The following is a 140,217-nucleotide window of genomic DNA, read 5'->3' as shown; positions in this document are numbered from 1 at the left end:
CATTCTATAGGGAAAAAATGAGGCAAGAAGAATGAGATGCCTCGCCCAGGACTGGGAGACCTAGCCGCCTGGAAAGCAAGTTGTCTCTGAAGTCAGAAGAACTGGTTCAAGTCTTGTGTCGTCCGCTTACTACAGATGTCCTCTTGGGCAAGTTCCTCAGCTTCTCCTGATTTCAGTTTCCTCATCTGTAAAATGGGAATGGGCGAACTAGATGGCAAGAGAGGGACAAGGGGTAGCATTTCAGAGACCCAGAGGTGGTGGGTAACTACGCCCTTCAAATGTGATATCTGGAGTAGAAATAGGAAGTCATAGAATGAGTATCAGACAGGGCCTTAGAGACCACGCAATCATACCCCCTCGAAATGGCTTCCTCCAATGTTATTATTTAGTCAGCCATGTGTGACTCTCCTTGACCTCTTTGGGGTTTTCTTGGCAATGATCATGGAGCGATATGCTATTTCCTTCTCCAGCTCATTTTACAGATGAGGAAACTAAGGCAAAAATAGTAAAGGGGTTTGTTTGGGATCACACAGCTAGTAAGTTTCTGAGGTCAGATCATAACCCGGAAGATGATTCTTGCTGACTTCAGGCCTGGTGTCTATCCACTGTGCCACGTAACTTTCTGGTTCCCCTCTAATCAATATATTGAAAGTTATCATTCTGAAATCAAGTAAAATAAGAATACATTTAACGCAATTCATAACTATGCAACCTCAGCATTAATAAATATCTTGTACAATTACATAATGTACATTTAATAATGTACAATGGTTCCTAGCAAATCTGGGAAGTACCCAAGGAAAATTCCAAAGTGATATTAAAGTAACACAGGGTCCATCCCTCTAAAGTAGCTATAGAAAGACCAACTCTTCCTCTTCCAAAAGATAGATCAATTGACATTCTCAGAACACGCCCATGGGAAACCATAGAATCCATCAAAAATGTCTTTGGAAAAAGCAAATATCACTTCCTCAAATGAGTGGTAAGGGTTAACAAGAGGCAGACATAATTATATTGGTAGATTATAATCTAAAGCAGTTTATTTTCAAATGAAGTCTGATGTCTCTCTGATCCAAGAGAGGAATACAATGGGTGACATCTCCATGAATGCAGCCAATGATATGTCGACAAAGAAACGTCAAACTAATAAGTGAGTAGAGAGGATTTGTTTGTAATTTATAATAGCAATCAGAATCAGAACATTCTGACAAATTGTAAAAGGGTTATTCTTAAGAAGTCCACACTTAGCAATCAGTACAGATTACGCAAACAAAATTAGTAATATAGAAAGTATCATAGAAATTTAGTGGTACAATTAAGGTTTGAATTCAGGTCTCTGAATCTAACTCTAACATTTCTTTCTACTATACTATGATGTCTCTTAGATATGAACACAATTCATTATTATTATTATTATTGGTCTTGGTGGTAAAGAAAAAGAAGGAAGAAGGGGGAGGAGAAAAACAAGAAGGTGGAGGGAGAAGGAGAAGAGGGAGGAAGACAGGAAAGGAGAAGGAGGGGGAGTTGAAAGGAGAGGAGGAAAAGGGAAAGAAGGAGGGAAGGAGGAGGAGAAGGAGAAGAAATTGACAATATCTCAGCAGGCTCTCTGCCCAGAGAGAATTTATTGAACTCAAAAAAGAATTTAAAAATCAAAAAAATAGATGTTGAGGAAAAAATAAAAACCATTCAAGAAAAACAAAAAGATTGTGAAAAAAGGTAACCAATTAGAAAAAAAGATAAGAGTCTTAAAGATGATAGTAACTCTGAAAATTAAGGGAAAGGGGAAGCCAATGAAATTGTAAGAGACCAAGGAAAAAACAAAACGATATAAAGAATGGAAAAAATTTGAACAGAATACGAAACATGTTATGAGAAAAAACATCTGAAGAACATATTAAGAAGAGAAAATATAAGAATAATTGGACTACCTGAAAAATACAATAAAAAAGAACCTTGACGCAATAATGCAAGAAATAATCTAAGAAAAATGTCTTAGAGTGATAAAAATGAAGGAAAAGTAGAAATAGAAAAAAAAAAAAATTTACCCATCACAACATCAAAGAGATCTTATGTAGAAAATAGACCCTTAGGTCAAAGAAAAAATTTTGCAAGAAACAAGCAATTCAAATATGCTGGAGTTACAATTAGAATTATACAGGACAATAAAAAACCACAGGTCCCAGAAACATATATACCAGCAATAAAATGAACTAGACCTGTGGTCAAAAATATCACATCCAGCAAAATTATAATATTGAATGGGGTGAGGGGGCGATTCAGAGGACTTGTAGACATTCAGGAATTTAAGCGAAAGCCAAACTCAATCAAAAATGTAGTATAAACCAATATCAAAAATTAATTTCAAGGAACTTAATATAAATAAATTGTTTATGGGGTTTTTTTGCATGAAAATTATATATGTTGAAGACTAACATCAGTAATTGGATAGCTCAAAAGAAACATGAAGGCAGAGTTGAGTATGATTTGACTTTAAAAACCAAAACTGTCTAGAAACAGGTAAAAATGGTCATTGTATTAAACACAGGTGGTGCAGACACAGGCATTAAAGGTAGGGAGGAAGACTCATAGTTCTGAAAACCTACTCACATCAGGAATGGGTTAAATAGACAATATTGCATAGATACCACGAAGGGTACAGCACTTCTTTTAAAAATTTTAAAGAAGGGGACAGATTTAGGAGAAGGAGAAGGAAAAGGTGGGAGAAGACAAGGGGGAGTTCCATAGGTAGGTTAAGTAATAGCAAGGCAAGTTAAGGGGCAGAATTAAAGTAGAAGAGTTTAGCAGGATAGTAAAAAAAAAAAAAAAAAAAAAAAAAAAGGACACATACAAACACTTCAAGAAGAATCAGGAGTAGAGTTTATTAGGAGAAAAGTATGGTTAGTAATCATTAATCTTAGACAAAGTCAAACTTAAAGTTTCAATCAAGAGAGAACTCTACATATTTCAGTCATACTAATATTGAATATTGTTTTAGGTGCATGTTTACATGTGGGTAAATGCCTGTATTTGTATGTCTGCGTATATGTAGACATATATGCATGTAGCTCGATGTATATGTGTATGTAGATATATGTATGTGTGTGGGTCTGTGGATAGGTGGGACTGTGTATGTGTGTGGGGGGGATGTGTGTTTTCATGAGTATATGTGCATATATATTTATATATAAATATATTTGTGACTATAATCTTTGGGAAAGTGGGAAGGCTAAAAGGGGAAAAACTAAAGAAAAAATTGCACAGCAGAGAATAAAAGAACAACTTACATGAAAGCACAGGAAAAAAAGACATTGATGAATATAATTTCTTTTACTATTATATAGCCTTTCAAGAAGTGGAAATTTATTGTGATATCTTTTGAATCCTCCCTGACATTCTGCTGGGACATGCAATGAATATTTTGTTTTGTTTTCCTTTTCTGTCTTTCTTTTTCTACTTATTTTCTTATTTAATGAAATGAATAGAATTTTTTTTTTAAAGGAGAGCTAAGAAATTGAAAGCCAAAAAAGAAAGAAAAAAGGTAGAAGACAGTGTCTGCCCTTAGGGAGCTCCCAATCTAATGGGGAAAACACTAGACAAATAATATGTACAATATATTTAAAGGATAAGAAATAATCAGCAGAGAGAACTCACTAGAATTAGGAGTTGGGAAAGGCTTCCTGTGGAAGGGAAAATGTTAGCTGGGACTGGAAGGAAGCCAGAGAAGGCAGGAGGCAGAAGGGATTTAGAAAAGCAGTAAGAGGAGCGCTACAGACGACTGCAGGGCACTGGGATCGGAGACCGTTGCCATTCAGTGGAGGCCCCTCCCCTCAATTGCAATTGGAGGTCTCCCTTATCTTCCACTGGCCACGCCCACAAAGGGGCTGCCTCAGCTCCTCTGGTTCTGGTTGGGCGGGACCAGCCTCAGGGTCTGAGGCCGCAGCAGCCGGTAGGGTCAGTCCCAGCACAGAGTAACTTCTCAGCCTTCCAGGATCGGATCCAAACCCAATCTCCAACCTGAATTCTCTGCCAGGGAAACCTAGGGGAGTCTGAGCTGTTAACCCTTTGTGGGGTAGCTCTGGTAAATGTAGGACCAAAGACTAACATCTCTTAGGAAATACCCCCTTTGTCCCTAAAATAGGGCCCCAGCTTCCGGTATGAGGAGCCTGGAAAGGATGACATACAATGATCCGCAAGGGGAAAGGCCAGAATCTCCGCGGGCCTTGGTCCTGATGCTGAGCGGAGGCAGAGGGAGGCTCTGAGCCCGAGGCAGCTGGGTCTCTAATGAGAATTTCCTCAGTTCTATTTCTCGATTCCTCCTTCCTACTTTCCGGAAGGGGGAGGATGCCCAGGGGTGAGGAGATCCCAAGGGACTTGAGGCCCTAATCGGATTCTGCAGAACTTGGGCCGAGAAATGGGTTCCCTGATCCGGGTCTGTCCTCTCCCCTCCCCCATGCCTGGGAACACTTGGTTCTAAAGAGACCTCCCGTCCTGTCCCGGCAGGTGCTGGGGCTGAGGGGAATGCCTCCGCCCATGAGGTCAGATGGTCCCCTGGGACCCGCAAACATTTGAGGCGCCCCCTGGTGGCAGCTCAGTGAAGTCCACCTGGGGCTTTGGAATGCTCTGGTTCCCGGAGGTCGGCCCCCTCCCGGGCCCGGGCCTGGAGCAGCCGGGAGAGGGCGGCCTCGGGGAAGTGCAGGGACCAGGGCCAGGACTGGAGTCATCTCCAGCTCCCTCGGCTCCTCATCTGCTCATCACTTCCCGTGGCCTCAGAAGAGTTTCCCATCTGCCCTCCCTTCCCGTGAGGCTGCTCCCCCTGCTGGCAGCCAGAGGTTTCCAGCGCCTCTCTGACCGAGGTGCGGGGCCAGCTCTTCACCCTCACTATTTGCAAACCTCCTTCTCCCCCAAGCTTCCACATATGTGCTCCGCCCCCGGCATGTTTCCTAGTGGGGAATATATTCCCAGAAGGCCATGGGCCTGCTATCAACTTGCCACTTCACAATCACTCCTGTCTGGAGCCCAGAATTGTGATGGAAAGAAAATGGTGATGGATTTTTGCCCAGTATAACAGGCTGTGTCAGCCCCAGAGTCCCTGCTGTCCCTCCCTGATGACACAGGGATATACATGTGCCCCCAGATCAGGAGGAGAAACATTCAAGCAGGTAAAATGAGCCTCTTAAGAAACTCCAAGTTTCTTTGGTCCCACGAGCTGCGCTTAAAACATGGAAGGAGATTGAAAAACATTTTTTTCCTACTTTTGATTCTCCCCTTGGACTCCGGGACAAAGCTGGAAATGCCTCAGGCAGGGAAGTCCCCAGAGCTTCTCCCGGGCTGAGGGTGGATGTTACAGTGAACTGGCAACAGATTAACTGTGGGAAGGGGAGGAGTGAGGCAGTGAGAAAGCAAAAGCTTGGGGGAGCTACATATAGTAGATACATTAGGGTACAACTTACTTACAAATGAAAAAAAGAGAGCACAGGGAGAGTGAGGGGGATTAGGAGGGGAGGAAGCACTGGCCTTAAAGGGTGCCAGGAAAAGCTCCTTACAGAAGGGGGGCATTGAAGCTGAGCCCCAAGGAAGCCAGCTGCCTCACACCTGCTCCCTGGGGATCCAGGGTGCACCCAGTCGTGCCCTTGAAAGGAGCCTGTGCTTTGGCCTTTCTGGGTCTCGCAAGTACTGTGCCCAAGGCCTGGTATATGGGAAGGGCCCAATGCACTGTGGTTTGGTGTTTGAAGAGCCCTTGGTCAAATGATGGAGAAAGCTGATGAAATGACCTGCCTATGCAATGACTGGAGATACTATCACAGGAAAGAGGAAGGGGCTGGAGCCTGGTGGGGAGGAACCTGGGGAGCAGATTGATTCTAGTAATCTGCGCCTCAATGATAGTTTCACCTTTGAATCTACTCACTAAATTCTGATGGAAGGGGAAATCTTCAACATAAAGAAGATCCAACTCATTCCAGTTGATCAATGATGGACAGAAACAACTACACCCAGAGAAGGAACACTGGGAAGCGAATGTAAATTGTTAGCACTACTGTCTATCTACCCAGATTACTTATACCTTCAGAATCCAATACTTAACGTGCAACAAGAAAGTTGGATTTACACACATATATTGTATCTAGGTAATACTGTAACACATGTAAAATGTATGGGATTGCCTGTCATCTAGGGGAGGGAGTAGAGGGAGAGAGGGGAAAATTTGGAAAAATGAATACAAGGGATAATAGTATATACAAAAAAATTACTCATGCACATATACTGTCAAAAAATTTTATAATTATAAAATTAAAAAAAAAAATCTACTCACTAAGTGACTAAATCTCCTCCTTTCTGCCTCCATATATCTTCTCACAGGTCCCCTTCTATTCTGCTCCCTCTTATAGACCCTCCTGCTCACTCACCTGAACTTTGTCAAGTCTCCTATTTGAATCTCCAGCCCCAAATCTCTACCCACACCAATTCATCCTCTACAAGTTATAGAAGGGATTTTCCTTTAGAACAAATACAATTGTACCGCCCCACAGCTCCCTAGTTCCTCTAGGATCAAATATTTGACTTTTAAAGCTCTGCACAAACCTCAACTCTACTTTAAAAGCCATCCTTGTGAGAGCCTGAGAAGGTCATCTACCTTATCTGGGCCTGGTTTCCTCATCTGCAAAAAGAGAAGGGTGAACTCCAGCGACTCCCTTCAACATCTAAGTTCGTGACTTTATAATAATAACATGGAAGACTTGCCAAGAAAAGCCCCTTGCTTCTGGGCAAACAAAGATGAACTTAAAACAAGAGGATTTCAGCAAGGAAAATGAGGTTGCAAAATATCAACTTTCTAAGGACCACGGAGTCATCCTCTATATTGACTTAGACAACCAGTAGTCCAATATATTGTTTTATTGTGAACTTATTTTCTAAAATATTTTCAAATTACATTTTATTCTGGATCAGCCCATTAGATTGTTTTCCATCAGTGATTAAAGTAATGAGGTTTTTCACCATCAGTTCTATAGTACAGAGGATGTGCTTTGATCAGAGGGACTGCTTTTCCCCATCAATTATACTCCTAGAATTTCTCTCTGGCATATATTCTCTGATGTAAGGATAAAGACCTGAATAATGGGTATAGGCTTTCCCACATTTAGTGCATTCAGAGGGTTTCTCTCCAGTGTGAATTCTCTGATGTCAAGTTAGCATTGTGCTGCAGAAAAAGGCTTTCCCACCATCACTGCATTTGAAAGGTTTCTCTTCAGTGTGAATGCTGAAGTGTTGTGTAAGATCTGAGTTCTGGAGGAACATCTTCCTACATTCAGTGCATTCATATGGTTTCTCTCCAGTATGAGCACTGCTGTGATTGGTAAGAGCAGACTTCTGAGAGAAAGGCTTCCCGTACACGCTGCACTAATGAGCCTTTAGTTCCATATGAGTTCTCTGATGCCGAGTCAGGCTGGAACTTGTTTGGAATGTCTTCCCACACTCACCACACTCATAGGGTCTCTCTCCAGTGTGAGTTCTCTGATGTAAAATCAGCCTTGTCCTCCAAGGAAAAGCTTTCCCACAATCACTACATTTAAAAGGCTTCTCTCCAGTATGAATACTGCTGTGATTGGTTAGACCAGACTTATGAGTGAAGGCCTTCCCACACACACTGCACTGATGAGGTTTTAGTCCCCTATGAATGCTCTGGTGCTGACTCAGGTTGGAGTTTGATTGGAATGTCTTCCCACATTCATTACACTCATAGGGTCTCTCTCCAGTGTGAGTTCTCTGATGTCGAATCAGCGTTGAGCGCCAAGGAAAGGCTTTCCCACAATCATTGCAATTAAAAGGTTTTTCTCTAGTATGAATCCTACGATGCTCTCTAAGATATGTCTTCTGCCGGAAGGCCTTTCCACAGTCACTGCATTTGAAAGGTTTCTCGCCAGTGTGAATTCTGTAGTGTTTTGTAAGAGTTGCTTTCTGTTGGAAGACCTTTCCACAGTCACTGCACTCATATGGTTTCTCTCCAGTATGAACACTACCATGATGAATAAGAGCAGACTTATGAGTGAAAGCCTTCCCACACACACTGCACTGGTGAGGTTTTAGTCCTGTATGAGTGCTCTGGTGCTGAGTCAGGTTGGAGCTTGATAGGAATTTCTTCCCACATTCACTACACTCATAGGGTCGCTCTCCAGTGTGAGTTCTCTGATGTTGAATTAGCTTTGTGCGCCAAGGAAAGGCTTTCCCACAGTCATTGCATTTGAAGAGAGTTTCTCCACTGTGAATCCTACAATGCCCTATAAAAGCTGTCTTCTGGGGGAAGGCCTTTCCACAGACATTGCATTTGAAAGGTTTCTCTCCAGTGTGAATTCTGTAGTGCTGTGTAAGATTTACTTTCTGCCGGAAGGCCTTTCCACAGTCATTGCATTTAAAGGGTTTCTCTCCAGTGTGAATTCTGTAGTGCTGTGTAAGATTTATTTTCTTCCGTAAGACCTTTCCACATATACTGCATTTATAGGATTTGTTTTCACTCTGAATACTGGAATGTTGAGTCAGGTCTGCCTTCTGACAGGATGGCTTCTCACATGGAGACATTTCAGAGCACTTATTTCCCACGTGACTTCTCTGGTGTAGAGTAAGTTCACTGTTCAGGAGGAAAGAATTCCCGTTTTCATTAAATTGCTCTTCAGCCTGAATTCCTGATGTTTTGATGGGGTCCAAATCAGAATGGAAAGCTTTCTGACATTTCTTCCCCTCAGAATAGTTCCTCTGTGAACAGATTTGAGTGCACTCTCTTTGGTCCGACTCCATGCTGAAGCTCCTTCTCTGACTCTCACTGTTATGGAGATCCATTACTTCAGATAGTACTTGTGGAACGAAGACTGGCTTTGGGCTGGAGCTTTGGCTGTATTGAAAGGATTCAAAGGCTCTGACTTCAACAACAGTTTCTGTTCGGATTTCTTTTCTTTGGCTAGAATATTCCCCCTCATTGTTTTGCTCTTTCTTGAACCTGCCATGATACTCCCAGGCTTTTCGTACCTCAGAGGTGCCAGGGCCATCCCATAAAAATGTCATTTGGGAAAAGTCTTTCATAGAAACACTTAACTTTGCAGGTAACTCCTTGGTCTGAGACCTAGTGCCTCCATCTGAAAGAAAGGAAAAGCAGAAGTGCTTTTTCATTGGCAAAATAAGCTTTCCTGTACTCTTCACTTTCCCAATATTCCATCTGTTAAAAGCAATTTAAACATTCTTCCTCTTGAATTGAAATCAATCCTGATAATTTCCACAATTTCTTTGAATTCACCAGGCCTATTCTTTCATATAACCCAATAATATTATATTAGGTGAATATGCAAAAACTGATGCAGAAAATGTCAAATTAATGAAAGCAGGAACAATTGATGGTTCCCATATACCAACAGGAACAAAATAGCTTAAAGTATTTTTTCACGAAAATTCTCATCTGAAAATCACCCCTGGGGGAGTCCTTACAGTGTGACCATTGGGTCCAAGAGGAAGCTCTGGGTCACTCTTCCACTGCAGAGTTCCCCGTGGCTTTCCAAAAAGGTAAAAGCAATTCAAAGTTCCACCCACCGAGTGGAGTACTGCTCATTCAGGAAGCACCAACAGAACTGAATCATGTCCACCCATCCCTACCAAGTGACTTCGGTATAAAAAGGCAACATCGTCCAAACAAACTAGAGGAGTGGAGGAAAATTACCTCCAAGATCTATGAGAGGGAGAAGGTCACATCCAGGATCACGAGGTGCCCATTTTCAGGGGTTCTCAGACAGTGTCACATACTCTGGCTCACTCACTTACCTAACCAGCAAGCTCTTGAGACACTGTCCAGTGGAATCCCATGTGCTCTCCCTGACTCCAGCTGAGAGATCACGTCCCCATCGGACTCCACAAGACCTAGTCATGAGAAAGTGATGGAAAGGAAGGGTCACCTCCCAGCCCAATCTCCACAGACCCGTAGGAGCAAGCTTGAAAGGCCAGGGAGGCTGTGGAAAAGTAGCCAGAGACATCTGAAGGGGGGAACTGGTTTGTTTCTTGGTGGGACAAATCAGGGAATTGGGATCAGAAAGACAAAGAACTCATTTGTCTATCCCATTCTGAGGTATCTGGGGACTTTTATGACTCAAGTCCTTGCTCTGGGACTTTAACAAGTCTCTCTGGCAAGAAGGAACAGAGCTGGGGCTGGGGTGGGGATCACCCCAGGGAGAAATTAATTTCCAGACACACAAACAAGAGCCCTTCATCCAGGACCAGGGAGAACATGGGCGGCCTGGCTTTGGCCCCTCTGAAATGAACAAGGGCTGGGGTTTCTTGAGAAGCCCTTCATGAGCACATCCTGGGCCCCAGAGCAGCCCTTCTTACCCAGGCAGACCAGGTTCCTGTAGTTCTCCAGCATCACGTCCCAGTAAAGCTCCTTCTGGGAGGGGTCCAGGAGGTGCCACTCCTCCCGGGTGAAGTCCACAGCCACATCCTGGAACGTCACCGATCCCTGAAACAAATACATTTGTGCCCGGTCAAGGAGGGGGAAGGGAGAGGCAGGGCTCATTCTCGCTCCATCCTAGTTTCAGAGAACATGCTCTGTGATGGGCCAGAACTCGGTACTTAAAACAGGGATTGCTACAAGTACTAAGTGGAATTCATCAGACAAGGCGCTTAGAAGTTCGGTACATGTTCTTACTGTTTAATTTGGCTCCACAAGATCCACCCTCTGATGATATTCCGACAGGGCACACAACCTGGGGCAAACTCAGGCAGGGCCGGACTGCGCCCCCCTTTGTGGGGGCGGGAGGCTGAAGCACAGCCCTTCTTCTCAGATTCATTCCGTCTTCACCAGCCTCCCCCGGGCTGGCCCGTCCTCCTAACCCCGCACTGAGAGCAAGGCTGCTCCGAGAACTCTCAAGGACGCCCCGGCAAGGAGACAATAAACAATTCGGACTTTCTTGTGGGAACGCGCACTGAGAGCAAGGCTGGTCCAGAGGCCTCCGGAAAAGTACAACATTCAAAGCCATTTTTTCTCTTGTTTAGTTTTTTTTATTGCTAGGACATACACCTTTTCCGGTACAAGGAAAGGCGGTTTTCAAAATTCGTTTTTGTAAGACTTTGAGGGTGCGGCCGTTTCTCCCTCTCCCTTCTCAAGACACCAGCCACCCCACATAGATTACATTTGTGGAAGACTGAACATATATAATCAAAATGTCTTCTTGGGGAAAAGAATCAGGGAAAAGGAGAAAAACCACCCACAAAGTGAAAACGCGCCTTTGTTTTGCTCCTCACTGAGGCTACAGAGCTTGTTCTCTGGGTGGGAAGGACCCGGGAACTGCCTGGGATCAGCCCGTGCCCGAGAAGAACTAAGTCCGGCCCGGCGGATCACCGCCCAATCTGAAAGCAAAGCCCCGGATGCAGGAGGAGGGTTTTATCTGAGACCCGCCTCAGGAAGGGCTCAGGCCTCGGACAGTGACTGACAGGTCTCAGGGGCTCTGAGGCGGGAGAAAGGGCCCGTCTGCCCTCCAGGCCCCGGGACTCCTGTCAGGAAGGGGGCGGTGCTACTCACCTGGGGGGCCCGGATGAGGGCCCTGGGGGCCCGGATGTCCCTCCTCTCCCCTGCCCCCGGCATGTGGGCTCCCTGAGGCTGCGCCTGAAAGGAACAAGGAGCCAGGACGGGGTTGGCCTTTTGCCCCTCCCAGCTCCCAACCCTCCCTCTGCTCTGGAGAAGCCCCCAGCCCTCCTGCTCACACAAACGGGAGGTGGGGGGGGGTGCCAGGGGGGGGGGAGGCTTGTCTGTTTCCAGGGCTCTGATCACTAAAGCTGCACTTAATAATTGCCTGCTGTATACCTCCCTCCACTCCTCTAGATTTTCCCTCCCCCTTAACTCCCCCAGAGCCGTCCAGGAAACTGGCTGATCACGTGGGAGGGGCAGACGGAGGAGGTGGAGGGAGCTTTTGGGGAGGGGAGGGGGAGGGGGTAACATGAAGAAGAATAAGAGGGGAGGAGGGAATGTGGGAGCCCCAGATCATCCGAGTCAGAGAGGGATTGGGGGAGCGGAAGCGGGAAAAAAGGGGAGAAGGGAAGGCAGAAAGGGAGGAGAAGCAGCAAGGAAGGAGGGGCGGGGCGGTCCCACCAGGACCTTTGCCCCATTTCACCGACCAGACCATGGAGGCCAGGAGAGGGAGGAGAAGCGGGGGAGGGGCGGGGCGGGGGTCCAGGCGCCTCACCTTGCCCAGGATCCAGGATCCGCGCGGCCGCACCCGCGGGGCCGAGACTTCCAATGGCTCCCGGGGAGCTGGTCTCCAAGCAGCTCCAGCGAGTCCCCGCTGTGGCTCAGTAAGCGGGGAGCGCAGCCATTGCTGGCTTCCGGAGGCGGCGCCTTCTCGGACCCGGCACTTCCCGGTGGGCTGCAGTTTAGGAAGGGGGAATGCGCCCCTTGCACGCACATACTGTCCTTCCACCGGTGCCTGGAACTTTGAGCCAATCAGAGGCGCCGCCGCGGCCGCCGTCCCGCCCCCAGGCTCCCTCCGGCGTCCCCTTCACTCCCCGCAGTTTGGGGTGTTCTAGCTCGCGGGGTTTTATTCAGAGATTCTCGGGGTGGCCGAGGCAGAGTCACGAGGGGAGGGGGGAGAAGGGAGGGGCGGGAGGACGGCCCCAGGAGCGAGGGGGCGGAGCCATGGGGCCGCCCGCCCAGGAATTGTCCATAACTGACAGTTAAGGGATACACACGTGTCCGGCCGCTTCAGTAGCCCGGAGACGTAGCAACCCCGTGACACGTAACCACGCCACTGACACTCCGTACGTTCGGGGTCCGTGGTTCAGCCCCTAATGCTCCCGCCCTGACGGGATCTCGCACTCTCTGAAGCGCGGCCCTGTTCCGCTTAACGCGCCGGTGCTCGCGGACAGCCATCAGTCCCAGCCCCGCCGAGGCGGATTCATCGGGTCAGGGGTCAGCGGCGGATAGAAAGGGACGCGGGAGCAAGACCGAGCGGAGCCCGGCTGCCCTCCCCTCCCCCGCTCTTCCTTCCCTCCTCTCCAGGAACCGCCCCCCCCCTCTCTCCTGGCGCCACTTCTGGCTCCAGACTCTCTAGAAAACCGCGGCCTCGGGCTTTTCCATCCCTATCCTCCTAGCGCGTCTCAAACCAGCATCACCTTGTAGTTACAGCGCCCCCCGCGGCGGGAGGGAGAACACGCAGGTCCTGCCGCTCTCCCCATCCCCCCGCCGCCTCCTTTCTGCTGCATTGCCTTCCCTCGGTGGTTCGGGGCCGCGGCAGCCTCGGCTCTCGACGTCAGAGAAAGCGGCCCTGACCCGGGGGAGAGGGAACGTTCCCGAAGCGCGGTGGGGTCAGGGAGGGACGGGGGCCGCGGGGCGCACTGGAGAGCGGGGTGACCCGCCAGGGCCGGGCTTGAAGGAGACGCCGGCGCGGCCGCGGGAGGGAGGGCTCCGGGGACACCGAGGCAGGGGCGCGGGGGAGGAGTCCCCGCCGATCCCGAGCGTCCGAGAAAACCCGCCCGCGATCCCGGGGTCCCGCCCCGATCCCCCGAGCCCTGCCCCCGCTCGGGAAGAGGGCGCCCCCAGGTTCTCGGGCAGCGCGGCCCGTCCCGGCGCCCCCGACGGCGTTTGGTTCTCATTAAAGGGGCTGGAAACGGCGCCCAGAGCGTCCGGGGAAGAAGCGGGGGCGCGCGGCTGGTTCTACTCCTCGGGGCTGGTACACACACGGTCAGGAAGAAGCGGACCGGAGGGAAAAAGGCGCCAGACAAAGTGAACGAGAACACCCTTGGGTCAGAGAGCACCCGTTTTCTCCGGGAACAGTTTTCTCCATGAATCCTCTGGAATTGTCTTTGTTCAAAACCTTTTTAACTTAATATCTGCGGAATTTTCCGTTTTGTGATCTCGCTCTTGTTTCCCTCCCCCCTCCTCCACCGGCCTGGGGGAAGCCCCGGTGTCCCTCCTCGGGCCCGTCCCGGACCCTTCTGCCCCGACGCGGGCGTGACGGGCGTGAAGGCCCAGTTTCTGCCGCGCCGATCTCCCGTCGGAATTGTCTGAGAGCCGAGCCGCAGCTGCCGAAGCCGGGAAAGGCGTCCGCAGTCACAGCCCGGCGCCTCGGCTCTGGGTGCGGAGGGGCGGGGGGAGGGGGCACAGCCACGAACACAAAAGGAGGGTTTTATCTGAGACCCGGCTCCGGAAGGGCTCAGGCCTCGGACGGTGACTGACGGGTCTCAGGGGCTCTGAGGCGGGAGAAAGGGCCCGTCTGCCCTCCAGGCCCTGGGACTCCAGTCAGGAAGGGGGCGGTGCTACTCACCTGGGGGCCCGGATGTCCCTCCTCTCCCCTGCCCCCGGCATGTGGGCTCCCAGAGGCTGCGCCTGAAAGGAACAAGGAGCCAGGAGCGGGGTTGGCCTTTTGCCCCTCCCAGCTCCCAACCCTCCCTCTGCTCTGGAGAAGGGCTCAGGGGGGAGGAAGGAGGGAATGTGGGAGCTCCAGATCATCCGTGTGGGAGACAGGGATTTGGGGAGCGGAAGGGGAAAGATAGCGTGTGTGGCTCAGAATAAATAATCACCATTTATGGAAAAAAAAGCTGGACAGATCTGTAGGAGCAAAGCTAAAGTTTATTGCACATTCTGCACAGAAGGGGGCGCCCCTCCCCTCCAGCAAGCAGTCAGGAGGCACCTTTTAGGCCAGGTTCGACACTCTCTCACATAAATAGCGCCCCCCACTGATCGTTGGCCCTATTGGCTGAGGGGCTCACATTCTAAATTCAAGAACTACCCAAGAAATTGAACCTGCCAATCAGCGCCTAGTTGCCCGTGTCTGACTGGAGAGAAAATGAAGAAATAGGAGGGGAGCAGGAGCGGGACTCAGGGAGGCCCTTGAGTCAATGCTCCCAAGTGCTTCAGGCCTACCCCCACCCCAGGAGAGGAAGCCCAGCTGGATTTGCCCATCTGTCCTGAGGGACCTCAGCTCACCTTGCTCGCTCCCCCCTCTAATTTGTACACTGAGATCTCTTCAAAGTTTTCTAACACAACCTCACATCCGCTGCTAATTCCTCATCCCCTTCTGGCTCCTGTCGGTCTTCCTGGGGCACTGGCTCCCACCCTTGTCCTTTTAGCACCATCAGTCTGTTTGTGACAAAAAGACCTGCCCAAATTGACTAGTCAGAGATCACTCAGAGAAAGCAGAATTATTAGAATCTCCAGAAGCGGACCCCATGCTGGTCTGTGGGCGAAATTCACAGCAGGAGAGAGCCACTCCCTTGGAGATGCTGACGACTTTTATACATTTCAGACAAAGAACCTCCAAAATCCCGCCCTCTCTATGTTGTGATTGGTCATATAGTCCGTGTTCCCCTATTTGGTCAGTGGAATGTAGTAGACATGGTGGTATCCAGCCTCTTCGGCCATGTACGTTTTTAATCCCTTCTTTGGATAATGGAATGGAGCCCAGGCCTTATCTAAAATCACGTGACTGGGGCCTAGAGGCCAGATCTACTTAGCTAACAGTCTCTGATCAACAGGTGCGTAATCTGTAAGTCCTTCACCTTTCCACACAAATCTAACAGACCCTCCAGCTTTCCCTTCCCCCCTATTCATTCTGGACACTGAGTGTTGGACTCTTCTAGTTATCAGTTAGATCCCCTGCCTTAGCTGTCTGTCTCTACAACTGTGTGAAGTCGAATTAATCTGTTCAGCATAAATATCGGGGTCCTGTACCCCCAACTTCCATCTGGAGGCAGGGGCTGGCCCATACCCTTTATTCTTTCTGGGGCCGGGTGTCCCCCCCAACCATTTGCATCTCCAGTCTGGGTATGGGAGGTATCTAAACTCCGTTTCCCTCTTCCCAAATCATCTTGCACCTGAATCCCTAAAGATTCGTCGGCCTGTTCAGGAAGAAGGAAAGAAGCCTGGCCTTGTTACTCCAATCCCACAGATCCCGGCCGATCAGAGGGAGGCCACTACCCTGTGAGGTCAAGGGGAAATTGCCAGGGGAAATACAGCAGCTCCCAAACAGGCCCCGAGGCCCCAAGGGATTTAGAAAAGCAGTAAGAGGAGCGCTACAGACAACTGCAGGGCACTGGGATCGGAGACCGTTCCCATTCAGTGGAGGCCCCTCCCCTCAATTGCAATTGGAGGTCTCCCTTATCTTCCACTGGCCACGCCCACAAAGGGGCTGCCTCAGGTCCTCTGGTTCTGGTTCCGAGGGTCCAGCCTCAGGGTCTGAGGCCGCAGAAGCCGGTAGGGTCAGTCCCAGCTCAGAGTAACTTCTCAGCCTTCCAGGATCGGATCCAAACCCAATCTCCAACCTGAATTCTGTGCCAGGGAAACCTAGGGGAGTCTGAGCTGTTAACCCTTTGTGGGGTAGCTCTGGTAAATGTAGGACCAAAGATTAACATCTCTTAGGAAATACCCCCTTTGTCCCTAAAATAGGGCCCCAGCTTCCGGTATGAGGAGCCTGGAAAGGATGACATACAATGATCCGCAAGGGGAAAGGCCAGAATCTCCGCGGGCCTTGGTCCTGATGCTGAGCGGAGGCAGAGGGAGGCTCTGAGCCCGAGGCAGCTGGGTCTCTAAAGAGAATTTCCTCAGTTCTATTTCTCGATTCCTCCTTCCTACTTTCCAGAAGGGGGAGGATGCCCAGAGGTGAGGAGACCCCAAGGGACTTCTGAGGCCCTACTCGGATTCTGCAGAACTTGGGCCGAGAAATGGGTTCCCTGATCCGGGTCTGTCCTCTCCCCTCCCCCATGCCTGGGAACACTTGGTTCTAAAGAGACCTCCCGTCCTGTCCCGGCAGGTGCTGGGGCTGAGGGGAATGCCTCCGCCCATGAGGTCAGATGGTCCCCTGGGACCCGCAAACATTTGAGGCGCCCCCTGGTGGCAGCTCAGCGAAGTCCACCTGGGGCTTTGGAATGCTCTGGTTCCCAGAGGTCGGGCCCCTCCCGGGCCCGGGCCTGGAGCAGCCGGGAGAGGGCGGCCTCGGGGAAGTGCAGGGACCAGGGCCAGGACTGGAGTCATCTCCAGCTCCCTCGGCTCCTCATCTGCTCATCACTTCCCGTTGCCTCAGAAGAGTTTCCCATCTGCCCTCCCTTCCCGTGAGGCTGCTCCCCCTGCTGGCAGCCAGAGGTTTCCAGCGCCTCTCTGACCAAGGTGCGGGGCCAGCTCTTCACCCTCACTATTTGCAAACCTCCTTCTCCCCCAAGCTTCCACATATGTGCTCCGCCCCCGGCATGTTTCCTAGTGGGGAATATATTCCCACTCGGTCCCTCCATAACTCGTTTGATTGAAGGCTACAATGCACAAGTTGGAGCTGCCCAGGGGCGGGCGGGGGGCCTGCCTGTGGCCACAGGGGAAGTTTTGTCTCCCTCCACAACAGCAAATCCGCTTTCCTTTTCCCATCCACCTCCCCAGAAGGGCCATCTGTAAACCAATTTACTCCCGGGTGTTGGGGATCCCTGGAAATCCTCTCTTGCTTTTGTTTGAAAACCAATTAACTCGGGGGCAGCTAGGGGGCCCAGTGGATAGCGCACCAGCCTTGAATTCAGGAGGACCAGAGTTCAAATCTGGTCTCAGACACTTAACACTTCCTAGCTGTGTGACTCTGGGCAAGTCACTTTACCGCAGCCTCAAAAAAAAAAAAAAAAAAAAAAAAAAGAAAACCAATTAACTCTAAGCAAAGATGTTCCTCTCTGGGGGATGGTTCCGCTCCAAGGGGCAAAAAGGAGGCAGGATTAAGGAGAGCCGCTGGCTCCTCTGCCCCTCTCATGTGAGCAAGAACTCCCTGAGCCAGCCCTCCCTCAGCACTGGCGGGAAGGTTTTCCAAGGGGGAGAAAGGAACAGAGGCCTCAAGGCCTCAAACTCCTGCTCTCGCTCTTGGTCCCCCAGGCTAGAACTGGGACTTGCCTCCAGCAGGTGCTTACTCAAGGCTTTACTGATGGCAGCATAAGAAGCCCCCCGTGCCCCACGATACCCTGCTAACCCCAGACATCTGCCGAGCCCCTTCTTTGGCCTGGCTTTGGCCACATTCCCTCCAGTCTGGCAGGGCCCAATCCCTTGCCGCCTTCACTAATCAAGTGCCTAAATATCTCACCTCCCTCTCCACAGAGGGCACTTTCTCCTTGGAGGCCCCACACCCCAATCCTCCCAGGAAATGTCACAGAGCCTCGCTACAAGTCCTGGTGGGTTCCCTCGTCTCCCCCACCACTAGCAGGTCATCTCCATGCTGTAACTCCCAAGTTCCCATGGAATCCCAAGGATTCCACACACAAATTCGGGGACTCGGTGCAGCCTTGGGGCAGGAGGCACCTCCTCATGTGCGGCTTCCTTCCAGTCTCTGCATCTTCCCACTGGAAAGCAGAGAGATTTCTACTACTCTCCTCTAAAGGGCAGCTCCAGAATGCATCCTTCAGATCCAACACACTGAACCACTTAGCAGAACTAGAATCCGGCCCAGGATGGCCATGGGTCCGGAACCGGGGGGTGGGAAGCTAACGGGATTCTGTTCATCTCCCTTAGAGCCGGAACTAAGCCGTCTCCCATCCTTCTCCTTGGCAGGAAGTATGGGTGTGCTGAAGGCTGAAATACCGGGTTCCATTAATCCATTTCTCAATGAGCCTCGAATCACAGGCTGCAAACCTCTCCTCCTCCTAGTGAAATTGGGCTTTCTTTCACTCTTACCACCTCCCAGAGGTCCTTCATTTTCATCTGGACTCTGTCTGCTCTGCCTGGCTTGTCAGGTCCCGCCCAAACCTCAGGCTATCCCAGCCTGCCCTTCCTTCATTAGGGCCATTCCACTGGGGTCTAAGCTGGGCCCGGGTGGAATCAACACAATTTCTAGCTGAGTTATTAAATGTCTCCCAGCCAGTTTACTCCGGCTTCTGGGAGGAGCAGAAATCTGCCCCATGTCTCCCTTTCCCCTTATAAGAGAAAATTTGCTCCTTTAACCCAGAAATCACCAGGGTCTCCTTAGATGACTTAACCCCCTCAGGCAAACAGGTCACTGAAGATCTGGATGCCCCCATGTCTACTAAGAGCCTCCTGGGGGGTCCCACCCTTACATTTACCAAGGGTTCCAGTGGGGGTCTTTCAAGAACCCCTGACTCCCCAAATCTTCCTCAAGCTTAACAAGGGAACATATCTGCTGTTCCAGCCTCTGCTGGGGGCAGCCCTTTTGTATACAGCCTCCTTTTTGACATCCCCAACATCTCAAAGGCTTTCTACTGTGAGGAACAGCAAGCCTCCTGTTCCTTCCTCAATATCTCAGCCTCCTTTCCTTGGGGCTCCGTCCCGTGGGGATTTTCTGCATCCTTTGCAATTCCCTGTACTGTCTGGACTCAGATTTTGGCTTTGTCTTTGCAGATGACATGATGGTATACTTAGAGAACCCTAGAGATTGTACTAAAAAGCTATTAGAAATAATTCACAACTTTACCAAAGTTGCAGGTTCCAAAATAAATCCACATAAATCCTCAGCATTTTTCAACCAACAAAATCCAACAGCAAGAGATACAAAGAGAAATTCCATCCAAAATAACTGTTGAGAGTATAAAATATTTGGGAATCCATCTACCAAAGAAAAGTCAGGAATTATATGAGCAAAACTATAAAACACTTTCCACACAAATAGAGTCAGATTTAAATAATCGGAAAAGCATTAAGTGCTCTTGGATACGCTGAACGAATATAATAAAGATGACAGTACTCGCTAAACTAATCTATTTTTTTAATGCCACTCAGACTCCCAAGAAACGATTTTAATGACCTAGAAAACATAACAAAATTCATGTAAGAACAAAAGGTCAAGAATTTCAAGAATTAATGAAAAACAAAAAATCAAATGAAGGTGGTCTAGTTGTACCAGATCTAAAATTATGTTATAAAACAGCAGTCACCAAAACCATTTTAGTATTGGCTAAGAAATAGACCAGTTGATCAATAGAATAGGTTAATTTCACAGGACAAAATAATGAATGACTATAGCAATCTAGTGTCTCACAAACCCAAAGATCCTAACTTTTGGGATAAGAATTCTTTATTTGACAAAAACTGCTGGGAAAACTGGAAATTAGTATGGTAGAAACTAGGCATGGGCCCATGCTTATTACCATATACCAAGATAAGTTCAAAATGGGTCCATGATTTAGGCATAAAGGACGAAATCATAAATAAATGAGAACATAGGATAGTTTACCTCTCAGACTTGTGGAGGAGGAAGGAATTTGTGACCACAAAAGAACTAAAGATCATTATTGATCACAAAAGAGAAAATTTTGATTAAATTAAAAAGCTTTTGTACAAACAAAACTAATGCAAAGAAAATTACAAGGGAAACAACTGGAAAAAGGTTCTGAGAAAGGCCTCATTTCCAAAATATACAGAGAATTGATTTTAATTTATAAGAAATCAAGCCATTCTCCAATTGATAAATGGTCAAAGGATACAAACAGACAATTTTCAGATGATGAGTGTTCCAAATCACTACTGATCAGAGAAATGCAAATTAAGACAACTCTGAGATACCACTACACACCTGTCAGATTGGCTAAGATGACAGGAAAAGATAATGATGAATGTTGGATGGGATGTGGGAAAACTGGGACACTGATGCGTTGTTGGTGGAGTTGTGAAAGAATCCGGCCATTCTGGAGAGCAATTTGGAACTATGCCCAAAAAGTGATCAAACTGTGCATACCCTTTGACCCAGCAGCGCTACTACTGGCCTTATATCCCAAAGAAATACTAAAGAGGGGAAAGAGACATATATGTGCCAAAATGTTTGTGGCAGCCCTTTTTGTAGTGGCCAGAAACTTGAAAATGAATGGATGTCCATCAATTGGAGAATGGTTGGGTAAATTGTGGTATATGAATGTTATGGAATATTATTGTTCTGTAAGAAATGACCAGCAGGAGGAATACAGAGAGGCTTGGAGAGACTTACATCAACTGATGCTGAGTGAAACGAGCAGAACTAGGGGATCATTATACACTTCAACAATGATACTGTATGAGGATGTATTCTGATGGAAGTGGATATCTTCAACAAAGAGAAGAGCTAATTCAGATCCAGTTGGTCAGTGATGGACAGAATCAGCCACACCCAGAGAAGAAACACTGGGAAATGAATATAAACTGTTTGGATTTTTGTTTTTCTTCCCAAGTTATTTTTACTTTCTGAATCCAATTCTTCTGGTGCAACAAGAGAACTGTTTGATTCGGCTCGCATATACTGTATCTAGGATATACTATAACATAATTAACATGTATAAGACTGCTTGACATCTAGGGGAGGGGTGGAGGAAGGGAAAAGTTGGAACAGAAATGAGTACAAGCGATAATGTTGTAAAAAGTTACCCAAGCATATGTTCTGTCAATAAAAATTATAATAAAAAAGAATAATAATAATAAATTTCTTTTAGGAGAAAAAAAAAGATTTTGGCTTTGTGCCTTTGTTTCTCATCATCCCTCCAAACATGCACCTTGGGGGCCTCCTCCAATAGACAGGAAAGGCTCTTATTGTCCCATATGGTGATCCTGATTCGGATCTACTGAAGGGCATTTCTGTGAGCTGGGGCTGCTCCTGCCATTGGAGAGTGTCTGCTGGCCCACTCCTTCACATCTGCTCCTCTAATGAGTCCCCTCTCCTCTGGTGAGAAAAGAGAATTCAAAACAGACCTAAGTTCTCCCCAAGGAAAAAGATCAGGCCCCAGGAATTGACCAAATTTTTCTGCTAACCCGTCGGGATCTTCTCTTAAGGGCCTCTTTTCCTTCTCAAAGGTCCTGACTTCTGAGGTACCCAGAGGAGCACTGACACATCCTACCTCCCTGAGCCCAGGGAACATCTCTTCAGGGATATAATCTAGGACTTGGGGTTTGGGGCTCTGGAAGAGGGAACTTGCACTTACTCCTTCCTCAGGGAAGCAAGTGGCCCCTTGCAGGCCTGGGTGGGGTTGACTGAAGGAAGTCCCCCTGTGCCCTCAGGGCCCCTGGAGGGGCTGCTGGAATGAAGTCCTCCCCTTCCCTTTCAGGTCTGGAGGCCTCCCCAGGAAGGAGGAGCCAGAGGCAACAATGGGTCCCATGGCTAGTCCCCTCCCCTACCCCACTCTCACTTTCTGGGCCGGAGAGCCACAGGCCCGCACTGTGGCCTCCTCCTCGGGAGGAACAGATCCTTCACTATTCACAAATTTAATTTTGGGCCCGCCCCGGCTTCAAGGCAGCCACACTTAGGCCAAAGAGAGCCAACACTGCTGCTAGCCCAGGCAGAAGGACAATACCTTAGTGGCTTTTCTGGCTTTTTCCTTCATATTCTGGCACTTTGTTCCACCTACTTGTCTCCCAAGGGACTTTCTGCTGGTATTTTCTGATCTTTTTTCCTTCATTTTGCTCTGGGAGGGCTGGCTGGGACCCACTGAATTCGGACGGGATCTACCTGCCAAGCCGCCCAAACACTGTGGCCACTTGTCCCCCGGGAAGGCGGCCGCCGGCCTGCCCGGACGCCCTGCAGAGTCTGTAACGGGACTCAGGGGCCACAGGGCGCTTAGCTCGGGTTGCTGCGCAGCGAATGGCTTCACCGATCTGTCCCGTTACCTTGGGGGGGAAGGACAAGCCCTGGGCACCGGAGGGCTGCCTACATGAGGTCTGGGCGCCGTCCCACCGGCCCCCCAGAGTTCGTGTGCGATCCGGACTAGCCCCAGCACTGAGTGGCCCCCCTTTAACAAAAAGCTGGAGATCCGGAGGAGCAGAGCCGAGAGAAGCGGCGTTCCTCCAGGGGAGCAGGGCCCAGCTTGGACATTTTAACTAGTCCCTCACACCGCCGCCCCTCCCCCGCGGGCCCTCCTCCGCGCGGCCCGAGGGCTCCCATTCTAAACCACCCAAGAAACGGAACCCGCCCACCAGGGCCCCGCGGCCGCCGGGAGGAGGGAGAGAAGGGACGGGCCCCAGGTAGGCCCTGGCTCCCAGCGCTGCAGGCCTTCTCCGGCCCAGGAGAGGAAGCCCGGCTGGATTCCCACCCCTGAGACCCCGCCTCACTCGGGCCAGAGAACGGGAGTGGGGGAATGAAGGGGCAAAGGGGGGGAAGGGAGAAAGAAAGGGAGGAGGGGCGGGGAGGAGCCGCGGGATCCAGGAGCCTTGGCTCCATTTCACGGACCAGGAAAACTGAGGCAAGCAGAGGGCGGGGAAGCCAGAGGAAGCGGGGCCGGGGGTCCCAGGAGCCTCACCAAGTCCCGGACACCGGACCACCGCTGCCCCACGCGCGGGAAAGAGAGTTCTGCGGCTCCCAGAAAGAGGCTCTAGAGCAACTTCCGCGTCAGCACTGTCGCTCACGGAGCTGGGAGCGCCCCCATTGGCTGGCTTCCGGAGGCGGAGCGTTCTCGGACCACGCCGCTTCTCCATAGGCTGCTGGTGAGGATGGGGGAATTCGCCTCTTTCACGCACATACTCTGCTTCCCGCAGCGCATGGAACTTGGAGCCAATCAGAGACGCCGCCGCTGCCGCTGTCCCGCCCCCAGGCTCCCCTCCGGCGCCCCCCCTTTCACTCCTAACAGTTGTTTCCAGAAGTCTAGCTCCTAAGGTCTTATCGGTCCCGCGGGTGGCCCGAGGCTGAGTCTCGAGAGGAGGGGGGAGGAGAGAGGGGCGGGGATGGGGCCCCAAAGAGGGAGGGGGCGGGGCCCCAGGCCACTGCCCAAGAATGTTCTATTACCGGCTGTTAAGGGATACAGATGTGTCCTGTAGCCCCGTGGTACGTAATAACGCCACTGCCAGAAAATAGCCCCACAGACACTCCGTACGTTCTGGGTCTGTGGTTCAGCCCCTAACGCTCCCGCCCCGTCGGGATCTCGCACTCTCTGAAGCGCGGCCCTGTTCCGCTTAACGCGGTGGGAGGGAGAACGCGCAGGTCCTGCCGCTCTCCCCACCCCCCCGCCGCCTCCTTTCTGCTACTCTTCCTTCCCTCGGTGGTTCGGGGCCGCGGCAGCCTCGGCTCTCGACGTCAGAGAAAGCGGCCCTGACCCGGGGGAGAGGGAACGTTCCCGAAGCGCGGTGGGGTCAGGGAGGGACGGGGGCCGCGGGGCGCACTGGAGAGCGGGGTGACCCGCCAGGGCCGGGCTTGAAGGAGACGCCGGCGCGGCCGCGGGAGGGAGGGCTCCGGGGAGACCGAGGCAGGGGCGCGGGGGAGGAGTCCCCGCCGATCCCGAGCGTCCGAGAAAGCCCGCCCGCGATCCCGGGGTCCCGCCCCCATCCCCCGAGCCCTGCCCCCGCTCGGGAAGAGGGCGCCCCCAGGTTCTCGGGGAGCGCGGCCCGTCCCGGCTCCCCCGACGGAGGTTTGTTCTCATTAAAGGGGCTGGAAACGGCGCCCAGAGCGTCCGGGGGAGAAGCGGGGCGCGCGGCCGGTTCTACTCCTCGGGCCGGGGAAGCTCCGGGCTGTGGTCCTTCCTCCGGGGGGCGGGGCGGGCGGCCTGAAGCTGACGTTCCACGTGGCTCCTTCCGGGGGCTCACTTGCTCTTTTTTGTCCTTTTATCCCCAGGATTTGGCACAATGGCCGGCACGTAGTTTCACCTCGGAGCCATAAGCTCTGCAGATTTCCCAAGCCCCCCAAATCTTGTCTGAAACGGCATCCCCTGCTCCCCATTGTCGGGGGGCCTTTGGCTCTGAAATGGAGGTGGTCTGGGCACTGACAAGAAGCTCAGGACCCTGAGAGTCTGCTAAGACTACTAAGAGCCCTGCTTTGCTGAAGCCCCTGAGTGACCTCGTACGGGGGAGGCTTCTATCACTCAGGCCTCTGGCATTTACAGACGTTACTTCTAACTTCCTTAGCATTTTTCCCAATGGCATTTTTAGCATTCATTTCTAAAACGTGGGGGTTGTCAAGGGTCCCTTTTGTTCCCTCATCCCCCCATCCCCACTGCAGATCATAAGCAGTTCAGAGGGTATGTATGTCCAATCATGCCTGTAAAACATAATTCCATATAGTCATGTTGTAAAAGAAGAAACAGACCAAAGGGAAAAAAGGCACAAGGAAAGTGAAAAACACCATACTTCCATTGTAAACAGAGAAATAGCCGTTTTCCTCTGAAAATATAACTTTTTCCATCATGAATCCTTTGAAATTGTCTTGGATTGCTGTATAGCAGAGAATGGATTAAGCTTCCTCATACAGTATTATTGTTGCTGTTTCCAGTGTTCTGGTTTTGCTCACATCACTTTCAGTTCTGGAAAGTCTCTCTAAGGTTTTCTGGAACCTGCATGCTCATCATTAGTTACACTACAAACAGTATTCCTTTACGTCTGTGTGCTGCAAATGGTTAAGTCATTTCCCAATTGATGGTCATCCTCTCAATTTCTATTTCTTGGCCACCATTAAAAAAAAAAAAAAAAAAAAAAAAAAAAAAAAAAGCTGATGTGTGGGTATATGTCTGTCTGAATAGATGCTTCCCTTTTTATTTTTTTTTAAAGTCATTCTGGGCAACAGACCAGCAGGTATTGCGTTAAGGGTTTTATAGCTCTTTGGGCATAATTTCAAATTGCTTTCCAGAATGGTTGGATCAATTAACAACTCTACTTAAAGTACATGAGTGTCCTAATTCTAGATTTCCTGAGTATTTGATTCCTTTTTGAAAAGTTTAACAGTTTGTTCTCCCACAATTACATGTAAAAACAATTTTAACTTTTTTTGAGTTTCAAATTCTCTACCCCATTCTTTCCCTGTCCCCCTTTGAGAAAGCAAGTAATTTAACAGAGGTTGTATATTAGTCACTTTGTAAAAGAAAAGGCGTGCTTCAGTCTCATTCAGACTCCATCAGTTCATTCTCTGGAGATGAATAGCATGTTTCACCATGAGTCCTTCAGATTTGTCTCCGACCATTTACTATTGACCATTTGCTTACACTGTTGTAGTGCTTCAGCTCGTTTCACTTTTCAGCAGTTCATGTTTCTCCACGTTTTTCTGATAGCATCCTGCTCCTCACTTCTGTTATCATGCTAGTATTTCATCACAACCAAATACAATAACTTGTTCAGCCATTATCCATTGAATGGGCATCCTCTCAGTTTCCAATTCTTTGAAACCACAAAAAAAGCTGTTATATATTTGTTCAAATAGGTCCTTCCTTTCACCCCCCTTTGTTCATATTTCTCTGGATTACAGATCTACCACAGGATCCAATGCAGACACTGTGGTGTGCTAGTTATCCAAGACGCCAAATTCATGCCCTGCATCTCCAGCCATCACCAATCACTTTGGCTTTTGCCACTGGACTGGTGATTGAGATGAGCTGGGCTCTCTTTTATGGACTAATCTCCCATAGTGTCTCCCATTATAGGGAATGACCCTTGAGGACAGGAAGTATTTTTGCTGTTCTACTTTCTGCATTTAGCATGGTGCTAAATGCTGGATAAAAGCTTGTTTGTGGTCTTCAGAGAAGGCATCGGCTACTCTGCTATAAAACAACAATCTCCACTTTCAAGAAGCTTTCATTTTCCTGGCATATGTAATATAAAAAATAAGTCAGAGAATATTAGAAAAGGAAAAAAAGAACTAAACACACAAGGAAACAAGTCCAGTAGGTGAGTCCCAAAGCTTTGTGCTGTTGATAAAGAATGGAACCTCCAGTCAAGATTCAGACACTGTCACCCAGGCAAGTCAGTGACCTCTCTCCCTCAGTTTCCTCAACTTTACAATGGGAGTCATCATGGCACCTAGCACAGGGTTACTTGAAGGATCAAATTATTTTGGTAAAATCATTAGCACAGAGTCTAACACATAGTTGGAGATTGAAAAATACTTATCTCTTTCCTCTAATGGCCTGAAAGGAAAGCTCAGAATGTTCAGAAGGGAAGGGGAAGGAATCCCCTTGAAATTCATCCTAGAACTTTGTTCTTCTGAAGGAAATGGAATTGTTTGGGAAGAAAGGAGAGTGATGGGACTAAGTTCTATAATGTGTCCCTAGGAAGGGGCTGATGGCTTATAGAGCAGGACTAGGCTTGGAAAATGAAGTTCCCCTGATTTGTTATCTTCTGTAGAGGACCACAGATACTGGGAAACCTTAGGTGAAGTATAAGACCCTTTAGTCCAATAAAAGGTGTTGGGATTACTAGGTGAGAACTGAGGTTGTCTGGATGGTGACAAGGTGAGAATTCAGGTTTTCTGGACAATTACAAGGTGAGAACTCAGGTTGACTTGATAGAGGGGGCAAGCTCATTGGCTGGGGTGGTTCTTCCCAGAAGCCCTTGCATTATCCCACGCCCATTCTCTGGGAGGATAAAAAGAGACAGCAATGGGCGCAGACAGCAGATCGGCCTGGAGAAGGATAAGAGCTGGAGGAGATTCAGAGCCAGGATTCAAGAAGGAAGACTCTGAATTGCATCAGGCCTGACGGGGCTCTCTGCAGGAAGGGAAGTCACTTCTTTGGACAAGAGTTAACAGCAACTGCCTGGAGACAACGGTTCATTACAGGAAGAAGAATCTGTCGGAGAGATTTGAGTAGAAGACACAGCAGATCTCTTCCCAGAGAGAGATCCAGCAGCTTCTGGAGACAACAGCACGCTACAATTGGCGCCCAACGTGGGGCAAGGACTTTTGCTTATCCTGACAAGAGGAGCTAGACCAGACCTTCGCATTTTGGCGCCCGAACAGGGACAGACACGGTCCTGATTCCAGTGGAAAAGCTTCCGATCTAGATCTCAGTCTCTCTGACCCAGAACCGTGAGTAACGAGGAAACTTTGTTAAAGATTAAGTGAGCGTGCTAATAGATAAATAAGGAACTTAACTTGTTAAGGGCTAAACCAGGAATCTCTTATAGCTGAAATGGGGCAGATGTTAGCTAAATTCAATCCCTGGACCTCAGCCGACTCAACCCCAGCCCCAGAAGCAACCTCAGCTCCATTCAGGAGTGGTACTATAGAGAGTATAATCAAGATAATTGAGGAGCAGAGTTTACTTGTAACCTGGGTACAGATTGCTAAACTCTTGGCTGCATTAAGACGCACATCCCCTTGGTTCTTAGAGGAAGAAAAGATAGATGTAGATAAATGGAAGCTAGTGGGATATGAAATGAAAGAATTTCAAGCAAAAAATGGGCCTCGTTCAATTTCTGCAGAAGTATTTTATATCTACAACATAGTTCAATTAGCCTTAAACTATCAAGCAAGTTGTAGGAGAAGGAAAAGTTCTAAAAATGAACAGAGGAAGAAGTGTGAGGAAAAAAGGAAAGATCAAGATCTTTCCCTAGAGCAAGAGGATTTAAATGAGGAATTATGGTATGATTCTCTTGAAGAAGCTTCAACCCTGCCTAGAGAACAGATTATTGACAGGCCCACATCAACCCCACCTTCAGAGATGGAGGAAGAAAGAGGGGAAGAGGCAGAAACACAAACAGAATTGCCTGTGAAGAAGCCTAAGCCTATGACAAGATTAGAAAAAGCATTGGTTAAAGCTAAGAGAGAAGGACAGGATATAAGTGATTTTATACATGCATATCCTGTGATTGAAAATATTGATTCTGTAGGTCATAAAATGAGAAGATATGCACCTTTAGATTTGAATAAAATTAAGGATTTGAAAAAAGGTTGTACCCTTTATGGGACTACATCAGCTTATGTCAAAATGTTACTAGATGGTTTGTCTTATGAAGTCCTAACCCCGAATGATTGGAAATCCATAGCAAGGATATGCCTGGAACCTGGAGAAAATTTATTATGGCTTGCGGAATTTCATGAATTATGTAAAATTCAAGTCAGATGCAATTTGGAAATAGGAGTTAACACACAATTCACTTTTGAGCACTTGGCTGGTGAAGGTCGGTATGGAGAGAATTCGGAACAGATTAATTATACCATGACAATATATGAACAAATTGCTAAGGCTGCAATAAAAGCTTGGGGTGTCCTTCCTGGACAGAAAGATCGTGGAGAGGCTTTCACTAAAATACAGCAAGGTCCCAATGAACCTTTTGCAGATTTTGTGGGACGTTTGCAAACTGCTGTCAAAAGAACTATTGGAGAAAATTCAGCTACAGAAATAATGACCAGACATCTGGCTAAGGAAAATGCCAATGAGATTTGCAAAAGAATTATATGGGGATTAGACAAAGATGCTCCTTTAGAGGAGATCATAAGACGCTGTGCTACAGTGGGAACAAATGCTTTTTACACCCGGACAATGATGAATGTGGAAAGACAGGGTCCCTCCTGGCAAGGGCCTTCTAGAGAAACTCGGCGATGTTTTCAATGTGGAAAAATTGGACATCTAAGAGCTCAGTGTAGGTATGGAGATACAGTGAGAAGACAGGGTGAGAGAAGACCTAAAACTCCATGTCCAAAATGTCACAAGGGCCTCCACTGGGCCTCCGAATGTAGATTGACACAGGGAAATGACAGGTGGGGCCCAGCTTCAGCCCCCCAAGTGGGGCATGATGGCAGCCGAGGTTACATCCAGAGAATATTAAGACACGATCAATCAGCCAAAAGGCAATCAGATGGAAGAAAGGGATTGAAATTAGGAAAAATAGAGTTGTGTGCAGTAGAGACTACCGAGATACTCCCTGGAGAAGTGAAATCTGTTCCTGTTGAGCCTATGGATCCTTTGCCTCCAGGCACAGTAGGCTTGACCATTTCACCTTCTGAGAGTGCCTACAAAACAGTGTCCATCCATACACTGATGTGGGAGACTGGAGAACGTGTATCTAATATCCCAGTCACTAACACAGGCAGACAACGTGTGATTTATCAACCAGGAGAAGTAGTAGCATCAGGCTTATTGTTACGGACCCCTAATAAGCAACCTAGTGATAGTCGCCTAGATTTTGACTCCAATGAACAAAATCCAGGAATATATTGGACAGCAGCTGTGACAGCTGACCGACCTATGCTTACTATTTATATAAACGGAATACCATTTGAAGGATTGGTAGACACGGGGGCAGATCGTACAGTTATTAGAGGTGCCAATTGGCCCGGTCACTGGCCAAAGATTAAAGCAGACACCTATATGTCTGGGGTGGGAGGATCAATAGCAGCAGAAGTTAGTGCTAGGCCTTTGAGATGGGTATTTGAAGGAGAAACAGGAGCTTTTACTCCTTTTGTGGTTGAAAAAATCCCCATCAATCTGTGGGGAAGAGACATTTTACAGCAGATAGGATTACAAATAAGCACTTCGGCTTTTTAGGCAGGGCTGCTGTTGAAGGCCTACCTGCACTTTCACCAGTTCCTATTCAGTGGAAGACTGATTCACCAGTGTGGGTAGAACAGTGGCCCTTAAGAAGTGATAAAATTCAGGCCTTATTAGACATAGTGCAAGAACAACTTGACCAAGGACACTTGCGGCCTTCTCTAAGTCCTTGGAATTCCCCAGTATTTGTGGTGAAAAAGAAATCTGGAAAATGGAGGATGATAACTGATCTAAGAAGAGTAAATGAACAGATGGAAACTATGGGAACTCTTCAGCCTGGACTTCCATCTCCTACTCAGTTGCCAAGAGAATGGCCTCTATGGGTTATAGACATTAAGGATTGTTTCTATTCTATTCCTCTAGATAAGGAGGATATGAAAAGATTTGCTTTTTCAGTGCCTAGTGTTAATTTGGCTGAGCCTTATAAAAGATATGAATGGACAGTTTTGCCACAGGGAATGAAAAACAGCCCTACTATGTGCCAAATGTATGTTGCAGCTGCTCTTGCTCCAGTAAGAAAAGCCTTTCCAAAAGTAATATTGTTACATTATATGGATGATATTTTGGGATGTGCACCTGAGGAACAAATGTTAGAGGCATGTCTACAAAGGACCATGGAAACATTAAAGTACTACAAACTGCATATAGCTACAGAAAAAATTCAAAGACATGCTCCTTTTCAATATTTAGGATATGAAGTATATCCTAAGGTGCTTACAGTACAAAAACTCTCCTTAAGAACAGAGAAGCTAAACACCTTAAATGACTTCCAGAAATTGATAGGAGATATCCAATGGATGCGTCCCGTGCTAGGCTTGACTACCTGTCAATTGCAACCACTATATGATATTTTAAGGGGAGACAGTGCTTTAAATTCACCACGCCAGCTTACAAAAGAAGCACAAAAGGCTTTGAGAGAAGTTGAACTGGCTTTATCCAATGTGGTTGAAAGAGTCACTCAAAAACCCTTGGAAATATCAGTTTTTGCTACAAAAGAGGCACCCACAGCAGTCCTTCATCAAGGAGACAGAGTGATTGAGTGGGTGAACCTCCCAGCACAACCAGAACAAAGCCTTACACCTTACCCAGTGCTTGTGGCTAGGATTTTATTAAAGGCTATTAAGAGAGTAACACAATTATCTGGGATAAGTCCTGAAAAAATATACACATTCTATACTAACGCACAGATTAATGTATGCTGTGAGAACATCCCAGAATGGCAAATTTTATTGGCCACCGCTCCAAATTTTGCACATGGATCTCCATTAAAGATTACCCGGCTACTACATAATTGGCGATGGATTTTTGAAGAAAAGGTTTCTAAGGTTCCTCTTAAAGGACCAACAATCTTTACAGATGCCTCCAAAGAAAATATTTGTGCCATATACTCTCATGATTTAACCATAAAGAGAGTAATCAGGACTCCTTTTCAATCCACTCAACAGAATGAATTATTTGCTATCATGCTAGCTCTCACTTATTACCCAGGAGACGTAAATATAATTACTGATTCAGCCTATTCAGTAGGTGTAGTACAAAGAATTGCCACAGCCCAAATAAAATTTGCAGCCTCCAATATTTATCAGCTCTTTAAGGAACTTCAAGAGCAAGTGAGAAAACATCCAGGCAAGATTTATATCTTGCATGTCCACTCACATAGTGGACTTCCAGGTCCCATTTTTGATGGAAATTCAAAGGCAGATAGCCTTCTAACCATGTTAGCCAGTAGTCCTTTATTTCAGGAAGCACAAGAATCTCATTCTAAATATCATCAGGCTGCTCGAGCTTTACGTTTACAATTTGGAATCACAAGAGAGGAAGCTAGGAGCATAGTAAAAAGCTGTACAGCTTGTCTTCCTTTCCATGCTCCTACACTCCCTCCAGGGAAGAATCCTCGTGGTTTGAGACCCAATGAAATCTGGCAAATGGATGTGACCCATTATAAATCTTTTGGTCGTCTATCTTTTATTCATGTCGTGGTAGACACCTTTTCAGGATTCACATTTGCAATGCCAGCAGCAAAAGAGACAGCCCGAGTGGTCACTGAATTCCTTATACAAGCTTTTGCAATTATGGGTGTGCCACAAGCAATAAAAACAGACAATGGACCTGCATATACGTCCAAACATTTTACACACTTTTGTGCACAGTATAAGATTTTACATACCACGGGCATACCCTTTAATCCTCAAGGGCAGGCAATAGTAGAGAGAAGAAACAGAGATATTAAGACACTCCTCCAAAAACAAAAGAAAGGGGGAGCCACAGGTAGCCCTAGGGAACTTCTAAATTTAGTTCTCTATACCATTAATTTTCTAATTTTTGACAAAGATGCACTGGCTCCAGCAGACAGGTTTTATAACCCACCAGAAGGGCAGTGTCCAGTGAGAGCATCTCCACTGTCCTTAGATAATCGCCAGGTGATGTGGAGAGATCCAGAAAGTGGTGAATGGAAGGGACCAGATAGGTTAACTGCCTGGGGGAGAGGGTTTGCTTGTATTTCTTCAGCAGGAGAAGGAATCAGATGGGTGCCAACAAGTCATATTCGCCTTGTCCATCAGAGAGAGACAGAAAAAGAGAAAGACCTCAAAATAAAGGAGAAGATCTAAGAAACATCTGACACTGAAAGAGCAAGGATAATAAGAAGACTGTTAAAGAACTTAAAAACCAGCAGGAATCATTGGACTTCCTCACACAAGATGAGAATAATGGACAATGGACTTATGGACATTTATAAATTTTCAATTTATGATTATGATTATGTTATATACTTCTAGCATGTGTTATGTTACTATGTTACTATGTGCTTATGTAATTTATGTAATTATCTGTAATACTTCCCATATTGATGGATTTATGTTTCAAGGTCATGACTGTCCTATGTTCTAAATCAAAAGAAAGGGGGAGATGTTGGGATTACTAGGTGAGAACTGAGGTTGTCTGGATGGTGACAAGGTGAGAATTCAGGTTTTCTGGACAATTACAAGGTGAGAACTCAGGTTGACTTGATAGAGGGGGCAAGCTCATTGGCTGGGGTGGTTCTTCCCAGAAGCCCTTGCATTATCCCACGCCCATTCTCTGGGAGGATAAAAAGAGACAGCAATGGGCGCAGACAGCAGATCGGCCTGGAGAAGGATAAGAGCTGGAGGAGATTCAGAGCCAGGATTCAAGAAGGAAGACTCTGAATTGCATCAGGCCTGACGGGGCTCTCTGCAGGAAGGGAAGTCACTTCTTTGGACAAGAGTTAACAGCAACTGCCTGGAGACAACGGTTCGTTACAGGAAGAAGAATCTGTCGGAGAGATTTGAGTAGAAGACACAGCAGATCTCTTCCCAGAGAGAGATCCAGCAGCTTCTGGAGACAACAGCACGCTACAATAAGGAATCTGCTGACAGGGTCTGGTTTGGCTCCCCATCTTCACTAAGGGCTCTCTGCCTTTCTGAGAAGTCAGGGGGCCATTACAATCTGTGTTATAATAAAAGCAGAGTGATACCAAGTGGTAAAGAGACATCTACACACAATCACAAGTTGTTGATGGGGTCACATGTCCAGTATGCTATAATTATATAATGTTATTAGGGTATATAGGGCTGAGAGAATCGGGAATAAAAACATTCCATGTTTGAGAGTCCAAGTGAGTCCAGTCTCTTCACACCTCTTCTAAGATCAAGGATGAGGGCTGGTTCCAAGATCTTCTAGAGAGCTAGTTAGGGCATGACAAACTACAAGTGGAGTTAAGACAATTTGCATGTTGACAAAAAGGGAGGATGGGAGATATGATCTATTCAACACCATCAAGCCGAAAGTCTCATACTCTATAAAGGAAATGCCTTTCCCCTGTGAACCAATTACAAAAGAATAAGGAATCTCTGGCCATATAATAACTGTTCAATATTCAGTGCACCCCACATCATTGGATTGGGGCTTTTTGGGGAAGTCTAGCTCACATGGTTTTGTTCAGCGATTCTCGGGGTGTCCCCAGACTGAGTCAGGAGGGGAGGGGGGATAAGGGAGGAGCAGTGAAGATGACCCCTAGGAGTGAGGGAGCTGAGGCACAAAGCCACACGCCCAGGATTTTTTATAAGGAGCAGGTAAGGGATACAAAGGTATTCTGTAGCTTCAGTAGCACAGAGACATAATAACCCCTTGATAGATAGGAAAGCCAGTGATACATAATAACCTCGCTGATAGTAATAGTCCCATTGATACGTAGTAGCCTCATTGATACAAAGCCCCAATGATATCTACTAACGCCATTGATACATAATAACCCTGTTGACACATAATATAGCCCCTTTGATACATAACACCATCAACACATAGTACATTAGGGGTTTGTGGTTGTATCCATAATATCTTTTGTGTTTTATACTGGAGTTATTTTCTTAAATATTTTCAAATTAAATTTTAATCTGGATCAGCCTGCTCGACTGTTTTCCTTTAATGATTATTGAGGTTTTTCTCCATCATGAGTTATATAGTACTGAGAATGTGTATTGATCAGAGGGATCAGAGGGGGATTTGCTTTCTCCCATTAATTATATTCTTAGGATTTTTCTTTTTCTTTTTTTTTTTTAAGGTAATTTTATTTTTTTGGACGCTGGGGTTAAGTGACTTGCCCGGGGTCACACAGCTAAGAAGTGTTAAGTGTCTGAGACCAGATTTAAAATTAGGTCCTCCTGAATTCAAGGCTGGTGCTCTATCTACTGCACCACCTAGCTGCCCCCCACCCCCCTAGGATTTTTCTCTGGCATGTATTCTCTTATGTAAGGAAAGACTTGACTGCTGGGTGTTGGCTTTCCAACATTCACTGCATTCAAAGGGTTTCTCTGCAGTGTGAATTCTCTGATGTCAAGTTAGCATTGTGCTACAGAAAAAAGCTTTTCTACAATCACTGATTTTGAAAGGTTTCCCTCCAGTGTGAATGCTGATGTGTTGTGTTAAGATCTGACTTCTGGCAGATCTTCCCGCATTCAGTGCATTAATATGATTTCTCTCCAGTATGAATACTACCATGATCAGAAAGTGTGAATGCCTTCCTGCAGACAGTTTTAGTGCCGTATGAGTTCTCCATTCCTGAGCTAGGCTGGAGGACGTTGGAATATCTTTCCACATTCACTACACTCATAGTCAATCGAAACTGTGAGTTCTCTGATGTATGGTCAGCTCTGTTCTCCAAGGAAAGGATTTCCCACAGTCATTGCACTTAAAAGTCTTCCCTGCAGTATGAATACTGCAGTGCTGTCTGAGTTCGTATTTCAGGCGAAAGATCTTCCCACATTCAGTGCATTCAAATGGTTTCTCTCCAGTATGAATACTGCTGTGAGTGTTAAGAGCAGACTTCTGAGAGAATGCCTTCCCGCACACACTGCACAGATGAGGTTTTACTCCTGTATGAGTTCTCCAGTGAAGAGTCAGGTTGGAGCTTAACTGGAATGTTTTCCCACACTCACTACACTCATAGGGTCTCTCTCCAGTGTGAGTTCTCTGATGTCGCATCAGCGCTGTGTGGCAAGGAAAGGATTTCCCACAATCACTGCATTTAAAAGGTTTCTCTCCAGTGTGAATCCTACAATGCCGTACTAGAGCCGTCTTCTGGTGGAAGGCCTTTCCACAGTCCCTACATCTGAAAGGTTTCTCTCCAGTGTGAATTCTGTAGTGCTGTGTTAGATTTACTTTCTGCCGGAAGGCCCTTCCACAGTCACTGCATTTGAAAGGTTTCTCGCCAGTGTGGATTCTGTAGTGCTGTGTAAGATTTACTTTCTTCTGGAAGACCTTTCCACATTCACTGCACTCATATGGTTTCTCTCCAGTATGAACACTACCATGATGAGTAAGAGCAGACTTCTGAGAGAACGCCTTCCCACACACGCTGCACTGATGAGGTTTTAGTCTCCTATGAGTGCTCTGGTGCTGATTCAGATTGGAGCTTGATCGGAATGTCTTCCCACATTCACTACACTCATAGGGTCTCTCTCCAGTGTGAATTCTCTGATGTCGAATCAGCTTTGCACGCCAAGGAAAGGTTTTCCCACAGTCATTGCATTTGAAAGGTTTTTCTCCAGTGTGAATCCTACAATGTCGCACAAGAACTGTCTTCTGCCGGAAGGCCTTTCCACAGTCACTGCATTTGAAAGGTTTCTCTCCAGTGTGAATTCTATAGTGCTGTGTAAGATTTCCTTTTTGCAGGAAGGCCCTTCCGCAGTCACTGCATTTATAGGATTTGTTTAGACTCTGAATACTGGAATGTTGAGTAAGATTTGCCTTCCGACAAGATGGCTTCTCACCTTTAGTCGATTCTGAGCATTTTTTTCTCATATGAGTTCTCTGGTGTAGAGTAAGTTCATTATTCAGGAGGAAAGAATTCCCATTTTCATGAAATTGCTCTTCAGCATGAATTCCAGATGTTTTAATGGGGTCCAAACCAGAATGGAAAACTTTCTGACATTTCTTCCCCTCAGAATAGTTGTTCTGTGAACAGATTTGAGTGCACTGTCTTTGGTCCGACTCCATGCTGAAGCTCCTTCTCTGATTCTCGCTGTTAAGGAGATCCATTACTACAGATAGTCCTTGTTGTGGAACAAGGACTGCCTTTGGGCTGGAGCTTTGGCTGTATTTATAAGATTCAGAGGCTCTGACTTGAACAACAGCTTCTGTTTGGATTTTTTTCCCTTGTCTGGAATGTTTCACCTCACTGTTTTGCTCTTTCTTGAACCTTCCATAATACTCCCAGGCTTTTCCCACCTTGGAGGTGCAAGGGTTATCCTGTACGGATGTCAGTTGGGATAACGCTTTCATAGCAACACTTAATTTTGGAGTGGACTCCTTGGTCTGAGGCCTAGTGCTCCCATCTGAAAGAAAGGAAAAGAAGAAATATTTTTTCATTGACTGAATAAGCTTTCCTATATACTTCACTTTCCCTAATATTCCATGTGTTATTAGCACTATAAACACTTTCCTGCTTCAATTAAAATCAATCCTGATGATTTTCACAATTTCTTTGAATTCACCAGGCCTATTCTTTCATATACTTCAATATTATATTAAATGAACATAAAAAAACTGATGTAGAAAATGTCAAATTAATAAAAGCAGGAACAACTGTTGGTTCCCATATACCAACATGAACAAAAGAACTTAAAGTATTTTTTTAGGAAAATTCTCATCTGAAAATCACACCCGGGGGAGTCCTGACAGTGTGACCATTGGGTCCAAGAGGAAAACTTTGGGTCATTCTTCCACTGCAGAGTTCCCCCTGGCTTTCCAAAAAGGTAAATGCTTCAAAGTTCCACCCACAGAGTAGCATTACTGCTCATTCAGAAAGCACCAACAAAACTGAATCATTTCCACCTGTCCCTACCAAGTGACTTTGGTATAAAAAGGCAACATTGTCCAAACAAACTAGAGGAGTGGAGGAAAATTACCTCCAAGATCTATGAGAGGGAGAAGGTTCAGGACCAAAAGGTCACAGCCAGGATCACGAGGTGCCCACTTTCAGGGGTTCTCAGACAGTGTCACATACTCTGGCTCACTCACTCACCTAACCAGCAAGCTCTTGAGACTCTATCCAGTGGAATCCCATGTGCTCTCCCTGACTCCAGCTGAGAGATCACGTCCCCATTGGACTCCACAAGATCTAGTCATGAGAAAGTGATGGAAAGGAAGGGTCACCTCCCAGCCCAATCTCCACAGACCCCTAGGAGCAAGCTTGAAAGCCCAGGGAGGCTGTGGAAAAGTAGCCAGAGACATCTGAAGGGGGGAACTGGTTTGTTTCTTGGTGGGACAAATCAAGGAATTGGGATCAGAAAGACAAAGAACTGTTTAGTCCATCCCATTCTGAGGTATCTGGGGGCTTTCATGACTCAAGTCCTTGCCCTGGGACTTTAACAAGTCTTTCTAGCAAGAAGGAACAGAGCTGGGGCTGGGGTGGGGATCACCCCAGGGAGAAATTAGTTTCCAGACACACAAAGCAAGGACCCTTGATTCAGGACCAGGGAGAACATGGGCACCCTGGCTTTGGCCCCTCTGAAATGAGCAAGGGCTGGGGTTTCTTGAGAAGCCCTTCATGAGCACATCCTGGGCCCCAGAGCAGCCCTTCTTACCCAGGCAGACCAGGTTCCTGTAGTTCTCTAGCATCACGTCCCAGTAAAGCTCCTTCTGGGAGGGGTCCAGGAGGCCCCACTCCTCCCGGGTGAAGTCCACAGCCACATCCTGGAACGTCACCGATCCCTGAAACAAATACATTTGTGCCCGGTCAAGGAGGGGGAAAAGGAGAGGCAGGGCTCATTCTCACTCTATTCAAGTTTCAGAGAACATGTTCAAAGCATTTTTTTCTCTTGCTTATTTTTATGATATATTATCTAAGTACAAATAAGTATGGTTTTCAAAATTCATTTTTGTAAGATTTTTGAGGAACAATTTTTTCTCCATCTTCCCTTCTCAAGAAAACAAGCAATATCATATAGGTTAAATCTATATGAAATTGAACATACACAATCAATGAAAAAAAATCAAAAAAAGGGGGAAGAGCACCAGAAAAAAAAAGTGAAAGTGTGCCTTTGTTTTGCTCCTCAATGTGGCTTCAGAGCTTGTTCTCTAGATAGGAAGGACATTTTCCAGCCCAAGTCCATTGGAACTGCCTTGGATCAGCACATGGCTGAGAAGAACTAAGTCTGGCCCAGCTGATCACTGCACATTCTGAAAGCAAAGCCTTTAGGGGCCTCAGGCTGGGCCAGAGCCTGGATCAAGTAACCAGAGAATCCTCTTTTTCAAGTCAATAAACACTCAGAAAGGTCTCCTCTGGGTCTTGCAGGCTGGTGCAAAAACAGTCCCTGACTCAGGGAGCTCCCAGTGCAGTGGGGAGACAACAATGCCCAGACGGGGGATGGGAGGCCCTGAGCAGCTGAGGGGCAGGAGGGGAGCTGGGAAAGGCAGGGCTTGAGCTGAACCTGGAACAATAAGCCAGAGGGAAAGGGGAGGGGAGAAAAGCATTCCAACCAGGGAGGGGAAACCAAGGCAGAGGAGATGGGGGTCATGTGCAAGGAACAGAAACCAGGCCCATCTAGGTGGCCCACAGGAAGCATGGAGGAGTGACACAGTAACATATGCTAAAAGTCAGAAGGGCAGAAGCAAAGCCATGACTGCAAATGGAAGATTTTATCTGAGATCCTGGCACACAGGAAGGGCTCAAACCACTGGGACCCAGTGACTGAAAGGTCTCAGGTGCTCTGAGGTGGGAGAGCTTTGGAGAAAGGGCCTGACTGCCCTGCAGGACCTGGGACACCTGTCAGGAAGGGGATGGTGCTGATGAGGTTTAGTTTTGGGTTCCCCAAATGAAAATGAGGCCTAGTGGCAGTGCAAGCAGTTCTTTGTAAAGGAATTTACAGACCCAAAAACTTAGATTGATAAAAGAGGTTGATTATGGGGATTGGAAGTTAGGTTAAAGTCTAGTTAAGGAAACAGGTGAGGATAAAACGAGGAAGACACTGGAAACATTCCAGTGGACAAAGAGTCTTTGGGGTGCCAGGCATGGCGCTGGCATGTTTAGACCCTCTGCAAAGAGAGGGCTCCAGTCTGGCTCTTTTGTAACAGGGGCTTTGGCTACAAGCTGAAGGGGGCTCGTGGGTGGAGTCCCAGGTTGGCTCCTGCTGGGTTTCAGCCTGGGTTAGAATTTGAATTGAATTCAATGGGTTTGGGGACTAAGGCCGCCGACCCACATAACAAAGAAGAAGCTGTTTGTGCTTGGGATGGAGTTCCCTCACTGAGGCAGAGTTGAAGGAGGCTTTCTCCTTCAAGGATTTTCAGTTTTGGGTTCTCTCTTCATTGCTACTCACCTGAGGGGGCCTAATGGTGAGCAGCATAGTGGCCAGGATGGCCCTCTTCCCCCTTGCACCCGGCATGTGGGGTCTTTGAGGCTGAGTCTGAAAGGAACAAGAGTCAGGAACGGGCTTGGTCTTTTGCCCCTCCCAGCTCCCAAACCTCCCTCTGCTTTGGAGAAGCCCACAGCCCTCCCTGCTCACACAAACCAGGTGTGTGTGTGGGGGGGGGGGGAGGCTTGTTTCTTTTCAGGGCTCGGATCAACGAAACCTGCACTGATGAAATGCCTACTGTATACCTCCCTGCACTCCAGGGGGCCAGGAGTGCCAGGGACAAAATAAAGGCTAGCTTGTCTCTCCCCCTTAACTAGCCCAGAGCAGTCCTGGAAAATCGCTGCTCATGTGGGTAGGGATGGACAGTGGCTTGTGGACGATAAGAAGATCGGGAGGGAACTTTTGGGGAGGGCTATGGAGGTGAGCCTGAAGCTCCTTTCTGGAGGGGGGGACTCAGGGGAGGGGGTAACGTGAAGAGTAAGAGGGGAGGAGGGAATGTGGGAGCCCCAGATCATCAGTGTCGGAGAGAGGGATTTGGGAAGCAGAAAGAGGAGGAAGAGGAAATGGGAGAGGGAGAAAGCAAGAGTGGGGGGAAATGATGGGGAAAAAAAGGGGGAGAATGGAAGGGAGAAAGGGAAGAGAAGCAGAAAGGAAGGAGGGGAGGGGCGGTGCCCGAAGGATCCAGGAACCTTTGCCTCATTTCACAGTCAACACAACCCAGGCAAGGAGAGGGAGGAGAAGCCAGGGAGGGGCGGGGCGCGGGCAGGCGTCTCAGGCGCCTCACCTAGTCCCAGACCCAAGACCACTGCAGCCGCCCCCACGGAACACAGACTTTAGCGGCCGGAGGACAGCTTCCCGATAGAAGATATCGGAAGCAACTTCCGCTTCCGCATATTCGCTCACTGGGCCGGGCGAGCTCCCATTGGCTGACTGCCAGAGGCGGGGCCTTCTCAGACCCCGGCCCTTCTCGGTGGGCTGCAGTTGAGGAAATCTCTTTCACACACAAACTCTCCTTCCTGCCAGTCTGGAAGTTTGAACCAATCAGAGTTGGCGCCGCTGCCGCTGTCCCGCCCCTGAGGCTCCCCTCCTGCGCCCCTCTTCACTCCTTTTTTAGGGGCAGTTTTTCAAGGAAGTCAAGTTCCTGTGGTTTGGGTCCACGGTTCTCGAGGTGGCCCGAGGCTGAATCACGAGGGAAGGGGGAGAAGGGAGGGGCGGTGATGATGCCCCCCTAAGAGTGAGGGGGCGGAGCTACAGGGCCATGCGCCCAGGAACTTTTTATAAGGAGCAGGTAAAGGATACAAATGTGTCCCGAAGCTTCAGTAGCATGGAGACGAAATAACCCCGTATTGTAGCAAAGCCTGTGATACATAATAACCTGGCTGACACTAATAGTCCCATTGATACATAGTAGCCTCATTGATACAAAGCCCCAATGATATCTACTCACGCCATTGATACATAATAACCCCGCTGACACGTAATATAGCCCGGCTGATACACGAGACGCCATTGACACCAAATAGCCGTTGGTACAATAACCTCGTTGATACATAATAAGGCCACTGACACACAGTGCATTAGAGATCTGTGGTTCAGCCCCTAAAGCTCCCGCCCTGACAAGGACTTTGACTTTGAAGCTCGGCCCTGTTCCGTTTAACCGCCAATGCTCCCAGACAGCCATGAATCACAACCACAGGGCAAGAGGGGAAGGGTGTTGGGAGGAGGAGGAGGGGTGTTATTTGTTATTTTTCACAGCTAAGGCATCCCTGTGGGCCTAATGAATACAAGTCACAGAGTCCCCACACTTTACCCTTCATATTGACTTCTCTGCCCCTTCTCTCTCCTCTCCCCAACTCCAAGGGGTCCTTCAAGGCTCCACCTGGTACTAACAAGTCACATTGGAAAGCTTCTCCTTTTTTACACCCCTTGACTCAGGGGATAGATCATGAGCCCCCTTTCACAGATGAGCAGGCCCAGGATTAGAGCTACAAAATATCTGGGCCAGGATTCAAAAGCTGAGCACCTAAGTCCAAGTCCAAAGCTTTCTTGCTGCCCCAATATATACCTGGTCTAAGACAGAATTAGAAAAAAAGTTAGAACTATGGGACACCCCCTCCATCACTACCCCACATCCCCTGGGAATTGGGAATGTCAGGACTGTCAGAAGGGCCTTAGAACAGGGGATGACAGGGCTGGGAAGGGCCTTAGAACCAAGGATGTTGGTCATAGAGTTGGAGGGAGATGACAGAGAATGGAATGTTAGAAGGGACTTCTAGCTGGAGTCTCAGAGAGCATCCAGTCTAGTCTCTCTGTTTCTCATGGGGAAATTGTAGGAGAAGTGATTTATTTGCTCAGTCAATCCTGATCTCTCTGTAAGGTAATGGTGGAGAGATGGTTTAGTTTCTCTGCTGCCATGAGTTTCAGGTGGCTCTTACCCCTTGGCATTCTGTCCTGTATCTGGGCATGGTGATGGTGAAGGCAGGAGCTGGACCACGGGTAGAACAGGGGACAGCTCCATGTTGGGGAACAGGGTGGCTCCTGATCTCTTGGCCAGACCTTCACCTGGTAGGGTACAAATAACTTAGAGCTTAAGGAGACCTTAGACACCACCTCCTCTCAACTTCACCCAACCCCAATGAACCCCAGAGAGAGGAGGTAGCACACAGAGCAAAACAGGAATTTGAATTCAGGTCCAATGCCTCTACCATGACATGTGCTTTCCTTCCAACAAGGTTTGGGGCATGACTCACGTGAGCAAGGCCCTCTCCCAAGCTTCACAGGAGCATCCAGAGATCTGAAAAGTCCATCTACTGCTGGGCCCAAGAACATGTGATTACCCATTTACGGCTAGTTGGGACTACAAAAGGCACCTAGTCCCTTCATTGTCTAATGAAAAAAGGGGAATGGGGACAGATAGCTAGAAATGATCTGATTCTGTTGGTGCTTTCAGAATTCATGTGCTGATACATGAAGTTTTGTTTTTTTTTTTTTGTAAAATGAAATTCTTCAGGATAAGAGTCCCACATAACTTCCTCTTTTTAGATCCCATAATGCTTCCAGGTATGATAGTTCATGAATAATTTCCCTCAAAACAAAACAAAACAAAAAACAACCTTTAAGGTATATTGTACATATTGTTATAAACAAGTCAACAATAATCTGTATTTCCACTGTTCATTATTTGGGTCAGTTTTCCCATATTTCCCTGATAGTATTATGGGGCCTTCCAAAAGCTAGCTGACCTAAGGGACTATTGTCCAAAGCATTCAGTCCAGAGTGACTGGAGAATGTGTTTATATAGCAAAGCAAACAGGTGATACATAAGCAAAAAACAATGTAATTAGGTAATCAGACAGCAAAACTATATTTCTAACAGCTTAAAGCAATAACAGACATGCACAATGCTGGGAAGGGGTTTGAAATACATACAATAGTGGGAATAACAGGATACATACAATGATGGGAATGGAGTTGGGATACATCAGCTTAAAACAACAACAGGATACATATGATGGGAATGGGCTTGGGTTGTATACAATAGTGGGAATGGTCTTCAGGAACTTTTCTCTTGTACAAAACACTTTGCAGGTGTGATAAATCAAACCAGAGCTGAACAAAAACTGGAAAGGGTATTCTTATACTTGTCATTTTGATCTATGGTGTGAGGCTAAGTTCAGGTTCTCAAGAGAAACTTACAGGGTATTTTTTTGTTTGTTTGTTTTTGCATCAATATTCATGAGGGAGATTGGTGTATACTTTTCTTACTTTTCTTTCTCTGTTTTCTTCCTACCTGGTTTAGGTATCAGTACCATGTCTGTGTCATAAAATAAATTTGGTAGCAGTCCTTTATTCCCTATTTTTTTTCAAATAGCTTATATAGTATTGGAGATAATTGCTTGTATTCACATGTAATTCACATGTAAATCCATCTGGTCCAGGGCATATATATATATATATATTTTTTAAGGGAGTTGATTAATAGCTTGTTCTATTTTTCTAAAATGGGACTATTTAAGTAATTTATTTCCACTTCTGGTAATCTGGGCAATCTATATGTTTATAGATACTCCTCCATTTCACATAGATTGTCAAATTTATTGGCATAAAGTTGAGCAAAGTAACTTCTAATAATTGCTCTAATTTCCTCTTCATTGCTGGATAGTTCTCCCTTTTCAGTTTTGAAACTAACAATTTGATTTTCCTTTTTTCTAATCAAATTTACCAAGGGCTTATCTATTTTATTGGTTTTTTCATAAAACCAACTCCTAGTTTTATTAATTCAATTTTTTTTTGTTTTTTTGTTTGTTTGTTTTTACTTTCAGTTTTCTTGATATCTTCTTTTATTTTTAGAATTTCAAGATGATATTTGATTGGGGGTTTTTAATTTGTTCTTTTTCTAGCTTTTTTAGTTGCAGGTTCAATTTATTGATCTTCTCTTCCTCTCTTTTATGCTAGTAAGCATATAGAGATATAAAATTTCCCCTTATTATCACTTTTGCTATATCCCACAAATTGTGTTATATTTCCTCATTATTGTCATTCTCTTAGATGAAATTATTAATTGTATTTGTAATTTGCTGTTTTACCCATTCATTCTGTATGTAGGATGAGATTATTTAGTTTCCTATTACTTTTTGGGCTATTTTCTCCTGGCCAGTTATTGAATATAATTTTTATTGCATCATGATCTGAAAAAATGCATTTACTTTCTCTGCCTTTCTGCATTTGATTTTCAGGTCTTTATGTCCTAAAATATGGTCAATTTTTGTATAGGTTCCATGAACTCTGAGAAAAAAGTGTACTAATTTGTGTTTCCATTCAATTTTCTCCAAAGATCTACCATATCTCTATTTACCTCTTTTACTTCTTATAATTTTGTGATTTCATTTATCTAGTTCTGAGAGAAGTAGATTGAGGGCTTCACTATTATACTTTTGCTATCTATTTCTTCTTCTTTTTCTGAGGCTGGGGTTAAGTGACTTTCCCAGGGTCACACAGCTAGGAAGTGTTAAGTGTCTGAAACCAGATTTGAACTCCAGTCCTCCTGAATTCAAAGCTGGTGCTATATCCACTGTGCCACCTAGCTGCCCCTATCTATTTCTTCTTGAAACTTTCTTAACTTCTCCTTTAGGAATTTAGATGCTACACCACTTGTTACAAATATGTTTAGTATTGATATTGCTTCATTGTCTATGCTACTCTTTAGCAAGTTATAGTTTCCTTCTTTATCTCTTTTAATTAGATCAATTTTTGCTTTTGCTTGATCTGAGATCAGGATGGCTACCCCTGCTTTTTTTACTTCACCTGATGTAACGTGCTCTCCTGGCAGTTACAATTACTAGTCTGTCCTAGACCCACCAGAGTACCTTTGACCACTGTCCTTTGCAGTGTGAGCTCTACCCGGCTCGCCTCCTCTGAGGCCTTCTAAGGTCTCTGGCCACAATCTCTTGAATCTATAGCTTAATAACCGGTAGCGCACTCAAGAACAACCACGTGTAATCTTAAAAGCCTTTATTATACCTACTCACATAATGCCCTAGCTGATGCCCTGACTTGTTGGTTCCCGAGTGAACACCTGGTCAGAAGACCCACGTGTTCACTACCAAAATCCTTACCTCTTTCGGCTACCCATCTTGGCTTGGCCACCCAGGCTAGGAGCCAGGGTGAACAGCACGAGGTTAAAGAGGGCGGTTGCTGCCTGCAGTGGGCTTATATAGGGCCTGTGAGGTCACACACACAGCCAATCAGCGAGAGAGTCACCCATTACAAAACTATCTCAATATGGCCAGGATCCCGCCCAAGGGCAGTCCTAATATCCACAGAAATTACTTCTGGGCCTCAATCCCGATGCACTGTGTCCGCCCATTTAAAGGGCCCTTACAATTCCCTTTCTCTTGTTTTGCGGGAACCGCACATCTCACCAAGCTAAACTTTTAGCACCAGCTATAGTTCACTTGATCCATGAGATGACAGTGTTACGCCCAAGGAGGTACAAAGCAGCAGATCAGTAAACAGAAGTATGACAATGAGAACCAGGCTCAACAGTGGCCCAAATGTTCAACCCATTAATCAAAGTCATACTCGATATAATATGCCAAAGAGGTTGGATGCCAATGAGGTAGGATGTCAACACTGAGGTGGGAAGTCAACAAGGTAAAACATCACAATTCTAGTTAACAAATATCAGTAGGTAGGTTGTCACAATTCTAGTTACATTTATCACAGTTCTAGACCAATTCTAGTTTCTTACAATTTTCTGTTGCACTTGTCACAATCCTAGAACAATTCTAGCTTATCACAATTCTCAATTGCACTTTTCACACTCCTAGAACAATTCTAGCTTATCACAATTCCCTATTGCACTTTTCACAATTCTAGAACAATTCTAGCTTATCACAATTCTCAATTGCACTTTTCACAATCCTAGAACAATTCTAGCTTATCACAATTCTCTATTGCACTTTTCACAATTCTAGAACAATTCTAGCTTATCACAATTCTCAATTGCACTTTTCACAATCCTAGAACAATTCTAGCTTATCACAATTCTCAATTGCACTTGTCACAATCCTAGAACAATTCTAGTTTATCACAATTCTCTATTGCACTTTTCACAATCCTAGAGCAATTCTAGCTTATCACAATTCTCTATTGCACTTTTCACAATCCTAGAGCAATTCTAGCTTATCACAATTCTCAATTGCACTTTTCACAATTCTAGAACAATTCTAGCTTATCACAATTCTCTATTGCACTTTTCACAATCCTAGAGCAATTCTAGCTTATCACAATTCTCTATTGCACTTTTCACAATCCTAGAGCAATTCTAGCTTATCACAATTCTCTATTGCACTTTTCACAATTCTAGAACAATTCTAGTTTCACAGGTGCACATAAGCAGTCATGTCCAGTAACATTGTCTCAATAACAATGGCAGGTGGGTGTGTTGGTTTTTCACCCACTAATTTAAAAGCATAGTCCTTCAATAGAAAGCATAGGGCAAAGCCTCTTCCCAGGCCACCATATGGCAAGTGGCCACGGGAGAAGCAAGCAGGCCCATTGTCCATTTACAGTCTTTATATTGCGTATCACCCAAAACAGTCCATTTCAGCTGCAACATTGGAACTGTGTCTGGTGTCTCTGGTGTCACGGTCAGGAGGGGCATCGCTGCCATCAGCGTCTGAAGGGCTGCGGACATCTGGCTGGTCTCTCTGGACTGTTGTCTGGTCCTTCTCTTGGATCCCCAGGTTACAAATGTCTCTGGTGGGGATGAACTCTGCTGCTGGATCTGCACCTAGGAAGGAATGTCCCCAGGGCCCAACTTGGGCCTTTCCAAATGCCATCCAGGCCTTTCCACATCACAGTGGAAACAAAGTTGTTGTCAAAAAGATTAACAAGTCAGACAAAAGTCAGTCTGTCACTTAGCTGCACTTTCTGTGTATGCCCGAAGTGCATTGCTAAGGTAAAAGGCAAAGAATTTAAAAATGTAAAACCAAAATAGATTAAAAATATAAAACCAAAATAACTTTAAAATGTAAAATCAAAAATGTTTAAAAATGTAAAATCAAAATTTAAAAATTGTAAGCAATCACATATCCCAAAATTCCCTTCTCTTGTTTAGAAGAGAAGATCTTGGGGATAGTCTGTGCAGTAATGACTTTACTAGAACACTCGGCTATATCCCTGAATTCTTTTGCCTAAAAATCAAAGTTTGAGTTTCTGATACCGAATTGTACTTCAGTAGTGTGAATCAATAAATCTGATATTACTTTTCCTCCTGGGTCAAAGATCACACACTGTCTATTTATTCTAGTGATTAAAACAACAATTTTCCAACCCATTCTAGACATAAACACTGTTTTATAAGTACCCGTAGGGGGTTGGGAAATCAAGCCCACCTGTGGAAGTAGAAAATCCACGAGGTAAGAAAAGAGGAGTTCCAACTCTCCAAAGACGATCCTAGCAGTTTTACAAGTATAAAATTCCACTCTCTCTAACTGCAAGATCTTATCCCTGTAAGGTTTCTTAGAAATTAACTGAACTGTATTTTCAAAACTTTTCTGATTATACTCAATACCCCACAATTCCTTTTTGCCTTGGGGAATAAAGCCTACTCCTGTCCTTTGAAATGAAGACACAGGAGTTTTAAATGGATTAATGGGCAGTGCTGATGATATTATCACCCTTCCTTTTCCTCCTCCCCCTTCTCCCTTGGCCCAAGAAGGTGAGGCAGAGGGAAGAATTGGAAAATTCCCCAAAGGCTGATTTAAAATCAAACCTGAGCTTTGCACATAAAAAGAACTAAACTTCTTCTCAATGAAAGAGTAATCAATAAATTCCTTAAAACAACAATGAACAAGGTAAACCAACAAAACGCTAAGAAGAATTTCTACAACTGAAGTCCATGTGGTTCGTTTATTTCCTTCCTTAGTTTCTGCCACTGGTTTGAACTCTTCCTGTTCTATCTGTAGTAACCTAGCTTTTTCTTCTTTCTCTATCTCCATCTGTAGTTTAACCTGCAATTCCAGCAACTCTTGCTGTGGCATTTTATACTCTATGCTGTCATACATACGCATTAGCTCTAGGTTGCTCCCTCTTCGAGCTGTATTTACTGGGTGTGGGGATAGCCTTCTGGGAGCTTGATTACAAGCTTCCTGCTGTTCTTCAGTGGTGATCTTTGTTAAAAGATCTTCCATCTGGCTCTTTAACCTCTTGATATAAGCATTATGTTCAGCTGTGTCCTTGAGTCTGATCCCAGATTTAACTGGGTCCATATTGCTTCTCTGTCTTCCCTCTTAAGTGGCGTTTCTACCGGATCTTTCAGAATCTTAATTCTGAATATTAAATATTTTCAAAACCTGATAATTCCTGATGCGTCCACGTTGAGCGCCATTTGTAACGTGCTCTCCTGGCAGTTACAATTACTAGTCTGTCCTAGACCCACCAGAGTACCTTTGACCACTGTCCTTTGCAGTGTGAGCTCTACCCGGCTCGCCTCCTCTGAGGCCTTCTAAGGTCTCTGGCCACAATCTCTTGAATCTATAGCTTAATAACCGGTAGCGCACTCAAGAACAACCACGTGTAATCTTAAAAGCCTTTATTATACCTACTCACATAATGCCCTAGCTGATGCCCTGACTTGTTGGTTCCCGAGTGAACACCTGGTCAGAAGACCCACGTGTTCACTACCAAAATCCTTACCTCTTTCGGCTACCCATCTTGGCTTGGCCACCCAGGCTAGGAGCCAGGGTGAACAGCACGAGGTTAAAGAGGGCGGTTGCTGCCTGCAGTGGGCTTATATAGGGCCTGTGAGGTCACACACACAGCCAATCAGCGAGAGAGTCACCCATTACAAAACTATCTCAATATGGCCAGGATCCCGCCCAAGGGCAGTCCTAATATCCACAGAAATTACTTCTGGGCCTCAATCCCGATGCACTGTGTCCGCCCATTTAAAGGGCCCTTACAACCTGAAGCATAATAGATTCTGCTCCAGCCTTTTACCTTTAATCTGTATGTATCTCTCTGCTTTAAATGTGTTTCTTGTACACGACATATTATGGGATTCTGACTTTTAATCCATTCTCCTAACTGCTTATGTTTTGTAGGAAAGTTCACTTCATTCACATTTACAGTTAAAACTATTAATTCTGTATTTCCTGCCATCTTATTAACCCCAAATTATATGTTTCTCTTTCCTTATCCCCTTTCCTTCCTCCCCAGTATTTTATTTATGAGCACTACTTGCCTGAAGCAGTCCTCCCCCTTTCTTATACCATTCCCCTACTATTTCTGTTTTCCCTCCTATTTAGCCTACCTCTTTCTTGTTTGCCTTTCCCCTCCCACTTTTCATTAAGATTAGAGAAGTTTCTCAGTGAAACCAAATATATCTAATATAATTTTGAGCCAAATCTGATGAGATTAAGATTCACACAATATTAGTCACCCTCCCTTCCTTCCCTCAATTATAATAGGTTTTCTTTGCCGCTTCCTGAGATGTAATTTCACTCATTTTAACTACATTTCCCCCTTTTTGTCTGTTATGATCCCATTTCAACCTCTAGTTTCTTTTTTATATTATAACAGTAAAATGAGATTATATATGTATTCTCTATGTACACCCATAACAGAAATAGTTCTCAAGAGTTTTATTTTTCTTTTTACCTTTTTGTGATCATCTTGAGTTTTGTATTTAGAAGCCAAATTTTTTGTTTAGCTCTGATCTTTTCATAAAAAATAAATAGAATTTCTTCCCCACTCCTTAAGTTTATTTGGATGATGTCTCTTCTTTTTATAAGCCAGGTACCCTTAACAAGATAGATAGAAATGATTTGATTCTATTGGTGCCTGCAGAATTCAGCTATGTTTTTATATTGTGCTGGTGTATAATTTTTTTAAGTAAAATGGAATTTTTAAAATTATTCAGAATAGAAGTCTCATATAACTTCCTCTTTTTAGACCCAAGGGCCACCTTCTCATAACTCTACCAGGTGTGATAGTTGATAAATAATTTTCCTGAAAACAAAGCAAAGCAAAACAAAACAAAACAAAACAAAACAAAAAAACAACCTTTAATGTATATTATTCATATTGTTGTAGACATGTCAACAATAGTTTGTATTTCCACTGTTCATTATTTGGGTCAGTTTTTTCATATTTCCCTAATAATATTGATGAGCCCCTTTTATAAGCACTTGGTGATGAAGGTAGGTGGAGTCCCAGGCTCCTGGCCGGCTTTCAGCCTCGGTCAGCATTGAGCTCAGATCCTGAGGAGGATGGGGAAAGCCCAGTGACCAGGATTTGTAAATCAAAGGTCAGCCATGGGGAGGGTTTCTTAAAGGGACCTCAACCCCCATCCATATTATGGGGCCTTCCAAAAGTTTAAGCCTGTTAAATCCAAAGCAGTTTTAGAATTTATTTCATTTTGATTAAAAATGCTATGTTCAATCAGAATACTGGGGACAGTGAAATCTAGACAAAGCTTATTTATCAAAGGAAAGTAATTGTTTTCACTTTTTCTTTCAGATTGGAATGGCAGGCCTCATACTAAAGAGTCATCTCCAAAGTATTTCTATGAAAGACTTATCCCAGCAAAGATCCTTATGAGATAATCAATGCTTTGCCAAGATGGGAAAAGCTTGGGAGTATTATGGCAAGTTAAAGAATGAGCAGAACAATGAAAAGAAACATTCTAGACAAGGAAAAGTAATCCAAACAGAAACTCCCAATGAAACAAAAAACTCTGAATACAGTAAATTCAGCCAGACCTTTAGCCCAGAGCCTGTCAGTTTTATACAATATTGAGTATCTATAGTAATGAAACTCCATAAAAGTGATATTTAGATTTTACCATGCATTCAGACCAAAGTCAGTATAATTTAAATTATTCTCAGAAGTATTCTAATGTCAAGAAATGTCAGAAATCCTTTAGTTGCGATACTGACTGCATTAAAAATGGAATTCAAGCTAAAGAGAAACTTCATCAAAGTGGGAATTCTTTCCTCCCAAATAATGCATTTATTCTACATCAGAGAACTGATACCGGGGGGAAAAAGTGTTATATATTGACGAATTGTAGGAATACAGATCTAAATCAACATTCTAACATTCAAGATAAAAACAAACTTTATAAATGCAGTCAATGTGGAAAGACCTTCCAGTAAAAAATAACTCTTACAGAACATTACAGAATTCATACTACACAGAAACCCTTTGAATGCAACTGAATGTAGAAAGGCCTTCCACCAGAAGATAGATCTTATGTCATTGTAGGATTCATATTGGAGAAAAATCTTTTGAATGCAGATTGTGGGAAAGCCTTTTCCTGGAGGATGGCACTGACTCCACATAAGAGAATTCATAGTGGAGAGAGACTCTATGAATGCAATGAATGTGGGAAGACATTCTGACAAAGTTCTAAACTTTCTCTGCACCATAGAACTCATTCAGGAATAAAATCTCACAAATGCAATGTGTGTGGGAAAGCATTCTCTCAATAGTCAGCTCTTGCACAACTGCAACATTCACACTGTAGCTTTTAAATGCAGTGATTGTGGGAAAGCTTTTTCTGGAGCACAGCACTAACTCAATATCAGAGAACTCACCCTGGAGAGAAACCCTATGAGGGAGTTGCAAAGGAGCTCTTTACTGGGGAGGGGATAATCAGTAGTGAGTGATCACAATGTGTCTTAAAAGTAAAGGGACCATCAATAAAAGCAAACTTCAGCCAGAGCACAGAACTTCCTAAATATTCTCATGCTCCTAGCATGAAAGATAGCTATAGGGAAGATAATAGTATAGTAAGAAGGTGAGATTAGGATATTTATTTTGATTAGTTATGAATGTTTTAATTGCAGCTTGTAGTCAGCACTCAAGTACCTTAAGAATTTTTTTTTAATTTTAATTTTATTTTATAATTATAACTTTTTTTTTGACAGTACATATGCATGGGTAATTTTTTACAACATTATCCCTTGCACTTACTTCTATTCAGATTTTTTCCCTTCCTCTCCCAACCCCCTCCCCCAGATGGCATGTTAAATATATTACAGTATATTCTAGATACAATATATGTGTGTAAAACCAAATTTCTTGTTGCACAGGAAGAATTAGTTTCAGAAGGTAAAAATAACAGTTTACATTCATTTCCCAGTGTTCCTTTTCTGGATGTAGCTGATTCTGTCCATCATTAATCAATTGGAATTGGATTAGCTCTTCTCTATGTTGAAGATATCCACTTCCATCAGAATACATCCTCATACAGTATCATTGTTGAAGTGTACAGCGATCTTCTGGTTCTGCTCTTTTCACTCAGCATCAGTTGATGTAAGTCTCTCCAAGCCTCTCTGTATTCCTCCTGTTGGTCATTTCTTACAGAACAATAATATTCCATAACATTCATATACCATAATTTACCCAACCATTCTCCAATTGATGGACATCCATTCATCTTCCAGCTTCTAGCCACTACAAAAAGGGCTGCCACAAACATTTTGGCACATACAGGTCCCTTTCCCTTCTTTAGTATTTCCTTGGGATATAAGCCCAGTAGTAGTATGGCTGGGTCAAAGGGTATGCACACTTTGATAACTTTTTGGACATAATTCCAGATTGCTCTCCAGAATGGTTGGATTCTTTCACAACTCCACCAACAATGCATCAGTGTCCCAGTTTTCCCACATCCCCTCCAACATTCATCATTATTTGTTCCTGTCATCTTAGCCAATCTGACAGGTGTGTAATGATATCTCAGAGTTGTCTTAATTTGCATTTCTCTGATCAATAGTGATTTGGAAGTACCTTAAGAATTTGTGCTTATGCCCTATTCCACTGAACACTTTTCTCAGTGTCTTGAGATAATGTGTGTAAGACATTTTGCAAAGTTTAAAGTACCTTGCACATGAAATTCGATGTTATTAAAGGCATAGTCTTATTCGATTTATTGATGGATCAGGAAAAAATAGTTTGGTTTGTCTCTTCCCACACCTTATTTGAAGGAATCTAAGAAGTTCCAGAAGGGAAGGGGAGGAGGGTCAGCATGGAGAATAGGTAGGATATGTAACGTGGGAAATTATTTTATTTAGGCCTTTGGCTTATTCCACTTGATATTATTCCATTGAGTGATTCCAAAGGGGCAGTGATTATTACTGAATTTGTCTACTGATATATAGTTAGCCAATCTAGCACTTGTTTAACTGTAGGAAGCTAACTAGAGGACATCTATCCTTTTTTGCCTGATGAGTAATGACCAAGCTCAATATGGGGGAAGTAACTCAATGACATGGAAAGGCTCCTAGCTATTTTTTGATTGCCTCTCCACCTCTACCCCTTTGTTGGAGTAACAAGCCTATGGCACTTGGCTAGCACATACTATGAGAACTTGACAAACCATCACCCCAGTTTTCTTTTGTTGAAGCTGCTTACATCCCTTTGCTGCACAACAAATGGCTGTAAGCTCTACCCTTATTTGCACACCTCTACTGTTTCAGAAGGCATGAATTAAAGTTTCTTCTTCTGGATGGTCAAGATAAGGATCTATCAACGAATGAGACTGTATCTTTCTTTGCCTTTTCTGAATCATGAAGCACTATAAAACCAAGCCCATGGAGACAGGGGGCATCTCAGATTGTGAGAAGATCTGAGGTCCACTACATTAGTATTAATTCCCTGTAATAAAATGTTACTGGCTCCAAACTCTGCCTTATTTTCTTATAGATTAGACAGTTTTGGAGCCCATGTTGCTATGTACTTGATAGAATGGGGAGTCAGGAGGGTTTTATGTAAGGACAGATTTAATTCTTTCAACAATCAACATTTTACACTTGAGGAAATTAAAGCAGACTGGAGTTGTAACTTAAGGTCACAGATTTAAACTTGGGTCTTCCTGAGTCCAAATTCAGGCCAATATTCATCACAATGCTGCCTCAGATCTAGGACTGATCTATGTGTACACCTATCCCCATGCCTCTAATTATTCTTTTTTTCTCCTCAAATCATCTTTGATATATGTTTTTATATTACACGTACCATGAATAAGAAAGCTCCTTGAACTGGAGATTGTTGGAATACCCATTGCCTTCCATGAATCAGACCACAAACAAGACTTTATTCAGCATTTAGCATCAGGAAGTAGAAGAGCAAAAACACTCCCTGTCTCCAAGGATCATACAGTGTTAATAGGAGAGACAACCTGAAAGTAGTTGGATCCATAAAAAATAAGAACAGAGACCAGCTCATCTCAATGACCAGCCCCTGAAAGATCTGAGGCTTCCAGAAAGACAGGGAAGAGGATATTGAGAAAAAACTTAAGTGACATTCACTGAAAATACATGGGTGGGCCATGGAACATTGTTTTTAAGCAACAGCAAGTCTGCTATTCTTAGGTGTCTGCAGGCTGAGAATACTGTATTTTCTATAGAAGAGGCAGAGAAGGGAGAGACACCAATATAAGTTCTGCTTCCTGATTTCTGTGTGCAAATGACTCCCTTAACACCTTAAGGAGACCAGGAAGCTTTCAGAAGAGGTTTAGACATCAGAGAGTGGATCCTTCTTGGCAGAGCAAATTCTTCAGCACATGCTTGCTGTACTGAGGAATTCATAGGTCTATTAAAAACATATATATTGTGGATGTACTCAGTTCGTACATTAGAATATGTGTAGTTTTCTTCTCAATAGAATAGTTAATCTTATTCATAAAGCTAAGTTATGTGCCTAGCATTAAAGAGTCTTTTCCTGGTTCGTTGGGGGGAAGGGGGCTGACTTGCTCTTTTTTGTCCTTTTATCCCCAGGATATGGCACAATGCCTGACACAAAGTTTCATCTTGGAGCCATAAGCTCTGCAGATTTGCAAGGACCCCCAAATCTTGTCTGAAACAGCATCCACCCTGCTCCCCATTATCTGAGGACCTTTGGGTCTGAAATGGAGGTGGTCTGGTCACTGACAAGAAGCTCATGACCTTAGAGTCTGCTAAGACTATTAAGAGTCCTGCTTTGCTGAAGCACCTGAGTGATCTTGTACCAGGGGATGCTTCTATCACTAAGGCCTCTGTTATGTTATAGAACTTACACATTAACTTTCTTAGTATTTTTTCCCAATGACATTTTTAACATTCATTTAAAAAAATTTCGAGTTTTAAATTGTCATTTTTTCTTCCCTTATCCCCCAATCCCCACTGAAGATGATAAGCAGTTAATAGGTTATATATGTACAATCATGCCTGTAAAACATAATTCCATATAGTCATGTTGTAAAAGAAGAAACAGATCAAAAGGAAAAAAGGCACAAAAAAAAGTGAAAAATAATATACTTCAGCTGTAAACAGAGAAACAGCAGTTTTTCTCTGGAAATATGATATTTTCCATTATGAATCCTTTGACATTATCTTTGAATACTGTATAAGAGAGAATAGCTTAAACTTCCTCATACAATATTATCGTTACTGTTTCCAGTGTTCTCGTTTTGCTCACATCACATTCAGTTCTTGTAAGTCTTTCTAAGGTTTTTCTAGAATCGGCATGCTCATTGTTTCTTAAAGCACAAATAGTATTCCTTTACATCTATGTGCTGCAAGTCGTTAAGTCATATCCCAATTGATGGTCATCCTCTCAATTTCCAATTATTGGCCACTGTAAGGGCCCTTTATATGGGCGGGCACAGCGCAACAGGAGATTTGAGTGGCCCAGAAGTAATCTCTGTGGATATAGGACTGCCCTATGGGTGGGATCCTGTCCATATTGAGATAGCTTCGTAATGGGTAACGGCTCTCTCGCTGGTTGGCTGTGTGTGACCTCACAGGCCCTTTATAAGCCCACTGCAGTCAGCAATTGCTCTCTTTAACCTGGCTCCCTAACCTGGGGTACCCAAGCGAAGCTGATGGATAGCCAAGAGGTAAGGAGTTTGGTAGTGAACACATGGGTCTTCAGACCAGATGTTCACTAGGGAGCTGACAAGTCAGGGCATTATGTAAGTAGGTGTTAGGATTACAAGGTGAGTTCTCACCTTGTCACTGTCCAGAAAACCTGAGTTCTCACCTCGTAATCCTAACATCATATGTAAAGTTCTTGAATTGTGAGGGTCCAGTTGTCTACTCAATTATAATCCTTCTCTGGGAGGAGATCTGTAAAATCTTTTCCTCTGTGCGCAGGTTTCTTGGGAGCTCTGAATCTCCTCCAGCTCTTGTCCTTCCCCAAATCAGAATGGTCTCCTTTCAGCCTGCCTGGTGTCAAAACTCTATCCCAGAGTCGATTCTCTCAGGCCCAATGCTGCACTTCTTTTATCCTCCCAGAGAATAGGCATGTGAGAATACTTCCACCAATGAACTTGCTCCTCTTAGAATTCCTAAGGTGTAAACTCCCTTTAAAGGCCTGAACCAAAGTTCTGAGCCAGAGAACTGTCAAGTCAACCTGAATTCTCACCTTGTCACTGTCAAGACAACCTGAGTTCTCACCTTGTAATCCTAACATCTCCCCCTTTCTTTTGATTTAGAACATAGGGTAGTCATGACCTTGAAACATAAATCCATCAATATGGGAGGTATTACACATAATTACATAAACACAAAACAACATAGTGTAATACAGTAACATAGTAACATAACACTAGAAGTATGTAACAAATAACATGATCAAATAATCATAAATTGAGAATTTATAAATGTCCACAAGTCCATTGTCCATTAGTCTCATCTTGTGTTAGGAAATCCAGTGATTCCTGCTGGTTTTAAAGTTCTTTAAGAGTCTTCTTATTAGCCATGCTCTTTCAGTGTCAGATGTCTCTTAGATTTTCTCCTTTATTTTGAGGTCTTTCTCTTTTTCTGTCTCTCTCCGTTGGACAAGGCGAATACGACTTGTTGGCACCCATCTGGTTCCTTCTCCTGCTGAAGAAATACAAACAAACCCTCTCTCCCAGGCAGTTAACCTATCTAATTTCCTTCTTTTTACCACTTTCTAAATCTCTTCTCATCAACTGGCAATTACATTGGAGTTGTTTGCACTGGACACAGCCCTGTTGGTTTAAAAGGCCTATATTCTCCCCAAGTGTAATCCATTTTTGCAACCTGATTGCCTTTTGGCTGACTTATCAGGTAATCCCTTTCTGCTATGTGATTGCTTTTCTGTTGGTTGATCAAATTAGATTCCTGACCTTCTAAAGGTTCTTTGGGTGTAACATCATCTGCCATCATGCCCCAAGTCTTTTTTGCCTGGGGCCCTGGACCTGGGCCCCTCATCCCATTTCCCTGAATTATTCTACACTCTGATGCCCAATGGAGTCCTCTGTTGCGTTTTGGACATGGGGTTTTAGATCTTCTTTCACCCTGTCTTCTCACTCTATCTCCATATTTACACTGAGCTCTTAGATGTCCAATTTTTCCACATTAGAAACATCAACGAGTTTCTCTAGAAGTTCCTTGCCAGGAGGGACCCTGTCTTTCCACATTCATCATAGTCTGGGTGTAAAAAGTATTTGTTCCCACTGTAGCACAGCGTCTTATGATCTCCTCTAAAGGAGCATCTTTGTCTAATCCCCATATAATTCTTTTGCAAATCTCATTGGCATTTTCCTTAGCCAGATGTCTGGTCATTATTTCTGTAGCTGCATTTTCTCCAATAGTTCTTTTGACAGCAGTTTGCAAACATCCCACAAAATCCGCAAAAGGTTCATTGGGACCTTGTTCTATTTTAGTGAAAGCCTCTCCCCGATCTTTCTGTCCAGGGAGGACACCCCAAGCTTTTATTGCAGCCTTGGCAATTTGCTCATATATTGTCATAGTATAATTAATCTGTTCTAAATTCTCAACATACCAACCTTCACCAGCTAAGTACTCAAAAGTGAATTTTGTGTTAATTCCCATTTCCAAATTGCATCTGACTTGAATTTTACATAATTCATGAAACTCTGCAAGCCATAACAATTTTTGCCCAGGTTCTAGACATGTCCTTGCTATGGATTTCCAATCATTCGGGGTTAGGACTTCATAAGGCAAACCATCTAGTAACATTTTAACATAAACTGATGTAGCCCCATAAAGGGTACAACCTTTTTTTTCAAATCTTTAATTTTATTCAAATCTAAAGGTGCATATCTTCTCCTTTTTTGACCTACAGGGTCAATCTCTTCAATCACAGGATATGCATGTACAAAATCACTTATATCCTGTCCTTCTCTCTTAGCTTTAACCAATGCTTTTTCTAATCTTGTCATAGACTTAGACTGCTTCACAGACTTTCTGCCTCTTCTCCTCCTCCTTCTTGCTCCACCTCTGAAAGGTTAATTGAGGGAGGAGATGGGAGGTGCTCCTGTTGCTGTTGCTCAGAATTGTACTTAACTTCATTGTTATCTGATTCATCCTTTTCACCTAGTTTAGTTGACACTTCCCCATTTTGCTCCTTCTTCTCTTCCTTTAGAATAACAATTTTTAAAGCCATTTGGATTAAATTGTAGGTATGAAGTGTATCTTTGGAAATTTAGTATGGTCTGGAATTGTAGTGTTCACCTAATTGCTTTCCTACTAATTCCCATTCATCTAGATCCAATTCTTTTTCCAGAGAAAAACAAGGACATGTGACCTTCACAGTTTTTAAAAGTTCAGTAATCTCCTCCAAAATTATAATCAATCCCTGGTTTTTCATAACCTTGATGATGCTCTCTAAATATTTTCCTTGAACAGAAGGCGTTTGCCCCATTTCACTATAAGAGATTGCTGGTTTAGCCCTTAACAAGTTAAATTCCTTATTTATCTATTAGAACACTCATTTAATCTTTAACAAAGTTTCCTTGTTACTCACGGTTCTGGGTCAGAGAGACTGAGATCTGGATTGGAGGCTTTTCCACTGGATTTAGGATTGTGTCTGTCCCTGTTCAGGCGCCATTACTGAGGGAATCCTGGTTAGTTTCTTTTCCTCCGCTGGCTAATATGCTTAAATTCAGTTTCTCTTGGGTATGATCAGTAAAAGCAGACTTCTGAAGGACCACAACTTCCCACACATGCTGCACTAATGAGATTTTAGTCTTGTATGAGTTCTCCTGTGTTGAGTCATGTTGGAGTTGGATAGGAATGTCTTCCCACACTCACTACACTCATAGGGTCTCTCTCCAGTGTGAATTCTCTTATGTACGGTTAGCATTGTCCCAGAAGTAAAGGCTTTCCCACAATCACTGCATTTAAAAGGCTTCTCTCCAGTATGAATCCTGGTATGAATGGTAAGAGTAGATTTTTTAGAGAACGCCTTTCCACACACGCTACACTGATGAGGTTTCAGTCCGGTATGAATGCTCTGGTGTTGAGTCATGTTGGACTTAGATAGGAATGTCTTCCCACACTCACTACACTCATAGGGTCTCTCTCCAGTGTGAATTCTCTGATGTAAGGACAGTGATGTGCCCCCAGGAAAAGCTTTCCCACAGTCATTACATTTAAAAGGCTTTTCTCCAGTATCAATATTGTTATGATTAGTAAGAGTAGACTTCTGAGAGAACGCCTTCCCACACACGCTGGACGAATGAGGTTTTAGTTCCATATGACTTTTCCGGTGGTTATTCAGGACGTAGTTTCTTTGGAATGTCTTCCCACACTCACTACACTCATAGGGTCTCTCTCCAGTATGAGTTCTCTGATGTCGACTCAGGTCTGAGTGGCAAAGAAAGGTTTTCCCACAGTCACTGCATTTAAAAGGTTTCTCTCCAGTGTGATTTCTGTAGTGCTGTCTAAGATTTACTTTCCACCAGAAGGCCTTTCCACAGTCACTACATTTGAAAGGTTTCTCTCCAGTATGAATGTTGCAGTGACGAGTGAGTTCTGATTTCATATGAAAGGCCTTTCCACATTCACTGCATTTGAAAGGTTTCTCTCCAGTGTGAATTTTGTAGTGCTGTCTAAGATTTACTTGCTTCCAGAAGGCCTTTCCACAGACACTGCATTTAAAAGGCTTCACTCCAGTATGAATGTTACAGTGGTGTATGAGTTCCGATTTCATGTGGAAGGCCTTTCCACAGTCACTGCATTTGAAAGGTTTCTCTCCAGTGTGAATTCTGTAGTGTCTTGTAAGAGTTGCTTTCTGATGGAAGACTTTTCCACATTCACTGCATTCATATGGTTTCTCTCCAGTGTGAATTCTGTAGTGCTGTGTAAGATTTACTTGCTTCCGGAAAGCCTTTCCACAGTCACTGCATTTGAAAGGTTTCTCTCCAGTGTGAATTCTGTAGTGCTCTGTAAGATGTCCTTTCTTCTGGAAAGCCTTTCCACAGTCACTGCATTTGAAAGGTTTCTCTCCAGTGTGAATTCTGTAGTGTCTTGTAAGAGTTGCTTTATGATGGAAGACTTTTCCACATTCACTGCATTCATATGGTTTCTCTCCAGTGTGAATTCTGTAGTGCTCTGTAAGATTTCCTTTGTTCCGGAAAGCCTTTCCACAGTCACTGCATTTGAAAGGTTTCTCTCCAGTGTGAATTCTGTAGTGTTTTGTAAGAGTTGCTTTATGATGGAAGACTTTTCCACAGTCACTGCATTCATGTGGTTTCTCTCCAGTGTGAATTCTGTAGTGCTCTGTAAGATTTCCTTTCTTCCGGAAAGCCTTTCCACAGTCACTGCATTTGAAAGGTTTCTCTCCAGTGTGAATTCTGTAGTGTCTTCTAAGAGTTGCTTTATGATGGAAGACTTTTCCACATTCACTGCATTCATATGGTTTCTCTCCAGTGTGAATTCTGTAGTGCTCCGTAAGACTTCCTTTGTGCCGGAAGGCCTTTCCACAGTCACTGCATTTGAAAGGTTTCTCTCCAGTGTGAATTTTGCAGTGCTGAATGAGTTCCAATTTCAGGCGGAAGGCCTTTCCACAGTCACTGCATTTGAAAAGTTTCTCTCCAATGTGAATTCTGTAGTGCTGTGTAAGATTTACTTTCCGCCTGAAGGCCTTTCCACAGTCACTGCAGTTATAGGATTTGTTTTCACTCTGAATACTGGAATGTTGAGGCAGATCTGCCTTCTGACAGGATGGCTTCTCACATGGAGACATTTCAGAGCACTTTTTTCCAATATGACTTTTCTGGTGTAGAGTAAGTTCATTGTTCAGGAGGAAAGAATTCCCTTTTTCATGAAACTGCTCTTCAGTAAGATTTCCTGATGTTTTAATGGGGTCCAAATCAGAATGGAAAACTTTCTGACATTTCTTCCCCTCAGAATAGTTCTTCTGTGAACAGATTTGAGTGCGCTGTCTTTGGTCCGACTCCCTGGTGAAGCTCCTTCTCTGATTCTCTCTGTTAAGGAGATCCATTACTATAGATAGTACCTGTTGTGGAACGAAGACTGGCTTTGGGCTGGAGCTTTGGCTGTATTTACAGGATTCAGAGGCTCTGACTTCAACAACAGCTTCTGTTTGGATTTCTTTCCCTTGTCTGGAATATTCCCCCTCATTGTTTTGTTCTTTCTTAAACCTGCCATGATGCTCCCAGGCTTTTCCCATCTCAGAGGTACAAGGGCCATCCCTTAAGGATTTGGTTGGGGATAAGTCTTTCATAGAAACACTTAACTTTGGAGTGGAATCCTTGGTCTGAGGCCTAGTGCCCCCATCTGAAAGAAAGGAAAAGCAGAAATGCTTTTTCATTGGCTGAATAAGCTTTCCGGTACACTTCACTTTCCCCAATATTCCATCTATTATAAGCACTTTTAAGCAATTTTCAACTTCAATTGAAATCAATGTTGATGATTTCCACAATTTCTTTGAATTCACCAGGCCTATTCTTTCATATAACGCAACAATATTATATTTGGTGAAAATGCAAAAACTGATGCAGAAAATGTCAAATTAATGAAAACAGGAACAACTGCTGGTTCCCATATACCAACAGGAAGAAAATAGCTTAAAGTATTTTTTCAAGAAAATTCTCATCTGATATGGATCCACACTTAATACCATGTACCAAGATAAGATCAAAATGGGTCCATGATTTAGGCATAAAGAATGAGATCATAAATAGATTAGAGGAGCAGAGAATAGTCGACCTCTCAGACCTGTGGAGGAGGAAGGAATTTATGACCAGAGGAGAATTAGAGGTCATTATTGATCACAAAATAGAAGATTTTGATTACATCAAACTAAAAAGTTTCTGTACAAACAATACTAATGCAAACAAGATTAGAAGGGAAGTTACAAATTGGCAAAATATTTTTGAAAGGAAAGGTTCTGACAAAGGTCTCATTTCCAAAATATATAGAGAACTGACCCTGATTTATAGGAAACCAAACCATTCTCCAATTGATAAATGGTCAAGGGATATGAACAGACAATTCTCAGATGATGAAATTGAAACTATTTCCACTCATATGAAAGAGTGTTCCAAATCACTACTGATCAGAGAAATGAAAATTAAGACAACTCTGAGATACCACTACACACCTGTCAGACTGGCTAAGATGACAGGAACAAATAATGATGAATGTTGGAGGGGAAGTGGGAAAACTGGGACACTGATACATTGTTGGTGGAGTTGTGAAAGAATCTAGCCATTCTGGAGAGCAATCTGGAACTATGCCCAAAAAGTTGTCAAATTCTGCATACCCTTTGACCCAGTATTGCTGTTATTGGGATTATATCCCAAAGAAATACTAAAGAGTGGAAAGGGACCTGTATGTGCCAAAATGTTTGTGGCGCCCTTTTCATAGTGGCCAGAAACTGGAAGATGAATGGATGGCCATCAATTGGAGAATGGTTGGGTAAATTATGGTATATGAAGGTTATGGAATATTATTGCTCTGTAAGAAATGACCAGCAGGAGGAATACAGAGAGGCCTGGAGAGACTTACATCAACTGATGCTGAGTGAAATGAACAGAACCAGAAGATCACTATACACTTCAACAACAATACTGTATGAGGATGTATTCTGATGGTAGTGGAAATCTTCAACCTAAAGAAGATCCAACTCACTTCCAGTTGATCAATGATGGACAGAAACAACTACACCCAGAGAAGGAACACTGGGAAGCAAATGTAAATTGTTAGCACTACTGTCTATCTACCCAGGTTACTTATACCTTCGGAAGCCAATAATTAATGTGCAACAAGAAAATGGTATTTACACACATATATTGTATCTAGGTTATATTGTAACACATGTAAAATGTATGGGATTACCTGCCATCGGGGGGAGGGAGTGGAGGGAGGGAGGGGATAATTTGGAAAAATGAATTAAAAAAAAAAAAAAAAAGAAAAAGAAAATTCTCATCTGAAAATCACCCCTGGAGGAGAACTGACAGTGGGACCATTGGGTCTAAGAAGAGGAAGCTCTGGGTCACACTTCCACTGCAGAGTTCCCCTTGGCTCTGCAAAAAGGTAAAAGCAATTCAAAGTTCCACCCACAGAGTAGAGTACTGCTCATTCAGGAAGCACCAATAGAACTGAATCATGTCCACCTGTACCTACCAAGTGACTTTGGTATAAAAAGGCAACATCATCCAAACAAACTAGACAGGAGGAAAATTACCTCCAAGATCTATGAGAGGGAGAAGGTCACATCCAGGATCACGAGGTGCCCATTTTCAGGGGTTCTCAGACAGTGTCACATACTCTGGCTCACTCACTCACCTAACCAGCAAGCTCTTGAGACACTGTCCAGTGGAATCCCATGTGCTCTCCCTGACTCCAGCTGAGAGATCACGTCCCCATCGGACTCCACAAGACCTAGTCATGAGAAAGTGATGGAAAGGAAGGGTCACCTCCCAGCCCAATCTCCACAGACCCCTAGGAGCAAGCTTGAAAGGCCAGGGAGTCTGTGGAGGAGCATCCAGAGACATCTGAAGGGGGAGCTGGTTTGTTTGTTAGAAAGATGCAGAGATGGGACACATCAGGGAATTGGGTTCAGAAAGACAAAGAACTCATTTGTCCATCCCATTCTGAGGTCATGACTCTAGTCTTTGCCCTGGGACTTTAATAGAGCTGGGGCTGGGGTAGGGATCACCCCGGGGAGAAATTAGTTTTCAGACACACAAAGCAAGGACCCTTGATTCAGGACCAGGGAGAACATGGGTGCCCTGGCTTTGTCCCTCGAAAATGAGCAAGGGCTGGGGTTTCTTGAGAAGCCCTTCATGAGCACATCCTGGGCCCCAGAGCAGCCCTTCTTACCCAGGCAGACCAGGTTCCTGTAGTTCTCCAGCATCACGTCCCAGTAAAGCTCCTTCTGGGAGGGGTCCAGGAGGCGCCACTCCTCCCGGGTGAAGTCCACAGCCACATCCTGGAATGTCACCGATCCCTGAAACAAATACATTTGTGCCCGGTCAAGGAGGGGGAAGGGAGAGGCAGGGCTCATTCTCACTCTATTCAAGTTTCACAGAACATATTCAAAGCATTTTTTTCCTGTTGCTTACTTGTTATTATTTTATTTTTATGACATATTATCTTTCCAGGTACATAAATAAAGATGGTTTTCAAAATCCATTTTTGTAAGATTTTGAGGGCCAGGTTGTTTCTCCCTCTCCACTTCTCAAAAAAAACAATCCCACATATATTAAATCTCTATGATATTGGACATAAACAATGATTCTTGTGGGGAAAAAAATCAGAAAAAAATAGAAAAAGGACCAGAAAAAAAAAGTGAAAATACTCCTTTGTTTTGCTCCTCATTGAGGCTTCAGAGCTTTTTCTCTGGATGGGAAGGACATTTTCCAGCCCAAGTCCATTGGAACTGCCTTGGATCAGCACATGGCCGAGAAGAACTAAGCCTGGCCCAGCTGATCACTGCACATTCTGAAAGCAAAGCCTTTAGGAGCCTCAGGCTGGGCCAGAGCCTCTTTTTCAAGTCAATAAGCAGTCAGAAAGGTCTCCCTGGGCCAAGCTCTGGGCTAATTCCTGGGGATACAAAAAAGGGCAAAAACTGTCCCTGACTCAGGGAGCTCCCAGTGCAGTGGGGAGACAACAAGGCCCAGAACAGCCCTGAGTGGGGATGGGAGGCCCTGAGCAGCTGAGGGGCAGGAGGGGAGCTGGGAAAGGCAGGGCTTGAGCTGAACCTGGAACAATAAGCCAGAGACTCTTAGCAGGGAGAAAAGCATTCCAGCCAGGGGGAAACCAAGGCAGAGGAGATGGGGGTCATGTGCAAGGAACAGAAACCAGGCCCGTCTGCGTGGCCCACAGGAAGCATGGAGGAACGACTCTAATATATGGGGAAGGGCTCAAACCATTGGGACTGGGTGACTGAAAGGTCTCAGGTGCTCTGAGGCGGGAGAGCTTTGCAGAAAGGGCCTGTCTGCCCTCCAGGACCTTGGACACCTGTCAGGAAGGGGACGGTGCTACTCACCTGGGGGGCCCGGATGGCGAGGACCGTAGGGGCCCGGATGGCCCTCCTCTCCCCTGCACCCCGCATGTGGGCTCCCTGAGGCTGGGCCTGAAAGGAACAAGGATGGGGTTGGCCTTTTGCTCCTCCCAGCTCCCAAACCTCCCACAGCCCTCTTGTTCACACAAACCCCGGGGGAAGGCTTCTCTTTTTCCGGGGCTCAGATCAACTAAACAGGCATTGATGAAATACCTGGTGTATACCTCACTGCACTCTGGGGTACCAGAAATGGCAGGAACAAAATAAAGTCTAGATTTTCTCTCAGCCTTAACTACCCCAGAGCAGTCCTGGAAAATGGCTGGCCACCAGCAGAGGGGTAGACAGTGACACTTAGAAGGATCCATGGTACAAGTCCTGGTGTGTTAGGATTACAAGGTGAGAATTCAGGTTGTCTGGACAATTACAAGGTGAGAATTCAGGTTGACTTGACAGTTCTCTGGCTCAGACCTGTAAAGGCAGTTTACACCTTAGGAATCCTAGAAGGAGCAAGCTCATTGGTTGAAGTGGTTCTTCCCAGAAGCCCTTGCATTATCCCACGCCCATTCTCTGGGAGGATAAAAAGAGGCAACATTGAGCTTGGAAAGCAGTCTGACTGGGGAAGGACAAGAGCTGGAGGAGATTCAGAGCCAGGATTCAGGAAGAAGAAGAGGCTGGCTGGAGGCTCCAGAAGCCTCCCAAGAAACCTGCTCATAGAGGAAAAGATTATACAGAAAAGAAGCCTCCTCCCAGAGAAGGATTACAACTGAGAGGCGATCAGAACATTACACTGGTGGGTTCCCTCGTCTCCCCCACCACTAGCAGGACATCTCCATGCTGTAACTCCCAAGTTCCCATGGAATCCCAAGGATTCCACACACAAATTCGGGGACTCGGTGCAGCCTTGGGGCAGGAGGCACCTCCTCATGTGCGGCTTCCTTCCAGTCTCTGCATCTTCCCACTGGAAAGCAGAGAGATTTCTACTACTCTCCTCTAAAGGGCAGCTCCAGAATGCATCCTTCAGATCCAACACACTGAACCACTTAGCAGAACTAGAATCCGGCCCAGGATGGCACATGGGTCCGGAACCGGGGGGTGGGAAGCTAACGGGATTCTGTTCATCTCCCTTAGAGCCGGAACTAAGCCGTCTCCCATCCTTCTCCTTGGCAGGAAGTATGGGTGTGCTGAAGGCTGAAATACCGGGTTCCATTCATCCATTTCTCAATGAGCCTCGAATCACAGGCTGCAAACCTCTCCTCCTCCTAGTGAAATTGGGCTTTCTTTCACTCTTACCACCTCCCAGAGGTCCTTCATTTTCATCTGGACTCTGTCTGCTCTGCCTGGCTTGTCAGGTCCCGCCCAAACCTCAGGCTATCCCAGCCTGCCCTTCCTTCATTAGGGCCATTCCACTGGGGTCTATGCTGGGCCTGGGTGGAATCAGCACAATTTCTAGCTGAGTTATTAAATGTCTCCCAGCCAGTTTACTCCGGCTTCTGGGAGGAGCAGAAATCTGCCCCATGTCTCCCTTTCCCCTTTTAACCTAAATTTTCTCCTTTAACCCAGAAATCACCAGGGTCTCCTTAGATGATTTAACCCCCTCAGGCAAACAGGTCACTGAAGATCTGGATGCCCCCATGTCTACTAAGAGCCTCCTGGGGGCTCCCACCCTTACATTTCCCAAGGGTTCCAGTGGGAGTCTTTCAAGAACCCGACTCCCCGAATCTTCCTCTAGCTTAACAAGGGAACATATCTGCTGTTCCAGCCTCTGCTGGGGGCAGCCCTTTTGTATACAGCCTCCTTTTTGACATCCCCAACATCTCAAAGGCTTTCTACTGTGAGGAACAGCAAGCCTCCTGTTCCTTCCTCAATATCTCAGCCTCCCTTCCTTGGGGCTCCGTCCTGTGGGGTTTTTCTGCATCCTTTGCAATTCTCTGTACTGTCTGGACTTAGTAGGAAATGATCAAATTGTTCTGCTAGCCAGTTGGGATCTTCTCTTAAGGGCCTCATTTCCTTCTTAAAGGACTTCTGTGGCACCCAGGGGTGCATTCACATATTCCCAGAGCCCAGGGAAGTTCTTTTAAAGGATACAATTTAGGACTTGGGGTTTGGGGCTTTGGGAAGAAGATCATTTTGGCTATCCCTTTGAACTTGCTCTAATTCCTTGCTTAGTGAATGAAGCAAAAGGCCCTTGTGGGGTCAATTGAATGAAGTCCCCCTGTGTCCTCAGGGTCCCTGGAGGGGCTGCTAGAATTAAGTCCTCCCCTTCCCTTTCAAATCTAGAGGCCAAGGCTTCAGGAGGAAGGAGAAGCAGGACGTAACAATGGGTCCCATGGCTAGTCCCCTCCTCTACACCATTTTCACTTTGATTCTTACTCAGTCCCGCACACTCGGCCTCCTCGGGATGAACAGATTCTTGACTGTTGGTGATTCTTGTTACTCCAAATTTAGTTTGGCGCCCACCCCGTCTTCAAGGCAGCCACACTTAGGCCAAAGAGAGCCTCCACCAACACTGTTGCTAGTCCAGACAAAAGGACAATACCTTAGCAGCTTTTTCTGGCTTTTTCCTTTATATTCTGACATTTTGTTCCAATTCTTTGTCTCCCAAGGGACTTTCTGCTGGTATTTTCTGATCTTTTTTCCCCTTCATTTTTCTCTGGGAGGGATGGCTGGGACCCATTGAATTCGGATGGAATCTAAATTCCAAAATGCCCAAGCATTGTAGCCACTTAAGCGCAGTCACCCACGAAGGCTGATGCCGTCCTGTCCAGACGCCCCTTCAGAGTCTGTAACTGGACTCAAGGGGCCCACAGGGGGCTTACCACTATAAATACTCCCTAAAATAAATACCCCTCCCCCACTGACCAGCATCCTCACTAGCCGAGGGGCTCCCATTCTAAACTACCCAAGAAACGGAACCTGCCAATAAGTGCACAGCTGCCCGAGTCTGACTGCAGTAGGGAAAAAATGAAGTCATGGGAGGAGAGCGGAAACGGGACTCAGGGAGGCCGTGGAGTCAATGCTCAAGGACCTTTCGGGCCTACTCCCACCCCAGGAGAGGAAGCCTTGCTGGATTTCCACAACTGTCTGGAGATCTCACTTCATCTCGATCAAGAGGAAATGGGAGAGGAAGAAAGCGAGAAGAGGGGGGAAATGAAGGGACAAAATAAACGGGGAGAAGAAAAGGGAGAAAGAAAGGCAGGGGGAGCAGAAAGGAAGGAGGGGAGGGGCGGTCCCCGCCGGATTGGGGAGCCATTTCACAGACTACACAACTGAGGCAAGGAGAGAGAGGAGAAGCCAGAGTAGGGCGGGGGCGGGGGTCCCAGGAGCCTCACCTTGTCTCGGACCCAGGACCAGGTCTGCAGAACCCGTAGGACAGAGACGAGAGTGGGCTCCAGGCGTCTCCCGGAGAGAGGATCTAGACTAGAGCAACTTCCCCGAGAGCACAGTCGCTCACAGAGTCTGGGGTGTCCCCATTGGCTGGCTGTCGGAGGCGTGGCCTTCTCAGGCCACGTCGCCTCTCTGTTCGCTGCAGGTGAGGAAAAGGGAATTCGCCCCTTTCACACGCCCCTGGAACCTTGAGCCAATCAGAGACGCCGCTGCAGCCTTTGTCCCGCCCCCAGGATCCCCTCTAGCGCCCACCTTTTCACTGCTAGCAGTTCTTCAGGGAAGTCTAGCTCACACGGTTTGCACTGGGTTCTCGGGGTGGCCGGAGGCTGAGTCACGAGGGGAGGGGGAGGGGGAGGGGAGTGCGGGGGCGGAGCCACAAGCCAGGCCCCCAGGAATTTTCTGTAACCGGCAGTTAAGGGATACAAATGTGTCCTGTAGCGTCAGTAGCACGGACACATAATGACTGTGATAGATAATATCGCTTTGATACATAATAGCCCCATTGATACATAATAGCCCCATTGATACATAATAGCCCCATTGATACATAATAGCCCCATTGGCCCGATAGTTCATTGATACATAGTCTATTGGGGAGTATTTGGTCTTAAGGGGAGGGTGGACTGGATCCCAACGGCCTGGTCACTGCCAGAAGCTCCTGACCTTGGGAGTCTGCTAAAGACACCAAGAGTCCTGCCTCTGTGAGCCCCTTGTACCAGGGGAGGCTTCTATCACTAAGGCCTCTGTTATGTTACAGACGTTACTTACTTTCTTAGTATTTTCCCCAATTGCATTTTTAATATTCATTTCTAAAACATGGGGGTTGTCAAGGGTCACTTTTCTTCCCTTATCCCCCCATCCCCCCTGGAGATCATAAGCAATAGGTTATATATGTACTCTCATACATATAATACATAATTCCATATTAGTCACGTAAAAGAAACAGATCAAAAGCAAAAAAAAAAAAAAAAAGGCACAAAGAAAGTAAAACATACTATACTTCAGTTTTAATGAGAAAAAAGATCAAATTTTCTCTGGAAATATAACATTTTTCATCATGAATCCTTTGACATTGTCTTGGATTACTGTATAGCAGAAAACAGCTAATTTATTCACAGTACTCCATCATACAGTATTATTGTTACTGTTTCCAGTGTTCTGGTTTTGCTCACATCACATTCAGTTCTTTTTTTTTTTTTTACATTCAGTTCTTGTAAGTCTCTCTAGGTTTTTCTGGAACCTGCATGCTCATCATTTGTTAAACTACAAATAGTATTCCTTTACATCTACAAGTTGGTAAGTTGTTTCCTAATTGATGGGCATCCTCTCAATTTCCAATTCGTGGCCACCATTAAAAAAAACCCAAAAAACAAAACCTGATGTGTGTATGTATGGCTGTATGAATAGATCCTCTCCCTTTTTGGTTTTTTAAATCACTCTGGGAGACAGATCAGCAGGTATTGCAGGAAGGATATGCACAGTTTTATAATTCTTTGGGCATAGTTCAAAATTGCTTTCCTGAATAGTTGGATTGACTAACAACTCCACCTACAATGCATTAGTGCCCCAATTTTCCTACATTCCCTGAAAATTTGTTTCCTTTTTAAAAAAAGTTTAATAGTTTATTCTCTCACAATTACACATAAACAATTTTAACTTTTTGTTGATAAGTTTTTTTGAATTTGAGTTTCAAATTCTCTCTTCCATTTCCTCCCTCTTCTCCCCCATTCCTTAGAGAAGGTAAGTAATTTGATAGAGGATTTATATGTGCCATCCTGCAAAACATATTTCCTGTCATGTTGTGAAAGAAAACTGCCAAGAAAAAGAAAAAGTATGCTTCAGTCTCCATTCAGACTCCATCACTTCCTTCACTGGATATGAATAGCATTTTTCATCATGAGTCCTTCAGAATTGTCTTGGATCATTCACTATTGACCATTTATTTACACTGTTGTACTGGTTCAGCTAATTTCACTTCTCATCAGTTCATGTCTTTTCAATTTTTTCTGATAGCATCCTATTCCTCACTTCTTTTTTCATAAAAGTATTTCATCATAATGAAATACAACAATTTATTCAGCCATTCTCCAATGAATGGGCATCCTCTCAGTTTCATAGTATAAACAAATTAGAAGAACATAGAATTTTGATGTTCTGTTTGAACTCCTTTAAAGGTGTGAACCAAGTAGATTACCTTGTCTCAACTTCTGGCCCATAACATCTATATGTATCCTAACAAGAATAATTTGCCCCTTTGTGACCAAATAAGAACATTATTGATCATAAAATAGGTAATTTTGATTATATTAAAAAGTTTTTGTACAAACAAAACTAATGCAGACTGTACTATTCTTCTCTAAAATATAATGTTCTCTGGGAGCAGGTTTCTTGGGGGGCTTCTGGGAGCAGCCTTAGTTTCAGTTCTGAGTAATCACCTTAAATACAGCCAGGAGTTAAAATCCAGATCCTCTATTGTTTCCTTCAAAAAAGCCTGGTTAGCTTTCTTAGAGGCCTATCTCTCCCCTTTGTTTCCAAGAGCTGTTGCAGCTAGTCATTTATCTCTTCCAGCTTCTGCCTCTAGCACCCTCTGAATGTCTCCAGGCAGCAAGGGGTGGAAAATGGAATAACTTCTGAATGTCCAGGACTGAATCATGGTTAAGGCTCCTAGCTTATATATGCTCTCTTAAAGGTGTGAATCTTGTAGAACTCTAATAAATACTAAGTACATTAGTGAACTAGAGACCGGTTAAGTACCATGCTAAATTAGATAACTGACTTGTAAGATTCTTTGTAAGAATCCTAACATCTTGAGCTTTCTTTTAATTTTAGAATATAGATGGTCATGACCTCCCTGACTTCTCAAGGAGGTGAGAATCCTAAAAAAAGAGGTGATCACGCCTCCCCTTACTGCTCAAAAAAAGAGTAAAAACAGCATAAAAAGGAAGTGATCATGCCCTCCCTGACATCTCAGGAAAGGAGATGAAAACACCAAAGGATTCTGAAGGGGCTCACTCTTGATCAAATTTACCAAAGGTTTATCTATTTTATTGGCTTTTTCATAAAACCAACTCTTCGTTTTATTTATTAATTCAATAGTTTTTTTACTTTCAATTTTATTGATTTCTCCTTTTAATTTTTGTATTTCGAGTTTAATTTTTGGTTGGGGGTTTATAATTTGGTCTTTTTCTAGCCTTTTAAGTTGTAAGCCCAATTCGTTAATCTTCTCTTTCTCAAGGGGGCTCACTCTTAAAACAGGTATACATAAATCCATCAATATGGGAAGTATTAAATGTAATTACATAAATTACATAAGCACATAATAACATAACACAGACTAGTAGTGACCAATAACATGAATCAACATGAAGAATTATACATGTCCACAAGTCCTAGAATTGTCCAAAACCAATCTATTGTCTATTAGTTCATATGCCAGGAATCCAAAAATCCCTGCAAGTTTTGAAGTCCTGCAATAGTCTCATCTTGTGTTAGGGAATCCAATGATTCCTGCTGTTTTTCAAATCCTGCAACAGTCTCATTATCAGCCATGCTCTTTCAGTGTCAAATGTTTCTTAGATCTTCTTTGTTTTGATGTTTTTCTTCTTTTCTGTCTCTTCCAGGCAGTTAACCTGTGTAGTCCCTTCTATTTACAACTTTCTAAGTCTCTCCTCATCATCTGGCAATTACAGAGCTGTTTGCACTGGACACTGCCCTGTTGATTTAAAAAGCCTGTATTCTCCCCAATTGTAATCCCTTTCTGCTATCTGATTGCTTTTTGGCTGACTGATCATGTAATTACTTTCTGCCATGTGATTGCTATTTTGCTGATTGATCACATCAGAGTCCTGACCTCCTATAGACTCTCTGGGTATAAACTAGCTCCCATCATGCCCTATCTATCTTTTGTATGACATCTTGGAGCTGGGCCCCACCTCTCATTTCCTGTTAGGCCCATTCTCACCTAACTAATGCTAATTGGTCCTTATTTCTAGGCCTATTAGAGCCTCTGGTAAATATAATATCAATCTTACCTCTGTTTTGAGGTCCCCAGAATCCTCTGGCTGCTATCTCATGGGGAAGCAGTTTTTAAGAACAACAGAGTACCCGAAAGTTTTGGCGAACAAGCTTAGACTTTATTCATGTGGTTCACATCTACTCTATGACCTACTGCCTATCTCAGTAGTGCTCCTCCAGGCCAAGCTCTAGATGGTAAGAGAGAGAGAGAGAGAGAGAGAGTTCTTCTTGCCCAGAACTTATATAGGGTCTATGAGTTCACAGACACAAGCCAATCAATGATGAAGGTTACATCCTGAACTTGACTGAGATTTCAGAGTGAGATTTAGGTTCCTACCATGGCTGGAGGTCCCACCCATGAAAGAAGTCCCTAAGTACTCAACTCCAATTACTTCCAGGGATCTGAGACCATTGGCCTACTTACATATCAATTACACTTGCCAGACCTTTCTAGGATCCTTACAATTTCCCTGGGTCAGTCTACATTCTAAGGCCCAATGGAAGCTCTCTTGGCATTTTGGACATAGGATTTTTGGTCTTCTCTCAGCCTGTCTTCTCTCTCAGATTTCCAACTTTTCCACACTGAAAGCATTGATGAATCTCTCTAGAAGGCCCTCTCCAAGAGGGACCTGTCTTCCCATGTTCATCATAGTCTGGGTATAATAAGCATTTGTGGCACAGGATCTTTTGATCTCCTCTAAAGGAGCATCTTTGTGTAGTTCCCATATAATTCTTCTGCAAAACTCATTGGCATTTTCCTTAGCCAGATGTCTGGTCATTATTTCTGTAGCTGCATTTTCTGCTATAGTTCTTGTGACAGATGCTTCTTTCAGCCTTTATTTTTATACTATGATCATATACTCCTCTTTAGGTCAACATAGTATTCAGCCATGTGTCTGACTTATTGCCCTTTATGTTACTACATTTGACATTTAATGTTTGAGTAGTTAATTATTGATTACATTACTCAAAGCCAATAATGAAAGGTAAATGTTATACAAGATTAAATGTCGGTGAATTTTGTTAGTTTACTTATGTTTTCTTTGTCAATTCTATGGATTGTTTGATTCCTCTACTTCGCTGACTTGAAACATATACATAGGCATTTAGTGCAAATCCTAGTTATACTTTAATCATCTTTTGGTTCAGAGCTATACTGATCTTTTCTAAGTTGGTAAACACCATTGTTTCTTGGACCTTTGGATTCTCTCACAATGACAATGCTTTCCAAGGTGTTCTCTCCTTTATTATCATTTGTCTCAGTGAGAGATTGGTTTTATTAGGACAGAATATGCATGTGGAATCATTTCTAATTAACTTGCCCAAATTCTCCTTGTCACCAGATCTTTTAGATAATGTTTTAGTACTGTAATCAAGAAAATTATAAATAATATAGGAAACAGTAGTCCACTAATGAGAATCACAGAAGGAAATGTTGTTCCTGCATGAGGGCTGTGCACATTTGATCTCAGTGCTGGGCATTGCCAATCAGCTCAGAGATTGTGGCTCCCAACAGAGTTCCACCTTTGGTGTCCACCTGGTCTACCCAAGTCTCACCTGCGGCTCCAAGAAGTTATAACATGCATAGTGGGCACCCCCAGGAACCAGTTTTGGCAGATGAGCCAAACCCGTTTGAGGGTAACCAAAGGGTCTCAAACCCTATGGGGAGTTAGGGGGTTATGTACTCCAGGCCTGAGAGACTGCTAGTAATGTGGTCAAGCTCAGATTGACTTTTGTTGACAGAAGAAATAGAGAACCCCAGCAGGACTTTGAGAGGGGCTGGAATAAGATGGCATGACTCAGCTAGAATGAGCCCAGAGGGGTTTATCTTTCAGCTAGCAGAAGAGATGCCCCTTTGCACAGAGAAGGGAATATTACAAATTCATGTGAAAATGATGCAGCATTAAAATTGGTTTTCTTCAATGAAAGAGATAAACTCCAAATGAATTCCACTAATCACACCATGATGTTTCTCGTTGACAAGAGAAATTGTTCTATTATATTTTGGAGGAGAGAAATATGAATCCTATAACAGGGATACACACTTCAAATATTTTAATTTGTTCTCCTCCCATAAAATCAGCTACTGTGTTGTAGCACATTGTAACTGATATTCTTGGCTATTTTTTTTTTTATTAATAAAAATCTTTTAGGGTGGTTTCTCTCTGGAGAACAATCCATTGAGCTTTCTCTAAAGACTGGGCCTGATCTCAAGCTCCTGCAGGCCACAAGAGGAAGTCTTTTCAGAGAGGGGGAGGGCCATGGAGGAGGACAGTAATTAATATCATTCTTATTTCACCCATTCATCATATCATTTTTATTTCAGAAAATGCCTCAAAGTTTTTCTCAACATTCTTACCTTTTGCTTAATCTCTCTCTGTGTATAAATTTAGTAGAATATAAACTAACATGACATAAAATAAATATAAGATTTTAATATAAAATAACACCACAAAGCAAACTTAGAAAGAAAGAAATAATTTAATGTCAGGATAAAGAAGTTCTTCACCTAAAACAACCTTGGAGGCATTTAGGAAAAGCCTAGCTCCCAAGTTAATGGAGATTTAAAATATATATATATTTTTGTTGTTGTTGCATTTTTTCTGATTACACACATACATTATTTTTAAAGTACACGTTTCTTTATGAATCATGTTGAGAGAGAGAAATCAGAAGAAAAGGAAAAAACCATGAGAGAGAAAAAAGGTGAACATGTCTTTTGTTGTTTTACATTCTTTTTCCATACTTCTCTCTCTGGGTACAGAAAGTGTTTTCTATCCAAACTGTATTGGGATTGTCTTGGATCACTGAATTGCTTTGGTTCTTCATTTAAAAGAACCAAATCTTTCATAGATGATCAGGGCAGGATCTTGCTATTAATGTGTACACTGTATTCATGGTTGCATTAGTTTTGCTCACCATCAGTTCGTTGTAAATCTTTCCAAACCTTTATAAAATCAGCTTATTTGTCATTTTTATTAGAATAATAATATTCCATTACTTTCAAGTAACATAACTTATTCAGCCAATCCCCAGTCAATGGGCATCTACTCACTTTCCAATTCCTTGCCACCACAAAAAGAGCTGCTACAACCCAGGTTAGCACTTTGAACTGATTGAAGTACAAATACTTATGGGGCAGAGGCTAAGAACTGACAAAAGATAAGCCTTGAGGAGCAGCTTTGTAGGGCTCAGTTTCTACTTCAGGAAGGGTTGCCTGAAGGACAAAGTTGGCTTTGGAAAGATGACCATGGGAAGATGGCAGGACCCTCTAGTTGAATTCCTCATCAAGGTGAGATGACCACGTCCGATCCCTGACTGTGGCTATGTTGGGAAGGAAGGGAGATTTCATGCTGGGTGATATGGTCAAAGAGAAAGCTGCTGGTTGTGGTCACTCTCTGAATCCCTGATCGGATTGCCAGGTAGAGGGGTGAGCTGAAGCTTGAAGCCTCAAGACACTGGAGGGAGCAATGGCATTGGCAAGGGCTCATGGGTTTGTGGCTCAGGAGATGAGAACAGCAGCACAATTAGACCTGAGATATCTCCAACACCTTGAGACTAAAGGCCAACTAAGTCCACAAATAGGAAATGTGCTGCTGCTGCAGCTGTAGATAATGAAAAAGAGTAAGAATCCACCCATAGATTACTTCAATGTTATGCAGAAGATCTGGATTCAAATTCAGAAGAAGATGGTGAAATTAAAATAGTTACTTTGATGCATTCTGCAAAGATGGCAGATTCTCCAAGGACAGTTAGGAAATTACCACAAAATGAATTTAGAGAAGCAAAGATAAAGGGTTTAAGCAGTTGCCTTCCAAAGAACAAAACAAGAGGATCCCAGAAAAGGGAGGAATTGTAAAGGCTGAGACCTAGCCAGAGTGAAGGATAGTCACCTCTAGACTGATTCCTTCCCCAGGTCTCCAAACACAACAAATCAAGCCCTGGGCAGTTTTGTCTGGAGGCAGACTAAATCTCCAGAAATCTCCTCTGAACTTTCTCCTCACTCTAAGCTTCAAGGAAATTTCACTTCCGAAACTTTCACTGTGGAATGTGCAACCTGTGAAAATGCCAGACATCAGACCAGCTGTTCTGGCTCTCACAGAGGCCATGAAAAGCCAGAGAAAGACACACACTGGCGTTCTTCCAAAGTGAAGTAGTGACAAGAATAATGTAGAGAGCTTTATGATCACTAATTGTACCCTTTCTAACCACTGTAACGTGCTCTCCTGGCAGTTACAATTACTAGTCTGTCCTAGACCCACCAGAGTACCTTTGACCACTGTCCTTTGCAGTGTGAGCTCTACCCGGCTCGCCTCCTCTGAGGCCTTCTAAGGTCTCTGGCCACAATCTCTTGAATCTATAGCTTAGTAACCGGTAGCGCACTCAAGAACAACCACGTGTAATCTTAAAAGCCTTTATTATACCTACTCATATAATGCCCTAACTGATGCCCTGACTTGTTGGTTCCCAAGTGAACACCTGGTCAGAAGACCCATGTGTTCACTACCAAAACCCTTACCTCTTTTGGCTACCCATCTTGGCTTGGCCACCCAGGCTAGGAGCCAGGGTGAACAGCAGGAGGTTAAAGAGGGCGGTTGCTGCCTGCAGTGGGTTTACATAGGGCCTGTGAGGTCACACACACAGCCAATCAGTGAGAGAGTCACCCATTACGAAACTATCTCAATATGGCCAGGATCCCGCCCAAGGGCAGTCCTAATATCCACAGAAATTACTTCTGGGCCTCAATCTCCCGATGCACTGTGGCACCCATTTAAAGGGCCCTTACAAACCACAATGTGGCTAAGGAAACACAAGTGAAAAGAGAAAGTAGATAAACTAGTCAGTGTATGAAGGTACTAAGGGAAAGTTGGGTTCAAGGAGAAACATTAGCATTTTGAAACAAACTGTCTCCCCTCCTATCTGGACAGGGACTTATCATTCCTGCACATACTGTTCTCATAACATCTCAATGCTCCTGAAGCTTCCCAGCCTCTTCTGGTCAAAGAGCAGACTGAAGAGGGGGTTTGGGCCAGGTCAGAATGACACCAATTCCTGCAAACTGAGTGCAGATTGAGCAGGCCAGAATGCCTGGGAAAGTACAGCTTGGAAGCAAGCTATGAACAGGCTAGGCAGATGTGATGACATCACCAAGGCAGGTATGATTACCTGGAAGATCACAAGTTTTGAATCTTATGTGGCAAAGTCCTCATACTGATTCCATTCCAGAAGAGATCTACAAGGCAAAGGATCCACGGCTCACATAAAAGCTAACTGAAATCTTCTAGGTTATATGGCAAGAGGTTATCCCCCTGGAGATCAAGAATGCATCAAAAATAATATGCAATTTTGCATATTGCAAATTATAGGCAAAAAGTATATATTTCTGTAAAGGAAAAGGAAATAGGTTTTTCTGTGATAATCACAGCAGTCTCTCCCTTAGATACTATCAGCAAAAGTATGCCAGTCAATCTTCCTTAATGGGCTGATTCTTCACCTGGAACATAGTCATCTCCCTGAGAGACAGTGTGCATTCAGAAAGGACTGAGGAAAGCCCATGTGGGATTTACTGCCCGACAATTCCAGGAGAAATGACAGAAGCAGAACAAAGATCTGTATGCGATATTCTTTGATCCGATCGAGGCTTTTGATACAGTTGGTCATGGAGGCTTGTAGAAAATGATGAAATGTGGTTGCCCGGAGAAGTCCAGCAGTATTGTATGCCAGTTTCATGCCAGCATGCTCCCAAGGGTCTGGATGATGGATGATGCTCTCCTGCTTCCATAGTCACCAGTGGAGTCTAACCGGTCTGTGTGCTTCCTCCCGTGCTTTTTAGCTTGATGCTGTCAGTGATGATGTCAGACGTTTTCAGCAAGGATGAAAATGACCATGCAGACACCAAATTATCTCCCTAAATTGGAGGAAAAGTTGGCGTGTGACTTTTTGTTTGCAGGTGATTTTGCACTCAGTGCAGCCTCTGAAGCTGACCTACACAGAGTGGGGATTGATTCTCTGCCCTTGTGAAAAGAGGGAGGCTCTCCACCAATCCCCTTGTGAAAAGAGGGAGGCTCTCCACCAGTCAGCACTGCACTATCTAAATGAGGAACCACTGGTCATAGACAGCAAAGGGAGAAATGTGGAATGCTGGGAATACATTCATTTACCATGGAAGTCTGTTTTTCAACGTTGTGCACAGGGATGGAGCTGTTGACATACAGACTGCAGAGCCAACTCAATGTTTTCAGATTCTGAAGGAAAGCATGGGAGAGTTTGCCTGTCACACTGACGGTCACACAGCTGCTGTGCTGACCTCATTGGTACAGGCTTAGGAAACCCGGACAGTCCACCAGTGCCACACCAGGAGACGAATCACTTCCGTCTGAATTAGGAAGATTCTGAAGATCATCTGGCCAAAGGGGGCAGCTAGGTGGTGCAGTGGATAGAGCACCGGCCCTGAATTCAGGAGGACCAGAGTTCAAATGTGGTCTCACTTACATCAACTGATGCTGAGTGAAACGAGCAGAACTAGGAGATCACTATACACTTCAACTGTATGAGGATGTATTCTGATGGAAGTGGATATCTTCACCATCGAGAAGAGCTAATCCAATTCCAATTGATCAATGATGGACAGAATCAGCTACATCCAGAAAAGGAACACTGGGAAATGAGTGTAAACTGTGAGCATTTTTTTTTGTTTGTTTGTTTGTTTTTCTCCCCAGGTTATTTTTACCTTCCGAATACAATTCTTCCTTTGTAACAACAACAACAAAATTCGGATCTGCACATATAATTGTACCTAGGATATACTACAAGATATTTAATATGTATGGGAAGGCCTGCCATCTAGGGGAGGGGATGGAGGGAAGGAGGGGAAAAATTCGGAACAGGAGTACAAGGGATAATGTAAAAAAATTACCTAAGTATATGTACTGTCAAAAAAAAAAAAGTTATAATTATAAAATTAATTAAAAAAAAAAAAAGGGTACACTAACAAGCTAGAGTCTATCCATAGCCAGCATGGGACCTGGAGATCATGTCATTTGGGAATCCAGTGTGAAAGAATTAGGGAAGTTTAATCCAAAGAAGAGAAAATTTAGGCAGTAAGTATTTCAAGTATTCAAAGCAACTTGGGTTCAAATTCTCACTCAAATACTTATTTACTTGAAACTGTGGAGAAGTCTTTTTCCTTCTGTGATTCAGTTCCTTCATTATTAAGTTAAAAATAAAAGCAATATTTTCTCCAAAAGAAAAAAAAAAGATAAAAAAAAAAATCTGGTCTTAGACAGTTAACACTTCCTAGCTATGTGACGATAGCAAGTCATTTAACCCCAACCTCAGAGGAAAAAAAAGATCACCTGACCAAATAAGGGACTGGATACCTGAGATCTTTCCTCAAGCTGAACTACCAAGCGTTTGCAGAGCGCACCGTTCGAATGCCAGGCAGAGGTTTGTTCAAAAGAATATTTGTGGAGAACTCCCGAGTGCTCACACAGAGGGCCGAAGAAAGGATGCGATACTCTCAAGGTGTCTCTGAAGAATTCTGATATCCATTGTGAGATATGGAAGATATACCAACCCAGAGCTGTCTCACCTGGCCTGCCCACAGCAAAGAAGGCACTGTGCTCTCTGAGCAAAGCAGAATCGCAGTAACTTAAAAGAAATGGGACATGCTCAAATTTGTGCCCAACCAGTGAGAAAACATTCTGAGCTCCTATCAGTCTGATCAGACACAGTGTACACTGACCCATCATTTTAGTCCTTTACCAGTACAAAGGACAACAAGGGACACTGCTTGAGGATCAGGATTGTCTTTCCCCTTTTGTTGTATGCTCAGGCCTTATCACATGGTATGTTCTCACATATACGTTGATTTTCCTCCACAACACAATAAATCATAAGGACAAGCAGAAACCAGGAGGAATACAGAGAGGCTTGGAGAGACTTGCATCAATTGATGCTGAGTGAAATGAGCAGAACTAGGGGATCATTATACACTTCAACAACAATACTGTATGAGGATGTATTCTGACGGAAGTGGATATCTTCAACACAGAGAAGAGCTAATCCAATTCCAATTGATCAATGATGGACAGAATCAGCTACACCCAGAAAAGGAACACTAGGAAATGAGGGTAAACTGTGAGCATTTCTTGTTTTTTTTTCTCCAGGTTATTTTTATCTTCAGAATCCAATTCTTCATTTGCAACAACAACAACAAAATTCGGTTCTGCACATTTATATTGTACCTAGGATATACTATAACATATTTAATATGTATGGGAATGCCTGCCATCTAGGGGAGGGGGTGGAGGGAAGGAGGGGAAAAATTCGGAACAGAAGGGAGTCCAAGGGATAATGTTGTAAAAAATTGCCTATGCATATGTACTGTCAAAAAATGTTATAATTATAAAATTAATTAAAAAATTTTAAAAAAGAAAGACAAGCAGAAACCAAACAATATCCAAATGCGTCTGCGTGCCTGTAACACAGCATCTGAGGTATCCCACCTTCTTTGTTCAATGCAGGTTTATTGCCTGTATTCGAAATCCAGCTATTTTGTCCCCTGTCATTAATATATTTGTTACAATCAATATTCTCCACTTTGTTAACTGACTCTCCTGTCAGTTCATATGAGTTGTCTTACTTCTGAGTTTCTTATTTTCAATTTCTTCTTGTAAAATATGACTTAGTTACATGCAAATAGCATCAGTAGTTCCACCCTTTTCAAAATAATTGAATAGTAAGTAGTTTGGGAAGGAGGGCACTAGCAGTAAATGTGATCATCAGAGGCTTCAGGTAGAACTGGGTATTAGAAATGCCTAGATATTATTTAATACATATTTTAATAACTGAATTTCAACCTAATTAGTTTCATTTATAATCTTACCTATGTGGTTTTAAGTACTTAAATCTATTACTCTTCAAGAAGGGGCCCATAGAGTAGGAGGCTTAAGGTACCCCCCAAACTGACCCTTGTGGAGAGGGAAAGACCAGAAGTGTCACATGTTGTACATTTGGAGGAGGATTTATCAAGGGATTTGTTCATTGTGCAGATGTTTTCCCTCCTTTTCTAAAAAAACCAAAAGTATTATTTATTTTGTGGCACTACTGCAGGGGAGTTGTTGGTTTGGAGCCAGACTAAGGGCACTCAAACAAGATTCTTTTAGTCAAAGCTTTAATTCGCCAAAGTGGGTGAGCCAAATAGCAAAGAGAGTCAAGGGGAACAGGGCAAAATTTTGGCTCTAAGCCATGTTAGCAACACTAAGGGTGCTGAGACAGAATCTTTTTCAGAAAGCCACAGGATATGATTAAAAAAAAAAAAAAAAAAAAAAAAGTCAGTTAAAACAGAAACTTGGTTACCTGAGTTCAAGCAACAGTTTACTGGGCAGGTGTTCCTTTTATGAGCCCAGCAAGTATAAATGCAATAATGTTAATGATTTTAGAAAAATGTTTATGCTGGTAATTTTCATAGACTAGGCAGAACTTTCTTAAGCTAGTGGTTAGCATGTCCCCTCCTCCAGTCCCTGGAAAATGGAAAGTTTGCTCATAAGAAAAATACAGCAATAAAAGTTTGTTTATGAAAAAATATGTAATAGAGATACACACAGCAGAGGGTCCGTACCCATGCAAAAGTGAACTGAACTCTCCCAGGTTATATGGCAGGAGGAGGATCTCCCCAGGAGTTCGAGGATGCCTCCATTGTCCATCTCTAGTGAGGAAAAGGAAAGAGGTTGTTTGGGGGATTTTTCTCTTAGTGTTGCTGCCAAGGCTCTTGCCTGAGACCTCTTTAATCAGCTGATCCTTCACCTGGGAGATGGTCATGTATGCCCCTGACAGCCAGGGTGGCTTCAAATAGGGCTGAGGAGTCGCCCATATGGCTTCGGCTGCCTGACAACTCCAGGAGAAACACCGCGAGCAGGACAGAAGTCTGGTGACAATGTCCATCAACCTGACCCAGGATCTTCATTCTGACAATTTATGAGGCCTTATGGAAGATAATGACAAATTGGGTTGCCTGGAGAAATGCTTTATGGGGGTCCCAGATGGGATGATTGAGTTCCCCAGTCACCAATGGAGTAAAGCTGTACTTCTAACATTTTCAGCTATATCAGAAGCCTTCAACAAGGACAAAAATGGCATCAATTCAGCTACAGCACTGATGATAAACTGACTTCAATGACTCGAAAAGGCTTCAAGCCAAAATTAACATGGGGGGAGAGTTGAGGTGAGACTTTTTGTTCACAGGTGGTCGGGCTCTCAATGCAGGTACTGAGGCCAGAACCAATTATGGATTGAGTCTCTGGTGCTAATTTTGGCCTGACAATTCCAAGAGAACAGGTTTCCCAGCAGCCAGCAGCACATCCCTGACTTGTGTAAAGTCCGGAATAGCTCTCTGGAGGACCTCGGGACCAACTCAAGTCCTTGATCTTAGAAGAGGAGGGAAGAGGCAGGACTCACATGGATGGTCCAACATGGAGTCATCTACACCGAATTCTCTCAGCCTTACATACTCTACTACAACTACAGCACATTGAACTCATGGGACTTCATAAACAACTTGCTATCGTGTATAGATGTCTCTTTACCACTTGGTATCACTCTACTTTATTTACAAAACAGGTTGTCATTTCCCCTGACTTCTGAGGAAGGCCAAGAGCCCTTAGGGGAAAGGGGGAGCCAAATCAGACACTATCAGCAGGATTCCTTTTACTGGAATAAAGTGTCTTACCTCACCCAGGGTTGTGTCTGTGCTCCTCTACAGATGTGAAACTATCCGTTACAACAAATGAAGAAATGTTACAAGCGTGAGAACATGAAGGCCACAAGTCTTCTAGGCCATGGGCCTGCTATCAACTTGCCACTTCACAATCACTCCTGTCTGAAGCCCAGAATTATGATGCAAAGAAAATAATGGATTTGGGCCAATATAACCACCTGTGTCAGCCCGAGTCCCTGCTGTCGCTTGCTGATGACACAGGGATATACATGTGGCCCCAGATTAGGTGGTAAATCATTCAAGCAGGTAAAATGAGTCTCTTAAGAAACTCCAATATTCTTTAGTCCCATGAGCTCAGCTTGGAACATGGAAGGAGACTGCAAACGTTTTTTCCTCCTACTTTTGGCTCTCCCCTTGGACTCCGGGGCAAAGCTGGAAATGCCTCAGGCAGAGAAGTCCCAGAGCTTCTCCCTGGCTGAGGGTGGATGGTGAGGTGAATTGGCAACTATGGGAAGGGGAGGATTGAGGGAGTGAGAAAGCATGACTCCTAGATCTAAAAAGCCCAGGTGAGTAGGACACTAGCACTGCCTTTGATAGGGAAAGCAGGAAGAGGGGGGAGGTTGGAGTAGGGGATAACTGAGAAGAGGCCACTGGACTGGGGATGTTTGGGAGGAGTCAGCAGTAACTGTGGCTCAGAGACAGTCTCCCAGGAGATGCGACCTGTCAGGCTTCCCCCAGGACTGAGTTAATTCAGGAAAACCAGCACTTATTTAGTGCCTGCTGAATGCCAGGCACTGTGTTCAACACCGAGGATATAAAAATGGTAAAACCCAGCTGCTGCCTTGAAGAAGCTTGGGGGATCTACATATGGTAGATACATCAGGGTACAACCTACAAATGGTAACATACAAATGAAACAAAGAAAGCACAGGGAGTGTGAGGGGGATTGGGAAGGGAGGAAGCACTGGGATTAAAGGGGACCAGGAAAAGCTCCTTACAGAAGGAGGGGGCATAGAAGCTGAGCCTCCAAGGAAGCCAGGGAACCGCCTCTGCTGCCTCACCCCTGCTCCCTGAGGATCCAGTGTGCACCTGATCATCTCCTTGAAAGGAGCCTGTGCTTTGGCCTTTCTGGATCTCTCATGTATTGTGCCCAAGGCCTGGTATACAGGAAGGGTCCAGTTCATTATGATTTGGTGATTGAAGAACGGTTGGTGTAATGACAGAGAACACTGGAGAAATGACCTGCCTATATGATGACTCCAGATACTATTACAGGAGGAGGAAGGAGCTGGACCCTCGTGAGGAGGAACATGGGGAGCAGATCCATTCCAGTAATCTCTACCCCATTGATAGTGCCACCCTTGACTTTACCCACTCATTAAGTCTCCCTTCTGTCTCCATAGGTCTTCTCACAGGTCCTCTTCCATTCTGCTACCTTGTGTAGACCCTCCTGCTCACTCACCTGAACTTTGTGTCTTCCTATTTGAATCTCCAGCCCCAAACCTCTGCTCACTCCAGTTCATCTTCTACAAGTTATTGAAGTGATTTTCCCATAGCACAGGTACGACTGTCCCACCCCACTGCTTCTCTACTTGAAATTCTAGTGCTCCCTATTTCTTAAAGAATCAAATATTTCACTTTCATACTCTGCATAAACTTCAAATCTACTTTAACAGCCATTCTTGTGTAAGCCTGGGCCTGGTTTCCTCATCTGCAAAACAAGGGGGCTGAACTCCAGGGCATCCCTTCAACATCTAAGTCCATGACTTTATAATAATAACATGGGGGGATTTTACAATAATAACAAGAGCCCCTTTCTTCTGGACAATGATGAAATAAAACAAGATGACCTCAGAAAGGAAAATGAGGAAGCAAAATATCAGCATGCTAAGGACCATGGGGTCATCCTCTATATTGACTTAGACAACCAGGAGACTAACATCTTTTGTGTTTTATTGTGTAATAATTTTCATAAATATTTTCAAATTATATTTTAATCTGGATCAGCCCACTAGAGTGTTTTCCTTCCGGGATTAAATTAATGAGGTTTTTCTCCATCATTAGTTCTAAAGTACTGAGGATGTGTTTTGATCAGAAGGACTGCTTTCCCCCATTAATTATACTCCTAGGATTTCTCTCTGGCATGTATTCTCCAATATCAGGAAAGACCTGAATTCGGGGTATAGGCTTTCCCACATTTGGTGCATCTGGAGGATTTCCCTCCAGTGTGAATTCTCTGATGTTCAGTCAATGTTGTGCTCCAGAAAAAGGCTTTCCCACCATCACTGCATTTGAAAGGTCTCTCTCCAGTGTGAATACTGCTGTGATTAGTAAGAGCAGATCTCTGAGAGAAAGGTTTTTACACACGCTGCACTGAGGACGTTCTCTGGTGCAGAGTCAGGCTGGAGCTTGACCACAATGTCTTCCCACATTCACTACACTCATAGGGTCTCTCTCCAGGGTGAGTTCTCTAATGTATAGTCAGTGCTATGCTCCAAGGAAAGGCTTTCCCACAGTTATTGCATTTTAAAAGGCTTCCTTGCAGTGTGAGTGTTGCAGTGCTTTCTGAGTAAGTGTTTCAGGCGGAAAGTCTTTCCACATTCAGAGCATTCATATGGTTTCTTTCCAGTATGAATACTGCTGTGAGTGTTAAGAGCAGACTTCTGAGTGAATGCCTTTCCGCATACCGTGCACTGATGAGGTTTTAGTCCTGCATGAGTTTTTTGGTGCACACTCAGGTTGGAGTTTGATCGGAATGCCTTCCCACACTCAGTACACTCATAGGGTCTCTCTCCAGTGTGAGTTCTCTGATGTATAATCAGAGTTGTGCTGCAAAGAAAGGCTTTCCCACATTCGGTGCATCTGTAGGGTTTCTCTCCTGTATGAACTCTCTGATGTCGCATCAGCCTTCGGCGCCACGGATAGGTTTTCCCACATTCGGTGCATTCATAAGGTCTCTCTCCAGTGTGAACTCTCTGATGTCGAATCAGACTTGGGTGTAAAGAAAAGGCTTTCCCACAGTCATTACATTTAAAAGGTTTTTCTCCAGTGTGAATCCTACAATGCTGTATTAGATCTATCTTCTGGTGAAAGGCCTTTCCACAGTCATTGCATTTGAATGGTTTCTCTCCAGTGTGAATTTTGTAGTGTTGGGTAAGATACCCTTTCTTCCGAAAGAGCTTTCCACATTCACTGCATTCATATGGTTTGTCAAAAGTATGAACACTACTATGATGAGTAAGGTTAGACTTGTGAGAGAACGCCTTCCCACATACATTGCACTGATGAGGTTTTAGTCCTGTATGAGTAATGCGGTGATCATTCAGGCTGGAGAGTGATCGGAACATCTTCCCACATTCACTACACTCATAGGGTCTCTCTCCAGTGTGAGTTCTCAGATGTTGAACCAGTGTTGAACGCCAAGCAAAGGCTTTCCCACAATCATTGCATTTAAAAGGTTTTTCTCCAGTGTGAACCCTATAATGCTGTACGAGAGTCGTCTTATGGAGGAAGGACTTTCCACAGTCACTGCATTTATAGGATTTGTTTTGACTCTGAATACTAGAATGTTGTGTCAGATCTGTTTTCTGACAGGATGGCTTCTCACATGGAGTCAATTCAGAGCACTTTTGTCCCACATGATTTCTCTGCTGTGGAGTAAGGACTGTCTTTGGGCTGGAGCTTTGGCTGTATTTACAGGATTCAGAGGCTCTGACTTCAACCACAGCGTCTGTTTGGATTTCTTTTCCTGGACTAGAATGTTTCCCCTCATTGTTTTGCTCTTTCTTGAAGCTGCCATGATGCTCCCAGGCTTTTTTTACCTTAGAGGTGCCAGCGTCATCCCATAAGGATGTCATTTGGGATAACTCTTTCATAGAAACACTTAACTTTAGAGTGGACTCCTTGCCTTGATGCCTAGTGCCCTCATCTGAAAGAAAGGAAAACCAGAAATGCTTTTTCATTGGCTGAATAAACTTTCTTGTACACGTCACATTCCCCATGTTCTATGTGTTATTAGCACTGTAAACATTTTTCCACTTCAATTAAAATCAATCCTGCTGATTTCCACAATTTCTTTGAATTCACCAGGCCTATTCTTTCTTATAACCCAACAATATTTTATTAAATGAACATGCAAAAACTGATGCAGAAAATGTCAAATTAATAAAAACAGATACAACTGCTGGTTCCCATATACCACAGGAACAAAATAGCTGAAAGTATTATTATTTTTTTTTTTTTAGGAAAATTCTCATCTGAAAGTCACACCTGGGGGAGTCCTGACTGTGTGACCATTGGGTCTAAGAGAAAGCTCTGTGTCAGTCTTACACTCTTGGCTTTACAAAAAGCTAAAAACAATTCAAAGTCCCAGCCACACAGTGGAGTACTGCTCATTCAGAAAGTACCAGCAGAAGTGAATTATTGCCACCCGTCCCTACCAAGTGACTTTGGTATAAAAAGGCAACATCATCTAAACAAACTAGAGAGGAGGAAAATTACCTCCAAGATCTATGATTGGGAGAAGAGTTCAGGATAAAAAAGTCACATCCAGGATCACAAGGTGCCCATTTTCAGGGGTTCTCAGACAGTGTCACACACTCTGGCTCACTCACTCACCTAAGCAGCAAGCTCTTGAGACACTGTCCAGTGGAATCCCATGTGCTCTCCCTGACTCCAGCTGAGAGATCACGTCCCCATCAGACTCCACAAGACCTAGTCATGAGAAAGTGATGGAAAGGAAGGGTCACCTCCCAGCCCAATCTCCACAGACCCCTAGGAGCAAGCTTGAAAGGCCAGGGAGGCTGTGGAGGAGCATCCAGAGACATCTGAAGGGGGAGCTGGTTTGTTTGTTGGAAAGATGCAGAGATGGGACACATCAGGGAATTGGGATCAGAAATACAAAGAACTCATTTGGTCCATTCCAGTCTGAGGTATTTGGGGACTTTCATGATTTAAGTCCTTATCCTGGGACTTTAACAAGTCTCTCTGGCAAGAAGGAACAGAGCTGGGGCTGGGCTGGGGATCACCCCAGGGAGAAATTAGTTTCCAGACACACAAACAAGAATCCTTCATCCAGGACCAGGGAGAACATGGGCAGCCTGGCTTTGGCCCCTCTGAAATGAGCAAGGGCTGGGGTTTCTTGAGAAGCCCTTCATGAGCACATCCTGGGCCCCAGAGCAGCCCTTCTTACCCAGGCAGACCAGGTTCCTGTAGTTCTCCAGCATCACGTCCCAGTAAAGCTCCTTCTGGGAGGGGTCCAGGAGGCGCCACTCCTCCCGGGTGAAGTCCACAGCCACATCCTGGAATGTCACCGATCCCTGAAACAAATACATTTGTGCCCGGTCAAGGAGGGGGGAGGGAGAGGCAGGGCTCATTCTCGCTCCATCCTAGTTTCACAGAACATATTCAAAGCAGTGCTTTTCTCTTGCTTAGTTATTTTTATGATATATTATTTTTGCAGATACAAGTAAAGATGGTTTTCAGAATTCATTTTTGTAAGATTGTGAGGGCAAGGTTGTTTCTCCCTCTTCTCAAGACAACAAGCAATCTCATAGAAATAAAATCTATATAGGACTGAACATATACAATCAATGAATACTGTTGGGGGAAAAAAATCAGAAAAAAGGGAAAACTCACAAGAAAAAAAGTGAAAATGCTACTTTGTTTTGCTCCTCATTGAGGCTTCAGAGCTTGTTCTCTGGACAGGAAGGACATTTTCCAGCCCAAGTCCATTGGAACTGCCTTGGATCAGCGCATGGCTGAGAACAAAGCCTGGCCCAGCTGATCACTGCACAATCTGAAAGCAAAGCCCTTAGGAGCCTCAGGCTGGGCCAGAGCCTGGAGCAAGTAACCAGAGAATCCTCTTTTTCAAGTCAATAAGCAGTCAGAAAGGTCTCCCTGGGCCAAGCTCTGGGCTAATTCCTGGGATACAAAAAGGGCAAAAATTGTCCCTGACTCAGGGAGCTCCCAGTGCAGTGGGGAGACAACAAGGCCCAGAACAGCCCTGAGTGGGGATGGGAGGCCCTGAGCAGCTGAGGGGCAGGAGGGGAGCTGGGAAAGGCAGGGCTTGAGCTGAACCTGGAACAATAAGCCAGAGACTCTCAGCAGGGAGAAAAGCATTCCAGCCAGGGAGGGGAAACCAAGGCAGAGGAGAGGGGGGGTCATGTGCAAGGAACAGAAACCAGGCCTGGGTGGCCCACAGGAAGCATGGAGGAGTGACACCATAACATATGGTGAAGGGCAGAAGCAAAGCCATGAATACAAAAGGCAGATTTTATCTGAGATCCTGGCACACAGGAAGGGCTCAAACCCCTGGGACCCGGTGACTGAAAAGTCTCAGGTGCTCTGAAGTGGGAGAGATTTGGAGAAAGGACCTGTCTGCCCTCCAGGACCTGGAACACCTGTCAGGAAGGGGAGGGTGCTACTCACCTTGGGGGGTCGAATGGTGAGGAACGTAGGGGCCCGGATGGCCCTCCTCTCCCCTGCCCCCGGCATGTGGGGTCCCTGAGGCTGGGCCTGAAAGGAACAAGGAGCCATGAACGGGGTTGGCCTTTTGCCCCTCCCAGCTCCCAAACCTCCCTCTGCTCTGGAGAAGCCCCCAGCCCTCCTGCTCACACAAACCCCGGGGGGAGGCTTGTTTGTTTCCAGGGCTGGGATCAATTAAACCTGCACTGAAGATGCCTGCTGTATACCTCCCTCCACTCTGGGGGGCCAGGAACAAAATAAAGTCTAGATTTTCCCTCCTCCTTAACTCCTCCAGAGCAGTCCTGGAAACTGGCTGGTCACATGGGAGGGGTGGACAGCGACATGTGGAAGGAAGATGAGATGGAGGGAGCTTTGGGGAGGTGAGGGGATGGGGCTGAAACTCCTTTCTGGGGCAGAGGGGGAGGTCAGTCTGAAGACAAATAAGGAGGAAAGAGGGAATATGGGAGGGTCAGATCATCCATTTTGTAGAGAGGGATTTGGGGAGTGGAAGCGGAAAGGGGAGGAAGTGTGGCTCAGAAGGGTGCGTGGTCCCCATTTAACAAAAAGCTTTTCTAGGAGCAAAGCAAGTTGACTGTGTGTTCTAGAGAGAAGCCGGTGTTCCTCCAATGGAGCAAGCAATGGGACAGACAGAGGAGGCACTTTGGGGCAGGTTTGACTCTTTAGTCCCTAATGAATGAGATGAGGTGAGATCTTTCAAGACAGTTGTGACAATTGCGTAAGGCTTCATCTACTTCAGGGTTTGAGTAGGCCTGAAGGACTTTGAGGATTGAGTCAAGGGCATAATTGAGTCCCCTTCTTGCTATCCTCCCATGACACAATTTCCTCCCTATTTCAGTCAAATATGGGCCACTCCGTACTTATTGGTCAAGTTGAATTTAGTGGGTAGATCTAGCATGGAGAATGTAAGACTCTCAGCCAATGAGGATGAGGGTCAGTGATGGAAGGGGGTGTTTGTATTAGGGATTAAAGGTGCCCCGTCCTGCCCACAGGAGGGGCTTCCTCTCTTCTACTGTCTGCTCAAGGGGTGGGACGCCCTTCTCGAGAGAATGTACAATAAACTTTGCTTTACTCTAGAAATCTCTCCAGCTTTTTCTATTAAACGGTGACACTTCACCATTTCCATACTACAGTTTGGGGGGCTCATCTGGGATTCATTAATTGGTGAGTAAGTGAACTCTTGTATGATAGCAGGATGGCGCCCTGCCCTGATTTAGTCAGCCCGCCAGCGCCCAGGGGCTTCTCCTTGCTCCCCAGTGTAAAATGGGTGCCAAAGTGGAGAAACTCAGAGAAAAGCAAAGGGAGAAACTCCGGGGTAAAATCCCAACCGGTTGGTAGAGGACACATCAGTCAAGTAATTTGCTTAGCAGCAACCCAGAGGTAAGCCCTGTGAGCCCCTTAAATCTAGTTATAGATTCTAGATTCTGGAGGGGCCTCTGGACAGGATGAGATAGACTAGGCCTTTTCTGGGTGACTGGAGTCAATTGGTGATAATTGACGTGTTTGACCATTTTGGGATTTATATTCCATCCAAATTCAGTGGGTGTGGCCCAGTCCCAACGAACCCTCACAGAGAGAAATGAGAAAAATATCAGAAAATACCGGTAGATAGTTCCTTGGGAGATAAATTAAGTAATTGGAACAAATTGCCAAAATATGAAGAAGAAGAAAAAAAAAAAAAAAAAAAAGCAAGAAAAAGATGATAAGATAGTGTTGTTTTGTTGCAGACTGGGTGTGCCAAAAGGATTAAATGGTGTACCTGAAGGGAAGGAAGAGGATTTTATTCCAATAGCCCTTCCAAGGGCCTTCCATTCCAGGGGGAGAAATATGTCTATTTTGAATTCTCTCTTCTCATAAGAGGAGAGGGGATTAGTGAGGTGCAGCTATGAAGGAATGGTAAAGAAGAAACCCTCCAGCTGCAGATTCAGCTGAGCAGAACTACCCCTTAGTAAATCCCATTTAGGATCAATATCCCTGTGCACCGGGGAAGTATGTGGGATTGAGCGAGTGAAGATGGTGGCTTCCTTCCTTTTCCTCCCACTTGTCCTAACTGCAGCAGGGCCACGTGGGCCAGGGGATAAGAAACCGCTATTTAGTGAAATTCATTGTTTTAAATATAATGGCAAAAGTAGTTTTATATTATTGGGAAGTTAAAAGCTGTATTTGGGATTTCAAATTAAAATATAGGTTATTAAAACAAAATGATGGTAGCTTACTTAGGGGAGGTTGTGGTTGTATCTCTCTACTTAGAGGGTATGTTGTTTTCTAGAGGTATTGGGTAATTTGTAACTGAGCTACGCCTTAAGTATTTGTCAGCTCTGTTGGGCATGTAAAAGTTTTATGAAATTTGGTTCAGTTATTTGTGAACTTTGAAGTGTAAAGTTAAAAATAAAATAAAATAAAAAATATATATATGTATGTATATATATATACATATATATATACATATAAACATATATATTTTTTACTTAAAGACATGGGACAAGAAAGACTGATATGCAAAAGCAATTAATAGTTTAAATGGATTTTGATAAATGATATATTGGGGTCAGGAAGCATAGTGGTGGTGGGGGGTGACCATGTGGAGAGGGACCTTGTCAGGTGATCTAATCTCCCTCCCCCCATTAAGTACAGTGGGTCTTTTTAATTACTGCAGCTCCTTGCTGATTTAGATATTAATGTTTAAAGGAACAACCTACATTTATATGGTGTTAATAACTGAATATTTTGTTTTTATTTTTCAAGTCTATAGCTGTTCTAAGGAGTTGGAACTGTAAGTTTTCTGAAAGCAATTCGTTTCTACTAAGATCTCATCTGACTAAAGCAAATTATTTATTTAATGTTTATTTCCGTGCGTGATAGTCTCCTTGTTTAAAGATTATTTTAATGTGATCTGATAATTTGATAGGGTTATTTGCAAAAATTTAATATTTTTCAGAATGAAGAGAGTATTAATGTTAAATCTGAAAGATCTGAAAGTTTCTTTTCTATGGGAACGGGATGGACAACATGCGATTTAGAATTTGTCTTTGTATTGACTATTTTGAAGGCAATAATCTGGTTAATGTTAAACCTAGAAGCATCTACTTAGAGATGAAAGATAAACTGTATAATCTGTGAACTTTCTAGGATGAACCTTTACTGTGATTCTTGAGAACTAGATTCACCTGAAGTCTTGATTAATGATAATTGCTGTAGGAGATAGAATCTTTGGGGACTGTAGCTAATATTTACTTGGAGTTTTGAATTCAGGTAGGACTGTCTGCATAGGTCATCAAACTCCAGCATCTGAAAAATTAGGACAGCTACCTGAAGTAAATAAATCATGCCCCTGATTCTTCCTCTTATGTCTGTAATTGGAGCAAGTGGTCAGTGAGATATACAGTACCTGGGACCACTTTCACTTTGCCTTTCTTTTTTTTTTTTTTTTTTTGAGACAAAGCTGGCAATCTCGGGAATCCCAGACCCCTGACTCTAGATCTATACTGTTTTTATGTTTTACATGATCATGGGGGGAGCTATATGGAAAGAACTTTTGACACCCAAACAATTCCGCATTAAATATGCAGAGAAAATGAAAGGAAGGTAAAGGGTAGGAGGCTTACAGATCAGCTGCCCATGTTGCATTGCTGATCCTTTACTCCTGACCAGCGGCTTTCCTTCCTAAAGAATGAGGTCCAGTAGCCCAAAGGATGGCTGACTGTGTACAAGCAGTAGCTGTTACCGCTCTCTTGGTAGGAGAGGAGGAAGCTCCCCTTTGGAGGCAGTCTTACAGTAAGCGTGCCACACCAAGTTAGAACACCATTAAATCAGAGGGCTGGGAGATGGCTCTCATTCCAGAATGTTGAAACATGAGGCAATACTATTAGACAAGGGTGATCTAGTAATCACCCAAGATCATAATCTTAATCCTGCCTCCCTTTTGTCCCCTGGAGAACAGAACCATCCCCCCTCCCCGCTAAGAGGAACATTGTTGTTTAGAGTTAATAGATTTTCAAACAAAAGTAAGAGAAGATTTACAAGAATCCCAATACCTGGGAGTAAATTGGTTTATAGATGGTTCTTCTAGGATGGTAAACAGGAAAAGAAAAATGGGTTTGCTATTGTGCCTGGGGGCTTTCCCTGACCTTTGGGTTTACCGGTTTCCTCATGATAGCCATAGAAACCGGACCTTTACCTTCCAGAGATGAGAAGTAGCTCCTGCTCATGCAGAATACATCAAGTTGTTGGATCCGAGTCGGATCCCAACAATCAAACCAATGGCCAGGGCTCCCGACCCCTCAAGCCCAGCCTGGGTCCTTAGTAAGGATCCCAAAGGGAACATATGCATGATCGATGGGGTTGGTACAATGTCACCCGGGGACACCCGGAACATGGGAGTACCTCTAACCTAACAGATCAGCGGCCAGCCGCCACCGGGAGTTGGAGGAAGGAGCAAGGTCCATGGGCATGTCAGTATGTCACCTGGGGGGGGGGGGGCCCTAGGGACGAGACACCAACAATAAAACCCTTTTACAAGGAACAGTTCAGACATTTTCAAGGAGCAAGCTGCTCTGAAGGGTCCTTACTGGATCTGTGGTCTGACCGCCTACACTCACCTGCCTCTCAATCGGACGTCGTCATATTGGCCTAAGGCCAAAATGTTCTTTCTTCCTGAGCAGGCGAACCAATATTTAGGGATTCAGTGGGACGATGACTTGGGGAGAGGAAACGCAGTTTAGATACCCCCGATACCCAGACTGGAGACGCAGGTGGTTGGGGTGACAGCTCAAGAGTACGGGCGGCCACCGAGCTCAAGATGGAGGTGGGGACAGAACGCCGGGCTCCAAGCAGCTGTGGGGATTAGCGGCTCGCGATCCTCTGGCTGACGGGATCCAGAGAGGGGGAGTTTGTGCCAAAGTAAATTTAGCCACATGTGGTATAAAGATTGATGACCTGGACATCTAGTTAGAGAAGTCCCTAAGAACATCAGGGCACTGGCTGCGCTCCCGCAGCCCGGGGCCCCAATGCTTCTCGCCGTCCTGGGTTGGGGCGCGGCGGGAGCAGCTCCTGTGGTTTGGCCCCAGAGCCCTTAGTGGTGTCATATCACTCCCTATCTGCGCCCCTGGTTCGCCCGATTAATAACCAGAATTGTCCAGAACGCACTATCGGGAACCAGGCGGTGGGATGGTGTTAAAGGACAGGGGTGGAGGCGGAAGGGGAGGGGGGATTCCTTGGGGAACAGGTCTCGGGGACCTCTCAGGAAACTGAAAACCCGGTGCGGCTTCGTCCCCTTCGCTTGGGGCATGGAGCCAAGGGCATATGGAGCCCCCTTCCTGCTAGAGTGTAATATTCCACTTATGGGTCAATTTCAATTTTGTGGGTAGATCTCCTGGTTAGAACCGGAGACTCTCAGCCAATGAGGAAGAGGGCCAGCGGTGGGAGGGGGGGTTGCGCTAGGGGTTAAAGGTGCCGCTCCTGCCCACGGGAGGCGCTTCCTCTCCGTCCGCAGACGCCCTTCTCGCGAGAATGTACCAGAAACTTTGCTTTGTTCTAGAGATCTCCCCAGCTTTTTTATTAAATGGTGTCCCCTCAGCATTTCCCTACCACACACTAACGCAACCGCCCTCCCCCGCGGGCCCTCCTCCGCGCTGCCCGAGGGCTCCCGTTCTAAACCACCCAAGAAACGGAACCCGCCCACCAGGGCCCCGCGGCCGCCGGGAGGAGGGAGAGAAGGGACGGGACTCAGGTAGGCCCTGGAGTCGGTGCTCCCAGCGCTGCAGGCCTTCTCCGGCCCAGGAGAGGAAGCCCGGCTGGATTTCCACCCCTGAGACCCCGCCTCACTCGGGCCAGAGAACGGGAGTGGGGGAATGAAGGGGCAAAGGGGGGGAAGGGAAGGGAGAAAGAAAGGGAGGAGGGGCGGGGCGGAGCCGCGGGATCCAGGAGCCTTTGCTCCATTTCCCGGACTACATACCTGAGGCAAGCAGAGGGAGGAGACGCCAGCGAGGGCGGGGCGGGGGTCCCGGGCGCCTCACCCGGATCCAGGGACGCGCGGGACTCAGACTTCAGAGGCCTCCAGGCAGAGGATCTAGGAGGAACTTCCTGGTCGGAAGTGTCGCTCACTGGGCCGGGGGCGCCCCCATTGGCTGGCTGCCGGAGGCGGGGCCTTCTCAGACCACGCCGCTTCCCCATAGGCTGCTGGTGAGGAAGGGAGAATTCGCCCCTTTTCACGCACATACGCTCCTTCCCGCCGCGCCTGGATCTTTGAGCCAATCAGAGGCGCCGCTGCTGCCGCCGTCCCGCCCCCAGGCTTCCCTCCAGCGTCCCCTTGACTCCTGCGAGCAGTTTTTCGGGGAAATTAACCTCGCGGGGTTTGGCTCGGAAACTCTCGGGGTGCCGAGGCTGAGTCAGGAGGGGAGGGGAGAAAAGGGAGGGGTGGGGGGACGGCTCCCAGGAGCGAGGGGGCGGAGCCAGGGGGCCGCGCGCCCAGGACTTTTCTGTAAGCGCAGTTAAGGGATACAAATTTGTACTGTAATAACGCCACGGACACACAGTGCACGAGCGATCCGTGGTGGAGCCCCTAAGGCTGCCGCCCTGACGGGATCTCGCACTCTCGGAAGCGCGGCGTAGAGACTCTGGGCACTAAGGCTCTGTGTCTCAGAGCCCTGGACACTTGGCAAAAGGAGAGGAAATGTCCTTACTGGGAGCTTCTTAGACCCACAGAATCACAGGATACGCCTAAGCACCCCTGAAAGGAGAGGGGGAAATGCATCCTATTTGAAAATAGCAGCAACTTTTTCCAATATATGACACCTGAAAATGTTGCCATTTAATGGCAGTATCTCCTTAGCGGGCCTGAAATCTATTTTCTTTCCATCTCCTTTAGTTTCATCACTTTATACACGTCTGCTCCCATTTCTGTGAAGTCCTCATGTTTGCTTCTTAGTGTCTTTACCTTGCATCGGTCACATGCTCCAGCTTGTTCATCAGATTCCCTCGTTGTTCCTCCCCAAAAGGAGGCTGCCAACTTTATATGATTACAGGCATTTCTGCTGAGAATGTTTGTACAAGTCGCTTTTTTAGGTTTTTTTTTTGTCTATTTTTACTTACACCTAAAAATAATTTCTAACATCAGTTTTTGAAAACTCTACTAATAGGAGAGTTCCCTCTCCTTTCACTTTCACAGAAAAGGAAAACAATTTCACATAGCTCATACAAGTGGAATCAAGCAAAACCTATTGTCCATGTTGTGAAATAAATCACAGACCAAAAGAAAAAGAAGGAAAGTTTTGGATTTTTAAAATAATGGTTCTATCTGCATTCATGGAGAACGAAGGAGCTATTGGGAAAAATAGTCAGGAGCATGTATTTAAGACCGTCAATAAGCATCATATGTAATGGAGTTAAACTGGAATCTTTCCCAGTAAGATCAGGAGTGAAACAAGGTTGCCCACTATCACCATTACTATTCAATGTTGTATTAGAAATGCTAGCCTCGGCAATAAGAGTCGAGAAAGAGATTAAAGGAATAAGAGAAGGTAATGAGGAAATCAAACTGTCACTTATATCCCAAAGAAATATTAAAAAGGGGAAAGGGACCTGTATGTGCCAAAATGTTTGTGGCAGCTCTTTTTGTAGTGGCTAGAAACTGGAAAATGAATGGATGTCCATCAATTGGAGAATGTTGGGTAAATTATGGTATATGAAGGTTATGGAATATTATTGCTCTGTAAGAAATGACCAGCAAGATGAATTCAGAAAGGTTTGAAGAGACTTACATGAACTGATGCTGAGTGAAATGAGCAGAACCAGAAGATCACTATACACTTCAACAACAATACTGTATGAAGCTATATTCTTATGTAAGTGGATATCTTCAACATAAAGAAGATCCAACTCACTTCCAGTTGATCAATGATGGACAGAAACAACTACACCCAGAGAAGGAACACTGGGAATTGAATGTAAACTGTTAGCACTACTGTCTATCTACCCAGGTAACTTATACCTTCAGAATCCAATACTTAACGTGCAACAAGAAAATTGGATTTACACACATATATTGTATCTAGGTTATACTGTAACACATGTAAAATGTATGGGATTGCCTGTCATCCAGGGGAGGGAGTAGAAGGAGGGAAGGGAAAATTTGGAAAAATGAATACAAGGGATAATGTAATTTAAAAAAAATTAATCAGGCATATATACTGTCAAAAAAATTTATAATAAAATTTAAAAAAAAAAGAAATAATTTACAACTTTAGCAAAGTTGCAGGATACAAAATAAATCCACATAAATCCCCGGCATTTTTATATATCACCAACAAAATCCAACAGCAAGAGATACAAAGAGAAATTCCATTCAAAATAATTGTCGATAGCATAAAATATATGAGAATCTATCTACCAAAGGAAAGTCAGGAATTATATGAGCAAAATTAGAAAACACTTGCCTCAAAAATAAAGTCAGATTTAAATAATTGGAAAAACATTAAGTGCTCTTGGACAAGCCAAGTGAATATAATAAAGATGACAATACTCCCTAAACTAATCTAGTTCTTTAGTGCTATACCAATCAGACTCCCAAGAAACTATTTTAATGACCTAGAAAAAAATAACAAAATTCATATGGAAGAACAAAAGGTTGAGAAATTCAAGGGAATTAATGAAAAAAAAAAATCTAATGAAGGTGGCCTAGCTGTACCTTATCTAAAACTATATTATAAAGCATGAGTCACCAGAAATGGCTAAGAAATAGACTAGTTGATCAGTGGAATAGGTTAGGTTCACAGGACAAAATAGTGAAAATAGCAATCTAGTGTTTCACAAACCCAAAAATCCCAATTTTTGGGATAAGAATTATTTGACAAAAACTACTGAGAAAACTGGAAATTAGTATGGCAGAAATTAGGCATGGATCCACACTTAACACCACATACCAAGATAAGATCAAAATGGGTGCATGATTTAGGCATAAAGAACGAAATCATAAATAAATTAAAGGAACAGAGGATAGTTTACTTCTCAGATTTGTGGAGGAGGAAGGAATTTGTGACCAAAGGAGGACTAAAGAGCATTATTGATCACAAAATAGAAAATTTTGATTACATCAAACTAAAAAGTTTCTGTACAAACAATACTAATGCAAACAAGATTAGAAGGGAAATAACAAACTGGGAAAACATTTTTACAGTTAAAGATTCTGATAAAGGTCTCTTTTCCAAAATATATAGAGAACTGACTGTAATTTACAAAAAATCACGCCATTCTCTAATTGATAAATGGTCAAAGGATATGAACAGACAATTTTCAGATGATGAAATTGAAACTATTTCCACTCATATGAAAAAGTGTTCGAAATCATTACTGATCAGAGAAATGCAAATTAAGACAACTCTGAGATACCACTACACACCTGTCAGATTGGCTAAGATTACAGGAAAAAACAATGATGAATATTAGAGGGGATGTTGGAAAACTGGGACACTGATGCATTGTTGGGGGAGTTGTGAATGAATCCAACCATTCTGGAGAACAATCTGGAATTATGTCCAAAAAGGTATCAAAATATGCATACCTTTTGATCCACTAGTGCTTATACGCTACAGGGCTTATATCCCAAAGAAAAAGTAAAGAATGGAAAGGGACCTGGATGTGCCCAAATGTTTGTGGCAGCCCTTTTTTGCAGTGGCTAGAAACTGGAAAATGAATGGATGCCTATCAATTGGAGAATGGTTGGGTAAATTGTGGTATATGAATATTATGGAATATTACTGTTCTGTAAAAAATGGCCAGGAGGATGAATACAGAGAGGCTTGGAGAGACTTACAAGAACTGATTCTGAGTGAAATGAGCAGAACAGTAGATCATTATACACCTTCAACAGCAATACTGTATGAGGATGTATTCTAATGAAAGTGGCTATCTTTGACAAAGAGAATGTCTAATTCAGTTTCAAATGATCAATGATGAACAGAATTAGCTACACCCAGAGAAGGAACACTGGGAAATGAGTGTAAACTGTTTGCATTTTTGTTTTTCTTCCCAGATTATTATATGTTGTAAAACATTACCCATGCATATGTATTGTCCAAAAAAAAAAAAGTTATAATTATAAAATAAAAAAAATATATAACAAAAACATTTTTAAAAATGCTTTTAAATTAAAAAAAAAAAGTTCAATACTCTGATATGATCAATCAACAGAGAAGCAATCTGGTGGGAGAAAGGGATTACAACTGAGGAGAATACAGGCTTTTTAACTAAATAGAAGTGCTGTGTCCAGTGCAAGCACCTCCAATGTAATTACCAGGTGGTGAGAGATCTAGGAAGTGGTGAATGGAAGGGACAACAAAGGTTAACTGCTTGGGAGAAAGAGTTTGCTTGTATTGCTACAGATGGAGAAGGGATCAGATGGGTGTCAACAAGCACCTTGAGACAGAAAAAGAGTAAAACTTTGAAACAAAGGAGAAGACCTAAGAAACATCCGACACTGAAAGAGCATGGCTGATAATGAAAACGAGCAGGAACCATTGGATTCCCTAAGATAAAAAATTGTTGATAAGACTGATGCAGAACAGCAAAATCTGCAGGAATCATTGGATTCCCTAACACATGATCAGATGATTGCAGGACTTCAAAATTTGCAGGAATCATTGGATTCCCTACACATGTGAAGTAATGGACAATAGATTCGTTTTGGACTATTTCCAGGACTTATGGACATTATAATTCCTCATGTTGATTCATGTTGTTTGTTATATCATTACTAGCCTGTCTTACCATGTGCTCATGTAATACCTCCCAGGTTGATGGATTTATGTGTATCTGTTTAAAGTGAGACCCTTCAGAAACCTGCTAATCTGATTTGATTCCCCATTTCCTTTGTGTTTTCATGTCCCTTCCTGAGATGTCCTTTTTTGGTGTTTTCATCCCTTTTTTGAGGAGTCAGGGAAGGTGTGATCACCTCCTTGAGAAGTCAGGGAGGGCATGACTCCCTATGTTCTAAAAAAAAAAAAAAAAAAAAAAAAAAAAAAGTGGGAGATGTTACGAACCAGAACTCTGAACTTGAAACAAGGATTCTTACAAGGTGCTAATTGAGTGGAATTGACACAATGGTTATCTAGTTTGACATGGTGATTAATGGTTCTCTAAACTCAGTATGATTGATTTAATCTTACAACAAATAATGGTTTCCTATTGATATAATGATTGGTTTATACTCAGTGTAGAGCATGTAAACTACAGTCGGACCCAAGGAGAGAAATTCATTTCCACCTTCAGTTAGGGTCCTGGTGGGGCTCTTGGGGGATTGAGAAAGCTCTGATTCAGAGGAAGGGAAGACAAACAGACTGGAGGCTGAAGCACAAGCCCTTGGACTCAGATTCATTCATCCCATCTCACACCACCTTGGTGGCAGGCTAATTCACAGAAGGCACTGGGTACAGGGACACAAAACAAACAACAATCTCCAGTTTCAAGAAGCTTTCATTTTCCTACCATATGTTATATTAAAAAGGTAAGTCAAAGATGATTAGAGAAGAAAAAAAAGAACTGAACAGATCAGGAAGTGAAGTAAGTGAGCCCCAAAGCCTGGTGCTGTAGATAAAGAATGGGACTTCCAGTCAAGATTCAGACACTGTCACCCAGGCAAGTCAGTGACCTCTCTCCCTCAGTTTCCTCAACTTTACAATGGGAGTCATCATGGCACCTAGCACAGTATTACTTGAAGGATCAAATTATTTTGGTAAAGACATTAGCCCAGAGTCTAACACACAGTAGGTGATTGAAAATTACTTGTCTCTTTGCCCTAAGGCCCTGAAAGGAAAGCTCAGGATGTTCAGAAGGGAAGGGGAGGAAGCTATGGCTTTCAAGCATGGAGAGTAAGAGGGACTGGGAAGGTCTTCTAGTTCCGTTTGGGAAGGGCTGCTGATGGAGGCTGGGAGGTACAGTGAGCAGAAAGGCAGAGGTGAAAAAGCTACAGACTAAAAGGGAAGATGAGAGGCCCTGAGCTGCTGTAGGGTCTCTCTCTTGGGAAAGTGAGGACATAACACTCTCTCAGACCAGAAAACCAAACACCTACACACACATACACACACACACACACACACACACACACACACACACTCATGCATCCCTAGTGCCTCAGTTCACTTCTTATCCCCACCCTACATTAGGATTTGGCTAGCTGTATCTCACCTACTCTCCAGGCCTGAAACACCCTCCCCTTCCTTTCTCTTCTGGGAATCCCTAGCTTTCTTCAAAAGTGTTTAGGGGGAAAGGTCAGAAGCAAGCTACTTTTCCAGATTCATCATAAGTTTGATGTGCATGTTTAGCTATGCCTTTAACAACATGATTACATGGATACTGTGCTTTAAAAGTTACAAAGTGTGTTACACGTTATCTCAAGATCCAGATAAAAAAGGGGATATGGGTCAGTAAAGAACCCTAAGGCAGCTGAATGTTGACCACTTTCCAAGCAGCTATTAAACCATTCACAATGGCTCATGCAACGACTATACTGATCTAATGATAGCTACTTTATGTTCCTATTACCTCCCTCATCTTTCATGTTGGAAGCAGGATACTCTTAAAGTTGGTGCTCTGGCTAATGGACCAGAATGTTTTATCAAGGGTCTCTTTACTGTTTGGATGCATCACTGTTATTCACCACTGACCCTCCCCTCCCCAATAAAAAGCTGCCCAGGAATAATTAAATATTGTCAAGGAAAACACATTTGCTACTTGTGAAAGTATTTGCCCCCTTTGCTTCTCTACTCAATCACCCTTTCCTGAAGAGAAATGGTTCCCCAACACAAACTGAAGGGCTCTCCCCATTCATTGTTTCCCTGGTTCCTTAACAATATTAAGTCAATTTTTCAAGGAGAGTTTTCCTGAGAAAAGTATGGCTTCCCTGATTATATTAATTATAATAATAATCTCTCCCTCAGGATTTCTGTAATTGAGTAAAGTGCTATGATCCAGGACAGTGCCTTCCCTCATTTAGCACATTAATAAGCTTTCTCTCTAGGCCACATTCTATTAGGTACTGAAAGACCTGCATTTTGAGCCAAGGCCCTTCTGAATTTATTGCCGGCATAGGGCTTCTCCCCAGCATGAGTTCTCTGAGGCAGACTCAGTGATGTTCTCCAGGGGAAGGCTTTCCCACATTCACCACACTTATAAGGTTCCTCTCCAGTATGAATTCTGCTGTGTGTTGTGAGACCAGTCTTCTGGAGGAAGATCTTTCCACATTGAGAGCATTCATATGGTTTTTCTGCACTATGAATACTAGTGGGATCGGTATCAAAAGGTTTCATTCCTGAGTGACTTCTCTATATATTCCTAGGGTCTCTCTCCAGTGTGAGTTCTCTGATGTAGAGTCAGGCCTGTGCCCCAGGGAAAGGCTTTCCCACAGTCACTGCTTTTAAAAGGTTTTTCTCCAAAGTGAATGCTATTATGTCCTATGAGATCTATTTTCTGGTGGAAGGCTTTTCCACATTCATTGCATTCAAAAGGTTTCTCTCCAGTATGAATTCTAGAGGGTTGCATAAGACTTTCCTTATGCTGGAAGGTCTTTCCATATTCATGATATTTCTAAAATTTCTTTTTAGTATCAGTATGAGAGAGTCAAGTAAGATCTGTCTTCTGACAGAATGTCTTTCTACATTTAATCTATTGATGATACTTGTTTCCTGTGTCAATACTCTGGTGTAGAGTAAGTCCATTAACTGGGAGGAAAAAACAAACACTTTCAGGTAGTTTCTCTTCAGCATAAATTTCATGTTCTTGATAGGAGTCCAAATCAAAACAGAAGGCTTTCTGACACTGGATAATATTAGAATACTTAGACTGTATTTGATCTGATTCCATGGTGAAGCTCCTTCTCTGGATATCACCTTTATGGAGATTCCTTACTACAGATAGTTTCTGTTGTGGAAACCAGACTGACTCAGAACTAGCCATTTTTCTGTATTTTCTGTATCCAAAGCGTCTCACATCATGGATTACTTTTACTTATCTGGAAGGTACTTCTTCATTGCTCTATTTTTCCTTCAGTCTGCCATATAACACTCCCAAGCTTTCCCCATCTTAGCAACACATGAATCATGAGAGTATTTTCTGGGATCAGTCTTCCATAGAAATTCCCATCTTTGCAGTTGATTCCTTAGTCTGAAACCCAACATTCTAATCTGAAAGAAAGAAAAAGTGTAAAAATTCCTTTTTCTTTGACAAATAAGCATCTGTCTATGGTTTTCTCCAATATTCTGGAGGCTACAGGCAATGTATATTGTTTTCCCCTGACCTGAAAGAAATTTTATGATTTCTAAAATTTACTTGAATTCACCATGCTAATATTTCATTTAGCGCTATCATATTATTTAGGTGCATACACCAAGATTGATGCAGACCATCTACAATCAATGAAAACACTGACCATTGCTGGCTCTCCTACACCAAAAAGAACAATTTAGCTTGACTCTCCCTCCTACCAGCAAAAAACATTCATATGAAATATCATATTTGGGGAAAAGTCATGGATGTTTGATCACTGGATCTAAGATAATAATTAGAAAATGTGCTGTATTTAAAGCACAGTGATACCAAGTGGCAAAGAGATATCTACAAACAATGGCATGTTGTTTATGTGGTCCCACATGTGCACTATGCTATCGTTAAGTAAGGACATTAGGATATATAAGGGTGAGAGAATTTGGAATAAACAGACTCCGTGTTTGAAGATCCATGTGAATCCTACCTATATACTCTTCTGCTAAGATCAAGGACTATGGCTGGGCCCAAGATCCTCCAGAGAGCTAATCTGGACATTAGAATCTACAAGTGTAGTTAAGTAGACAATCTCCACATTGAGAGGAGGGAAGATGGCAGATATGATCTCAAATGTAACACCATCAAGCTAAAAGTCTCATGCTGTATAAAGGAAATAACTTTCCCCCTGTGAACCAGATACAAAACAATAAGGGATCTCTGGCCATATAATAACTGTTCGACATTCAGTGTACCCCCCATCATTGGGTTGAGTGCAAATTAGAGCTTGAAAAGGGTTCTAGGCACAATATAGAATCAGGTACATGCTGATTCCAAATCACTCTCCAGTCCTCTTCCTCCTGTATTCTCCTTCATTCCAGGAAGCTGGTGGGGAGTAGTAATGGAGGATGGCCAACATGTTAAGGAGCTGAAGATAATAGACCCACTAATCGAAGGAACTGAACATCTCCAGGTGCGAAAAGAAAATTTTAGTTTCATGAGGCATAAGATGTCTCCCAAGTGTTTGAATATTGATCATGGAAAGGTAGAAGAGGAAGAATTGATCAAGGTGACAAAGGGTAAAGTTCAATATGACAGGAAGAAAATCTCCCAACAATTAGAGCTGATCCAAAACAGAATGAGATGAGGTAAAATGGAGGAGGTGGGGAGGCATCCATCACTGAGCCTTTAAGTGGAAGCTGACATTATGTAGGGGTTTCTGAAGCTAGGATTCCCTTTCTAGTACAGATTAGGGGAGACGCCTTCTGAAGTTTTTTATAATCCTCCAAGATGGGTTACTTCTCAAGAACAATCACTTGGGCCATGTTGGGCTGCTGGGGACAGTGAAGTTGCTGGTCTATGGAAGAGTCCTCATGAATGGGGATTTCTGCCTGTAAAAGGGCTGCATCTGATGGGCTTGTAGTGCCCTTGCATCTCTGGTAGTTTCTTATGCATCTCTAATACTCAGTTACTGGGATGGGGCAGTGGAAGTGGGGAGACAAGGGGATTTCTAAGTAATTTATGGCCAGTGATAGCACTTAGAATCACCCTGAGCTGCAAGTTGTCAGGGTGGGACTGCATAGCCGGAGGTTAACAAAAGATGCAGACAGGAAGGGTCAGGATAAAAGTTTTAAAACGGGAAATAGAAAAAGCTCAGATTCGATCTTAATTCAGACACTTGCTAGTTCTGAGACTTTCCCCATCCATGAGATGGAGACAATGCTAGCACCCACTCTGCAGAGGTGATGTGCGGATCACCTGGTATGATACATCCAGGTCTTTGCAAGCCTTGAAGGACTGCAGAAATGTTACAAGCGTGAGAACATGAAGGCCACAAGTCTTCTAGGCCATGGGCCTGCTATCAACTTGCCACTTCACAATCACGCCTGTCTGGAACCCAGAATTATGATGCAAAGAAAATGATGATGGATTTTTGCCCAGTATAACAGGCTGTGTCAGCTCCAGAGTCCCTGCTGTCCCTTAATAATGACACAGGAATATACATGTGCCCCCAGATCAGGAGAAACATTCAAGCAGGTAAAATGAGCCTCTTAAGAAACTCTCAAGTTTCTTTGTTCCCATGAGCTCGGTTTGGAACAAAGAAGGGAACTGCAAGATATTTTTTTTCCCCTCCTACTTTTGGTTCTCTCCTTGGACTCAGGGAAAAAAGTTGGAAATGCCTCAGGCAGGGAAGTCCCCAGAGCTTCTCCCTGGCTGAGGGTGGATGTGGATGTGAACTGGCAACAGATTAACTGTGGGAAGGGGAGGAGTGAGGCATTGAGAAAGCAAGAATGACTCCTAGATTTAAAAAGCCCAAGTGAGCAGGAGGTTAACACTGCCTTTGATAGGGAAAGCAGGAAGAAGGGAGGTTGGACTAGGGGGATATCTGGGAAGAGGTCACTGGATTGTGCATGTTTGGGAAGAGTCAGTAATTGCTGGCTCACAGTCTCCAAGAAGATGCAACCTGTCGGGCTTTCCCCCAGGACTGAGTCAATTCAGGAAAACCAGCACTTATTTAGTGCCTGCTGGATGCCAGACACTGTGTTCAACACTGAGGATTACAAAATTCGTAAAACCCAGGTGTTGAACTGAAGAAGTGTAAGGGATCTACATATGGTAGATATTCAGGGTACAACCTACAAATGAAACAAAGCATAAGGACTGCGAGGATTGGGAATGGAGGAAACACTAGCCTTAAAGGGGAACAGGAAAAGCTCTTTACAGAAGGGGGAGCATTGAAGCTGAGCCTCCAAGGAAGCCAGTTGCCTCACACTTACTCCTTGGCATCCACTGTGCACCTGGTCATGCCCTTGAAAGGAGCCTGTGCTTTGGCCTTTTTGGGTCTCTCAACTACTTTGCCCAATGCCTGGTATACAAAAAGAGCCTAATTCAATTTGACTTGGTGAATGAACAGTTGTTGGTGTAATGATAGAGAACACTGGAGAAATGACCTGCCTATATGAAAGAGGAAAGGGTGGGAGCCTTCTGGGGAGGAACATGGGGAGCAGACTGATTCTAGTAATGTGCTCGACATTAATAATGTCGCCCTTGACTCTACCTACTCAGTGGCTAATTCTCCTTTATGACTCCATGGATCTTTTCACAGATCCCTTTCCTTTTCTCTACCTTGTGTAGCGCCTCCTGCTCACTCACCTGAAATTTGTATAGTCCCTCTTATTTGAATTTCCAGCCCCAAATCTCTGCCCACTCCAGTTCATCCTCTACAAGTCACTGACATGATTTTCCTTTAGAACAGGTATAACTGTCCCACCCCACTGTCCATCTACTTGAAATTCTAATGCTCCCTATTTCTCCTAGGATCAAATATTTGACTTTCAATGCTCTGCATAAACCTCAACTTTAGTTTAAAAGCCATACTTGTGCAAGCCTGAGGTCATTTAACTTTTCTGGGCCTGGTTTCCTCATCTGCAAAATGAGAGGGCTGGACTCCATGCCTTCAACATCTAAGTTCATGACTTTATAATAATAATAACATGGGGCCCAGCCAACAAGAGTCCCTTCCTTCTGGGCAAACAAAACAAAACAAAAAAAAAATGAGGCAAAATAGCAACATCCTAAGGACCATGGTCTCATTCTCTATATTAGCTTAGAAAACCAGGAGACTTTTTTACATTTTATTGTTAATTTATTTTCTTAAATGTATTCTTAAAAATAAATTTCTTTAAATTGTATTTTAATCTGACCGGCCCACTAGATCATTTCACTTCAATGATTAATGGGATTTTTCTCCATCATGAATTCTAGAATATTGAGGATATGATTTGATCAGATGGAATTATTTCCCTCATTAATTAGATTCCTAGGATTTCTTTATGGCAGATATTCTCTTATCCCAGAATTCTGGGTATAGGCTTTCCCACATTCAGTGCATTTGGAGGGTTTCTCTCCAGTGTGAATTCTCTGATGTCCAGTTAACATTGTGCTACAGAAAAAAAGGTTTTCCCACCATCACTGGATTTGAAAGATTTCTCTCCAATGTGAATGCTAAGTGTTGTGTAAGATCTGAGTTCTGGAGGAACATCTTCCCACATTCAGTGCATTCATTTGGTTTCTCTTGGGTATGAACATGACCATGATCAGTAAGAGCAGACTTCTGAGAGACCACCTTCCCACACATGCTGCACTAATGAGATTTTAGTCTTGTATGAGTTCTCCTGTGTTGAGTCATGTGGGAGTTTGATAGGAATGTCTTCCCACACTCACTACACTCATAGGTCTCTCTCCAGTGTGAATTCTGTAGTGCTGTGTAAGATTTACTTTCCGCCTGAAGGCCTTTCCACAGTCACTGCATTTGAAAGGTTTCTCTCCAGTGTGAATTCTGTAGTGCTGTGTAAGATTTACTTTCCGCCTGAAGGCCTTTCCACAGTCACTGCATTTGAAAGGTTTCTCTCCAGTGTGAATTTTGCAGTGCTGAATGAGTTTCGATTTCAGGCGGAAGACCTTTCCACACTCACTGCATTTGAAAGGTTTCTCTCCAGTGTGAATTCTGTAGTGCTGTGTAAAATTTACTTTCCGCCTGAAGGCCTTTCCACACTCACTGCATTTGAAAGGTTTCTCTCCAGTGTGAATTCTGTAGTGCTGTGTAAGATCTCCTTTCTTCCAGAAGGCCTTTCCACAGACACTACATTTAAAAGGCTTCCCTTCAGTATGAATGTTGCAGTGGTGAATGACTTCCGATTTCTTGTGCAAGGCTTTCCCACAGACACTGCATTTGAAAGGTTTTTCTCCAGTGTGAATCCTACAATGCTGTATGAAAGCTGCCTTATGGAGGAAGTCCTTTCCACAGACACTGCATTTGAAAGGTTTTTCTCCAGTGTGAATTCTGTAGTGCTGTGTAAGATTTGATTTCTTCCGGAAGTCCTTTCCACAGTCACTGCATTTGAAAGGTTTTTCTCCACTGTGAATTCTGTAGTGCTGTGTAAGATTTGATTTCTTCCGGAAAGTCTTTCCACAGTCACTGCATTTGAAAGGTTTTTCTCCAGTGTGAATCCTACAATGCCGTATGAAAGCTGCCTTATGCCAGAAGGCCTTTCCACAGTCACTGCATTTGAAAGGTTTTTCTCCACTGTGAATTCTGTAGTGCTGTGTAAGATTTGATTTCTTCCAGAAGGCCTTTCCACAGTCACTGCATTTGAAAGGTTTTTCTGCAGTGTGAATTCTATAGTGCTGTGTAAGATTTGATTTCTTCCGGAAGTCCTTTCCACAGTCACTGCATTTGAAAGGTTTCTCTCCAGTGTGAATTCTGTAGTGCTGTCTAAGACTTACTTTCAGCCGGAAAATCTTTCCACATTGACTGCATTTGAAAGGTTTTTCTCCAGTATGAATCCTACAATGCCGTATGAAAGCTGCCTTATGCCAGAAGGCCTTTCCACAGTCACTGCATTTGAAAGGTTTTTCTCCACTGTGAATTCTGTAGTGCTGTGTAAGATGTACTTGCTTCCGGAAAGCCTTTCCACAGTCAGTGCATTTGAAAGGTTTTTCTCCAGTGTGAATTCTATAGTGCTGTGTAAGATGTACTTGCTTCCGGAAAGCCTTTCCACAGTCACTGCATTTGAAAGGTTTTTCTCCAGTGTGAATTCTATAGTGCTGTGTAAGATTTGATTTCTTCCGGAAGTCCTTTCCACAGTCACTGCATTTGAAAGGTTTTTCTCCAGTGTGAATCCTACAATGCTGTATGAAAGCTGCCTTATGCCGGAAGGCCTTTCCACAGTCACTGCATTTGAAAGGTTTCTCTCCACTGTGAATTCTGTAGTGCTGCGTAAGATGTACTTTATGCCGGAAGGCCTTTCCACATTCACTGCATTTGAAAGGTTTTTCTCCAGTGTGAATCCTACAATGCCGTATGAAAGCTGACTTATGGAGGAAGGCCTTTCCACAGTCACTGCATTTGAAAGGTTTCTCTCCACTGTGAATTCTGTAGTGATGTCTAAGATTTGATTTCTTCCGGAAGGCCTTTCCACAGTCAGTGCAATTGAAAGGTTTCTCTCCAGTGTGAATTCTGTAGTGCTGTCTAAGATTTACTTTCAGCCGGAAGACCTTTCCACAGTCACTGCATTTATAAGATTTGTTTTCACTCTGAATACTAGAATGTTGAGTCAGCTCTGCCTTCTGACAAGATGGCTTCTCACATGGAGACATTTCAGAGTACTTATTTCCCACGTGACTTCTCTGGTGTAGAGTAAGTTCATTATTCAGGAAATTTTCATGAAATTGCTCTTCAGCATGAATTCCTGATGTTTTAATGGGGTCCAAACAAGAATGAAAAGCTTTCTGACATGTCTTCTCCTCAGAATAGTTCTTCTGTGAACAGATTTGAGTGCACTGTCTTTGGTCCGACTCCATGGTAAAGCTCCTCTGATTCTCACTGTTGTGAAGATTCATTGCTACAGATGGGCCTTTTTGTGGAATAAGATCTGGCTTTGGGTTGGAGGTTTGGCTGTATTTACAGGATTCAGAGGCTCTGACTTCAACAACAGTTTCTGTTTGGATTTCTTTTCCTCGGCTAGAATATTCCCCCTCATTGTTCTGGTCTTTCTTGAACCTGCCATAGTACTCCCAGGCTTTTATCACCTCAGAAATCCCAGGGTTATCCCATAAGGCTGCCATCTGGGATAAGTCCTTTATAGAAACACTTAACTTTGGAGTGGACTCCTTGGTCTGAGGCCTAGTGCCCCCATCTGAAAGAAAGCAGAAATGCTTTTTCACTGGCTGAATAAGCTTTATTGTACACTTCACTTTCCCCAATAATCCATCTGTTATAAGCAATTTAAGCACTTTTTCCATGTGAACTAAAATCAATCCTGATGGATTTCTTTAGTTTCTTTGACTTTAACAGGTTTATTTTTCATATAACCCAATAATATTGTATTAGGTAAATATGCAAAAACTGTTGCAAAAAATGTCAAATTAATGAAAACAGGAACAACTGCTGATTTCCATATGCAAACATGAAAAAAAATAGCTTATTTATTAAGGAAAATTCTCATCTGAAACTCACACCTGGGGGAATCCTCAGAATGTGATCACTGGGTCTAGGAAGAGGAAGGTTTGTGTCACCCTTCCACTGCAGAGTTCCACTTGTCTTTCCAAAAAGGTAAAAGCAATTCAAAGTTCCAGCTATAGATAAGAATTCACTGTTTGACAAAAATTGCTGGGAAAATTGGAAATTAGTAGGGCAGAAATTAGGCACTGACCCACACTTAACACCATACACCAAGATAAGGTCAAAATGGGTTCATGATCTAGGCATAAAGAATGAGATTATAAATAAATTAGAAAAACATAGAATAGTTTACCTCTCGTACCTGTGGAAGAGAAAATAATTTATGACCAAATAAGAACCAGAGATCATTATTGAACACAAAACATAAAATTTTGATCATATCAAATTGAAAAGTTTTTATACAAACTAAACTAATGCAGACAAGATTATAATGGAAGCAATAAACTGGGAAAACATTTTTACAGTCAAAGGTTCTGATAAAGTTTTCATTTCCAAAATATATAGAGAATTGACTCTAATTTATAAGAAATCAAGCCATTTTCCAATTGATAAATGGTCAAAGGATATGAACAGACAATTCTCAGACGAAGAAATTGAAACTATTTCTAGCCATATGAAAAGATGCTCCAAGTCATTGTTAATGAGAGAAATGTAAATTAAGACAGCTCTGAGATACCACTACACATCTGTCACATTAGCTAGAATGACAGGGAAAGATAATGCACAATGTGGGAGGGGATGTGGGAAAAAAGGCACAGATACATGGTTGGTGAAATTGTGAATACATCCAGCTACTCTGGAGAGCAATTTGGAACTATGCTGAACAAGCTATTAAACTCTGCATACCCTTTGATCCAGCAGTGTTACTACTGGGCTTATATCCCAAAGAAATTTTAAGGAAGGGAAAGGGACCTGTATGTGCAAGAATATTTGTGGCACCCATCTTTGTAGTGGCCAAAACTGGAAACTGAGTGGATGCCCATCAATCGGAGAATAGCTGAATAAATTGTGTTATATGAATATTATGGAATATTATTGTTCAGTAAGAAATGACCAGCAGGAAGATTTCAGAAAGGCCTGGAGAGACTCACAGGAACTGCTGCTGAGTGAAATGAGCAGGACCAGGAGATCGTTACACGCAGAAACAAGATTATATGATGACGAATTCTAATGGACACGGTTCTCTTTAGCAATGAGATGAAGCAAATCAGTTCCAATTGTGCAGTAATGAACTGAACCAGCTACACCCAGTGAAAGAACTCTGGGAGATGACTATGAACCGCTACATAGAATTCCCAATCACTCTATTTTTGTCTGCCTACATTTTTTATTTCCTTCACAGGCTAATTTTATACTATTTCAAAGTCTGATTCTTTTTGAACAGCAAAATAACTGTTTGGACATGTATACATATATTGTATTTAACTTATACTTTAATATATGTAACATGTATTGGTCAACCTGCTGTCTGGGGGAAGGGGTGGGGGGAAGGAGGGGAAAAGTTGGAACAAAAGGTTTTGCAATTATGAATGCTGAAAAATTAGCCATGCATATATCTTGTAAATAAAAAGTTATTAAAAAAAAAACAAACAAAAAAAACAAAGTTCCACCCACAGAACAGCAGTACTGCTCATTCAGAAAGCCCCAACAGAACTGAATCATTTCCACCTGTCCCTACCAAGTAACTTTGGTATAAAAAGGGAACATCATCCAAACAAACTAGAGGAGTGGAGGAAAATTAGCTCCAAGATCTATGTGTGGGAGAAGGTTCAGGACCAAAAAGGCCACTTTCAGGATGCCCATTTTCAGGCAGTCACAAACTCTGGCTCACTCACTCACCTAACCAGCAAGCTCTTGAGACACTGTCCAGTGGAATCCCATGTGCTCTCCCTGACTGCAGCTGAGAGATCATGTCCCCATTGGAACCCACAAGACGTAGTCATGAGAAAGTGATGGAAAGCAAGGGTCACCTCACAGCCCAATCTCCACAGACCCCTAGGAACAATCTTGAAAGGCCAGGGAGTTTGGGGAAAAGTATCCAGAGACATCTGAAGGGGGAGCTGGTTTGTTTCTTGGAAAGATGCAGAGATGGGACACATCAGAGAATGGGGATCAGAAAGACAAAGAACTCATTTGTCCATCCTATTCTGAGGTATCTGGGAGCTTTCATGACTCTAGTCCTTGCCCTGGGACTTTAACAGAGCTGGGGCTGGGCTGGGGATCATCCCAGGGAGAAATTAATTTCCAGACACACAAACAAGAATCCTTCATCCAGGACCAGGGAGAACATGGGCAGCCTGGCTTTGGCCCCTCTGAAATGAGCAAGGGCTGGGGTTTCTTGACAGGCCCTTCATGAGCACATCCTGGGCCCCAGGAGTCCTTCTTACCCAGGCAGACCAGGTTGCTGTAGTTCTCCAGCATCACGTCCCAGTAAAGCTGCTTCTGGGAGGGGTCCAGGAGGCGCCACTCCTCCCGGGTGAAGTCCACAGCCACATCCTGGAATGTCACCGATCCCTGAAACAAATACATTTGTGCCCGGTCAAGGAGGGGGAAGGGAGAGGCAGGGCTCATTCTCACTCTATTCTAGTTTCACAGAACATATTCAATTTTTTTTCTCTTGCTTAGTTGTCATTTTTATAATTCATTATTTTTGCAGATACAAGTAAAGATGGTTTTCAAAATTCATTTTGTAAGATTTTGGGGGCCAATTTTTTTCCCTCTCCCCTTCTCATGACAAGAAACAATCCCATATAGAGTAAATCTATATAAGATTGAACATACATAATCCATGAGTCTTGCTGGAGAAAAATATCAGAAACAAGGGGAAAAAGCACAAGAAAAAAAAAAGTGAAAATGCTACTTTGTTTTGCTCCTCATTCAGACTTCAGAGCTTTTTCTCTGGATAGGAAGGACATTTTCCAGCCCAAGTCCATTGGAACTGCCTTGGATCAGCGCATGGCTGAGAAGAACTAAGCCAGGTCCAGCTGATCACTGCACAATCTGAAAGCAAAGCCTTTAGGAGCCTCAGGCTGGGCCAGAGCCTGGATCAGGTAACCAGAGAATCCTCTTTTTCAAGTCAATAAGCAGTCAGAAAGGTCTCCCTGGGCCAAGCTCTGGGCTAATTCCTGGGATACAAAAAGGGCAAAAACTGTCCCTGACTCAGGGAGCTCCCAGTGCAGTGGGGAGACAACAAGGCCCAGAACAGCCCTGAGTGGGGATGGGAGGCCCTGAGCAGCTGAGGGGCAGGAGGGGAGCTGGGAAAGGCAGGGCTTGTGCGGAACCTGGAACAATAAGCCAGAGACTCTCAGAGAGGGAAGGGGAGGGGAGAAAGGCATTCCAGCCAGGGAGGGGAAACCAAGGCAGAGGAGATGGGGGTCATGTGCAGGGAACAGAAACCAGGCCCGTCTGGGTGGCCCACAGGAAGCATGGAGGAGTGATACAGTAGCATGGTGAAGGGCAGAAGCAAAGCCATGGATATAAAAGGAGCATTTTATCTGAGATCCTGGCACACAGGAAGGGCTCAAACCACTGGGACCCGGTGACTGAAAGGTCTCAAATGCTCTGAGGTGGGAGAGCTTTGGAGAAAGGGCCTGACTGCCCTGCAGGACCTGGGACACCTGCCAGGAAGGGGACGGTGCTACTCACCTGGGGGCGCCGAATGTCAAGGAACATAGTGGCTCCTCTCCCCTGCACAGGGCCGTGGGGTCCCTGAAGGCTGAGCTAGAAAGGAACAAGGAGGCATGAAAAGGGTTGGCCTTTTGCCCCTCCCAGCTCCCAAACCTCCCTCTGCTCTGGAGAAGGGCTCAGGGGAGAGGGTAATGTGAAGAAGAGTAAGAAGTGCAGAGGGAATGTGGGAGCCTCAGATTATCCATGTTAGAGAGGGATTTGGGGGGCAGCTACATGGCGCAGTGGATAGAGCACCAGCCCTGAATTCAGGAGAACCCGAGTTCAAATCTGGTCTCAGACACTTAACACTTCCTAACTGTGTGACCCTGGGCAAGTCACTTAACCCCAGCCTCAGGAAAAAGAAAAAAAAAAAAAAAACAACAGAGAGGGATTTGGGGGGCAGAAGGGAAAAGGGGAGAAAGTTTGCGTGGCTCAGAATGTAAGCAGTCATCATTTATGAAAAAAGGCTGGAGAGATCTCTAGGGGCAAAGCAAAACCTTATCATCCACTCTCAAGAGAAGGGGATATCCCTCCCTTCCAGCCAGCCCTGGATAAACACCCCTCCCCCCACTGACTGGCTCATCCTCACTGGCTGAGGGGCTTACTTTCTAAACTACCCAAGAAATTGAACTTGCCAATCAATGCCCAGCTGCCCGAGCCTGAAGGAGGGAGAAAATGAAGTCATGGGAGGAGAGCAGGAAGGAGACTTAGGTATGCCCTTGAGCCAACCCTCAAGGGCCTTCAGGCCTACTCCAACCGCAGGAGATGAAGCCTTGCTGGATTTCCACAACTGTGTTGTGACCTCCTCATTTCGGTCAAGAGGAAAGGGGAGAACGCGGCAGCAGGGGGAAATGAAGGGGCAAAAAAAGAGGGGAGAATGTAAGGGCCAAAGAAAGGGAAGGGGAGCAGAAAGGAAGAAGCGCAGCGTCGGTCCCCGCAGGATCGGGGACGCTTTGTCCTATTTCACACGCCACACAACTGAGGCAAGGAGAGGGAGGAGAAGCCAGGGAGGGTGGGCGCAGGCCCGGGGTGCCAGGGCCTCACCTTGTCCCGGATGCAGGGCCAGCGCGGCCGCACGCGCGGAACACAGATTTGAGCGGCCTCCACGCGGCTCCCGGACGGAGGCTCTCCGAGGAACTTGCTCACGGAGTGTCGCTCACAGGGCCGGGGGCGCTGCCATTGGCTGGCTTCCGGAGGCGGGGCGTTCTCAGATCCCGCCGCTTCTCGGAGGGCTGCAGTGGAGCCACGGGTATTCTGCTCCTTCCCACACATACTCTCCTTCCCGCCGCGCCCGGAACTTTACGCCAATCAGAGACGCCGCCGCTGCCGGCGTGACCCCCCCCCCCCACCCCCGCTCCCCTCCTGCGTCCCCGTCACTCCTCCGAGCAGTTTTTGGGGCCCTCTAGCTCACGTGGTTTTGGTCAGCGGTTCTCGGGGTAACGGGAGGCAGAGTCTGGCGGAGAGGGGAGGGGCGGGGAGGTCGGTCCCCAGGAGCGAGGGGGCGGAGCCACGGGCCCGGGGGCCCAGGAATTTTCTACCCTGGCCAGTTAAGGGATACAAATGTGTCCTGTGGCTTCAGGAGCACAGACACATAATAACCCCGGGATATGTAGCAAAGCCAGGGACACAAAATAGTCCAAAATGGCGCCCATCTGATTCCTTCTCCAGCTGAAGAAATACTAGCACACCCTCTCTCCCAGGCAGTTCACCTATCTAATTTCCTCCTATTTACCACTTTCTCAATCTCTTCTCATCATCTGGCAATTACATTGGAGCTGTTTGCATTGCACACTGCCCTGTTGGTTTAAAAGGCCTGTATTCTCCCCAAGTGTAATCCTTTTCTGCCACGTGGTTGCTTTCCTGCTGATTGATCATATCAGAGTCCTGACCTTCTAAAGGCTCTTTGGGTGTAACCTCAGCTGCCCCATCTATCTGTAGATTGATATCTTGGAGCTGGGCCCCGCCTCTCATTTCCCTGGGTCAATCTACATTCTGAGGCCCAATGGAGACCCTTGTGACATTTTGGACATGGAGTTTTAACTCTTCTCTCACCCTGTCTTCTCACTCTAGCTCCATATCTACACTGAGTTCTTAGATGTCCAAGTTTTCCACATTGGAACCATCGCCGAGTTTCTCTAGAAGTCCTTTGCCAGGAGGGACCCTGTCTTTCCACGTTCATCATAGTCTGGGTGTAAAAAGTATTTGTTCCCACTGTAGCACAGCGTCTTATGATCTCCTCTAAAGGAGCATCTTTGTGAAGTCCCCATATAATTCTCTTGCAAACCTCATTGACATTCTCCATAGCCAGATTCTGGTCATTATTCCTGTAGCTGCATTTTCTCCAATAGTTCTTTTGACAGCAGTTTGCAAACGTCCCACAAAATCTGCAAAAGGTTCATGGGGACCTTGCTCTATTTTAGTGAAAGCCTCCCCCTCCTTCCCCTCCCTCCCCCTCCCCATCTTTCTGTCTGGGGAGGGACATAAGTCCTGACAAGGACTTTCAGAGAGAGCTAGCCTGGACTTCACAGTGATACATACAGAATAAAGGTTGGAACAGAATCTACTGTGCTTCAGGAGAAGCCAAAAAAGCAGGGGTAGCCATCCTCCTCTCAGGTCAAGCAAAACCAAAAATTGATCTAATTAAAAGAGATAAAGGTACAATATCTTGCTAAAGGGTAGCATAGGTAATGAAGCAATATCAATATTAGACATATATGAACCAAGTGGTGTAGCATCTAAATTCATTTTTTTTCCTGAGGCTGAGGTTAAGTGACTTGCCCAAGGTCACACAGCTAGGAAGTGTTAAGTGTCTGAGACCACATTTGAACTGGGGTCCTCCTGAATTCAAGGCTGGTGCTCTATCCACTGCGCCACCTAGCTGCCCAGACCATCTACAATCAATGAAAACACTGACCATTGCTGGCTCTCCTACACCAAAAAGAACAATTTAGCTTGACTCTCCCTCCTACCAGCAAAAAACATTCATATGAAATATCATATTTGGGGAAAAGTCATGGGTGTTTGATCACTGGATCTAAGATAATATTTAGAAAATGTGCTGTATTTAAAGCACAGTGATACCAAGTGGCAAAGAGATATCTACAAACAATGGCATGTTGTTTATGTGGTCCCACATGTGCACTGTGCTATCATTAAGTAAGGACATTAGGGTATATAAGGGTGAGAGAATTTGGAATAAACAGACTCCATGTTTGAAGATCCATGTGAATCCTACTTATTTCCTCCTCTGCTAAGATCAAGAACTATGGCTGGGCCCAAGATCCTCCAGAGAGCTAATCTGGACATTAGAATCTACAAGTGTAGTTAAGAAGACAATCTCCACATTGAGAGGAGGGAAGATAGCAGATATGACCTCAAATGTAACACCATCAAGCTAAAAGTCTCATGCTGTATAAAGGAAATAACTTTCCCCTGTGAACCAGATACAAAACAATAAGGAATCTCTGGCTTGCACAAGTATGGCTTTTAAACTAGAGTTGAGGTTTATGCAGAGCATTGAAAATCAAATATGTGATCCTAGAAGAAATAGGGAGCATTAGAATTTCAAGTAGAGGGGCAGTGGGGTGGGACAGTTATACCTGTTCTAAAGGAAAATCACTTCAATGACTTGTAGAGGATGAACTGGGCAGAGATTTGGGGCTGGAGATTCAAATAAGAGGGACTATACTTCCTTCTGGGCAAACAAAAATGATCCCAGCAATAAAATGAGGCAAAATAGCAATATTCTACAGACCATGGTCTCATTCTCTATATTAGCAAGCTGACAACCAGGAGATATTTTTGCATTTTATTGTGAATTTATTTTCTTAAATATTTTAAAATTATATTTTAATCTGGATCAGCCCACTAAATCATTTCACTTCAATGATTAAATTAATGGGATTTTTCTTCATCATGAGTTCTATAGTACTGAGGATATGCTTTGATCAGAGGGACTGCTTTCCCCCGTTAATTAGATTCCTAGGATTTCTCTCGGCCATGTATTCTCTTATGTAAACAAAAACCTGAATTCTGGGTATAGGCTTTCCAACATTCTGTGAATTTGGAGGGTTTCACTCCAGTGTGAAGTCGCTGATGTCAAGTTGACATTGTGCTGCAGAAAAAGGTTTTCCCACCATCACTAAACTTGAAAGATTTCTCTTCAATGTGAATGCTGAGTGTTGTGTAAGATCCGAGTTCTGGAGGAACATCTTCCCACATTCAGTGCATTCATATAGTTTCTCTTGGGTATGAACATGACCATGATCAGTAAGAGCAGACTTCTGAAGGACCACACCTTCCCACACATGCTGCACTAATGAGATTTTAGTCCGGTATGAGTTCTCCTGTGTTGAGTCATGTTGGAGTTGGATAGGAATGTCTTCCCACACTCACTACACTCATAGGGTCTCTCTCCAGTGTGAGTTCTCTGATGTAGAGTGAGCGATGTGCTCCAAGGAAAGGCTTTCCCACAGTCATTGCATTTAAAAGGCTTCTCTCCAGTATGAATTTTGAAGTGTTGTGTAAGATATGATTTCTGACGGAAGATCTTCCCACAATCATTGCATTTAAAAGGTTTCTCTCCAGTATGAATACTGCTGTGATTAATAAGAGCAGACTTATGAGTGAACGCTTTCCCGCACACACTGCACTGATAAGGTTTTAGTCCCATATGACTTAGCCGGTGCTGATTCAGGTTGGAGTTTGATTGGAATGTCTTCCCACACTCACTACACTCATAGGGTCTCTCTCCAGTGTGAGTTCTCTGATGTATGGTCAGCGTTGTGCGGCAAGGAAAGGCTTTCCCACAATCACTGCATTTAAAAGGCTTCTCTCCGGTATGAATCCCGTTATGAGTGGTAAGAGTAGATTTTTTAGAGAACGCCTTCCCACACACATTACACTGATGAGGTTTCAGTCCTGTATGAATGCTCTGGTGCTGAGTCAGGCAGGAGTTTGATTGGAATGTTTTCCCACACTCACTACACTCATAGGGTCTCTCTCCTGTGTGAGTTCTCTGATGTAAGGTCAGTGATTTGCTCCAAGGAAAGGCTTTCCCACAGTCATTACATTTAAAAGGCTTCTCTCCAGTATCAATATTGTTGTGATGGGTAAGAGCAGACTTATGAGAGAACGCCTTCCCACACACGCTGCACTGATGAGGTTTTAGTCCCATATGAGTTCTCCGGTGCTTATTCAGGTTGGAGTTTGATTGGAATGTCTTCCCACACTCACTACATTTATAGGGTCTCTCTCCAGTGTGAGTTCTCTGATGTATGGTCAGTGATGTGCTCCAAGGAAAGGCTTTCCCACAGTCATTACATTTAAAAGGCTTCCCTCCAGCATGAATGTTGGAGTGCTGAATGAGTTCCGATTTCAGGCGGAAGGCCTTTCCACAGTCACTGCATTTGAAAGGTTTCTCTCCAGTGTGAATTCTGTAGTGCTGTGTAAGATTTACTTTCCGTTGGAAAACCTTTCCACAGTCACTGCATTTATAGGATTTGTTTTCATTCTGAATACTGGAATGTTGACGCAGATCTACCTTCTGACAAGATGGCTTCTCACATGGAGTCAATTCAGAGTACTTTTTTCCTACGTGACTTCTCTGGTGGAGAGTAAGTTCATTATTCAGAAAATTTTCATGAAATTGCTCTTCAGCATGAATTCCAGGTGTTTTAATGGGGTCCAAACCAAAAGAGAAAGCTTTCTGACATTTCTTCTCCTCAGAATAGTTTTTTTGTGAACAGATTTGAGTGCACTGTCTTTGGTCCGACTCCATGCTGAAGCTCCTTCTCTGATTCTCACTGTTCTGAAGATTCATTGCTACAGATGGTCCCGTTTGTGGAATAAGGTCTGGCTTCGGGCTAGAGGTTTGGATGTACTTACAGGATTCAGAGACTATGACTTCAACAATAGATTGCATTTGGATTACTTTTCCTTGGCCAGAATGTTCCCGCTGATTATTCTGGTTTTTCTTGAACCTGCTATAATATTCCCAGGCTTTTCCCGCCTCAGAAGTGCCAGGGTCATCCCAGAAGGATGTCATTTGGGATAAGTCTTTCAAAGAAACACTTAACTTTGAAGTGGACAACTTGGTCTGAGGCCTAGTGCCCCCATCTGAAAGAAAGGAAAAGCAGAAATACTTTTTCACTGGCCGAATAAGCTTTCCTCTACACTTCACTTTCCTATATATTCTATCTGTTATAAGCAATTTAAGCATTTTTTTCCCATGTGAACTGAAATCAATCCTGATGATTTCCACAATGTCTTTGAATACACCAGCTTTCTTTTTCATATAGCTCAATAATGTAGTATTAGATTAATATGCAAAAACTGATGCAGAAAATGTCAAATTAATGAAAAGAGGAACTGCTGATTTCCATATGCAAACATGAAAAAAATAGCTCATTTTTTTTAGGAAAATTCTCTGAAAAATCACTGTAGGAGGAGTCCTGAGAGTATGACCATTGGGTCTAAGAAGAGGAAGTTTTGTGTCACGCTTACACTTAAGACTTCCCCTTGGCTTTCCAAAAAGGTAAAAGCAATTCAAAGTTCTACCAATAGATAAGAACTCACTTTTTGAAAAAAATTGCTTGGAAAATGGGAAATTAGTATGACAGAAACTAGGCATTGACCCACACTTAACACTATACACCAAAATAAGGTCAAAATGGGTTCATGACCTAGGAATAGAGAATGAGATTATAAACAAATTAGAAGACCATAGGATAGTTTACCTCTCAGACCTGTGGAAGAGGAAGGAATTTATGACCAAAGAAGAACTAGAGATCATTATTGATCAAAAATAGAAAATTTTGATTATATCAAATTGAAAAGGGTTTGTACAAACAAAATTAATGCAGACTGATTAGAAGGGAAGCAATAAACTGGGAAAACCTTTTTACAGTCAAAGGTTCCGATAAAGGCCTCATTTCCAAAATATATAGAGAATTGACTATAATTTATAAGAAATCAAGCCATTCTCCAATTAATAAATGGTCAAAGGATATGAACAGACAATTTTCAGATGAAGAAATTGAGACTATTTCTAGTCATATGAAAAGATGCTCCAAGTCATTATTAATGAGAGAAATGTAAATTAAGACAACTCTGAGATACCACTACACACCTGTCAGATTGGCTAGAATGATAGGGAAAGATAATGTGCAATGTGGGAGGGGATGTGGGAAAACTGAGACACTGATAAATTGTTGGTGGAATTGTGAATACATCCAGATATTCTGGAGAGCAATTTGGAATTATGCTCACAAAGCTATCAAACTGTGCATACCCTTTGATCCAGCAGTGTTACTACTGGGCTTATATCCCAAAGAGATCTTAAAGAAGGGAAATGGACCTGTATGTGCAAGAATGTTTGTGGCAGCCCTCTTTGTAGTGGCCAAAACTGGAAACTGAGTGGATGCCCGTCAATTGGAGAATAACTGAATAAATTGTAATATATGAATATTATGAAATATTATTGTTCTGTAAGAAATGACCAGCAGGATGATTTCAGAAAGGCCTGGAGAACTTATATGAACTGAAGCTGAATGAAATGAGCAAGACCAGGAGACCATTATAAACTTCACCAACAATACTATATGATGATCAATTCTGATGGACCTGGCCCTCTCCAACAATGAGATGAACCAAATCAGTTCCAACAGAGCAGTAATGAACTGAACCAGCTACACCCAGCGAAAAAACTCTGGGAGATGACTATGGACCACTATATAGAAATCCCAATCTCTGTATTGTTCTCTGCCTACATTTTTGATATCCTTCACAAGCTAATTGTACACTATTTCAAAGTCTGATTCTTTTTGTACAGCAAAATAACTGTTTGAACAAGTATAATTATATTGCATTTAACTTATACTTTAATATATTTAACATGTATTGGTCAACCTGTCATCTGGGGGAAGGGGTGTGGGGAAGGAGGGGAAAAATTGGAATTGTCAATGCTGAAAAATTACCCACGCATAGATCTTGTAAATAAAAAGCTATTTAAAAAAAAAAAAAAAAAAAAAAGTTCCACCCACAGAACAGGAGTACTGCTCATTCAGAAAGCACCAACAGAACTGAATCATTTCTACCCGTCCCTACCCAGTGACTTTGGTACAAAATGGTAACATGGTCCAAACAAACTAGAGGAATGGAGGAAACTTACCTCCAAGATCTATGAGAGGGAGAAGGGTTCAGGACCAAAAAGGTCACAGCCAGGATCACAAGGTGCCCACTTTCAGGGGTTCTCAGACAGTGTCACATACTCTGGCTCACTCACTCACCTAACCAGCAAGCTCTTGAGACTCTATCCAGTGGAATCCCTGACTCCAGCTGAGAGATCACGTCCCCATCGGACTCCACAAGACCTAGTCATTAGAAAGTGATGGAAAGGAAGGGTCACCTCCCAGCCCAATCTCCACAGACCCCTAGGAGCAAGCTTGAAAGGCCAGAGAGGCTGTGGAAAAGTAAGCAGAGACATCTGAAGGGGGGAACTGGTTTGTTTCTTGGTGGGACAAATCAGGGAATTGGGATCAGAAAGACAAAGAACTCATTTGTCCATCCCATTCTGAGGTATCTGGGGGCTTTCATGAGTCAAGTCCTTGCCCTGGGATTTTACAAGTCTCTCTGGCAAGAAGGAACAGATCTGGGGCTGGGGTGGGGATCACCCAAGGGAGAAATTAGTTTCCAGACACACAAACAAGAATCCTTCATCCAGGACCAGGGAGAACATGGGCGTCCTGGCTTTGGCCCCTCTGAAATGAGCAAGGGCTGGAGTTTCTTGAGAAGCCCTTCATGAGCACATCCTGGGCCCCAGAGCAGCCCTTCTTACCCAGGCAGACCAGGTTCCTGTAGTTCTCCAGCATCACGTCCCAGTAAAGCTGCTTCTGGGAGGGGTCCAGGAGGCGCCACTCCTCCCGGGTGAAGTCCACAGCCACATCCTGGAATGTCACCGATCCCTGAAACAAATACATTTGTGCCCAGTCAAGGAGGGGGAAAGGGAGAGGCAGGGCTCATTCTCGCTCCATCCTAGTTTCAGAGAACATATTCAAAGCAATTTTTTTTCGCTTGCTTAGTTGTCATTTTTATAATTCATTATTTTTGCAGATACAAGTAAAGATGGTTTTCAAAATTCGTTTTTGTAAGATTTGGGGGGCCAATTTTTTTCCCTTTCCCCTTCTCATGACAAGAAACAATCCCATATAGAGTAAATCTATATAAGATTGAACATACATAATCCATGAGTCTTGCTGGGGAAAAATATCAGAAACAAGGGGAAAAAGCACAAGAAAAAAAAAAAGTGAAAATGCTACTTTGTTTTGCTCCTCATTCAGGCTTCAGAGCTTTTTCTCTGGATAGGAAGGACATTTTCCAGCCCAAGTCCATTGGAACTGCCTTGGATCAGCACATGGCCGAGAAGAACTAAGCCTGGCCCAGCTGATTACTGCACATTCTGAAAGCAAAGCCTTTAGGAGCCTCAGGCTGGGCCAGAGCGTCTTTTTCAAGTCAATAAGCAGTCAGAAAGGTCTCCCTGGGCCAAGCTCTGGGCTGATTCCTGAGAATACAAAAAAGGGCAAAAACGGTCCCTGACTCAGGGAGCTCCCAGTGCACTGGGGAGACAACAAGGCCCAGAACAGCCCTGAGTGGGGATGGGAGGCCCTGAGCAGCTGAGGGGCAGGAGGGGAGCTGGGAAAGGCAGGGCTTGAGCTGAACCTGGAACAATAAGCCAGAGACTTTTAGCAGGGAGAAAAGCATTCCAGCCAGGGAGGGGAAACCAAGGCAGAGGAGATGGGGGGTCATGTGCAGGGAACAGAAACCAGGCCCGTCTGGGTGGCCCACAGGAAGCATGGAGGAGTGATACAGTAGCATGGTGAAGGGCAGAAGCAAAGCCATGGATATAAAAGGAACATTTTATCTCAGATCCTGGCACACAGGAAGGGCTCAAACCCCTGGGACCCGGTGACTGAAAGGTCTCAGGTGCTCTGAGGCAGGAGAGGTTTGGAGAAGGAGCCTGTCTGCCCTCTAGGACCTAGGTTACCTGTCACAAAGGGTATGATGCTACTCACCTGGGGGGGCCGAATGTCAAGGAACATAGTGGCCAGGAAGGCCCTCCTCTCCCCTGTACCGGGCCTGTGGGGTCCCTGAAGGCTGAGCTAGAAAAGAATAAGGAGCCATGAAAAGGGTTGGCCTTTTGCCCCTCCCAGCTCCCAAACCTCCCTCTGCTCTGGAGAAGGGCTCAGGGGAGAGGGTAATGTGAAGAGTAAGAAGTGCAAAGGGAATGTGGGAGCCTCAGATTATCCATGTTAGAGAGGGATTTGGGGGGCAGCTACATGGCGCAGTGGATAGAGCACCAGCCCTGAATTCAGGAGAACCCGAATTCAAATGTGGTCTCAGACACTTAACACTTCCTAACTGTGTGACCCTGGGCAAGTCACTTAACCCCAGCCTCGGGAAAAAGAAAAAAAAAAAAAAACAACAGAGAGGGATTTGGGGGGCAGAAGGGAAAAGGGGAGAAAGTTTGCGTGGCTCAGAATGTAAGCAGTCATCATTTATGAAAAAAGGCTGGAGAGATCTCTAGGGGCAAAGCAAAACCTTATCATCCACTCTCAAGAGAAGGGGATATGCCTCCCTTCCAGCCAGCCCTGGATAAACACCCCTCCCCCCACTGACTGGCTCATCCTCACTGGCTGAGGGGCTTACTTTCTAAACTACCCAAGAAATTGAACTTGCCAATCAATGCCCAGCTGCCCGAGCCTGAAGGAGGGAGAAAATGAAGTCATGGGAGGAGAGCAGGAAGGAGACTTAGGTATGCCCTTGAGCCAACCCTCAAGGGCCTTCAGGCCTACTCCAACCGCAGGAGATGAAGCCTTGCTGGATTTCCACAACTGTGTTGTGACCTCCTCATTTCGGTCAAGAGGAAAGGGGAGAACGCGGCAGCAGGGGGAAATGAAGGGGCAAAAAAAGAGGGGAGAATGTAAGGGCCAAAGAAAGGGAAGGGGAGCAGAAAGGAAGAAGCGCAGCGTCGGTCCCCGCAGGATCGGGGACGCTTTGTCCTATTTCACACGCCACACAACGGAGGCAAGGAGAGGGAGGAGAAGCCAGGGAGGGTGGGAGCAGGCCCGGGGTGCCAGGGCCTCACCTTGTCCCGGATGCAGGGCCAGCGCGGCCGCACGCGCGGAACACAGATTTGAGCGGCCTCCACGCGGCTCCTGGACGGAGGCTCTCCGAGGAACTTGCTCACGGAGTGTCGCTCACAGGGCCGGGGGCGCTGCCATTGGCTGGCTTCCGGAGGCGGGGCGTTCTCAGATCCCGCCGCTTCTCGGTGGGCTGCAGTGGAGCCACGGGTATTCTGCTCCTTCCCACACATACTCTCCTTCCCGCCGCGCCCGGAACTTTACGCCAATCAGAGACGCCGCCGCGTCCGGCGTGACCCCCCCCCGCCCCCGCTCCCCTCCTGCGTCCCCGTCACTCCTCCGAGCAGTTTTTGGGGCCCTCTAGCTCACGTGGTTTTGGTCAGCGGTTCTCGGGGTAACGGGAGGCAGAGTCTGGCGGAGAGGGGAGGGGCGGGGAGGTCGGTCCCCAGGAGCGAGGGGGCGGAGCCACGGGCCGGGGGCCCAGGAATTTTCTACCCTGGCCAGTTAAGGGATACAAATGTGTCCTGTGGCTTCAGGAGCACAGACACATAATAACCCCGGGATATGTAGCAAAGCCAGGGACACAAAATAGCGCCGTGGATACATAGTAGCCCATTGATCCAGTAGCACCTGATACATAGTAACCCGTGCTAGCGAATAGCCCCATTGGGAAGCAACCACTCCACTGACTCTCAGTATATTAGGGGGTCTGTGGTTCAGTCCCTAAGGCTCCCGCCCAGACGGGATCTCGCACTCTCTGAAGCGCGGCCCTGTTCCGCTTAACGCGCCGGTGCTCGCGGACAGCCATCAGTCCCAGCCCCGCCGAGGCGGATTCATCGGGTCAGGGGTCAGCGGCGGGTAGAAAGGGACGCGGGAGCAAGACGGAGCGGAGCCCGGCTCCCCTCCCCCCCACTTCCCAAACTTCCTCTCCAGGAACCCGCACCCCCTCCGCTCCGGCAGGGCTAGTGGCTCCAGACTGCAGGTTCCGCCTCTCCCCTCCCCAGCAAAGAGCGGCCTCGGCCTCGGGCTTTCCCACCCCAACCCTCCCAGCGTGTCTCAAACTATCTTTACCTTGTTATTACAGCGCCCCCCGCGGTGGGAGGGAGAACATGCAGGTCCTGCCGCTCTCCCCATCCCATCCCCCCACTCCCCAGAGGCCTCCTTTCTGCTACACTTCCTTCCATCGGTTTTTTGGGGCCGCTGCAGCCTCGGCTCTTGGCATCCGTGAAAGCCGGCCCTGACCCCGGGAGAGAGGGAACATTCCCGAAGCGCGGTGGGGTCAGGAAGGGACCGGCAGCCGCGGGGCGCACTGGAGAGCGGGGTGACCTGATCAGACCCGGCCTTCAAGGAGATCGATGGCCCGGTCCAGGGAGGGAGGGCTCCAGGGAGACCGAGGCGAGGGCACGGGGAAGGAGAGTCATAGTGATGCGGCCTGAGTGGTCTCCACATTAGTGGCTAGAAGAGAGTTATTAAGAATCCCCTTTAAATCGGTCGCAGGCTTTAGGAGTAAAAGAATTCCCTCATTCCCAATTAATTGCAAACTTGCAAACTTTATTGTTGGACAGAATCTAGTTTGCTTCTATTGCGGCAAATGGAGTTTTGCACCGAGCATGCAGTTCTCAGAGGACAGAAGGTCCTGGCAGCTGAGGGAACCAGCGAGGTCCATCTGCAAAGACTTTAGCTGAGAAAAACTGTCATATTGAGTGTCTTGGTGGGGGCTGGGACGGCTGGAACAGACAAGACCAGGTGAGGGGGAGGGGGTGGGTGGACTTTGACAGCTTGGATCTCCTCCTGGAATTAACAGCCCAAAGGGTGCTTTTTGACTATCATTTCTATCAGAATCAAAGGCTCTGGGATCCTGGAAAGATAACTTCTCTGGGGGGATGTGCCTTCCTCAGGAGGGGCTGAGACTGTTAAAGGGATCACAGATCCAAAGGAAATCGAGTTTCTTACAGGGACCACAACCTACTTCAATAGCAGATCATGAGCATGAGAAAAACCCATCTCCGATTCTAGGGGCCCGAACCCTGAGCCCTCAAGACCTGCTCCCACCTCGGAACAGACACTCATCCTGCTTGGGAAGAGGATGCCCCCCCCAAAGGTTCTCAGAGACCCTGTGTCCTGTCCCAGCTCTCCCTCTAGCTCAGCCTTGGCCAGGAGCCTTTGGAAGTGGAAGAATTTCCCAGAATGCAGGAGCTGCTCCCCACGTCATTTTGTTGTCATTAAAGGAGCTGGAAACAGGGCTCAGAACATCAAGGTAAAAAGCAGGGAAGCGCCCAGCCCGGTTTTACTCCCTCGGGGATTGGGAAAGCTCCAGGTTATAGTCCATCATCCAGGGGAGCGGGACATCATGAAACTGACATACATAATACCATTGACTCAAGCAACAAATTTTGCCTCAGTTTCTGATGAAGGCTTTCTTTCTCTAATATAGAGAGAAATGAGTATTCTCTAATTAATAAAGACAGTTTTTGGATAACAAAATCAAAGTTATCTATACTCCTATGCAAAAATGCTCTAAATCATCACTCATTAGAGAAATGGGGCTCATGATCTATCCCCTGAGTCAAGGGGTGTGAAAAAGGAGATGCTTTGCAATGTGACTTGTTAGTACCAGGTGGGGGCCTTAAAGGATCCCTTGAAGCTGGGGAGAGGAGAGAGAAGGAGCAGGGAAGTCAACATGAAGCGTAAAGTGTGGGGACTCTGTGACTTGTAATCATTAGGCCCACAGGGATGCCTTAGCTATGAAAAATAAGACTCCCCCACCAGATGCAAAAGAGAGAAAGCTTCTATCTGAGGAGGCAGGGAGGCCAAGAGAGTCTTAGTTTCCATGCTCTATCTGCCCCAGCAGAGAGGGCCTGGCACTCCCACTCCCTGTGTGACTCTGGGCATTTCACCCACTTCAGCTTTCTGGCCTCAGTGTCTCCCTCTGAAGTCTCTTTCACTTCAAGTTCCATGATCCACACTGGCCCCCAACTCTGGACCAACAGGGACTTCTAGAGAAAACTGGTCAGAAATCCATCTTGACTTTGGGGAGAGAGCCTGTGGAATCTTAAGGCCTCCCTACAGCCTCTTGTCTGGCTCACACTTCCTCCAAGGGTTAAGTAACATTTAAAAGTCATAGTCACCCTCCCTGAAAGCCTGGGGGCTGAACTCAATCAGCAAAAGGACTAGGCCCCAAGGGTGTTTCTGGGACTGAAGAGCTCTCCCACCATTGTCTCTTTACCTGCCCATCTCTTCACCTCATCTTTTCCCAAGAGCCACTGAGTAGGGGCCCTGAGAAAATCACCCACCAGGCAACTTTCTGCAGACTTGCCCAGCCAAGCTCTGGCTTCCTCTTCCTTAGAATAAGAATGGGAGTAAAATGGAAACTCCCTCCTTGCACCCCTCCCTCCTCCCCTAAGCCCAAGGACCTAGAGCAGAGCGGAGATTGTGTCAGAGATGCCATCCCATCGAGCTGGCACTGCAGCTGCCCATTCCAGGGCACAGGCCTTTGCCAGCAGAAGGGAAAGGAAGCACATACAACGGAGAGAGAATGGACCCGGGAGGAGGTGCCTATGTCTGAGCAAGTGGACCCAACCCAGGCCCTGGAGGCCAAAGAGAGGGCTTCAGGCTGGGGTCAGGGAGTCCGCTGCTCCTAATGCACCTGTGCCCTTTGGGCCTCAGTTTGCCTCTATGTAAACATGGTCTAGAAAACTTATCACAGGATTTCTAAGCCTTTAATTTTTTTTATATCACGAGACCCCTCCCAGCTCTGACATTCCCTATTCTCTGGCCCTTTCTAGGTGTGACATTCCCCGTTCTAAGCCTCTCCCCCTCTGACATTCCCCGTCCTAAGCCCCTCCCCCTCTGACATTCGCGTTCTAAGCCTCTCCCGGCAGTATCCCTTTGGGGTTTTCTCCCAGGCCCGCACTACGGGGCGCTCCCCATAGCACCTCCCGGGTCCTGGGCCAGTCCGGGCCGCGATGGCGGCTGCTCCCGGCGCCGAGGGGCTCCTGGCCGGGGACCCCGCTCCCCACCCTCTCCCCGGGGGCCTGGCTTTGGGGAATGTCACACACTGCCGTGGGCCGCAGAGCCGAGAGGAGTCTGGGAGCGAATCCCCCGGGGCTCCTGCCTCTGCGGCTCACGGCCCAGGATCGGGGCCTTCTGGGGGAATCGGAGCAGTCTGACTCAGGCTTCGAGGCCCTTCCAGTCAGGAGTCTGGGGCCCCGAGATCCTCCGCCAGCGGCCGTCTGCATCCTCCTCCTCCTCCTCGCGCCAGCCGCTTCCCACACGAAGGCCAAAGCCCTTTCTGAGGATGGATGTGACCGGCCACGCCCTTGCTCTAGAACCTCTCCGGCTCCCCGTTTCCTTCAGGACCCTGCCCCTCTCTCTGCCAGTGAGTGATAAGGAAAGATCCTGGAGAGCGGGGCCGAGCACTTTCCTCCTCCGGGCCGCAGATCGCCGCCAATCCCCGCGGGACTAATGGACCCCAGGAACCGAGGTAAGGAAATTCACAGAAAGGAGGGGGGGGATGGGGAGGGTGGCAGGACCTGCGTGTTCTCCCTCCCACCGAGCGGGGGCGCTGTAACTACCAGGTGATGCTAGTTTGAGACGAGCTGGGAGGGTTGGGGTGGGACAGCCCGAGGCCGCGGTTTGCTGGCGAGGGGAGAGGCGGAAGGTGAGTCTGGAGCCTGAAGTGGCACCTGGAGGGGGGGGGTTCCTAGAGAAGAGGGGAGGGCAGCCGGGCTCCGCTCGGTCTTGCTCCCGCGTCCCTTTCTACCGCCGCTGACCCCTGACCCGATGAATCCGCCTCGGCCGGGCTGGGACTGATGGCTGCCCTCGAGCACCGGCGCGTTAAGCGGAACAGGGCCGCGCTTCAGAGAGTGCGAGATCCCGACAAGGCGGGAGCGTTAGGGGCTGAAGCACAGACGCCTAATGTACTGAGTGTCGGTGGCGTGGTTAGGTGTCACGGCTTATTCCGTGTCTGTGCTACAGATGCTGCAGGACACATTTGCATCCCTTACCTGCTCCTAGTAAAAAATTCCGTGGCTCCGCCCCCGCACTCCTGGGACCCTCCTCCCCGCCCCTCCCCCCGTGACTCAGCCTCGGCCACCCCGAGAACCGCTGACCAAAAGCACACAAGCTAGACTTCCCTGAAAATCCGCTGGGAGGAGGGAAGCGGGGGCGCTGGAAAGGCAGAATGTGTGTGAAAGTGGGGACTACCCCCTTCCGAAAGTGCGGACCCCTGAGAAGGGGTGGGGCCTCAGAACGCCCCGCCTCTGGAATCCAGCCAATGGGTGCACCCCCAGCCCACTGAAGGACAGCGCTGACGCACAAGTTTCTTCCAGATCCTTGATCTGGGAGCCATCCGGAGGCCATTAGACTCTCCGTCCCGGTGACGCAGCGCTCCTCCTGGGTCCAGGACAAGGTGAGGTGCGCAGGCCCCCGGCCCCGCTCCTGCCTGTCTTCTCCCTCTCCTTGCCTTAATTGTCTGGTTTGTTAAATGGGGCAAAGGCTCCTGGATCCTGCGGGGGCCGCCCTCCCCTCCTTCCTTTCTGCTTCCCTTCCCTTTCTTTCTCCCTTCCCTTCTTTTTTTTGCCCCTTCATTTCCCCCACTTTCCTCCTGTCCCATTCCCGTTTCCCCCTTACCGTTCCGCTCCCCAAATCCCTCTCTCCGACCCGGATGATCTGGGGCTCCCACATTCCCTCCTCCCTTCTTAGTCTTCTTCAGGATTCCCTCTCGCCTGACACCCCCGCTCCCGGAAAGAAGGCTCAGCCTCACCTCCTTAGCCCTCCCTAAAAGCTCTATTCCGGGTCCTCTCCTCATCTTCCTTCCACCTGTCACTGTCCACCCCTCCCACGTGACCAGCCATTTTCCATCACTGCTCTGGGCCAGTTAACCAGGAGAGACAAACTAGACTTTATTTTGTTCCTGCCATTTCCCCAGAGTGGAGGGAGGTATACACCAGGTATTTCATCAGTGCAGGTTTAGTTGATCCAAGCCCTGGAAACAGACAAGCCTCCCCTGGGGGTTTGTGTGACAGGGAGGGCTGGGGGCTTCTCCAGAGCAGAGGGAGGTTTGGGAGCTGGGAGGGGCAAAAGGCCAACCCCGTTCCTGACTCCTTGTTCCTTTCAGGCGCAGCCTCAAGGAGCCCACATGCCGCGGGCACGGGAGAGGAGGGACATCTGGGCCGCCAGGGCCCTCATCCGGGCCCCCCAGGTGAGTAGCACCGCCCCCTTCCTGACAGGAGTCCCAGGTCCTGCAGGGCAGACAGGCCCCTTCTCCAAAGCTCTCCCACCTCAGAGCGCCTGAGACCTGTCAGTCCCCCGGGACCCATGGTCTGAGCCCTTCCTGTGTGCCAGGATCTCAGATAAAATCCTCCTTTTGCAGTCATGGCTTTGCTTCTGCCCTTCTGCCGTTCAGCATATGTTAGTGTGTCACTTCTCCATGCTTCCTGTGGGCCACCCAGACGGGCCTGGTTTCTGTTCCTTGCACATGACCCCCCCTCTCCTCTGCCTTGGTTTCCCCTCCCTGGTTGGAATGCCTTTCTCCCTGCTGAGAGTCTCTGGCTTATTGTTCCAGGTTCAGCACAAGCCCTGCCTTTCCCAGCTCCCCTCCTGCCCCTCAGCTGCTCAGGGCCTCCCATCCCCACTCAGGGCTGTTCTGGGCCTTGTTGTCTCCCCCACTGCACTGGGAGCTCCCTGAGTCAGGGACAATTTTTGCCCTTTTTTGCCTCCCCAGGAACTAGCCCAGAGCTTGGCCCAGGGAGACCTTTCTGAGTGTTTATTGACTTGAAAAGAGGATTCTCTGGTTACTTGATCCAGGCTCTGGCCCAGCCTGAGGCCCCTAAAGGCTTTGCTTTCAGAATGTGCAGTGATCAGCTGGGCCAGACTTTGTTCTCAGCCATGTGCTGATCCAAGGCAGTTCCAATGGACTTGGGCTGGAAAATGTCCTTCCTATCCAGAGAACAAGCTCTGAAGCCTCAATGAGGAGCAAAACAAAAGCATGTTTTCACTTTTTGTGTGTGTGAATTTTCCCATTTTTACTGATTTTTCTCCCCCACAACAATCATTGATTGTATATATTTCATCTATATGTTGGGATTGCTTATTGTCTTCAGAAGGGGGGAAGAAGAAACAAATTGGTGCTCAAAACCTTACAAAAATGAAGTTTGATTATGTCAAATTGAAAAGTTTTCACATAAACAAAACTAATGCAGATAAGATTAGAAGGGAAACAATAAATTGGGAAAACATTTTTACAAAGGTTCCAATAAAAGCCTCATTTCCAAAATATATAGAGAATTGCCTCTAATCAAAGGTCAAAGGATATGAACAGACAATTCTCAGATGAAGAAATTGAAACTATTTCTAGCCATATGAAAAGATGCTACAGGTCATTTTTAATCATAAAATGCAAATTAAAACAACTCTTGAGATACCACTACACACCTGTCAGATTGGCTAGAATCACAGGGAAAGATAATGCAGAATGTTGGAGGGTATGTGGGAAAACAGGGACACATACATTGTTGGTGGAGTTGTGAATATATCCAGCCATTCTGGAGAGCAGTTTGGAAGTATGCTCAAAAAGTTATCAAACTGTGCATACCCTTTGACCCAGCAGTGTTACTAAAGCAGGGAAAGGGACCTGTATGTGCAAGAATGTTTATAGCAGCCCTTTTTGTAGTCGCCAGAAACTAGAAACTACGTGGATGCCCATCAATTGGAGAATGGTTGGGTAAATTGTGGTATATGAATTTTATGGAATTTTAGTGTTCTGTAAGAAATGACTAACAGGATGATTTCAGAAAGGCCTGGAAAGAATTACATGAACTGATGCTGAGTGAAATGAGCAGGACTAGGAGATTGTTGTATAGTTTAACAACAATACTATATGATGATCAATTCTGATGGATGTGGCCATTTTCTTTTTTTTTTTTTTCTTTTTCTTTTTCTTTTTTTTTTTTTTCCTGAGGCTGGGGTTAAGTGACTTGTCCAGGGTCACACAGCTAGGAAGTATTAAGTGCCTGAGACCAGATTTGAACTCGGGTCCTCCTGAATTCAAGGCTGGTGCTCTATCCACTGTGCCACTTAGCTGCCCCAATGTGGTCATTTTAACCAATGAGATGAACCAAATCAGTTCTAATAGAGCAGTAATGAACTAAACCAGCTACACTCAGCGAAAGAACACTGGGAGATGACTATGAACCACTCCATAGAATTCCCAGTCCCTCTATTTTTGTCCATCTGCATTTGGGATTTCCTTCACAGGCTAATTGTACACTGTTTCAAAGTCTGATTCTTTTTGTACAGCAAAACAACTGTTTGGACATGTATACATATATTGTATTTAATTTATACTTTAACATATTTAACATGTATTGGTCAGCCTGCCATGGTGGTGGTGGTGGGGGGAACAGGGATTAGAATAAAAGGCTTGGCAATTGTCAATATTGTAAAATTACCCATGCATATATCTGGTAAATAAAAACTATTAAAAAAATGAAGTTTGAAAATCATTTTTACTCGTGCCTGGAAATATATCTTAAAAACAACAACAACAAAAAAGTAGCTAAACAAGAGAAAAAAAATTTGCTTTGAATATGTTCACTGAAGATGAATGGATGTCCATCAATTGGAGAATGGTTGGGTAAATTATGGTATATGAAGGTTATGGAATATTATTGCTCTGTAAGAAATGACCAGCAGGAGGAATACAGAGAGGCCTGGAGAGACTAACATCAACTGATGCTGAGTGAAATGAACAGAACCAGAAGATCATTATACACTTCAACAACAATACTGTATGAGGATGTATTCTGATGGAAGTGGAAATCTTCAACATAAAGAAGATCCAACTCACTTCCAGTTGATCAATGATGGACAGAAACAACTACACCCAGAGAAGGAACACTGGGAAGTGAATGTAAACTGTTAGCACTACTGACTATCTACCCAGGTTACTTACACATTCGGAAGCTAATACCTAACATGCAACAAGAAAATGAGATTTACACACATATATTGTATCTAGGTTATATTGTAACACATGTAAAATGTATGGGATTGCCTGTCATCTAGGGGAGGGAGGGGAAAATCTGGAAAAATGAATACAAGGGATAATGTTATAAAAAAATTACTCATGCATATATACTGTCAAAAAATTTTATAAAAAAATAATAATAAAAAAAGATTTCTAAAAAAAAAAAATTGTGTTCTCTGAAACTTGAATAGAGTGAGAATGAGCCCTGCCTCTCCCTTTCCCCCTCCTTGACCGGGCACAAATGTATTTGTTTCAGGGATCAGTGACATTCCAGGATGTGGCTGTGGACTTCACCCGGAAGGAGTGGCGCCTCCTGGACCCCTCCCAGAAGGAGCTTTACTGGGAGGTGATGCTGGAGAACTACAGGAACCTGGTCTTCCTGGGTAAGAAGGGCTCCTCTGGGGCCCAGGATGTGCTCATGAAGGGCTTCTCAAGAAACCCCAGCCCTTGCTCATTTCAGAGGGGCCAAAGCCAGGCCGCCCATGTTCTCCCTGGTCCTGGATGAAGGATACTTGTTTGTGTGTCTGGAAACTAATTTCTCCCTGAGGTGATCCCCACCCCAGCCCCAGCTCTGTTCCTTCTTGCCAGAGAGACTTGTTAAAGTCCCAGGGCAAGGACTTGAGTCATGAAAGCCCCCAGATACCTCAGACTGGAATGGACCAAATGAGTTCTTTGTCTTTCTGATCCCAATTCCCTGATTTGTCCCATCTCTGCATCTTTCCAAGAAACAAACAAGCTCCCCCTTCAGATGTCTCTGGATGCTCCTCCACAGCCTCCCTGGCCTTTCAAGCTTGCCCCTAGGGGTCTGTGGAGATTGGGCTGGGAGGTGACCCTTCCTTTCCATCACTTTCTCATGACTAGGTCTTGCGGAACCCAATGGGGACGTGATCTCTCAGCTGGAGTCAGGGAGAGCACATGGGATTCCACTGGACAGTGTCTCAAGAGCTTGCTGCTTAGGTGAGTGAGCCAGAGTATGTGACACTGTCTGAGAACCCCTGAAAATGGGTACCTCGTGATCCTGGCTGTGACCTTTTTGTCCTGAACCTTCTCCCAAGCTCTTTTGTTCCTGTGGGTATATGGGAACCAGCAGTTGTTCCTGCTATCATTAATTTGACATTTTCTTCATCTGTTTTTTTTTTTCCATGTTCACCTAATATAATATTTTTGGTTATATGAAAGAATAGGCCTGGTGAATTCAAAGAAATTGTAGAAATCATCAAGATTAATTTCAATTCAAGTGGAAAAATGTCTCAACTGCTTATTACTGATAGAATATTGGGGAAAGTGAAGAGTACAGGAAAGCTTATTCAGCCAATGAAAAAGCATTTCTGTTTTTCCTTTCTTTCAGATGGGGGCACTAGGCCTCAGACCAAAGAGTTACCTCCAAAGTTAAGTGTTTCTATGAAAGACTTATCCTCAATGACACCCTTAAGGGATGGCCCTTGCACCTCTAAGGTGGGAAAAGCCTCACAGTATTATGGCAGGTTCAAGAAAGAGCAAAACAATAAGGGGAAACATTCCAGACAAGGGAAAAAAATCCAAACAGAAGCTGTTGTTCAAGTCAGAGCCTCTGAATCCTGTAAATACAGCCAAAGCTCCAGCCCAAAGCCAGTCCTCGTCCCACAACAGGGACTATCTGTAGTAGTGGATCACCATAACAGTGAGAATCAGAGAAGGAGCTTCACCAGGGAGTCGGACCAAAGACAGCGCACTCAAATCTGTTCACAGAAGAACTATTCTAAGGGGAAGAAAAGTCAGAAAGCTTTCCATTCTGGTTTGGACCCCAGTAAAAAATCAGGAATTCATGCTGAAGAGCAATTTCATGAAAATGGGGATTCTTTCCTCCTGAACAATGAACTTACTCTACAGAAGAAAAGTCACAAGGGCAAAAAGGGCTCCAAATTGACTCCATGTAGGAAGACATCCCGTCAGAAGGCAGATCTGACTCAACATTCCAGTATTCAGAGTGAAAACAAATCTTATAAATGCAGTATATGTGGAAAGGTCTTAGGGAGGAAAGTAAGTCTTACAGAGCACTACAGAATTCACACTGGAGAGAAACCTTTCAAATGCAGTGACTGTGGAAAGGCCTTCCACATGAGGGCAGTTCTTGCACGGCATTGTAAGATTCACACTGGAGAGAAACCCTTTAAATGCAGTGACTGTGGAAAAGCCTTCCAGCATAAGATCTGTCTGGTACAGCATTGTAGGATTCACACTGGAGAGAAACCTTTCAAATGCAGTGACTGTGAAAAGGCCTTCAGGCAGAAAGGTGCTCTCTTACAGCATTGTAGGATTCACACTGGACAAAAACCTTTTGAATGCAGTGACTGTGGGAAAACGTTTCTTTGGCACTCAACGCTGAATCGACATCAGAGAACTCACAGTGGAGAGAGACCCTATGAGTGTAGTGTATGTGGGAAGACATTCCAAACAAGCTCCAGCCTGGCTCAGCACCGTAATACTCATTCGGGACTAAAACCTCATAAGTGCAGTTTGTGCGGGAAGGTGTTCTCTCATAAGTCTGGTCTTACCAATCACAGCAGTATTCATACTGGAGAGAAACCCTATGAATGCACTGAATGTGGGAGGATCTTCCGCCTGAAATGTGAACTCAGACAACACTGCAACATTCATATTAAAGGGAAGCCTTATAAATGCACTGAATGTGGGAAAGCCTTTCCTTGGAACGCAGCACTGATCATACATCAGAGAATTCACACTGGAGAGAGACCCTATGAATGTAGTGAGTGTGGGAAGACATTCCAAACAAAGTCCAATCTGACTCGGCACCAGAGAACTCATATAGGACTAAAACCTCATTAGTTTATTGTATGTGGGAAGGCGTTCTCTCAGAAGTCTGCTCTTATCAATCATAGCAGTATTCACACTGGAGAGAAACCATATGAATACTCTGAATGTGGGAAGATGTTCCTGCAGAAATCAAATCTTACACAACACATCAGCATTCACACTGGAGAGAAAACTTTCAAATGCAGTGATGGTGGGAAAGCCTTTTTCTGGAGCTAACTCGACATCAGAGAATTCACACTGGAGAGAAACCCTCCAAATGCACCAAATGTGGGAAAGTCTACACCCAGAATTCAGGTCTTTCCTTACATAAGCGAATACATGCCGGAGAAAAATCCTAGGCATATAATTAATGAGGGAAAGCAGTCCTTCTGATCAAAGAACATCCTTTGTACTATAGAACTCATGATGGTGAAAAACCTCATTAATTTAATCATTGAAGCAAAGCACTTTTAATGGGCTGATCCAGATTAAAATATAATTTGAAAATATGTAAGAAAATAAATTCATAATAAAACACAAAAGATGTTAGTCCCCTGCTTGTCTAAGTCAATATAGAGCATGACCCCATGGTCCTTAGGATGTTGATATTTTGCCTTCTCATTTTCCTTTCTGAGATTTTTTATTTCATCTTTGTCCAGAAGGAAGGGACACTTGTTGGCTGGGCCCCATGTTAGTATTATAAAGTCATGGACTTAGATATTGAACTGAGTCTCTGGAGTCCAGTTTCCTTGTCTTGCAGATGAGGAAACCAGGCCCAGATAAGTTAAATGACTTTCTCAGGCTCACACAAGGATGGCTTTTAAAATTGAGTTGAGGTTTGTGCAGATCATTGAAAGTCAAATATTTGATCCTAGAAGAAATAGGAAGCACTAGAATTTCAAATAGGGGGCAGTGGGGTGGGATAGTTGTAGCTGTGCTATAGGAAAATCACTTTAGTGATTTGTAGAGGATGAACTGGAGTGGGCAGAGATCTGGGGCTGGAGATTCAAATAGGAAACTTTACAAAGTTCAGGGGAGTGAGCAGGAGGGTCTACACGAGGTAGCGGAATGGAAGGGGCCTTGTGAGAAGATCCATGGAGACAGAAAGGAGGAGATTTAGCCATTGAGTGGGTAGTGCAAGGGCGACACTATCAGTGGAGAGCAGATTACTGGAATGGATCTGTTCCCCATGTTCCTCCTCACATGGCTACCCCATCCTCTTTTCTATAATAGTGATGAGGTTGGAACCTGAGCTTGGAGACGAGGGAAAGAAAGAAAGGCGGAGGGAGGCAAGTCCAAGTGGCAAGAATTCATGAACCAGAGACATCTTTGGCACAGAATAGGAAAGCTTATTTCTGGATATCACTGGAGACTCTCTTAGTGGACAAAAGCCCCAAGTACACTCAGTTTGTTGGTGGTACTTCATTTTATGGACAGGTTCTGAGCTTGGAGAATTTTAGAATTGAATGGATGTCTGTAGACTAATCTTTACCTCCACAGAGAATTTAACCTGTAGTGTGTGTTATCAATGCAGGTGGTCTCTCAGGGTAACAGAATAAAGCTTGTTATCCTGTTTGCCTCTGGCAGGGTATAGAGGGCAAGGTTCAAGGAGGCTTTCTCCTTGAGAAAGTTTTGTGGTCTCTCTTTAGTTTCAGGCTCTTCTCCTCCATAGTGTCTTCAGTCATTGCACGGCAGGTTATTTCTCCAGTGTTCTCTATCATTAGAGCAACAGCTGTTCATGCACCAAGTCACAGTGAATTGGGGCCTTCCTGTACACCAGCCCTCAGCAAAGTACTTGAGAGACCCAGAAAGACCAAAGCATAGGCTCCTTTCAAGGGGACGCCCAGGTGCACACTGGATCCCTGGGGAGCAGGTGTGAGGCAGCTCCGGAGGGTCCCTGGCTTCCCTGGAGGCTCAGCTTCTATGCCAGA

The 140,217-nt window shown here is 44.9% G+C and overlaps 7 protein-coding genes and 1 long non-coding RNA gene across 11 annotated transcripts in view; 2 read left to right on the top strand and 6 right to left on the bottom strand.

The window, feature by feature from the left end:
• Positions 1 to 22,872: 22,872 nt before the first annotated feature.
• On the top strand, positions 22,873 to 25,061 carry LOC141556419 (uncharacterized). The gene is made up of 2 exons (XR_012486531.1): positions 22,873 to 23,368; positions 24,489 to 25,061. It is a non-coding gene; the product is annotated as an uncharacterized LOC141556419 (long non-coding RNA).
• Positions 25,062 to 31,315: 6,254 nt separating this feature from the next.
• Positions 31,316 to 40,882, bottom strand: LOC141556397 (uncharacterized). The gene is made up of 5 exons (XM_074290459.1): positions 40,783 to 40,882; positions 39,963 to 40,049; positions 38,232 to 38,358; positions 37,670 to 37,765; positions 31,316 to 36,980 (listed from the first exon to the last, which is right to left on the bottom strand). Exons 2-5 carry the CDS (start codon positions 40,026 to 40,028, stop codon positions 35,260 to 35,262), a joined length of 2,010 nt encoding a protein of 669 aa, XP_074146560.1. The 5' UTR covers positions 40,029 to 40,049; positions 40,783 to 40,882; the 3' UTR covers positions 31,316 to 35,259.
• A 1,436-nt stretch (positions 40,883 to 42,318) lies between these two features.
• LOC141541743 (zinc finger protein 28 homolog) lies at positions 42,319 to 83,157 on the bottom strand. Its single transcript, XM_074266542.1, has 6 exons — positions 82,998 to 83,157; positions 69,122 to 69,315; positions 65,778 to 65,864; positions 64,610 to 64,736; positions 64,073 to 64,168; positions 42,319 to 42,560 (listed from the first exon to the last, which is right to left on the bottom strand). Exons 1-6 carry the CDS (start codon positions 83,155 to 83,157, stop codon positions 42,430 to 42,432), a joined length of 795 nt encoding a protein of 264 aa, XP_074122643.1. The 3' UTR covers positions 42,319 to 42,429.
• On the bottom strand, positions 54,584 to 63,636 carry LOC141556362 (uncharacterized). Its single transcript, XM_074290371.1, has 2 exons — positions 63,293 to 63,636; positions 54,584 to 62,059 (listed from the first exon to the last, which is right to left on the bottom strand). Exon 2 carries the CDS (start codon positions 62,004 to 62,006, stop codon positions 59,490 to 59,492), a length of 2,517 nt encoding a protein of 838 aa, XP_074146472.1. The 5' UTR covers positions 62,007 to 62,059; positions 63,293 to 63,636; the 3' UTR covers positions 54,584 to 59,489.
• Positions 83,158 to 85,843: 2,686 nt separating the features above from the next.
• On the bottom strand, positions 85,844 to 96,576 carry LOC141556405 (uncharacterized). Of its 3 annotated transcripts, none has more exons than XM_074290486.1 (6): positions 96,344 to 96,576; positions 94,989 to 95,254; positions 90,337 to 90,423; positions 89,099 to 89,225; positions 88,525 to 88,620; positions 85,844 to 87,835 (listed from the first exon to the last, which is right to left on the bottom strand). In XM_074290486.1, exons 3-6 carry the CDS (start codon positions 90,400 to 90,402, stop codon positions 86,424 to 86,426), a joined length of 1,701 nt encoding a protein of 566 aa, XP_074146587.1. In that variant the 5' UTR covers positions 90,403 to 90,423; positions 94,989 to 95,254; positions 96,344 to 96,576; the 3' UTR covers positions 85,844 to 86,423. The 3 variants fall into 3 exon arrangements, with proteins under 3 accessions (XP_074146587.1, XP_074146578.1, XP_074146571.1); XM_074290477.1 differs by having other exon boundaries at positions 94,989 to 95,086; positions 96,344 to 96,485; XM_074290470.1 differs by lacking the exon at positions 94,989 to 95,254 and having other exon boundaries at positions 96,344 to 96,490.
• An 11,685-nt stretch (positions 96,577 to 108,261) lies between these two features.
• LOC141556355 (uncharacterized) lies at positions 108,262 to 116,680 on the bottom strand. Of its 2 annotated transcripts, XM_074290348.1 has the most exons (4): positions 116,372 to 116,680; positions 115,307 to 115,381; positions 114,049 to 114,175; positions 108,262 to 111,335 (listed from the first exon to the last, which is right to left on the bottom strand). In XM_074290348.1, exons 1-4 carry the CDS (start codon positions 116,597 to 116,599, stop codon positions 108,823 to 108,825), a joined length of 2,943 nt encoding a protein of 980 aa, XP_074146449.1. In that variant the 5' UTR covers positions 116,600 to 116,680; the 3' UTR covers positions 108,262 to 108,822. The 2 variants fall into 2 exon arrangements, with proteins under 2 accessions (XP_074146449.1, XP_074146457.1); XM_074290356.1 differs by lacking the exons at positions 114,049 to 114,175; positions 115,307 to 115,381; positions 116,372 to 116,680 and adding an exon at positions 113,501 to 114,037.
• Positions 116,681 to 119,125: 2,445 nt separating this feature from the next.
• LOC141556337 (uncharacterized) lies at positions 119,126 to 126,743 on the bottom strand. Its single transcript, XM_074290308.1, has 5 exons — positions 126,471 to 126,743; positions 125,398 to 125,484; positions 124,164 to 124,290; positions 123,616 to 123,699; positions 119,126 to 121,444 (listed from the first exon to the last, which is right to left on the bottom strand). The coding sequence occupies exons 1-5, from the start codon at positions 126,696 to 126,698 to the stop codon at positions 119,643 to 119,645; spliced, it is 2,328 nt and encodes a 775-aa protein (XP_074146409.1). The 5' UTR covers positions 126,699 to 126,743; the 3' UTR covers positions 119,126 to 119,642.
• A 4,824-nt stretch (positions 126,744 to 131,567) lies between these two features.
• LOC141556346 (uncharacterized) overlaps positions 131,568 to 140,217 on the top strand; it is a 10,942-nt gene continuing 2,292 nt past the window's right edge. The window contains exons 1-5 of the mRNA XM_074290319.1: positions 131,568 to 131,875; positions 132,584 to 132,667; positions 135,750 to 135,876; positions 136,355 to 136,450; positions 136,842 to 140,217. The exon at positions 136,842 to 140,217 is cut by the window's right edge and continues 2,292 nt beyond it. Coding sequence (XP_074146420.1) covers positions 132,605 to 132,667; positions 135,750 to 135,876; positions 136,355 to 136,450; positions 136,842 to 138,319 — 1,764 coding nt within the window. The 5' untranslated portion in view covers positions 131,568 to 131,875; positions 132,584 to 132,604 and the 3' untranslated portion in view covers positions 138,320 to 140,217. The remainder of the gene's footprint in view (positions 131,876 to 132,583; positions 132,668 to 135,749; positions 135,877 to 136,354; positions 136,451 to 136,841) is intronic.

The sequence above is a fragment of the Sminthopsis crassicaudata genome, chromosome 1 (assembly GCF_048593235.1).
Source record: "Sminthopsis crassicaudata isolate SCR6 chromosome 1, ASM4859323v1, whole genome shotgun sequence".
NCBI lineage: Eukaryota > Metazoa > Chordata > Mammalia > Dasyuromorphia > Dasyuridae > Sminthopsis > Sminthopsis crassicaudata.
The sequence above is the reverse complement of the archived record's forward strand: the minus strand, read 5'-3'. Positions and strand labels throughout refer to the sequence as shown.

Bases quoted from the DNA above. Each gene is read 5' to 3' on its own strand.
- LOC141556397 (XM_074290459.1), bottom strand. From the start codon at position 40,028: ATGCCGGGTGCAAGGGGGAAGAGGGCCATCCTGGCCACTATGCTGCTC. The intron at 38,359-39,962 runs GTGAGTAGCAAT...TATTTGTTTCAG, and splicing joins TCACCATTAGGCCCCCTCAG to GGATCGGTGACGTTCCAGGA. The intron at 36,981-37,669 runs GTGAGTGAGTGA...CCTTTCTTTCAG, and splicing joins CTCAAGAGCTTGCTGGTTAG to ATGGGAGCACTAGGCCTCAG.
- LOC141556362 (XM_074290371.1), bottom strand. From the start codon at position 62,006: ATGAAAGACTTATCCCCAACCAAATCCTTAAGGGATGGCCCTTGTACC.
- LOC141541743 (XM_074266542.1), bottom strand. From the start codon at position 83,157: ATGAAGATCCTGGGTCAGGTTGATGGACATTGTCACCAGACTTCTGTC. The intron at 64,737-65,777 runs GTGAGTAGCACC...TATTTGTTTCAG, and splicing joins TCGCCATCCGGGCCCCCCAG to GGATCGGTGACATTCCAGGA. The intron at 64,169-64,609 runs GTAAGAAGGGCT...TCTCATGACTAG, and splicing joins CAGGAACCTGGTCTGCCTGG to GTCTTGTGGAGTCCGATGGG.
- LOC141556405 (XM_074290486.1), bottom strand. From the start codon at position 90,402: ATGCCGGGGGCAGGGGAGAGGAGGGCCATCCGGGCCCCTACGTTCCTC. The intron at 89,226-90,336 runs GTGAGTAGCACC...TATTTGTTTCAG, and splicing joins TCACCATTCGACCCCCCAAG to GGATCGGTGACATTCCAGGA. The intron at 87,836-88,524 runs GTGAGTGAGTGA...CCTTTCTTTCAG, and splicing joins CTCAAGAGCTTGCTGCTTAG to ATGAGGGCACTAGGCATCAA.
- LOC141556355 (XM_074290348.1), bottom strand. From the start codon at position 116,599: ATGTGTGGGAAGGAGCAGAATACCCGTGGCTCCACTGCAGCCCTCCGA. The intron at 114,176-115,306 runs GTGAGTAGCACC...TATTTGTTTCAG, and splicing joins TTGACATTCGGCGCCCCCAG to GGATCGGTGACATTCCAGGA. The intron at 111,336-114,048 runs GTAAGAAGGACT...GCTTTCTTTCAG, and splicing joins CAGCAACCTGGTCTGCCTGG to ATGGGGGCACTAGGCCTCAG.
- LOC141556337 (XM_074290308.1), bottom strand. From the start codon at position 126,698: ATGTGTGGGAAGGAGCAGAATACCCGTGGCTCCACTGCAGCCCACCGA. The intron at 124,291-125,397 runs GTGAGTAGCATC...TATTTGTTTCAG, and splicing joins TTGACATTCGGCCCCCCCAG to GGATCGGTGACATTCCAGGA. The intron at 123,700-124,163 runs GTAAGAAGGGCT...TCTAATGACTAG, and splicing joins CAGGAACCTGGTCTGCCTGG to GTCTTGTGGAGTCCGATGGG.